The following is a 121,900-nucleotide window of genomic DNA, read 5'->3' as shown; positions in this document are numbered from 1 at the left end:
CTACTATAATATGTTGGCAATATCCACTAAAAGCTATAGGAAAGAGCAACTTTACATTTCTAAAGGCGAAGACACTTTTTGACAAATCAAAGTCACAATAAAAGAATGAAAAAATAATTGTTTGTTCCATATTGTCTCTTTATTATTTATTTTAATCAAGACACCATTGGTATAGGCACACAAAACTAGAAGATATGTTTTATCACTTTAAGTCAAAGTTCTCTAAATTAACCACATCTTAGAGCCCTTTCATATAGTGTCGGCGGTAAAATATAGCTTTCAACTCCTGTGCTAGCGGCTAAGAAAGGGTTAAAACCACCTGCAATGCGCCGGTACAGCAGCGCTGCCCAATTATTTCAATAAGCTGCTAATGCGGTCCAAAGAAGCTGCTGGCAGAGGAGTCTGGGATGTCACCGAAGCACTATTAAAAAGGTTAAAGTTCATCTTTACAGAAAACATTCACAAATTTTGGGGAAAACTGTACATTGATAATTTTTTTCCTGCAGGAGCCTGGAAAGCAATGCACCCGAAACCTGCTCCTGCAGTCATGTCCTCTGTAATGGCTTTCTGTTTAAAAGCTGGAGGAAAGGTCAGTGGCCTACAAGAACACTCATCAGCATCCAAGTGAAACTACAAGCCTGTCTGCTGCAGTGGAAAATTTTACTTTTAGTTTGTTTATTCACAGGACTCTGTAAATGAACAAGGCAGCTGTATGGGCAGAGTCCTGCCGTGCATTTTTTAAAAGGTGACAGCGCATAGGAATTCATTAAAAGATTGTATTGCTAACGTTATGGAAAATAAAATTGAGGTTTTGCGATTTTAAAAGCATAGTAGTATATAATTTATGCATTAAAAAAATATGAATACGAAAATTTGACTTAGGAAGTATTACAAAGGTGTAGAAAAACATAATATTTCAAGAAAACTGTAGCCATGAATTATTAATCACATGCTGTTAGCAAGCTGCACTTGAAGGGAATCGGTCATGAAAGAAACCATTGCCGTCCTCTAAAGTGCTGGTTACTGGGCTATTATGCCTATAGTCTTGCTTTAGTATTGTGAGCCAAAACACTATACACGCTCCTAGTTCATAACCACGTTACTCGGCATAACAGCCAGGAAATTGAGTTCAGAAACATAAGTCCTGTACTCTTATGAAGAATTGACTCACAATGGCTGTTACAGGCCACATTTGTTTACTTTTTCAACTTTTTGATAGAGTAAGGAAGTATTTGAAGAAACGGAAAATCCAAAATTTTTACAACTGTCTCCAGAACAGGAGAAGGAGCAAAAAAAAGCTTCCAGTGGGGACCCCGTTCATGTAAGAAATGGGTTTATAAGGTGGGACTTTCCACAGTTTGGAGCGTTTTCCCTCTCACGTTATGTCGTGTCCTCCAGGCCAGGAAGTCTCAGAGGAGCACAGACAGCAAAAAGACTGACGGGTGTTTTAACCATTCTATACTCAAACAAAGCTAGAGCAGACCACTTGAATGCTGCCTTTAGGAGTTCATTGACCCTGTAAGCCAGTGGTGCCCAACCAGTGGCCCGCAACCACTTGCTCTGGGATGGAATAAAATAGAATACTGTTATTAAAGGTCAGTTTATTACTAAAAATCACAGTGTCTATATGGGCACATGTTTTGCAGTGGTTACTGGTCTGCTTTCAAACTGATCTGCAGGTGCAGAGCAGTGTACCTTCAGGTTACCTGCACTGAGCCATAGACCTCTGTTATTACCTGCGAGTTTGGTGAGCTTTCTGAAAGTGCACCAAACCTGCAGAATATAATAGAAGTCTATTGGAAAGTGCAGGAAAGCCAAAAGTGTACACTGCGTTGCACCCGTGGTGTGGGTAAACCACAGCGCATCAGTGTAAAAGCAACCATGGGCTCCTTTCACACGGTCAGTCCGACCAATTGGACCCTCCATTCACCTCTAAGTAGTGGCAGACATAAACTGACTTGTGTCCTACCTCTAATCTGATCCGCTAAAAAAAGTGTATAGTTGTCTGTGTCCACTCTGCATATGCAGATCAGACACGGACATGCCATCCGCCCTCTCTACTCATTGTGGCCCGTGACTGGTTAGAAATTCGCTTAAGTGGCCCTTGCTCTTCAAAAGGTTGGGCACCACTGCTGTAAGCAGTACTCCTGTACAATGAATAAGTGTTTAGTTTGGCTGAATACATATTCCAGAATTTGGACCTATCCCAATGTGTTGCATTGCTTCCAATTGTTTGCTGCTAATTACTATATCTGCAGCATATTAAATTCAATGTTAAGGACAGAATTCCCAAGAAGTTAAATTAGGACGCTATAGTTTAGCAAAATATGTACACATGAGCTCTAAAGCTGGATTTTAAGAAAGTAAATTTCTTTGATACCTGCCTGGTTTTATTATGAGTATTACCATTATTTTATGTCCTAAGATGTTAGAATTTTAGTACGGAAATAAATCCAAATGTAGGGTGCAAGGTTTTTGTTTTTGGTGCATGTTAAGGTGAAGTGAATCTACCAAAGAACAAGACACTGCAGCTCTGTTTGTGTACAATGAAGAAGAGGAATGGATGATCACAAAGAAATCTTGGTACACGGCGTGCACAGCGAAGCATGATTACAGCACCAGTGGCTGCTGCCGCTTCAGTACCTTCCTCATTCACCTCTACAAATGATTTGTGTACGACTTTGGATAAAACTAGGTCACGATCTCCAGACATGCCAGAGAGATCACATCTGCCCATATCAAAGACATCAGTCATCCCGAGACTGCCAAGTACAGACTCCAAGTCAAAGAAGTTTTCTAGCTTGAATTTTGGCAAGAAGAGTTCCACTTCCGTTCTTTCCAAATTAGATGGATTTATCATGTCAGCAAACTTCTCATAGGTTAGTTCCTGTTCAAGCTGGAAGCAAACAGATTGATGGCATCAGAAGCTGATCAGGGAATAACATACATTACAACAGATCAAGAACAAGTAGGAATTGTTCCTTATTGGAATGCAGATGAATTCCAAATGTCGAAATATCTAAAAACATGCTGTATGGATCTGATAATAAAATACTAGATTTTCCTCTGTCGTGTTGTGTAAACTTGGCTGATGTTAACAGACAGGTTTTATAAAGCTGACTAGAACTCTGCTAAGCACTATTTGCATCTAATCTGACTGTATTAACATAACTCATGCACTGTAAAGTCTGGTACACTAGTTTTTTTTTTTGCTCAACCCAGCAGGGCTGAAGGAAATAAAAATGACAGTTCAGAAGGAGGAACTGTACTAACCATCCAATGTTAGTACATGGATCTCCCCTTATGTTCTATTGCATGGGTGCTCAACCTGTGGCTCTCCAGCTGTTGCGGAACTACAATTCCCATGAGGCATTGCAAGCCGCTGACAGGTACAAGCATGTCTCCCAAAGGCTGAGGCATTATGGGAATTGTAGTTTTGCAACAGCTGGAGAGCCACAGGTTGAGCACCCATGTTCTATTGTGTTCTGACAGGGGGGCAGCCTCCTGCCAGAACGCTCCGGTCAGTGCTTTCAGCCATTGGCTGAGAGTGCTGATCGGGAGCAACTCGGCAGACCTTTTTCGGTCATGCCCCTTCGACAGAAGCTGGCCAACAGCACTGTCCCAGATCCGTTTTGCTACTCCATAGGATTTTTTCAAGATGTTTATTTATAGGTATTATTGTTTCATGGGGTTTATAAAAAAAAAAAAAAGATGCGACTTTGGGTGCTGCCAGACCAGATTTACATATTGTAAATTTTTATTGGGCAAGAGAAAAAAAAACAAAAAAAAAAACACGTAAAGCTTACAAAACACATGAAAAATGCTGAAAACATTTCTGCATACGTGTGCCAAAATGCACAAAAAAAATAAAAAACACTGGAAAATCTCTTTAAATACGGTCTGCTCAGGTGTGAATACAGCCCTAATGTCTTTTTATTTTGAGGCATATTAACGGTGGAAATAAACGGTTTGAATAAAATTAGCACACCCACAATAAAATTAAGTTTATACTATTTCTAAACATATTTGAAATATGTTGGGTTTTATACCTTACCTGCCCCCCCCCCCCCCCCACACAAATTTTTAGAACAGTGTATCTTCCCTTTCAAAGCATATCCCTAAATGTTTCACTGCAAAATGACTACATTTGTTGTAATCCTAAAGCTTTGCCAGCCAACATTCTGTGGCAGGGCCGATCCTTCCTATCGGCTCACTATGCAAGCCGCTTAGGGCCCCGCAAAGCTGCGGAGGGCCCCCCAAATTACTAGAGGCCCCACCTGGTAAGAAGTCATATTCGCCCCCTCACCCCGCTTCTCAACTCGCTGGCTACATGGGAGAAGAGGTAAGATGTATAGACAGCAGAACCCCCCCCCCCCCCCGCTTTAACTTTAATGTGACATGTCATTTTGCTTAGGGCCCCAGGGAGGTCAGGATCGGCACTGTTCTGTGGTAATATTCATAATAGGATTTTACAGATATTTTACAATCAGATCATATTATGAGCGACCAGCATAAAAGATTGCCACCACAGTGACATTTTCCCCTTCGGGAAACAGAACACTTAAAATTCACATATTCAGAATCAAATAGTATATAACAGATAGGATCACATTTCTAGAGAGAAAGATCATTTCATAATTATTTCAATAATTATTTAACACAATTTAAATTTTAGATATTTACTAAATTAAAAAGGTAAATTAAATGAAAAGTGGAGATCATTAGCAAAATTGTTGGTGATTAGGCCAAAATCCGTGAAAAAGAAAAAGGAAAATAATATATCCTGTATAGGAGATCTTACCATTTCTAGAGAAAGCGGATTTCTTCTGGTTCTAAAAAATGAACTCTTGAGTATGTTAGGTGACAATATTCAAACAGTATGGGTGTCATTGCTTACACCATGGGTGCTCAACCTGTGGCCCTCCAGCTGTTGCAGAACTACAAGTCCCATGATGCATTGCAAAGTGACAGTTACAAGCATAACTTCCAAAAGCTGGGCATGATGGAATTTGTAGTTCTGCAGCAGCTGGAGGGCCACAGGCTTACACCATGCAAATTTAAAGAAAAAACACCTAGTTTAGATATGCATTCCCCCAAAAATAAAAATAAATCCCAAACTAAATTGAATCCATATTTTTCACTTTAATGCAGTCTGACTGCATATATACTAACAAATACAATCTCTCTTTTGTGTAATTTTACATACCAAGTGCTGCAGCAAGGCTTAAAGTGTTACTAAACCCACAACAGTAAAATCAGTCTGTATATGCAGTAACGCATGCTTGTTATATTCACTGTGTAACCCAAGGGGTTAATCCTCTGCATTGTGTAAAAAGGCCTCCCCCTTCTTCCACTGTTCACAATCCATCTCCCACTGGTACAGAGCCCTGGGGGAACTATGCACGTGCTCAGTATAGTTTGTATTGCTAGAGAGTTTTTTTGGGGGGGAGGGTGCATGTGATGCGATTGACCCCGTGCCAATCAGCACTACCAGACAGAGGGTCAGGGGTCATGCAGCCTCATAGGACAGTCTTAGGAGAATGACAACTTCCTCTACAAGCTTTAACCAGTATTCAACCGGACACGGATATTCACAAGACTGCAAGATACTGCTAGAGATAAAAGGTATTTAGCAGTTTTTATTTACTAAAATAATTGCATTTTCATATTCTGTGTACTGTGGGAGACCAAATATAGTGAATGCAAGCTCCTGGGTTTAGTAACACTTTAAAATAAGCTGTGCAAGCAACACACTGGAGAGTTGAATCACAGCTCTCACACAAGCAGCAGCCCATGCCACCAAGGGTCTGATACCCCAGTCTGCACACTGCTCCAATCAACAGCATAGTTCAGGGAGTAAGGAGTACATTTAGATGTCATCTTCTGTAGCTCAGGTGCCCAGTTTTGACACTTCCTGGCAGTGTTGTGTGTTGATCCTGCCATTCTGCATGTTTCTATTAGTCAGTCTCTTAGATAGGTTACCCAACAGGAACATATAGAATGGAGGTGTGCATGTAAAAGGTACAGAAGAATAAGGAGGCAACATTTGGTGCAAAGTGCCAACACTATAGTGAAGGAGGCTGTTGGCACCTTTTTTGTGCCAGAAACAATGCTAATATACAACAACGTAAGCAGGATTTGTTAGTATGTGTTAGTAGACAGGGAGAAAAAGCATTTTGGTATACATAGATAGGGTGCATGTGTTGTCCAATTTCAGGCACAAGGAAAAGAACAAAACAAAAGCATCTCCAAGGCTGGTCACCACAGTGTGACATTATTACATATAATATGTGAGAACAGCGAGGTTCTGTTTACATCATGGTGCAACAAAGAAAAGAGCAGAGTAGAGTTCTATACTTTTGCTTTTCTGAATACTGAGTTATTGACCTAGATACATTGTGTAGCTCACGAGTGCTAGCTTCCAGGTCTGGTCAGTGACTGAAACGGCAAAGCAAGGATGAAGGATGACAGCCCTAGAGTTTGCACTATTAGAAACTAGCAAGCAACAGCATTGTTCATACGAGTACCTTGACCTGTTCACTTAAATTTTTTTATTGGGGGGTGGCTACCTTTATAGTTCTCTCAAGTCAGATGGGATCGTGTTAATCCCACAAATCCTAGAAAACATCACAAATCTGCACCATCTCAATGCATTCTCACTTCCCCAGCTCCGGTCTTTGGGGCCACTCAAAGCTTTATGTACACAAAATGCAAAGATCGACATGCATTCCTAGTACATTCTGAGTGACTTTGGCACAAAAGCTTTTTATGAATCCAAATAAATTCTATAAAAGATTAATGCTCTGTAAAAAATCTGCTTGGCATTTGTTAAAGTGGTTGTAAAGGCTGCAGGTTTTTATCTTTATGCATTCGGTGCATGAAGGTAAAAAGCCTTCCGTGTGTTTCTCCCCCCCCCCCCCCAAAGCCGAGATTCACCCGAGACCCCTCTTGATCCAGCAATGTGCACGAGAGCCTCGGCTGTCCCGGCACTCCTCATTGGCTAAGGTAGCAGCAGGAGCCAATGGCTGTCACTCACAGCCAGTGAGTCAATAAGGAAAGGGGGCGGGGCTGAGCCACAGCCATTTATGTCTTATGGACACAAAGCAGGGCTCAGGAGAGAGCACGCGCCAGTGCCCATATCAAAAGTGGCTTGCTATTGGGGACACTGGTCAAAAAGGGAGGAGCCAGGAGCGCCGGTGAGGGACCGAGAAGAGGATCAGGGCTGCTCTGTGCAAAACCATTGAACAGAGCCGGTAAGTATACTGTAGCATGTTTGTTATTTAAAAAAGACAAAAAACAAACCTTTATTTCTACTTTAACAGCATCTACAGGCATCTGTGGATAATGCGGTCTCTGCAATTTACTAACTACTTAACGAAGCAGGCCCACCCACTAGTATGAACATTGGGACCTCTAGCAAATGTTGCACGTGTACCAAATCCAGTGAACCCATGCTCTTATTGAAACAATGCATATTTTTCTGTCTTTACAATGAGCACAGGTATAGTCTGAGAAACGTATTTTAATGGCCTATAATATTGTCTATTCCCCTTGTGAAAAGATCTGAAAAACATGTACTTCAAGGAAGTCTTTGGGCACTGGTGATAGAAAAAACTTTCAGCTAATGTTTTCCAATTGAAATAGAATAATCATAATGAACATAACGTGACATTGCTTTATTTCAGAAACGTTTGCTTTATTCCACGAGACAAAAAATGTGTGATGTCTTAAACATACATATAACTATGAAAATGAACATGCCACACAAAAAAGGTCATACTGAATTGACGTATCAATAAATGTCTAAAAAATAAACCCATCAACATACACATATGGAAAAAAAAATCCAGATTAATGGTCTGTACTACTCCACAGCAACCAGTCAGCTACTACTTTTTATTGTCTTACCTTCCCTAGCAGAAATGAAGAAAGGAATGGATTGCAGTAGGGAACACAGAAAGATCTTCTTTTGGGTATTACATGCTACTGCAGCATGATGAACCAGCCTCAATATTGATTTACCAAATGTAACTAAGCTTTTCTTTTCAAGGGAATTTGCACTAGAGCTTGGTGAATGAGGTGAAGCTCTGCGGACTTCTATTATTCAACAATGTGCAAAACATTTTTTCTTTTGCATTTTGCTTGTACATGATTGGATACGCTTTGCAAATTAAAGGGTCACTAAAGGATTTTTTTTTTTTTAGCTAAATAGCTTCCTTTACCTTACTGCAGTACTGGTTTCATGTCCTCATTGTTTGTATTTGCTTTGAAGTAGCTGTAATTCTGCTGTGATCTCCACACTTCCTGGTTGCCTGTTTCCTTATAACCACAGTACTGGAAGATTTTCACGGTGGTCTAAGCTGTCATTACTGTGTGTCTAAAACTCCTCAGAACCAATCAGATTCGTTTTAAAAACAAAACACTGCCCTGGATTTGTTGTTGTGGTTCTGTGAGTCTTCCTGACTCACCTCTCACCCAGAACTTCATGTATGTACCTTTAAAACCGAACGTGAAACTAGAGGCACATTATATGATAGATTAAATTCAATTTTTAATCATTTTTAAAAAGGAATCAGTTAACTTTTATGTCTCTATACCCTGTAAACAGTCATTTCAGCAAAACATTTTTTTTCCTTTAGTGACCCTTTAAACTTCACCACATTCACTGGGGCAAATTGCATGCAAAGTTCAACTGCCCATGTAAAGTGAACAGCCTATTTGGGTTTAGCAAATCAACCCCAATGACTATTGACAAATACTTGAAGAATTCAAATGATTAGCATCCAACTTTGCTATGCAAGTGAAACATTTTCATCTGACAGTGTACCTTATACAAAGGTAATTAAAGTGGATATAAACCCTCACATACACCCAGTGAAGTGAACAGCCTCAGATGATGCACAGGGATGAAACAAATCTCCCTACATAAGTTTTACATGTATATCTGCTATCTTCAGAGTTCTATATCCTTTAAAATATGCAAATCGGGTTACATATTTTTTCTTCCTATTCAGCACAGAGTGTGAAGCCTAGGTATTCAGCCAAGACAGCTCATTGGAGGAAAGGCACACACTCCCACTACAGATTGGCAAAGGAAGAAGGATGGAATGTGCAGAGATGTGCTGCGAGAAGGCAAGCTGTCTGCTAATCTATTTATTGCAATCTCCCACAACACAAATTTCAGACTGCTTTTATCTCCTGTGTCAGAGACCTTGTCAGAAGTTATCAGGCTGATAACAGAACTACTGAGCAGGAGACAGCTACAGAATTTAGAGCTTTGGAGAGAGATAAGAAAACACTACAGATGGATATGCCCAGCTCAAAATGTAATCAATCGGGTTTACATCCACTTCAAAAAGGTAAGTAGTCATTTACATTTGGAAAGGACACTTAAATAAGGCACAAAACTCAGTAGGACAAACTACAGTGGAACCTCGGATTACGAGTATAATACGTTCCAGGAGAATGCTCGTAATCCAATGTACTCGCATATCAAAGCGAGTTTTCCCATTGAAGTCAATGGAAATGATTTGTTCCGCAATGACTTCAATGAGATGCAATACCGCATGTGACCAGAGGCAGGGGGTGCTGGAGAGCCTCGAAAATGGCCAAAAAGGCCCAAGGACACTTCGGCTGACCTCGGCAAACCCCAGAAAGATTTCCTACCCGAGATTTGCCAAAATCAGCCATGCTGTCTTCGGGCCTTTCCATGCATTTCCGAACGGCTGCGATCGGCTCCGGCGCCCCCCCCACCTCAGGCCAAAAGCGGTACTGCACACCGCTTTGGCCTGAATCGTGCTCATTTTGCGAGACAAAACTCGCAAACGGAGTCACGATTTTTTTTTAAATACAGTGCTCGTATTGCGAATCGCTCGTTAACTGCGTTACTCGCAATCCAAGGTTCCACTGTATATAGCTGTGAACCTTTTCTTTATTAGTCGGAGGGTGGTTGTTGAGCATTAAAGGGTTTGTAAAGGTTCGTTTTTTATTTTCTAAATAGGTTACCTTAAGCTAGTGCATTGTTGGTTCACTTACCTTTTCCTTCGATTTTCCTTCAAAATGTTTTTATTCTTTGTCTGAATTTCTCACTTCCTGTTGCTCCTCAGTAAGGTGTTCAGTAAGCTGTTCTAAATGACTTTCCACGGCTCGGATGATGGTGGAAAGCTTACTGAGGAGAAACAGGAAGTGAGAAATTCAAACAAAGAATAAAAACATTTTGAAGGAAAATCGAAGGAAAAGGTAAGTGAACCAACAATGCACTATCTTAAAAGGAACCAATTTAGAAAATAAAAGACGAACCTTTACAACCCCTTTAATAATGGTTTGCTATATGTAAAATATCTATATATGTAAATATTGCTTATTTGAAACAGCAAATGTTTAGTAGGTTAGGAGCTCTTCAAGGAAAACGAAACCTAAAAAGGCACTTTTAAAGCAAAACATTATATTCACAGAACTATAGAAAAATTTAGAGCATAATACTAGCTTATTCAGAACAGCATCACAAAGAGCAAATCTAAAGTGCAGAACCCCATAGTTACCTTAAAGCTGAATTCTGACTCGTAGCTAAGGGTTATTTCATTGTGAATTCTTGAAGGAGCCTCTAAAAGTAAATGTAGTTTCTGCAGACGTGCTTACTTTGACTGAACTAATAAATGTAAGTGTACACATAGACCTTAGACAGCAGTCTGAAGATCTAAGTGGATTAAAGATTGGTTTACGAAAGATCTTTTGTAGACCACCAGTCCTAGAACGTCAATTTTTTCATCACAAGATAAATGTATGTTTTCCAGCAATATAAACATGCATTTCCTGTGCCTGGAATAATTTACAGTTTATCTAGCACCATCAGAAGTATTTTATGAAAAAAAAACTATTTTTTGATGTCTATAGAAGATCTTTCATGACTCTGGTGACCGATGATTATTATATGTGTAGCCTCAATTACAAGGACTAATGTTTTTCAAGACATATTTGCGATTGTTGCAAGAAGCCTTATTACCCAGATTGGCCTTTTTAGGTTTAGTCATCCTCAGTATTTCAGTGATTGAAATGCAGTTCCTCAGGGTGAACTGAACCTGCCACAAAACAAAATGCTACGGCTCTGCTTATGGGTGATAAAGAACAGAAATGGATGGTCACAGAATATCTTTGGAACAATCATTATACAACGCATCATCATAATTCCTGCTGTTGCAGCAGCTGCCTCAGTACCCTCTTCGTTTACATCTACAAAAGATTTGTGGACTACTTTAGAAAGCACTAGTTCATTATTACTAGACATTCCCGAGAAGTCCGCTTTGCCTTGGTCAAAAGCATCAGCCATCCCCATGTCACTAAGTACAGACTTCAGGTCATAACTGTCTTCTAGCTTAAACTTTGGTACAAACAACTCCATTTCTGTTATGTCCATCATTTCAGGGTTTGTCCACTCCAAAAATTTACTATATGTTAACTCTTTTTCAAGCTGAAAAGAACAAAACATTGTAACAATTAATTTAAAAATAATTCAGTACACTACTAAACAACCTATTAGAATGTAAGCTTCCAGGAACAGGACCCTCCTAACCCTCTTGTATTAAATTGTATTGTCTCCATTTATATTGTAAAGCTCTGCGCAAACTGTTGGTGCTTTACAAATCCTTATAAACAATAATAATAATAATAATAATAATAATAATAATAATAATAACCGTAAAGCCTTTCACATAAGCCAACTGTGATTTCAGTGATACAAAATGCCAGAATGTGAAGAACTTTGCATTTATTTCTCCCCCTCTTTAAAACTATTTCTTGATCTCCTACAGGCCAGCTTGTATATGGGTGCAAAGCACATATGTAGAGTTAGAATTCTGAGCGCTTATGACTCTTCAACTCCCCTAAAATGTTTTAAAGATGCATTGGTTATCATTGAGGCTGGGTTCACGTTGCCACATGAAGCGGTGCACAGCAGGGGGCCGATGCGTCCCTGTTCACTGTTTCATGTCCGATTTCAGTCCGAATTTTTGCTTGAATTCATCCCTGAAAACAGATCAGAAGATGCACAGGACTCCTGTGCAATTTGCAATGGAGCCACTCCGGAGATGTGTGAACCGGCTCTATAGAGAGCCAGGCACGATCTCCTGACATGCAAATTTCATGCAGGGAAACCCCTCCGATGTGACATTTGGCACCTTTCAGGGGGGAGCAGATACTTGTCTAATAAAAGGTATTTGCTCACACTTCCGGCGATAGATTGCCACAGATTCCACGGCGATCTCTGCCATGTCCAGCCCCTCCTCCGTCCCCCCTGCTACCTTCTGGGAGACACACGGGTCCCAGAAGACAGCAGGGACCAGTGAGAGCGCGCATCATGACTCGTGTATGCACAGTAAGGAACCAGGCTGAGAAGCCGCAAGGCTTCACTTTCGAAATTCCCTTACTGAAGATGCTGGCGCCTGCACGCGGGAGTCGAGGGGCAGATAAGCTTCGGGTGAGGACATTGCAGGCGTGCTGGACAGGCAAGTTTCCTAATGTTAAAAGCCAGCAGCTGCAGTATTTGTAGCTGCCGACTTTAAAAAAAGAAATTTCAGCAGAACTCTGCTTTAAGTGGCAAGTCTTAGACATAAGAAACATCAGCAACCATTCAGAATGTATATTGTGCTGGTCTCGCTTAAAGCATTTGTTAAACCCCCCCCCCCCCCCCCCAAGATTAAGTTGGTTCCCTTAAAGCAAGTTATACAGCACAGGTCTTTGTGCCGTGTCATTTGGCACCTTTTATCACCTAAAAAAAAACTGGCTATGCCCTCCCCTCTGTAAACTGACTGCGATATCATGGCTGCTGAGCCCTGACACTGTGGTCAGTTTACGTGCCTCCATCATCCACAGCCCTGCTCTCCTGTGTCTGTCTCTGCTGTCCTCCACTCCCTGCCTGTCTGCTCATACCAGTGCCTGCTACCCCCGCTCCTGCTGATCTCATAACTTCTACTAAATCCTGTAGTCCCCTCTGTACCATAATAAGTGTCCCTGTGTCTGTTTTATGTAAAAAATCTGCCAATCTGTACCTATACAAGCGCAGCTCCTGGCGCTTAGCTGACTGTCTGTTCTTTCTCCCCCTCCTCCACCCACTGGATCTGTGAGCCGGAGAGCGAAGATAGCTGACAAGTCAGCGGAGTGGCAGGAGCCGAGTTTATATTGGTACAGATCCGCAGATTTTTTACATAACACAGACACAGGGACACTTATTATTATGGTACAGAGGGGATTACAGGATTTAGTAGAAGTGGGTTAACAACCACTTTAAGCAGAATAAATTCTGATTGGTTGCTATAGGCAACTGCTACTTGTGTTTTGAAGACACTAATTGTATCTTAGTAGCTTACTAAGCTGACAATTGTTCAACCGTGAGATCAGCTATGTATGGAGGAAATCCCACAACCTGGATAATCCTTAGCTAATCACAAAACTGCTGTTGGCAGCAAGTTCTTATGAGTGGCTCCTTCCGCATATAGAAATCCTGACATTAAATATCATACACATATCCTTTATCCATTATCATATCCATTTTAAACATTGTCTACATACATTACAAATCAGTAGAGTAGGTATCTAGTACAATGAACATAACAAAGCAAACTTTGCAAACATATACTGTAGCAATAAAACAAAAAAAGTACAGCACGATACATTAAGGGAAGCAAAATATAGAGTTTTACATGTATACAAAAAACAGTCATTATTGTTTTACAAGCCCATCACTTAATAATGGAACCTTTAGGCTAAACTACTATAACCTGTACAATATCAGTCCTATATGAACAACCAATTGAAAAGTGATCTTAGAAGGTACACCTTGAACCTTCATAAAAAGTCAAACACCTCAACAGAGGTTACACTGGAGAAGTTTCTTACCTTTTCCAAGCCAGTGGTTCCATCCTGAATATCATCGGGGAGCAGTATAAACATACTCAACTGATTATTCACATAGGGCAGTTCAATAACTTTTGTGAACAAATCTCCTACGTAGGTCATTGGAAATTTGGCTTTTTTGTACATCATCTGCACAGGCTTGGTTTCATTCTAACAACAGAAACCCAAAAATGCATTACAATTCATGTCAGCATAATCTTGAAAAACATAATTAACTACAGCTAAGCAAAAACTTTCTAAAACTACAAATCACGTCAGGCAAGGTTTAATAAATGGCCTCCTAAACTACAGAGCTTAAACAACACCCTAATGACCAGGGATAATTCATAACCTCATAAATAATACTTGCCATTTTACAGTGTTAGGATTCAGCTAATCGATTTAAATACAGCTTTGTAGATTTACACAACAGTTTTCTTTTGGCAGAATATGTACGTTATAAGATAACAATTTTAACTGTTGTGTATCATTTATAGAAACAAATAAAAAAAAATAAAGAATAAAAAAATACAAAACTTCCTTAAATTTCTTCTACAAACCTTTGCAAACATTTAAAAGAAATTTTTGTCCAGTTACAGTTCTCAGCATATTCTGCCAGCTGTCCTAGTTACAAGATACCAAACATGTATGCATACCTAACCTACCTCTAATCCACATTGTGGAGCAATACTCTAACTTAGATTTGCCTGTCTCCTACCATGTAAAAGAAAAGGTAAACTGCTCTTCCCCACCTGGCCAATATCTCTGGTAATACAGCTGTGCATAACAGCCATGTCAAGTTGGAGGAAAACTGGAACGAATTGGAGATACTGGTGCAAAAAATAGGCAGAAGATCTTTTAAAAGGCTATAGAGATTGAACGGTTGATCTGATGCCTGATTATTATGGGGTTAAATTATACTGTACATGTATATTCATATATGGTAGGTGGATGGATACATTGGGGAGTAGATCGCTCTCTAGCTGATTCTTTCACAATTGTAAGTCTTGCAATCTGTCTTGCCTCACTGCAACAAATCCGGATTCAATGTATTAAATAGTGGTGTGGCCTCACTGTGGTGATAGGATGTGCTTTACAAACATGTTTAGTGCTTTGCTGGCTTCAGGACTCTGAAGCATTTGGAGCGTTATTTAAATAAAAGATAAAAAAAAAAAAAAGGCTTTGCCTTGTCAATCATGTAATTAGGAGAACTCCATGACATACCGCAGGTGCCACACAGAGGTCTGAATATGCAGCGTATAGCAGAGAGTGGAAAGTGATATACACTCTCCATTCTAAATGGGCCCCTCAGTTTCCAGTGAATTCACTAAAAATCCATTGGTGCTATGGGAACTAAAAATTATTTCCTAAGCCACTTTCATCATTGAGATTCCAAGTAGTACCTTTGGGTTACAAAGTATCTACGATTCACTTAAAATGCATACCTTATTCAATTTGAAGGGCATTTCTGATGTACAATTCTTGTCAAACTGGTTAGCCCAATTTCCTTTGAAGTAGATTGCATTCACCAGTACAAGTCTAGTAAGTGAATCCACGCTGCCGCTCGGTAGCAGGTCTTGGATTTTACCTAAATAAGATTATGGAACAAAATCAGTACTGAACATTAAGAGAAGGCTTATACAATATACAGTCATGGCCGAAATTGTTGGCACCCCAGAAAATCAAGTATTTTTTACAGAAAAGTATTGCAGTAACATGTTTTGCTATACACATGTTTATTCCATTTGTGTGTATTGGAACAAAACAAAACAAAAAAAAAAGGGTGGAAAAAAAAAAGCAAATTGGAAATTATGTCACACAAAACTCCAAAAATTGGCTGGTCAAAATTCTTGGCACCCTTAACTTAATATTTGGTTGCACACCCTTTGGAAAAAAATTTACTGAAATCATTCGCTTCCTATAACCATCAATAAGCTTCTTACACCTCTATCCCGGAATTTTGGAACATGCTTCCTTTGCAGACTGCTCCAGGTCTCCCTTATTGGAAGAGCGCCTTTTCCCAACAGCAATTTTAGGATCTCTCCACAGGTGTTCAATGGGATTTAAATCTGGACTCATTGCTGGCCACTTTAGAACTCTCCAGTGCTTTGTTGCCATCCATTTCTGGGTGCTCTTTGATGTAGGTTTGGGCTCATTGTCCTGCTGGAAGACCCAAGACCTCGGACACAAACCCAGCTTTCTGACACTGGGCTCTACAGTGCGACCCAAAATCCTTTGGTAATACTCAGATTTCATGATGCCTTGCACACATTCAAGACACCCAGTGCCAGAGGCAGCAAAACAACCCCAAAAACATCATTGAACCTCCACCATATTTCACTGTAGGTACCGTGTTATTTTCTTTTGTAGGCCTCATTCCGTTTTTGGTAAACAGTAGAATGATGTGCTTTACCAAAAAGCTCTGTCTTGGTCTCATCTGTCCACAAGATGTTTTGCCAGAAGGATTTTGGCTTACTCAAGTACATTTTGGCAAACTGTAGTCTTGCTTTTTTATGTCTCTGTGTCAGCAGTGGGGTCCTCCCGGGTCTCCTGCCATAGCATTTCATTTAATTTAAATGTCGATGGATAGTTTGCGCTGACACTGATGCTCCCTGAGCCTGCAGGACAGCTTGAACTTGTTTGGGGCTGCTTATCCACCATCCGGACTATCCTGCGTTGCAACCTTTCATCAATTTTTCTCTTCCATCCGCGCCCAGAGAGATTAGCTACAGTGCCATGGGTTGCATTATGTCAAATTTGTATATTTTTTCCTCCTTTTTTTGTTTTGTTCCAATACACACGTGTATAGCAAAACATGTGTTACTGCAATACTTTTCTGTGAGAAATACTTGATTTTCTGGAAAAATTTCTGGGGTGCCAACAATTTCGGCCATGACTGTATTTAAATATATTTATTAAATTAGTAAAGACAGTGTTTCCTATTCTTAAAGAATGAAAAAAAAAGTTGCAAACCTATAATACAGCACTAAAAATTCTATGAGTGAATTCATCTGCTTAACCACTTCAGGACCCGCTCATGTACATATACGTCAGCAGTTTAAAGATGGATATCTTGGTAACGGCAGCAGCTGCTGCCACAACCGAAGTATCCATCTCTTCAGTGAGCGGTCCTGTAAACGATAATGGTGGTCTCTGCAGCGGATTCACTGCAAGATCACCGTTATCGGCGGCGGGAGAGGGCCCCCCTCCTGCGCCCTCCACCGTCGGTAGCGGCGGAGGCGATCTGGTCCTTGTCCTTCCTTGGTATGGAGACGAGTGAGGAAAAGATTGCCCCCACCCGTGTCCATACCATAGCAGGGCAGAATCTGCGTAAAAACGTCACTTCCGCCCATACGTCTTAAAAGGCACATTTTACTCTAAATATGAGTTCTGAGGTCTTTTTGACCCCAGATCTCATATTTAAGAGGACCTGTCATGCTTTTTTCTATTACAAGGGATGTTTACATTCCTTGTAATAGAAATAAAAGTGACACATTTTTTTTTTTTAAAACAGTGAAATAAACAAGAAAACAAAAAAAAAATGTTTTAAAGCACCCCGTCGAGCTTGCGCGCAGATGTATATGAAAACGATGTTCAAACCACACATGTGAGGTATCGCCGCAATCGTTAGAGCGAGAGAAATAATTCTAGACCTCCTCTGTAACTCAAAAGATGCAACCTATAGAAATTTTTAAACGTCGCCTATGGAGATTTTTAAGGGTAAAAGTTTGACGCCATTCCACGAGCGGGCGCAAATTTAAAGTGTGACATATTGAGTATCACTTTACTCGGCGTAACATTATCTTTCACAATATATAACAAAATTGGGCTAACTTTACTGTTTTATTTTTCAACTCAAAAAAGAGATTTTTTTCCCAAAAAAGTGCGCTTGTAAGACCGCTGCGCAAATACAGTGTGACAAAAAGTATTGCGATGACTGCCATTTTATTCTCTAGGGTGTTAGAAAAAAAAACAAAAAAAAAACAATATATAATGTTTGGGGGTTCCAAGTAATTTTCTAGCAAAAAATTCATTCATATTCACATTGGTTGTATTTGTATGTTAACTTAACTTAATTTTATCATTCGATTTTATTCATGCCTTTTCCTACACTTAATTTTTACATGTTTTACTTTTTTCAATTTTACTTGGGTTTCATATGTATGTGATACGACCATTAATGTGGTCCACTCTTCCAGGTGACCACTATCGCTTGTTACCCATTATTTGAGTATACATCATTAGCGATGCTTGGCCACAGGTGACGGTGGACCACGTGACTGGTTTGGTATAGGTGTATATATTTGAGTTGTGTACTATTTTGTTTTAGCTATGACTAAGCACTGACATTACAGTGCGAAACGCGTCAGCTTTATACCCCACTGCCTGCTGTTTTTTGCAGTGCTCCATTTCTTTTATTAAAGGCCACCTTTTTAAGGATTTTGTGGAAGTGCGGCTGTCCAATTTTTTCTTTTCAAGTTTTACTATTAAAGAAGAGTCCTCTGGACCATGTCCAAAAGACAAAATGTGACTGTACATTTGGTTTTGAGTGTGTTCTTTCTTAACTCCTGTATACAGACAGAAGTGAGAGCACAGCCCGCACCTCCTCCCTGTTCTTGCCTCCCCTTTGCTTGTACTCCTGAAAACAACCTAGAAAGCCGTGTTGGTCACCTGCCCGCATCCCACCAATCAAGGACGTCATAGGCTGCTAAGGATATGTCGGGCACCAACACAGCTTACTGGGTTGCCAACAGCAGTAAAGATAGGAGCACAGAGGAGGGGGAGCCAGGAGCAGGTTCAGGCTGTGTAGGGGTGGTAATAAAACCCTGGACAGTTCTGATCTGACAGCATTCCTTTGTCATCTCCTGTCTATATACATTTGTGCTAGGAGGGATTTTTTGAGAGGGGGATTTGTGCTAGGAGCAAGGATTTTGGAGGGGGTGATTTGTGCTAGCAGGGGACATTGGGGGGGGGACCACAGACCACTGAACTCTGCCTCACAAACGACATTTTAGTGTTTGCAGTGTGGTGACGCACGTGAAATCCCTGCACTGCACAAAAATGTAATGCCTTTTGCAGATGTGCACTGGTGACATTAATTCTTAATGGCACCCCACGCATCTATCAAATGCACATGCATTCACATGCGCTAAAACGCAGACTACAACAGTACCATGCATTTTGGTGTTGCGCAATTTGAAAAATAATCCCGGCTTTTTTTATTGCATTCTCCACATACACAGATCTGCCCATTAAACACAATGTGTGGGAACGGGTCAAAATAAACGAGTGCTTGGATACACCTACTGGTATGAATGAGCCATCAGGTATGCCCCAAGATTTGCCCAATTCTAAATGTGCCTTGGCTGAAAAAAGGTTGGGAAACCGTGTTAAAAATAACTAAACGTTAACAGACTTTCTGACTGGATCAGCAAGTAAAGACAAACAGAAAAAAAAAAAAAAAAAGAAGAAGGACTATAAAAGAAAAACGAATGCAACCAACACATTTAGGGATTGATAAGCTGCAATACAGTACATTTTTGTCTTCAGATTTATTACCACTTTACATATATATTTTTATATCTTATGAGCAAAAGGTTTGTGCTGACATAATCTGTAAACAGAAACATACATATTTATACATGTATAAATAAAAACCAAAGTATTTTTTGCCACCTTCTGTCTTTTGTTCCACCCAAGTATTAATTTCCTTTCTACAGTCCTCTGCCTTTCCAGAAAAGTCTACAGCCTGTAAATCTGCATGATAGTGTTTCTGAGTTGATCCAAGAAAATCCTGAAAAATTAAACATCATTAATAGCAACAATGCAGAAAAAGAAAAAAAGTATTCTAGATTGTCATAGTAAAACTTTTTCAGTGACATAGTCAAAAGTGTTATGCTTTGGCTTAAACTGTATATCCAGTGGGAAATTTTTTGGACTAGAGCAATGAATGTTCAGATAGCAGTATAAACCGCGTTCTAAGGCTGCATTTTAGAGTTTGCCCCCTTACTTACTGTTACAGTGACCCATGGTGTCACAGAGAAGAAGTCAGGGAATATATATATACAACAAACACAAAAGCTGGCAGGGGTTGAAACTTTCCATACTCTAATACCCAAAAAATATTTCTGTCTGTACTGTGGTCGAGAGATCAAGATTATTCAAATGGAACTTATGAAAAAAAATTCACATGGGCCTAGTCAATATATATATATATATATATATATATATATATAAAAATTAGATATGTTTTAATGTCTTAAGATTATTTACAGAGAATACAAACTTTCCATGTTATCTAAACCAGAAGTCCCCAATCCCTGGGTCACAGCCTGTGAGGAACTGGGCTGCACAGCAGGAGACTTGATGCATTAGTGAATTAGGGGGCAGTGTGGTGCACAATTCAGCGTATCACTTGCCTCCCAGGTGTTTTTTTTATTTTGCTTTGTAAAAACTTTATACAAAGTGTACATAACATTCTTTTCATTCATGGCAATGTACAGTAGCACATTTCAATGCGATAAAATGTATCATGCTTGCATTTTAGCGTAGCCATAGGCTGCGTTGCAGAGTGAATAGGAGACACAAACATTTGTGTACTTGTGGTGACAGAGGTTTTAAAATGCAGCAAATCGTCTGTTGCTTCACACTGTGTGAATTACACCCTACGGCCACTTGTATTACCTCCTGAGCTCTGCCTCCTGTCAGATTAGTGGCTGTATTTGAGTGCACTCCTTATGAGAAACGAGCGCTTGATGACCTGAGGGGGACCTGGGGTGGTGATGCTAGCCCTGGGGGAGTGGGAGAGGCTGCAAATACAGATCATTAGCACAGAGACTCCTATGAAAACCCTGTCAGTGATAGGCAAGTGACTGCATCTGGTGGCAGGCTATACTACCCCATCCACTGGCCAAAACCCCCACAACTCCACCACACCCCCAGTCTGTGGTAAAATTGTCTTCCATGAAACTGGTCCCTGGTGCCAAAAAGATTGGGGACCATAGCATAATGTCTGAACAAACATATAGGAGAAAAACTACATTACAGTATCTACTTTAGATCATTTAACCAGTCTGAAGACCAAATGGAAACAAAAGCAACATTTACTCACTAAGTGTATCTTATCATTAATATGTAGTAATAATACACTAGATAAGCTTACGTCAAGGAAGGTAAATGACTTCTCTCCATAAAGACGATTGGCGGTTCTCAAAAGGTAATCAGTGTCTGGCTTGTTGATTTCAGAGATAAGAGACTGAAAACATGAATGAACATCTTTTGCCTTTTCAAACTGAAGAACCTGGGGAAAAACAACAACAGACTTATTGGCTGGATCACCAAGTGAAACTAAAAGTAATTAACCCTTAAAAAATAAAACAAATGCAGTCATCGCATATTAGAACTGGTAAGCTGCAATAAAATGAATGTTTGCTTTTGTGTTTAACACCACTTTAAACATTTTGTAACTGATTCTGTGCATTATATCAGTGGTCATCAACCCTGTCCTCAGGGCCCACTAACAGGCCAAATTTGCAAGATAACTGAAATACATCACAGGTCACATAATTTGCTGCTCAGTGATTGCAGTATTCTAGTCTGCATCTCCCCAAGGTAATACATAAAATCTGGCCTGTTAGTGGGCCCTGAGGACAAAGTTGATGATCACTGCATTATATTACGTCTTGAAAAATGCCATGTAATAAGCACTAAAAAGTTTCTAAACTAGTCAACTACAAAATGGTGTATGAAATTTTAGTCTAAAAGTAAAAAAGTAAAAAAAATCATCACACTGGTAGCCCAAGAGCACTAGACCTGTGGCATTATAAAGATAAATATAAAAAGAATTGCATCCCCAACACTTCCTGTTCAAACGTTACCTAGGCTGTCCAGATGCATTCTGGGAGATTGAGGTCATTCTGAGATTTCTCCCCCCTTATCTGTCTAGTAGTATTAATAGTATCTTCTTATTTACTCAAAAATCCTAATGCGAGTATACAAGGTCTACGAGTTAAGATATGCATGTAGAATCTACAGACTAGCAGTTAGAGTGGGTTGCATGGTCTTTTTACATTTATCTAGAAATGTAAAATATCAATATCCCTGTTGTGTGCAGAAGTGTATTAGACCGAAGTGACAAGTGCAAAGATGTTTGTGGTATACAATTAAATAGTACCAGTGAAAATTTTAAAAATACGTGGCAAAGAAAAAAAAAATGTCCCTGGGTTTGTGCCGTCAGTAAAAAGGCAAAGACCAATGTCCCTGTATGAGTGGTGTCACTGAACTGAAAAATGTCCCCAAGTTGGTGATGTGAATGGAGTGAAAGAATGTCCCTACGAGTCTGTGGTGTCACTGAAAAAAAATGCCCCTGCATAAGGGGTGTCACCGAAAGAACAAACATTGCCCCATATGTCGGTGGTGTCATTAAATGGCCCTGCATTGGCGGCATCACGGAAAATAGTAGGATTTTTTAATAACAGCTTACCTGTAAAATCCTTTTCTTTGAGTACACCACGGGACACAGAGTCTAGTCATGACATAGTGGGCAGTTTGGTCGCCAGAGGTGATTGGACACTGGCACAACCAATGAGAACACGTTCCCCTCCATATAAACCCTCCAAATACAGGAAGTACCTTAGTTTTTGTATTAAAGCAGTAAGGATCCCATAGAAGGGGCGGGGGGGCCTCTGTGTCCCCTGGTGTACTCAAAGAAAAGGATTTTACAGGTAAGCTGTTAATAAAAAAATTCTACTTTAACGTACACCACGGGCCACAGAGTCTAGTCATTACATAGTGGGACGTCCCAGAGCAATGCTCAATATGAAGGGTGGGAGACACAGATCAAGCAGGCCGCCAATGGATAAGAAGCCCTAGATCACTGCCTGCAGCACACTACGCCCGAAGGCAGAATCCTCACGTCCTCTTACATCTATTTGATAAAATTTGGTAAATGTATGGACTGAAGACCAAGTTGTAGCTTTACAGATCTGAGCCATCGAAGCCTGGTGATGCACTGCCCACGAAGCACTTATTTCCCTGGTCGAGTGCGCCTTAACAGGAAAAGGAGGAACCTCATTCCTTAAATCATAAGCTTGAACAATTATTTGTCGAATACACCTAGCAATGGTGGATTTTGATTCCGGCTGGTCCTTCTTGGGACCATCTGGCACCATCGGTTTTACGTATCTGAGCCGTAGCCTGCAGATAGACTTTTTCTGCTCTCACTACATCTAGACAGTGCAAAAACTTTTCCTCCGCTGTTCGCAGTTTAGGAAAAAAAGGAAGGCAAAACGATGTCTTGATTTAAATAAAATGCTGAAACCACCTTTGGAAGAAAGGTAGGATGAGGGCGTAGTACAATTTTGTCTTTGTGACAAATTAGATAAGGCTGTTTACAATGAAGAGCTGCTAACTCCGATACCCTCCTAGCCGAAGAGATAGCAATCAGAAAGGCCAATTTCCTGCTTAAAAGAATCAAAGGAATATGGCGAATAGGTTCAAAAGGTTGCTTTTGCAGAACTGATAATACCAAGTTCAAATCCTAGGGACACAAGGGCGATTTGACTGGCGGATTTATCTGTAGTACTCCCTGAATGAATGCCCAGGCTAGGGAATGAGATGCCAATGGTTTCTGAAAAAAAGACTGATAGAGCCGATATTAGAGCCGATATTTGACCCTTGATGGTACTCAGGGACAATTTTATATCCACTCCTAATTGGCAAAAGGCGAGAATCCACCCTCTGGATTCACACCAGGAAACATACGTCTTCCAGACTCTGTAGTAGATAAGCCTGGAGGCCGGCTTTCTAGCATTAATGAGTGTAGAAAGAACTGGACCAGAGAGTCCTTGTTTCTTCAAAATGTAGGTCTCAGTAGCCAGACCTTCAAATTTAGCTTCTGTAAGGAAGGGTGAAACACTGGACCCTGTGACAGCAGGTCGTGACGTAGTGGAAGCACCCAAGGTCTTCCTACCACCATCTTTATGATCTTGGCGTACCAGGGGCTCCTGGGCCAATTTGGGGCCACTAGGAGTACCGGTATTCCCTCCTTCTTGATCCTGCCCAGCAATCTCTGTAAGAGAGGAATCAGGGGGAATGCATAGATCAGTGAAAACTGGAGACGTTTCTGTCCCCCAGCTGAGCCCTTGTCGGCCGGGGAGGGTTTACCCACGGGCCCTGACTGATGAAAATACTGCTTCTGAGTGGGGAACGAAGGACCCGGCCTACGGCACAGCTCCTTTCCCCTGGTGGACTGAGGGAGGAGAGTACTCTTACCCCAAGTGACATCCTTGATAATGTCATCCAGCGAGGTACCAAAAAACCTCCCACCCCTGAAATGGGAAATCAGCCAGGGCTTTTTTGGATGCTTGGTCAGCAGACCAGCATTTCAGCCAAATCAGGCAGTGCAAAACCACCGCCGAAACAGAGGCTCTGAATATCAAGGGTGCTGCATCCAGTGTAGCATCACAGACATATACAAGGCCCTGGACCAACTGGTCGGCCAGTCTAACAAATTTGGGAGGGAGCTGGTGCTCCTCCACAGCTTGGTGCAAAACCTTCCCCATTCAGTGAGTGTCTGAGACACCAAGGTTGCAGCCACAATAGGCCGAGATGCAGACCCCAGCATGGCAAACATGGAGCGGGTCAGCGCCTCGGACCTATTATCAGTATGGTCCTTGAAGGCAGGGGTCCCTTCTATAGTGAGAGTGGTCACTCTTTTTAACCAGGCACCTGGGGGGCCCACTACCTGAGGAGAAGCCCATTTATTTTTTTATTTTTTAAAAGCTCTCCTCAAAGGGGTACCGAACCGCCAGGCGCTGAGGAGCTACAAAGACTTATGTGGCCTTTCCCATTCCTTATCAATTAACTTGTCAAAAAAAAAAAAAAAAAGTGACATATAAAAAGGAAAAACTTTCAGAGCGGTCTGATTTGTGTGTTCAAAAAAGACAGAGCCCTCAGAGGATACCTCAGCTGCACTACACAGCATAAGGGAGTCCCTTACAGCATTAATAAGCGCACTTAAAAAAATAAAAAAAAAATATAAAAAAGAGAAGAAGAGCACACTGACAGTATAAAGATGTAAGTTCATGTGCACATACTTTGAGAAAAAAAAAGTTAATATATGGTATTACTATTTCAACAGTACCTTGTATTGTAAAATAAAAAATGCCATGCTTGTCCATTTACATCTGCCCACTCAGACATACATTGTGGTTCAGTATGGATCCATCTGAAAAACTGATACATTGATCCAGACTGAATGCCAGTGTGAAAGTGTCTTTGCAAAACCAGAAACACAATCCAATACTGTAGTTACACAGGACAATTATGTCTTATATGTCAGTGTATGTGTATCTGTGCTCTGTAAAAGACCTGTTGAGTATATTCTTGCATATTTATATACAGACCTTTGACATTTGAGCAGCAGTATTTCCTTTGGCTCCCAAATGAATCATTGCCAGAGCTGAAGAGATGCTTAACGGGGAGAAGAACAAGTTGCATTTTCTATCCTTTTCATTCAGCTTCCGAAAGAGATCAATAGCAAAGGAGCCATTTGCTACACTGAGAGAATCCATTTTTCCAAGCCTGCAGAATTAATGAAAAATCAATGATGACATAATATATCAATTCAAGCTATACAACAATAGTTAAAAGTTAAAACTGAACTCCAGAAATAACTTTTTTTTTTAAATTTACATTGGTCCAGCTTAGTTATACCTAATTCTTCCTACAGTCCGTACCGTACAAGGACTGATCGAGCAACTTGTCATCTGTATACTGAGCACAGGGGGTCACTTGCTCCTTAACTCCTCCATTCAGAGAATGTCTTGTATCTTTTTGTTCAATGAGTACAAGATGTTCTCTGATTGAATGACGTGGCAATTGTACAGCCTCTCGGATCACTTTTACTGGAAAAAGAATTGCTGGGGCTAAAAATACCATGGCAGTTGCTGCAATTATGATCCCAGTATAACCACTTCAACCACTTAGGCTGTTTTTAAACGACCCAAGGATAGGAAGTGGTTAAGCCCAAAAGAGGTCAATTATGTTTTTACTCTAACTGCTGGTTCCTTGCTAGTTGCCTGGAAATTGCTTTCTCTTATTGAAAATGCTACTTTGTGCCCCTCTTGCCAAGTGCTCTCTGCTGTCAGAGGAGTCAAGCACAGACCTGCATTGTAGAGGGGCATGTGCCAGAATATTTCTGTCAGCGAGCGCAGTGGATCTATATCGGATGTCTGTTGAGCTGCACAGTCATATTTAGTAAACAGAGGTAAGATTTTTTACATAAAGGTTGTTAGTACAAGTCCAATCTGACTGTATATTTATATGCATATCTGTGACTTTGACTGGGCCTTATAGCTAAACTACAGGAATCCCTATAAAAAAAAGGTAAGTTGTAATACTTACCTTAAAATGTCAGAGTGTATACACCGCTCAGGTGAATGAGTAATCAGCCAAACAAACAAACAATGTGGGTGCCGGTGACTTGTCCTCAATGTTCCCCTAACGGGGAAGTTCCTTCACTGACTGCGCAGGCGCAAACTTCCCGACGGAAATCCCCGAACCTTGCACGGCATCCAGGCTCATTCTTTAACATCCCCGTGGATTGGAGGATGTTAAAAAAAAGAGCCAGGAGGCCGAGCGAGCGGAGCGAGCCACCCGAGCGCAGCGAGGACGTGAGGCCGACTGGCCACTTACCTCGAAATCCACGTCGCCCTGGGTGCCGGCCGCGGTTTGGGGATTTCCATCAGCAAGTTTGCGCCTGCGCAGTCAGTAAAGGAACTTTCCCGATAGCTGGAACCGTCTCAGCACATCAGTTTGCGCATGCGCTGGAACTTCCACGATAGCTGAAACCAGCACGGCAGATCACCGGCCCTGGCTCGCGACCGTGTAAATACAGGTATAGAAGAGTATCAGCCACACACCACCAGGAGCTTGAGTGACGCAAGATCCTTTATTCACATTTATGCCAAAAGTAGGCAGGATACAATGGGATAAAAGGTAGACGCATTTCACACAAACCCAACATGCTTGTTGAACACGCATTGGGTTTGTGTGAAATGTGTCTACCTTTTATCCGGTCTACTTTTGGTATATGTGAATAAAGTATCTTACTTCATTCAAGCTCCTGGTGGTGTGCAGCTGATTTTCTTCTCTACGTAATAATTACCTTATTCCTAACATCTGCCCATTTTTCTCTGACTTAGGCCCTTAGCCCTGGTTCACACTGGGCTGCGGGAGTGAAGCCATGCAAGTTCAGCTGAACTCGCACGGCTTCACTCCCGCTGGCAGTCCCGATTTCGGCCGCGATTTAAGAGACATCTGTGCAGGTTTGTAAATCGCGGCCCGAAATCGCAAAAAGTAGTACAGGAACTACTTTTTGAAATCGGTGCAGCGCCGCAGATGCGGCGTCGCAACGATTAGGACAGTGTCATAGCCGGCAAATGCCACCGATTTGAGATGCGATTTCACATGTGAAATCGCATCTCAAATCGAAGGAAATCGTACCCAGTGTGAACCTGGGCTTACTGCCCTTATGTACAACTATTATGTAAGACTATTGGCCCTGCACTGCACTTGATGAAGTCAGAGTCTGACCACCTGGCTGGAGTGCTTTAGAGAAGAGGCATCAGAGAACCAGTTGTACAGATGAAGGGAGTCTGCTGAAATGAAGAATAAGGTTATACCCCTCCTCAATTGAGAATTTTTTTCTGTATGATTGAAATTAAATAAAAGAAAGTTTGAAGAGAAGTGCCCACGCATGGTTTACACTGCATGCAACACGATCTGTGAATGGGGGAAGAGTCTGACAAGTGCTTTCACACTGGGGTAGTGTGCTTGGAGGGCGGGAAAAAAAAAGTCCTGCAAGCAGCATCTTTGGGGCGGTGCGGGAGCGGTGTATACTCTGCTCCCAAAATGCCCTGCCCATTGAAATGAATGGTGCCAAGTGCTTTGAAAGTGCCGAAACACAAGTGATTTTAACCCTTTCCTTCGGCTGCTAGTGGGGGTTAAAAGTGCCACACTAGCTCCTGAAAAGCACCGCTATAACAGAAGTAAAGCACAGCTCAAACGAGCAGCGCTTTACCGCCAACACCACCCCAGTGTGCAAGGGGTTCTAGAGAAATCAATTAACCTTTTACAAGGGAAGGAAGAGTGGGTGGTGGTTCCTCGTCAGAAGCTTTTTTCATAGAAGCTCATCCCAAAGCCCAAAACTATTAACCCCTTGTATACTGGAAGTTCATCCACAGGAAAAGGGCAGGGCAGCCCATCAGTGTAGATTTCTCCAGCCTGCGGGATATTGGACGATCACCATATCAGGTAAGTTACCTCACTAAAGCTATAGAGCAAAATAACAAAACACACACACTTAAAACTTGCTTGTTTTGGGGGGGGGGGGGGGGGGGGGGTGTCAATGCAAGGATAATTTTTTTTTTTGTTGCCTGCCTGGAGTAGGGCACAGCAATATGCAATAATGTTCCGACTTTTAAAAAAAAACACCATTCTACTGAGTAGGACTGTTGGATTTTCTCCCAATATAATGCAACAGAGCAAGGAAGAAAGGTTGAGCTCTGTTAGGACATAGTTTAGTCTATCCAGACATTTGTTCTGGATTGCAAAACTAGGAGAAAAGCCCTGCTGCCATCCCGCTAGTTTGTTGTCTGCTCACATTCCCCCACCATGATCTACTTTCACTGCATGCAGCCAATTGAGTAAAGAACATCTAGAGATCCTTGCTAATGCTCCGCTAGACCTCTCCATTAGGTATCCTCTAGCAGAGTGTACAGATATGTTAGCAAACTGCTGGAGTTCATATGGTTCGCTGCAGCAGGAGTTATCCTGGTAAGTTGAGTGCACCAAAATTATTAATTACTGTTATTTATTGTACAGAAACCTCTGCAACTTCAGGAGAGTGTGCGATTTTCACTTAAAAATGGAGATCCACCCAAAAGGGGAAGTTCCACTTGTCTGCCTCTCCCCCTCTGCTGCCACATTTGGCACCCGATTTTGACAGGTATTGCTGCCACTTCCAGCTCAGTTTGCCACCCCCCGGCCCATTCACAAAAGCGCAGCGCACTCCGTGCATGCGCTGTAGTAGACTGGCTGTAAAGCCATAAGATTTCACTGCCAATTTCCCTTTGTCAAAATGGGGGCACCAGCATCTGACAGCTGATTGAAAAATCGGCTTGGGTGAGGCTGGCTTTCTGGATAGGCAAGTGCCTTAATATTAAAGGTCAGCAGCTGATGTCTTAGTTAATATTCCAATCGCACACCTTCCTGGAGAAACGGCTCATAAATACAAAAATGGGCCACTGTGCCTACTTTATATTTTGCACTGATGTCGGTTTATTTTTCTATGTTTGAGTGTATTGCCTAACGTTTTTGACCAGGTTGTCTGGCGTTTTTTTTTTTTGTATGTTTTTCTGTTTGTTGGTTTGTCTTAAACCTAATAAAAATATCTTTAAAAAAAAAAAAAAAAAAAAAAAAAAAATGGTTGCTGAAGCGATCACCAGCTGGGTACTGAAACCAACTATATGAATATATTCGCCAGCACACCACAGATCGTATACAACATCCAAAAGTTTTAATGTAAAGAAAGCATCACAAGAAGTGCAACGTTTCGAGGTCACGCAGGACCTCTTCGTCAGACAAGTGATAAAAAAGTCAATGCAACACCATTAGATATATATAGACAGCCACCAATAAGAACATGTGAAAAAAATTGCATAATCACTCCCTCCTCCCCACCCCATACCTCCCCCTTCTCCCCGTGACAGCGTCAGCACTCAGTACAGACAAAAAGTGAGTGAATCACACAACATAAAGATCACTCACCTAGGGGAAATCAGCACGTTCACAGTGGCACAATGTGTCACCACCCGTCCATATGGGCACTGTGCGGGGACAGCGACGTGAAATTATTATAAAATAAAGCCCACCATAGCGCTGTATAGATCCTAGATTCCCCATACTATCCAATAGCCCAGCACTGATGCCGCCGACCAATCACGCCATGCCACGTGTCCCAAGCATGCGCCCAGGACATTGCAGGGGATCGTGGAGGACACCAACGTGTGTGCCGCCGTTGTCACGGCAACCAGTGACGTACAAGCGCCGCACTAGGCGAATCAGTGGGAAGTGTGGCAGCGAGACTTGAAAAACAAGCTGCCAACCAGGAAGAGGAAAAAAAAAATAAAAGACAAAAAGGAAAAACAGAGTGTGTAGCGAGGCTATCTTAAGAAAAAAACAAAAACAACCCAAAGGGAAAACAATAAATTATAAAAAAGGAACCAATTGAAAAAAAGAAAGGGAGGAAAATTTAGAAAATGTAAAAGAAAAAGAAAAACCAAAACAAAATGGAAAAAAGAAAGAGAGAAAGAAAAAGGAAAGAGAAAAAAAAGAAGTGAAAGAAAAGGAAAAAATAAAACAAATCTAAATATAAAAATAAAAAATGTTTTCCCTTTGTTTTTTCTTTCTAAGATAGCCTCGCTACACACACTCTGTTTTTCCCTTTGTCTTTCATTTTTTTCCCTCTTCCTGGTTGGCAGCTTGCTTTTCAAGCCTCGCTGCCACACTGCCTTATTCCCACTGATTCGCCTAGTGCGGCGCCTGTATGTCACTGGTTGCCGTGACGACGGTGGCACACACGTTGGTGTCCTCCACAATCCCCTGCAATGTCCTGGGCCCATGCGCGGGACACGTGGCATGGCTTGATTGGTCAGCGGTGTCAGTGCTGGGCTATTAGACAAAGATAGTATGGGGAATCTAGGATCTATACAGCGCTATGGTGGGGGTTATTTTATGATTTCACACAGCTGTGCCCGCACGGTGCCCACATGGACAGGTGATGACACATTGTGCCACTGTGGACGTGCTGATTTCCCCTAGGTGAGTGATCTTTATGTTGTGTGATTCACTCACTTTTTGTCTGTACTGAGTGCTGACGCTGCATGACGTCACAGGGAGGAGGACGAGGACGAGGAGGTGATTATGCAATTTTTTTTCACATGTTCTTATTGGTGGCCGTCTCTATATATCTAATGGTGTTGCACTGACTTTATCACTTGTCTGAAGAAGAGGTCCTGCGTGGCCTCGAAACGTTGCACTTCTTGTGATGCTTTCTTTGCATTCAAATTTTTGGACGTTATATACGATCCGTGGTGTGCTGGCGAATATGTTCACAGGGCACTCTGATGTGTCTGCCTCTGAAGAGTCTACTTTGGAGAAACCATTTTCAACTTCACAGACTGAAAAACTGTTGGTACAATCCCTTACGGAGATGGTTCGTTCAGCATTTAAAATTGCCTTTGTCAGAACCAGCAGCTAGCTCTGTTTCTTCTTTGGGGTCTTTGAAAGCCCCTCAAGTTAATTACTCCTTTCCGGCTCATCCTTTTCAGGAGGGACTCATTTATCAGGATTGGGAGCATCCGGATAAGCTTTTTCTTCCTCCTAAGAAATGTTCCATTTTATATTCTATGAAGGAAAAGTTCACCAAAAAGTGGAGTATTCCTACAGTGGACACTGCCATCTCCTGTGTGAACAAGACTCTGAAATGTCCAGTGGATAATATACAGATGTTTAACCACTTGTCCACGGGAGGACGTCATATGCTGTCCTCCACTTTGTGCGGTGATATCTGAATGATGCCTGCAGCTACAGGCATCATTCAGATATCGCCGTCTTTAGCCACCGATTCGTAGGTTACGTTCACGTCTTATGAATTGAGCTGGCGTATCTTAGGAAGTAAATTCGACGTGATTCTGAGCATGCGCGCGCATGCGCCGTCCGTTTGGCCATTCATTTACATGGGGTCAAGGTTAATTTTAATACAACACGCCCACTGCCTTCCTAATTTGAATTTACCATTTACGCTACGCCGCCGTAACTTAGGGAGCAAGTGCTTTGTGAATACTGGTCTTGCCTCTCTATGTTACGTCGGCGTAGCGCATATGAGATGCGCTACGCCCGCTCAAAGATACACCGCTGTACATGAATCTGGCCCTAAATCTTTTCGGACACATGTTGCTTACAAGTAAAAATCCTGTATTTTCTGCTAGAAAATCACTTAGAACCCCCAAACATATTTTTTTAGCAAACCCTAGAGAATAAAATAGCGGTTTTTGCAATATTTTATGTCACACGGTATTTGCGCAGCGGTCTTTCAAACGCAATTTTTGGGAAAAAAATACACTTCAATTAATAAAAAATAAAAAAAACGAAACAGTAAAGTTAGCCTGTTTTTTTTTTGGTCCAAAAGTTTTGATTACCTGTTTTTGTGCCTGCTTCCCGATTCCCTTACCGAAGATGGTGGGGGCAGCACCCGAGAGCCGACGGAGAGAACGGCTTCAGGTGCCGACATCGCGGGCGCCCAGGACAGGTAAGTGTCCATATATTAAAAGTCAGCAGCTGCAGTATGTCTGCTTTCACACTGGAGCGGGCAGGCGTTGACGGTAAAACGCTGCTACTTTTAGCAGCGCTTTACCATCATTTTATCGGCGCTATACGGCTGCTAGTGGGGCGCATATAACCCAGCTAGCGACCAATGAAGAGGTTAAATGCACCTGTGTAGTACCACTGCAGAAGCGCTTTGCAGGCACTTCAACAGCAGTGCCCATTTATTTTTAATGGGCAGGAGTGGTGGATACACCACTCCAAAGATGCTGCTTGCAGGACTTTTTTTTAATGTCCTGGCAGCGCACCGCCTCAGTGTGAAAGCACTCTGGTTTTCACACCAAGACTGCAGGGGATCAGTTTTTCAGGCACTTTACAGGTGCTATTTTTAGCCCAAAAGCACCTGAAAAACACTCCAGTGTGAAAGGGGTCCAACTGTTAGATTTTATGAGATGAAGGGGAAATAAAAATTAAAATAAAAAAAAAATAATCGGCCTAACATCTGGGCCCAAATAAAAATATCGGCATCATATATCGGCCGCCACAATTTCTAAATATCTCCATCGGCATCACCCAGAGAAAAACCCATATCGGTCGACCTCTAATTACTATGCCGCTCTGTGTCCTGCGATGTACTCCAAGAAAATGATTGTACAGGTAAGCTGTTATAAAAATCCTATTTTCCGGCTCTATAAATTTTATTGCATATTATTCTTGGTGAGAACCTGGGGTAAGATGACCTATCAGATAAACTATTAATTATGACGTTGATTTGCCAACATAGCATTAACGTTTGTACATTAGTGTTTAAACATCTCAAATACAACTTATATGTTCAATTTATAATGTGACATTTCCATTTATTTGCAGTAAAATTATATTCTGTACAGTGAAGTCTCCTGAGGAAGCCACTGAATGGTGAAACATGTTGAGCAGAAACTACTGTACACACATTACAATCGCATGAATTTCATTATGATGGTTATGATCAAAATTACTTTTAACTGATATATGTATAATAAAATTTGTGGTTTTACAAATTTTAATATCTTGGTATATTGCTTTGTTCAGCACCTTAAAAATTTCATCCGTGTAATTAAAAAATATTTTGTTTATTCTTGGGATGTGGTACCTTTATGCCCAGATTTTTTGACTGATTATAAGAATATCTGCAGTGGAGGTTGACTCACTGGCATGGGATCCACTTTATGGTCTTCAAATGCACTTTGTAATTTTTAATTTTGGACATATTATACATTGGGATCTTTGCGATTTGTAATGTGGACTTTTACACTGCTATCTAGCACAGTGGCGTTTTTCATATTTATTAAATAGCTTACAATCTGAATCTCTTCCCTTGTTGGTGTCCAATGGCCTATCAGCATTGGTTTACTGATGGTTGGAGAAAAGGAAGGGCCCATGTGCACGTTTATATAATGTTTGTGCGTGGTACGTACGTACGTACGTACGTACGTACGTACGTACGTACGTACGTACGTACGTACGTACGTACGTACGCGTGTGTATGCATATCTCTCATTATAAATATTTAGCATATGTCAGGTATACATATTTTGAACTATACCAATTATTATGGTTATCCTTAACCCTACCTCTAATCTCATTCTCTATTTTAATTTCAGATTCTTAACTACTTTTTCAGGTAATAAATCAATTAGTTTATAATTTATAGTAGGGGTGCAACGGATCAAAAAACTCACGGATCGGATCGATCCTCGGATCAGGAGTCACGGATCGGATCATTTTCGGATCAGCAAAAAAAAAAAAAAAAAGGTTCCGTTTTTTCATTGGTCCAAAAAAAAAAATTATATATATATATATTATTTTTTTGCTGTAAAAACATCAAGATTGTACTTTAAGTCCCAAACAGCCTCACCTGCTTCCTCTTTAATCCACCCCTGTGAATTGCTATTGTGCTCTTTTTTCCCCCTTTCCCCCCCCCTCCTCTCACACCAGTGCTTCACTGCTAACATTCCCATTCAGCTTGCTAGAGCCCAGTGCACAGCGTGACACGCCTCCCCGGGGAGGCGTGTCACGCTGGGCTCTGGCAAGCAGACTGGCCGCCGCTCCGGAGCTAGGCCGAAGCCGGGGACTTTCCTAGGCCTAGGCTCCGGAGCGCTCCGCGGATCGCGGGGTGTGCCGATCCGAACGGGGTGGCCCGTTCGGATCACGGATCGGTGACGATCCGTTACACCCCTAATTTATAGTAATCTTTATATGAAATAACGATAAGCATGTGCACTATTCACTTATTTATATATCCTTTATTAATTTGTACTCTTGAATGCACAGGTGTCAAACACAAAGCCCGTGGGCCGAATCTGGCCCTCCAGGCAAGTTCATGTGTCCCTCGCACCTCTCCTGCAGCTGCAGGAAAGCTCCAGCCCTCCTATGGTCCTACTTCAGACCCTTACTTTCTGCTTTCAAGCAATGCATCTAGCTTCTTCCCAGCAGCAGCATAGGGAAAGGGGGTGCACTGTGATGTAAGGGAGAGTGGGAGACTCAACTTCTGATGGTGGGGTGACTCTTGACATCTAATGTAAGGGGAGGGGATGCGCTGGACATCCAATCTTACAGATGCAACCAGCCCTTTTGAGGGCAATAATAATGCTGATGCGGCCCTCGATGAAAATAAGTTTGACACTCCTGCTCTAATTGATTCACCATATATGGTTTTTCTAGTATAAATTTTTAATCAATTGTATCCCAAAACAACCCATCTTGAAGTTGTATTACATTTGAACCAGTAAACCAAACGTACAAAATACCCTCTATGACACACTAGGGGTTAGAAAGCCAAAAAGCAAGAAAAATCATAATTAAGAAAACTAAAAAGTTATCTGATAGAAATAACCATTATATTTAAGAATAATATATAAATATATATATATATATATATATATATATATATATATATATACACACACACACACACACACACACACATACATATATACACACACACACACACACACACACACACATACATACACCTGCAAACAAAGCTAGAGTAATCCCCGCTGGAGGCTGCATCCTTCTTCGCCCATCTTCCTTCCGGTGGCCATGGACTCTGTCTGTGACTGGCCGGAGCCATGTGACGTCAATCCCGCGCATGACCCACCGGTCACGGCACACGCTTCTGGCCCACACTGGCCCACCGGTCACTGGCCCACACTGGTGGGCGCCGATGACCGCATCGGTGCAGTATATAGTAAATATTTCCTAAACGGTGCAGGTTTAGGAGATATTTACAGTACCTATAGGTAAGCTTTATTCTAGGCTTACCTATAGGTACAAAATTATACTTTAAAGCGCAGCACAATGTTTACTGATTAGTATGCTATTGTAAATCTTGCATAGCGTGCTTACAGCCAACGTTCATATAAGATAAGAATTGTTCCACCATTAGTGCGGTTTCTCACTAAGTTTTTGATTCTTATTACCATTTGCTATTCATAAGGGAGATTTTCTTTCACTTCCTCTAAAGACAAGAAATTAAAAATCTGAAGGCAAAGAGATCAATCTCCGAGGATAGAGCCACCACTGTAGAGACTCCTTTACCTTTGATGGAATGGGAACCTTGTTGTCCAGCGTTCCTCTTTTCCCATCCCAGGAGGATAGGAGGAATTGCTGGAGAGTCCTGGAATGGAGCTGAGCCCATGGAACCGCTGGGATACAGCATGTCGTCAGCCTGAGAACTCTCATGACCCTTCTGTAGGAGACCTCTTCTAATTCTAGAAGGGACGCTACTGCTGAAATAAGGTCCTCTACCATCCCCTGGGGCAAAACAAGCTTCTGTGCTGTTGAATCCTAGATAGACCTTGGTCTGGGCAGGACCCAGTGAGGATTTCTCCTGGCTGATGATCCATCCCAGGGCACCAAGGTACTCGCTACCTTGGCCAGGTCGGAGAGGAGCAGCTCTCAATTCTGGTTGTAAACCAGTATGTTATCCAGATATGGGAATCAGCGTTACCCCTCTGCCAGGATCTTTGTAAACACTCTCGGACTGGCTGCTAGTCCAAAGGGTAGGGCAGCGAATTGCTAGTGCTGCACTCCCTGCTTCCGACGGGATCACGAACCTTAGAAAAGCCTGGTGCCCTGGAAAGATAGTGACGTGAAGATAGGCATCCTTCAAGTCTATCATTAACAAATACATCCTTCAGAAGGTGCTTTCTGAGAGTATAGACGATTTCAATGCGAAACCTTTTGTACCATAGGAACGTATTTAACATCCTTAGATTTATTATGAGGCGGTACTTTCCCAAGTGCTTTGGGATTACGAAGATGTGGGAGTAAAATGCCTTCCCGCACTGTCCTGCTGGGATTGGCACTATGACCCCCTGCTCTGCCAGCTGACTAACACTGTGTAAGAGACCCACTGCTTTCTGAGGGTCTCTGGGTAAGTGGGTTAAAAAGGAAACTTGGGGGAGGAGAGAAACTCCAATCTGTAGCCCTCTGTCACAATCTGGAGGGTGTGGGGACTCTGAGTAACCCTTTCCCACTGAGAAAGTGGGAAAGTCTTCCCCCTACCCTTACATCACTTGGTATCCTTGTCGGCAGACTTCTGGACTCATAGCCGGTGCATTGGCTTCCCAGGTCCTGCGTAAGAGGGTCTCGGCTCGTCTATCCATCTGGTCCCTGATGTTGCCTGCATCTTCAAATGAGAGGACAGACTACTTGGACACCTGAGCCAGGAAAACATCTAATCTAGATGTCGTAAAGAACTTCCTTGAAGGGGCACCTATGTTTCTATAGTTTAAACTTCAAAGTTTTTTTTCCAGGCTCCTTCCACTCCCTCAGGATGACATCTTTAAAGGCCTGGTGAACCCGGGAGAACCTTGGACAGGGGCTTAACCAAGTCTCTATACATTTTGTTATGGGCAGAAACTTGGGTTGCGGGTTCCTGTATCTACTCTGAGGCATATACTGCCCTAAGGATGCCCTCCATATCGTCGGCCGAAAAAATATGCCTGCCAGGTCTGGAGTCTTCCTCCTGACTGTCTTCTAAGCCCTCTTCAGAAAAACTGATCAGGAGCTTTAGCCTCTTCTTTCTCCTCAAATTCCTGAGAGGGAAGAGATCTCAGGGGTTCAGGATGCCTTCTACTGCCCGCTGCCCTGTTAGTGGAGGAGCCCTCCTGAGAGAAAGAACCCTCTCTGCTAGTGTGGGGTTATGGCTACCTAGACTTGAGGGTTGCTTGGAAGGTCTAAGAATTGACAGCATCTCCATCTGTACGGAAAGTCCCTCATGACCTGAGATGTTTCTTTCCCAGCTAACTTGTGAATAAATTTGTAGTAAAAGGGCTTAGAATGGTCCTGAAATAACTTTTACAAAACCCGCATCTCTTAGAGCGGGAAGGAGCTTTCATAGAACGGCTGGCAACCCCCTGGGCAGTGACGTCCTCTCCTATAAGACACATAAGCTAGTCTTACAATAAGCGCAATGCTGTGTCCTGCAGGGGTAAGAGTCGGGGTCCCCTCCCCCATCATAACCCCTGTCAGCCAGGCCGACTCATCCCCTATGGCCTCTCCTCTCGCTCCAGTCACACTGCCACTGTTTCTCTAGGTGGGCTGGTACTGATGGAACTGACGAGAGCAGGATGTGGACACCTGCTCCTCTGCCAGTCAGACCTCCGCTCCTGGTCACAAACACGCCGCCATTTTCTTGAAGCCTGGAAGTGATGTGGGAGGTGAGGCAACGTCATTTCTGGCGCTGAAGAGGAAGCCACGTCATTCCTCTTCCGAATGCCGGATGGATGGTGCCGAGTTCTCACTCCTCTGTAGGAGACCTGCCGCCGGCGCCGGCCCTTACTGTTAGCCGCCCGCGCCATACTGCCAGCCACTGTCCCAATTGGACCCGCGGTCACGTCATTTAGGAGCCGCTTCTCTTCCCCAGCCTCGGCGGCTATCGTTCTCTGCGGCTGTCGGGAGGCACCATGGTAATATCCTAGGTGCGGGAAGCACAGCTCTGCACTGGGGGTGGGTAATCAGCTGAGTACTGGTATTAAGCAGACTGAGAGAATTAGCGGGAATGAGAGCTGGCGGCTGATTTTCATATTAACCAGCAAGTGAGTGGTGGCTAGGACCGCCCATGCATCCTACCTCTGCTCGTAGGTAGAAGAGTGAAGGGCAGAGGAAACTAGAGGAGGAGAGGGTTATGTGAGAGGAGGCAGTGCTGGAGGGGGGAGGCTGGTTGGATATTCAGAGGGCAGGGTACACTACTGTGGAGTGTAAAGGGGGAGGGGGGGCTGTGAAGAGGCAGGGTTGTGATTTGAGAGAGGGCAGTGCTGTAGGGGAGTGAAGAGGGAAGAGCAGATTTTTTTGGGGGGGATGGGGAATTTGTGATGTATAGGTCATGTAACGGGGATGCAGGTGATGTGAAGAGGGCATGTCACACTACTGTGGGGGGGGGATTTGTGATGTGAGGTGGTCGATGTTAAGGGAACAGTGCTGTGTGTGTGTGTGTGAGGTGGTTGATGTGAAGGGGGCAGTGCTGTGAAGGGGGTGGGTGGGATGTGGAGGGATTTGTGATGTGAGGGGGGTGGGTGATGTGAAGGAGTCTTCCTGTGCAGTGTGTACCCCCAAAGTATGAGGACCCTCTTCCTGCGCAGTGTGTAAACCCATTGTATGAGGATCCCTCTTCCTGCACAGTGTGTCCCTCTTCCTGCACAGTGTGTCCCCCCATAGTACGAGGATCCCTCTTCTTGTGCACCCCCATAGTATAAGGGCCCCTCTTCCTGTGTACCCCATAGTATGAGGACCCCTCTTCCTGTGTAGTGTGTACCCCCATAGTCTGGGAACCCTTCTCCTGTGCAGCGTGTACCCCCATAGTATGAGGACCCCCTCTTCCTGTGTAGTGTGTACCCCCATAGTCTGGGAACCCTTCTCCTCCTGTGCAGCGTGTACCCCCATAGTATGAGGACCCCCTCTTCCTGTGTACCCCATAGTATGAGGACCCCTCTTCCTGTGTACCCCCATAGTCTGGGGACCCTTTTCCTGTGCAGTGTATACCCTCATAGTATGAGGATCTCCGACCCCCTTTTCCTGTGTACCCCATAGTATGAGGACCCCTCTTCCTGTGTAGTGTGTGTGTACCCCCATAGTCTGGAAACCCTTCTCCTGTGCAGTGTGTACCCCCATAGTATGAGGACCCCCTCTTCCTGTATACCCCCATAGTATGAAGACCCCTCCCCCTGTGCTGTGTGTATCTCCATAGTATGAGATCACCTCCCCCTGTGCTGTGTGTACACCCATAGTATGAGGACACCTCCCCCTGTGCTCTGTGTATCGCCATAGTATAAGGTCACCTCCAAACTCACAGAAAAAAAAAAAAAAAAAAACACGCAATAGGTGTTAAAAAAAAAACATGCATAACAAAGGTGAATGCACATTCATTTTTACCTGCATTTTTTTTTTTTTATCCACACAAGTGGGAACCAGCCCTCAATGGGAAGCAAAGGTGAGTTCTTTCCCCCTTTCTATAAGGTGAACTTATCCTTTAGACCCCTTTCACACTTTTTTTTCAGACGCTTTAGCGTTAAAAAAAGCACATGAAAGAAGCTGCATCTGCAATCCCAATGTAAAAGCCTGAGTGCTATCAGACTAAAGAGCTGGAAAAAACGCCCCAGTGTGAAAGGGGTCTTAGCGTTAAAAAAAGCGGCTGTAAAGCGACTGAAAGAAGCTGCATCTGCAATCCCAATGTGAAAGCCTGAGTGCTTTCACACAGAGGTGCTGCGCTGGCAGGGCTTCAAAAAAAGTCCTGCAAGCAGCTTCTTTGCAACGCTTTAGAAGCCTCGAATACACCGCTCCTAAAGCCCCCTTTCCATTGAGGTAGCTTTTTTACGCCAAAGCGCCTGAAAAACGCCCCAGTGTGAAAGTGGGCTTAGCGGCGCTTTACCAGCATTTTTCGAGCGCTTGCAGTGTGAAAGTGCTCTGAAAGCATTTGGGCGTTCAGATTGGGATTCTTTCAGGCACTTTTCAGGCTTTTTTAACGCCAAAGCGCCTGAAAACACCCCAGTGTGAAAGGGGTCTTAACTCAACCGACGCTAAATGCTGATTCATAACTATGCACAGCTGCGCCACCTTTATTAACATCTCCCATAGTATGTCTCTTTTGCAATAAAGAACCTGCCCGTTTGCACATTTTCAGTTAAAGTTCCACTTTAGGTACATGAGTGCTTACAGTAAAAATTCACCCCCCAAGGTAATAGGTTTGGTGAGGATAAATTATGTTATGTTGTAATTAAAAGAAAAATCATCTACACAATTAGCAAATGCCTATGAATAGCATAAGACTAGAAAACACAACCCTGCCTCATGTACGTCATTGTAAAATCATAATTGTGCAGCTCCCATTTGTTACACTATGCCAAGAAGAGAAATGTCTAGTACATACTATGGCAGTGTGCCAAGCATACTACCCATAATGAAGTAATAAAGGTGTGGCATGCAGGTTCTCACCCGGAGCACACCTGCTGCTCACATTTTCTAACTGCCATTCCCTGTACAGGAGAGGACTGTCCTTTCTGCAGAACTTTCTTAAAAAATAAAAAAACAATAAGCACAGCATAGGAGCTCCATGTCTTAGTGTACCCCTCTCACATAAGATACACCTTCAATATGTAGCCCAGGACTTCCTCCTGATAAAAAGGACTCACCTGTCCAGAGAAGTCTCAGGAGAAGAGTAATGCTGGTAGAGAACTCAGATGTTACACAGAGCTGCACACAGATCAGGAAAATAGCAGGAAGTGATCATTGCCTGACTGACTCAGGTTCCAGCAATGAGACCGCGCCCCTCACTGCTGACTGACACAATCTCTACTATGTGAGAGCTGAATTACTGCGTCAGCTGCATATTATTCATACTGTTCTTGTAATAAATGGAAGTCATACATCTCCTTTCTACACTGTGTCAGCTGCACACTGTTCTCTAGTAATAAATGGAAGTCATACATACATCTCCTACAGGGCCGCCATCAGGGGGGTACAGGCAGTACACCTGTAATGCCCCCCGGATGGCAACCCCCCCCCCCCCTTTTTTTTTTTTTTATAAAAATGTTTTTTATATATATATATATATATATATATATATATATATATATATATATATATATATATATTTTTTTTTTATAAAAAATAAAGAGGGGGTCCTCATATTTATTATTATTATTATTATTAAAGAGCCCAGAGGTCCTCAGGGCCCCCGGGTGACAAACCCCCCTCCCTTTTTTATAAAAATATATATATATATATATATATATATTTTTTATATATATATATATATATATTTTTTTTATTAACCACTTTACACTATATTGGATGAGCGCAGTATATATTTTTATATTAACCACTTTACAACCGGAGGCCGTCTTTTAACGTCCTCGGCTTTGTGCGGCTTTGTGCGGTGATATCTGAATGATGCTTGCAGCTACAGGTATCATTCAGATATCACCGTCTTCAGCTGCCGATTCTGTGCAAATCGGCAGTTCCACCGCTTGATCGTTCTTATAGGTGGCGAGAGGGGATGTCCCCCCCTCCCGCTGCCATCTGGTGCTTTTCCGTGCCATCGGGGGCCCGGAGAGCGAATCGGCCGGCACTGTCTGGGAAGCATAGAGATGACTGGTGACCAGATGGTCACCAGTCATCTCTATGACCGTCGGAGGCCCAGGCGCGACGTTATGACGTCACGCCAGGTACCCGCAAGTAAACAAAGCCGCATTTGCGGCTGTCGGCATGTGATCAGTGAATTTTTTTTCACCGATTTCATGGTTGTAAGCCTGGAGGAGAGATGTGGGGGTCTTATTGACCCCACATCTCTCCATAAAGAGGACCTGTCACAGTGATTCCTATTACAAGGGATGTTTACATTCCTTGTAATAGGAATAAAAGTAAAAAGCTTGGAATGGCGCCAAACTTCGGTACTTAATGCGTGTTCGCCTCTGCGCGAGAGCTACCGGGGACAGGGGCGTTTTAAAAAAATATATATATTTTTATTTTACTTCATTTTTTTATTTTTACACTTTTTTTTTTATTTTATTTTTTTTTGATCACTTTTATTCCTTTTACAATCAAATCCTATGACGAGGGAGCCAGGAGCAAAGCCTTGTTTTTTATGTCAATAGACGCAGGTAGCAGGGCTTGGGAGCGAACCCGCACGGGTACCCTCCTTAGCAGGCGGCTTGCTGGGAGCATACTTGGAAGAGGGAGGAGCCAAGAGAGCTGGCAGGAGACCCGAGAAGAGGAGGATCAGGGCTGCTCTGTGCAAATCCATTACACAGAGCACGTAAGTATAACATGTTTATTATTTTAGAAAAAAAGTAATGTTTAATATCACTTAAATACCTAAACACTATTGTATCTTTGGCATGTGTTAGTAGAACCGTACAAATCTTTGCAACTTCTTAGTGTATCCAGGTGAATTATACCTTGTTTTTTCAGGACCAATTGCGCATTTATTTGTTGGTACTGTTCAAATGTTACTAAACCCCCAACGGTAAAATCAGTCTGTATATGCAGTAAAGCATGCTTGTTATACTCACTGTTGAACCTAAAGGATTAATCCTCTGCACTGTGTAAAAAGACTGTTTGATCCTGTCTTCTCAGATTTTTCCCTTCTTCCACTGTCCCCAATATATCTCCTGATAAGACTATAGCCTTTGTAGGCACTCTGCACATGCTCAGTTTGGTGTGTATTGCTAGAGTATTTTTTTTCTTGGGAGGGTGCATGTGATCAGCACAAGGACAATCTGCACTGTCCAGACAGAGGGACAGGAGTCATGCTACCTTATAGGACAGTCAGAGTAGAATGAAAACTCTTTCTACAAGCTTTAACCAGACACTGATAAAAGTCACAAGACCGCTATATACTGCTGATGAGAAAAGGTATTTTGCCGTTTATATTTACTAAAATAATTGCATTTCCACGTTCTGTGTACTGTGGGAGACCAGATATAGTGAATGCAGGCTCCTGGGTATAGTAACAGTATATTTTTTATAATTATCAAGGGAAAGGTGGCCAAAATAGCATTTGTCAATCTATATAGCCTTAAGATCTCAAGGCTTTTCAGATGAAAACCAGGTACACATTGGCAAAAACTAGACAGGGTTTAAAAATTAGATCAATTATTTTAAATACAGATTGAATAAATTATGTCATTGCATTAGAACACCATTTGGTAAACCACAATCTAATGTTTAACCACTTCCATACAGGGCATTTTCACCCCCTTCCTGCCCAGACAAATTTTTATTTTTCAGCGCTGTCGCATTTTGAATGACAATTGCACGGTCGTGCGACGTCGCTCCCAAACAAAATTGACGTCCTTTAGAGCTTTCTTTTGGTGGTATTTGATCACCTCTGCGGTTTTTATTTTTGCGCTATAAACAAAAGAAGAGCGACAATTTTGAAAAAAACACAATTAGCTGGATTCAGATAGCTATACGCCGGCGTATCAGTAGATACGCCGACGTAACTCTGAATCTACGCCGTCCTAAATTTAAGCGTATTCTGGAAACCAGATACGCTTAAATTAGGCTAAGATACGAGCGGCGTAAGTCTCCTACGCCGTCGTATCTTAGGGTGCAATATTTACGCTGGCCGCTAGGTGGCGCTTCCATTGAGTTTGGCGTAGAATATGCAAATGACTAGATACACCGATTTACATTGTTTACGTACAGCTTTTTCCGGCGTAAAGTTAGTCGAACAAATAGCTGGCCTAGTCAATGTTAAGTATGGCCGTCGTTCCCGCCTCGAAATTAGAAATTTTTACGTAGTTTGCGTAAGTCGTCCGTGAATGGGGCTGGACGTAATTTACATTCACGTCGAAACCAATACGTCCTTTGCGGCGTACTTTGGAGCAATGCACACTGGGATATGTACACGGACGGCGCATGCGCACGCGTTCGTAAAAAACGTCAATCACGTCGGGTCACCAATCATTTACATAAAACACGCCCCCTCATCCTCATTTGAATTAGGCGCGCTTATGCCGGCCCCATTTACGCTACGCCGCCGTAACTTAGGAGGCAAGTGCTTTGTGAATACAGCACTTGCCTCTCTGAATTACGGCGGCGTAGCGTAAATACGATACGCTACGCCGCCTGAAAGATGCGCCGCCCTACCTAAATCTAGCTTATAATCTTTTACTTTGATTGATTTGATTTAATAAATATCATAATTTTTTTTTTTTTTTTACTTTTTTTTTCTTCAGTTTAGACCGATGCCGTATTCTTCTACATATTTTAGGTAAAATAAAATCGCAATAAGCGTATTTGATCGGTTTGCGCAAAAGTTCTAGCGTCTACAAAATAGGGAATAGAATTATGGCATTTTTATTTATTTTAATTTTTTTACTAATAATGGCGGCAATCTGTGATTTTTATTATGACCGTGACATTGCGGCGGACATATCGGACACTTTTGACACATTTTTGTGACCATTCACATTTACACAGCGATTAGTGCTATAAAACTGCACTGATTACTGTGTAAATGTGACTGGCAGGGAAAGGGTTAACACTAGGGGGCGCTGAATGGGTTAAATATGTTCCCTAAAGTGTGATTCTAACTGTAGGGGGAGGGGGACTCACAAGGGGAGGAGATCGATGTGTGTTCCTCTGTACTGGGAACACACATCTGTCTCTTCACCGCTGACAGGACATGGATCTGTGTGTTTACACACACAGATTCATGGTCCTGCCGTGATTGCTGGCAATCGCAGGTGCTCGGTGGACTTTTGCGGCCGTCTGGTACGCGCACCGGGTCCCGAGCAATGCGGCGTGGGGGCGCGTGCGCCCCCTATCGGCTGGGAGTGCAAGGACGTCATATGACGTCCACCATAGCTCCCAACTGTCCCTGATTTCGAGGGACTGTCCCTCATTTAGAGCAATGTCCCTCTGTCCCTCTTTCCTCCTCATTTGTCCCTCATTTTGGTCTGATCCACATAGTTGTATATAAAAATGCACTTTTTATCTTTCAAAAAGTGTTCCCCAGTGGTAAACCTTTCATCCAATTTCTAAATCGCTGCATCTGTACATTTTAAAAGCCAATATAAAGGAATAGTAGTGGTAAAAAAAAAAAAGACCTTTTGGATTTAATTAACCTTTTCTTGGGGTTAATTCTCCTTTAAGGGGGTGTGGCAGGGGGCATGTCCTATACCTACATACATTTGTTAGTAGGTGTCCCTCATTCCCATCTCAAAATGTTGGGAGGTATGCGTCCACTCTGAAGGAGGAAAGGTTCCCGACGACGTCATTTTACAATGACTCGGTAGGGAAGTGGTTAAATAAAAAACGTACAAAAAAGTTTCATGAGCCTGTTGTCTTTTTATTGAGATTTTAGTTTTTTACACAAATAGAAATTTCAGTGGGGTGGGGAACTGACAACTGTTAATGCCCAAAGTTATAAATCTCCATGATATTCTGTCCATATGCCCACAGTTGATTTATTCACTATGCTTGTTCCACTTTAATGACAATTATGATACACAATGTTTATATATTTTTTTCTTTTAAGGTTGAACTTGATTTATACATAGTTTTAAAATCTAAGTGGCAAATCCTTTAATCAATTTGTTTATTTAATCATCTATGGAGAGGTAAATTCACCTAAGAACAGGACAACTTTGCTCTCGTTATGCCGTATCATGAACATGAAGGGGTGATCTGCCTGAAATTTTGTGGATATGGGGCGCATTCTGACAGTTGCGACGGCCCCAGTAGCTGCTGCAGCCTCTGTGCCCTCTTCATTAACCTCCACAAAAACTTTGTGATATATTTGTGACACATAAAGGTCGCCTTTATCTGATATTCCTGTCAGATCAGCTTTTTGTGGATCAAAGAGGTCACTCATTCCCATTTTGCTCAGGTATGACTTCAGGTCATAGTTTTCTTCAAGACGAAATCTTGGGAGTTCTAGCTCCACATCGGTTGGAGTCATCATGTCAGGGTTGGTCCACTCTTTCAATTTCTCATAGCTTAGTTCGTTATGTAGCTGTTGATAATTGGAAAATGAAAATATTGTCATGGACACTTGAAAAAAAAATTCAATGTAATTGAGTTTCAGAACTTCAAACTCTGCAGGGGTTCATCTTTTAATGAAAATTCACAAATATCAGCCTAAAGTGGAGGTTAAAAAAGTGAATATTTGCTATGTTATAGGAAACATCTAGAAATGTTGGGGCAGATCCACGTAGCGTGGTGCATTCCTCCGTCCGGCGTAGCGTATCTCTGATACGCTACACCGCCGTAAATTACAGTTTTTTTTGTATCCTGAAAGAATTTCCGCCGTAAGTTACGGCGGTGTAGCGTAACTTAGGCGGCGTAAGGGCGCGCAATTCAAATGGATGTGATGGGGGCGTGTTTTATGTAAATATGTCTTGACCCGACGTAAATGACGTTTTTTTTCAACTGCGCATGCGCCGTCCGTGGGGGTATCCCAGTGCACATGCTCGAAATTAAACCGGAACAAGCCAATGCTTACGACGGTGACGTCATTCTACGCAAAGCCCTATTCACGAACGACTTACGCAAACGACGTAACATTTTCAAAATTAGACGCGGGAACAACGGCCATACTTAACATAGGATACGCCTCATATAGCAGGGGTAACTATACGCCGAAAAAAGCCTTACGGAAACGACGTAAAAAAATGCGCCGGCCGGACGTACGTTCGTGGATCGCCGTAACTAGCTAATTTGCATACTTGATGCGGAATTAGACGGAAACGCCACCTAGCGGCCAGCGTAAATATGCACCTACGATCCGACGGAGTACTAAGACGTACGCCTGTCGGATCGAGCCCAGATTCAGTCATATCTTGTTTTGTAGATACAAAACACAGATACGACGGGGCATTTTAAAAATTACGCAGCGTATCCATAGATACGCCGGCGTAATTCGTTTGTGGATCTGACCCGTTCTCTGTGCCCAAGCAGTACCCTGGAAAATCTACATTTTTTTTTTCAGAATTCATCCTGAAAATTAGCAGTGTACTTCTTGGTATGTGTAGGTACCTGTGCCTCCTGTACCTAGAACCTCATGCACTAGCTGTATATCTGCCGTATTAGAGAGAGGAAATGGACTTTAGATACGGCACATAAAGGAAACGCACGTAGAAGTAAAGACCTTTATTGAACCCATCATTTACATAACATAGTATGTCAAAAAATGAGTACCGGTATTACAGTAAAAACAATTATAGTGGTGGAAGGACCATGAACAATTGCTTAACATTTGGTACAAAAAGATAAAAAGGACACTGAATGGTGTATGAAATCATATGCCAATATTGCTCCATATACAGGATAACATAAAACATGATTGCAAAGGATACATTCCATTATAGATCAAGCCATATTAGTGTGAATCTTTAATAGCTTGATGCATTTCGGGGTTTGTACCGCCTCATAAGGAGAAGATGCAAAGCACAATTCCGTAGGGAAAAATATGTATATATAAAAATTATTCTCTATTACCCCAATGGCTGGGGGAGTACAGAGGAGGGAGTAAAAGAGGACAGTAGGAGGGAAAGTATCCACCCCCCCTACTTGCATCAAAATTCTAAATGCCAGAGCAGGATACTGGGCGGCCGGGAAAGCATCTCTATTGTTTGTATCGGGAGCTGAGGTGGTAAAGGCCCCCCATGATGGAGCAAGCCAACAAGTCCCCACAGGGATAAGGAAGTCCATGCTGTCATGGCAGGTAGTGCTTAAAGGGGTTGTAAAGGTTAGTTTTTTATTTTCTAAATAGGTTCCTTTAAGCTAGTGCATTAAAGTGACAGTGCTTATGCGCTACTACAGACACTGAATGAATAAACCCTAAACAAAATGTATCAATAAGTTGCTGCAAAACCTAAAGTGTTTACAATACACAAATATATAAATGAAAGAGGTGAGGGGTTCCGCGCAACCTAGCACGCAGACATGGTGAAAGTGCTAAGTATAAATAAATAAATAAATAAATAAATATAAATACTGATCAGTGATATCACAAACAAGAGCAAATGACAGCTCAATCCAATCCAGTGAGAGAGTGAAAATATCCAAACATCAAAATATAAATAATATATATAAAATGTATATAAAATATATAATATATAATATATAATAATAATATGCAATAAATATATAATAAATATATATATATGAATATATATATAGTGAAGTCTATAGCCGTGAAAAAGTGTCCATTCATAGGATGAGAAATGGATAAATAAATAAATCAATCTGGTGATCCAGTGCTAGTAGTGATTCTTCAAATAAGCATAGGCTGCCAAAAGAGATGTAGCTGATGTGATCACAAAGCAATCCAGTAAAGGGTGTTGACAGATGGGTGTAATAATCCCTCCCTGAGCTCCCGGGACTCTTACCTCTGCACAGATAATCAAATGCATCCACTATAAGTATCTCGACCAGGCCTCCGTATGTATGTTCCACTAATCCTCCTTAGATATCCATGACTGGGTCCTCTTATCCATCCAAACAGTTAGTGTGCCCAGGAGAAGAAGCAGGGCAAACACAAAAACAAAGGAGGGGACTCCAATCGTGAAGTAGTAAGCACAAGCCGATATTTATTAAAGAGGAAAAAGCTGCGCTTACATGTGATCTAAAAATATACAGCAAGGAACTTATTTAAAAACGAGCGGCGTTTCAAGCGCCTGTATACGTCACTCCAGGTGTACGTCCTCCCGTCCAATCCCTACGCGTTACGACACGTGTCACGTGTCTTCATCTGCCCCAGATGAAGACACGTGACACGTGTCGTAACGCGTAGGGATTGGACGGGAGGACGTACACCTGGAGTGACGTATACAGGCGCTTGAAACGCCGCTCGTTTTTAAATAAGTTCCTTGCTGTATATTTTTAGATCACATGTAAGCGCAGCTTTTTCCTCTTTAATAAATATCGGCTTGTGCTTACTACTTCACGATTGGAGTCCCCTCCTTTGTTTTTGTGTTTCCCCTGCTTCTTCTCCTGGGCACACTAACTGTTTGGATGGATAAGAGGACCCAGTCATGGATATCTAAGGAGGATTAGTGGAACATACATACGGAGGCCTGGTCGAGATACTTATAGTGGATGCATTTGATTATCTGTGCGGAGGTAAGAGTCCCGGGAGCTCAGGGAGGGATTATTACACCCATCTGTCAACACCCTTTACTGGATTGCTTTGTGATCACATCAGCTACATCTCTTTTGACAGCCTATGCTTATTTGAAGAATCACTACTAGCACTGGATCACCAGATTGATTTATTTATTTATCCATTTCTCATCCTATGAATGGACACTTTTTCACGGCTATAGACTTCACTATATATATATTCATATATATATATTTATTATATATTTATTGCATATTATTATTATATATTATATATTTTATATACATTTTATATATATTATTTATATTTTGATGTTTGGATATTTTCACTCTCTCACTGGATTGGATTGAGCTGTCATTTGCTCTTGTTTGTGATATCACTGATCAGTATTTATATTTATTTATTTATACTTAGCACTTTCACCATGTCTGCGTGCTAGGTTGCGCGGAACCCCTCACCTCTTTTATTAAGCTAGTGCATTGTTGGTTCACTTACCTTTTCCTTCAATTTCACTTCTAAATGTTTTTTTTTTCTTTGTCTGAATTTCTCACTTCCTGTTTCTCCTCAGTAAGCTTGCCCCCATCATCTGGCTGAGGGTTAGTCAGCCAGGACAGCTTACTGAGGAGGAACAGGAAGTTTGAAATTAAGACAAAGAAAACAAAGAAAAAAAACATTTAGAAGGGAAATCGAAGGAAAAGGTTAGTGAACCAACAATGCACTAGCTTAACCGCTTCAGCCCCGGACCATTTTGGTGGTCAACGACCGGACCACTTTTTTGCGATTCGGCACTGCGCCGCTTTAACTGACAATTGCACAGCTGTGTGACGTGGCTCCCAAACAAAATGTACGTCCTTTTTTCCCCACAAATAGTGCTTTCTTTTGGTGGCATTTGAGCACCTCTGCGATTTTTATTTTTTTGCGCTATAAACAAAAAATGTTTACTTTTTGCTATAATATCCCCAAAAAATATATATATAAAAAAATTTTTTTCCCACAGTTTAGGCCGATATGTATTCTTCTACATATTTCTGGTTAAAAAAAAAATTGCAATAAGTGTTTATTGATTGGTTTGCGCAAAAGTTATAGCGTCTACAAAATAGGGGACTGTTTTATGGCATTTTTATTAATATTTGTTTTTTACTAGTAATGGCGGCGATCAGCGATTTTTATCGTGACTGCGACATTATGGCAGACACATCAGACACTTTAACACCATTTTGGGACCATTGTCATTTTTACAGCGAGCAGTGCTATAAAAATGCACCGATTACTGTAAAAATTACACTGGCAGTGAAGGGGTTAACCACTAGGTGGCGCTGCAGGAGTTAAGTGTTCCCGAGGGAGGGATTCTTACTGTTAGGGAGCATGGCTACACGTGACAAGTCACTGATGACCGTTCCCGATCACGGGGAACGGTCGTAAGTGACAGGGTCACTAGGCAGAATAGGGGAATGCCTTGTTTACAAAGTTCTGCTCTTGCCGACCGCAATTGAGTTCCCGGGACCCGTGGCCAAACTCGTTGGGCGGCAGATTTAAAGGGACGTACCTGTACGCCAATCTGCCTGCCCGTGCCATTCTGTCTACTTAAATAGTCGTGCGGCGGTCAGCAAGTGGTTATTTAGAAAATAAAAAACAAACCTTTACAACCCCTTTAATGATAACTTCAAGGTGTCTGTGAAAAACATGTACCTAAGGCAGTGGTTCTCAACCTCTAGTGCCGTGACCCCTTGATAAAATTTCCCAAGTTGTGGGGACCTCTAACAGTAAAAAAAATTTTGTAGCGTGGGTTGTCAGCACCCTAGGCAAGACAAGTAATTTGCACCCCTAACCCACAGACATTTAGCGCTCCCTCAGTCCCTTCCACTTGTACAGTATTAAAACCCCTTATGGTACTCACTGTGTCTCCGCAGCAGTGACACCTATGCCAAAATCAGGAGATAGGGTCTCCTCCAGCCCCTCCCACTTCACATTCCTCACCAGTCAGCTGACATCTAGTCTCTGCCCCCCAGCCATGTCGTGAACTGAATGGGTGCGAAGAGGCTGAGTGGGCCACCGCAAGCTCCAGGGACAGCCCTGCTGGGTAGCCATTAAAAGGCTGGGAGAGCAGTGCAGGATTCAGGAACAGCCCAGGATTCGGTGACCCCTGGCAAATTGTCATTCGACCCCCAGGTTGAGAACCACTGACCTAAGGTAAGATAAATGCATAGCTCCCAACTGTCCCTGATTTCGAGGGACTGTCCCTGATTTGGAACAATGTCCCTCCGTCCCTCATTGCTCCTCATTTGTCCCCCATTTTGGTCTGATCTATATAGCTCTATATATATTGTACTTTTTATCTATCTTTCCCGCGCTAAACCTTTCGTCATATTTCTAAATTGCTGCACTTGTAAATTCCAAAAGTCAATGGGCGTATCTCTGGCTTTCCCCGACGCCCCAGTGTGTGCTGGGAGCTGCCCGCAATGTCTCCTGGGAGTTTGTTGTTATGATTCCTAGGAGACAATCTGTACCCATAATAGTAGTAATCTCACGGGTCACGTGAGTATAGCATCACCGCTTCCTGGAAGTCTTTACTTGTGGGCTTCACAATGCCCACAAGCAAGATGGAAAACACCTGGCAGTATTTTTAAAAGTTTATCTTTCTGACGGAAAACGATCGCAACCTATTACAAGCGGCTAGCAAGTGAGTGCGAAGGTGCTATTTATAAACCTATTGATTGAACATGAATAGAAAAGAAAAATGCGGAACCTCCACTTTAACCAACCTTTGTATAATTCTCCTTTAAGGGGGCGTGGCAAGGGGCGTGTCCTCTGCCTGCATACTTTTGCTGATAGGTGTCCCTCATTCCCATGTCAAAAAGTTGGGAGGTGTGTAAATGGTGAATAACCATATTGGAATAATACATAGTGAGAAGTGACAACCGATTGGGAGCTAGAGTGATAAAAAAAACGTGGGTGTATGATAGCCATAAGGTGAGCAGCACAGCTAAGTGCAGAGTGATGAGGAAGATGGGGAACATATGTGCATGTAACTACCCAGAAAAAAACAAGTTTGGGAGGGAGGTGGTAATGTGAAACAAGAAAGACAAAGAAGTGCCTGCAACCACCACTGAATACAAGACAAGTTGCTTCCCCATCACTTTGCACTCAGCTGTGCTGCTCACCTTATGGCTATCATACACCTATGTTCTTTTCATCACTCTACCTCCCAATAGGTTGTCACTACTCACTATGGATTACTCCAACATGGTTATTCACCATTTATCTTACCTTAGTTACATATTTTCACCTTACCATTAGGCACTACCTGCTACGACAGCATGGACTTCCTTATCCCGGTGGGGACTTGTGGGCTTGCTCCGTCATGGGGGCGTTTACCCCCTCAGCTCCCAGAACAGACATTTAACTACTTGCCGTCGCCGCACCGTCATTTTACGTCCACAAGGTGGCTCTCCTAGGCGAGACCACGTAAATGGACGTCCTACCCTTTAGCCGCCACTAGGGGCGCACGCGCGCCGCCGGAGGCGCGCGCGCGCGCCCCCCGCTCGCCCCCGACTCCCGTGCGTGTGCCCGGCGGGCGCGATCGCCGCCGGGCACACGCGATCGCTCGGTACAGAGCGGGGAACGGGAGCTGTGTGTGTAAACACACAGCTCTCGTTCCTGTCAGCAGGGGAAATGCTGATTTTCTGTTCATACAATGTATGAACAGAAAATCAGTGTTTCCCCAAGTGAGGCCACCCCCCCCCCACAGTAAGAACACACCCAGGCATACTTAACCCCTTCCCCGCCCCCTAGTGTTAACCCCTTCACTGCCAGTGGCATTTTTATAGTAATCTAATGCATTTTTATAGCACTGATCGCTATAAAAATGCCAATGGTCCCAAAAATGTGTCAAAAATGTCCGAAGTGTCCGCCATAATGTCGCAATACCGAAAAAAAAATCGCCGATCGCCGCCATTACTAGTAAAAAAAATATTAATAAAAATGCCATAAAAATACCCCCTATTTTGTAAACGCTATAACTTTTGCGCAAACCAATCAATAAACGCTTATTGCGATTTTTTTTACGAAAAATATGTAGAAGAATACGTATCGGCCTAAACTGAGGAAAAAAAATGTTTTTTTATATATTTTTGGGGGATATTTATTACAGCAAAAAGTAAAAAATATTCATTTTTTTCAAAATTGTCGTTCTATTTTTGTTTATAGCGCAAAAAAAAAAAAACGCAGAGGTGATCAAATACCACCAAAAGAAAGCTCTATTTGTGGGAAAAAAAGGACGCCAATTTTGTTTGGGAGCCACGTCGCACGACCGCGCAATTGTCTGTTAAAGCGACGCAGTCCCGAATCGCAAAAAGTACTCTGGTCTTTGGGCAGCAATATGGTCCGGGGGGTAAGTGGTTAAGATGCTTCCCGGCCACCCAGTATCCTGCTCTGGCATTTAGAATTTTGATGTAGATAGGGGGTGGATACTTTCCCTCCTACTATCCTCTTTTGCTTCCTCCTCCTTTCTCCCCCAGCCATTGGGGTTAAAGAGGAACTGCAGTCTGCTCACATAATGTGTAATAAAAACATCTTTGCCATTCTAAAGCTTTCCTCCAACCACTTTGCATATTATTTTATATATACCGTGATTCTGTACTTGCCAAATATGCTGCAGAAATCTCCCTCCACTGAATCTGGCTGCAAACATTTTAACTGTGGGCAGCTGAAGCTTCTGCCTGTTCACCTCCTGGATTTACACAGGCACACAGCTCTGCAGCCCTGCAGCTCTCATTGACCCTCTTATGACTCACCCCCCCCCCCCCTTCCTGGCAAACTCTCACAAAAGTGAGAAAGAGAGTTGCGCATGATGTCATAAGCCTAGGTCTTTTTATCGGACAAGAAACAAAAAGTGGGTTGTTACTGGAAGAAACATTTTTTTTACTATCCAAAGTTTAAACAAGGGCAGAGTATTTAATAGATGGAAAGTTGAAAAAAATGACTGAAGTTCCACTTTAATATAGAATCATTTTTGTATATATATTTTTCCCTACAGAATTGTCCTTTGCATCTGCTCCTGATGAGGCAGTACAAACCTCAAAACACGTCGAGCTATCAAAGATGCACACTAATATGGCTTGATCTATGATGGAATTTATCCTTTGCATCATTTTTTATGTTATCCTGTATATGGAGCAATATTGGCATATGATATCATACACCATTCAGTGTCCTTTTTATCTTTTTGTACCAGATGTTATGCAATTGTTCATGGTTCTTCCACCAATATAAAATATTTTACTGTAATACTCATTTTACTATACTATGTTATGTAAATGATTGTTCAATAAATGTCTTTACTTCTACGTCTGATACCTTTTATTTGCCTCATCTAAAGTCCCAATTCCCCTCTCTTTTACCTAATTTAGGAATGGAGGTGTCTCCTCCCTGAGGTGTTTCTTTTAAAGTCCCAACCTTCCTCTTTTTTTCCTCCTTTTATCTCTTATATCTGCGGTATGAGATCTCAGGTACTGCTGCCTCTGAATGGAAATGTTTTGTAGATTTTGCATGAGCTTTGGTGATGTCACTACTGTGCTACTCAGTGTTTGCCTTGCTGCAGATTCTGATATGAGGAAGACAAATCCATGCCTCTACCAAGATGGTCACCCTTACACAGAGACACAGTGGAGAACAAGCAATAGTAAGTCAGTAATGGCAAAAGATCTGCTTCAGAGAGACCATAGGAGATACTAGTGACAAGTCCTCTGCCTGCTTTTTTGGGCACAGCTTCCAGAATTCAGTTCCCTTTTAAACTCACAATGGGGTCATTTGATAAAAGCTTTACTGCATGTGTTATATGCTATACTGTATGCTATTTTCACCACCCATGTAGATATACCACTTTAGCAAATGTATAAAGGTGGCGGCCTTGCATTATCAATTCAAATACCGCCTGCGTCGTTTCTTGCGTTATACTAACATTTGTTACAATAAATAGTATGTGGAAGTCAGTTTACAAAGATTATTAACTACTAGCTTCTGATTGGAGATATAGTCATTGTGGAGTTCCATGAGTTGTCTATTGAATGCATTGGGAAAAGGAGATTTGTGGGGTAGAATTTGAATGCCGATTCATAAAACAAAATGAAAATACCACTTAATGAGAAATAGATTTTTCTGATAGTAAAAGTGATATTAAAGGCAATTTTTTAAAATAACAAACATGTCATACTCACCTGCTGTATTGGTTTTGCACAGAACAGCCCCGATCCTCCTCTTCTTGGGTCCCCCGTCGGCACTCCTGGCACCTCCCTCCTGCCGAGTGCCCCCAGAGAAAGCAGCTTGCTATAGGGGCACCCAAGCAGACGTACTGTCCATTCACACACAGAGCCTTGGCTTGGCCCCATCCCCTCTTTCTCCTCATTTGCTCACTTGCTGTGGTTGACAATGGCTCCTGCTGCGGTCTCAGCCACTGAGGAGGAAGAGTCACAGGAGAGCCGAGGCTCTCGTGCACATCGCTGGAAAAATTTCACACTCCTAGATGCGCAAAGCTGGTAGAAACATACCCAAAAAGACTTGCAGCTGTAATTGCAGAGAAAGGAGGTTCTACAAAGTATTGACACTTTTCACATATTTATTGGTAAATAAGGTTGAAAACAATTTATCATTTTCCTTTTACTTCACAATTATATGCCACTTTGTGTTGGTCTATCACATAAAATCCCAATAAAACACATTTACGTTTTTGGTTGTAACGTAACAAAATGTGGATAATTTCAAGGGGTATGAATACATTTTTAAGGCACTGTAAATGTACTTATTTTTTTTGCGGTAAAGGGTGGTTAATACCCGTTTTTTGCTTTATGCATCCTGATCAAGGACATGCATCCTTTCCAGGTACTGGGGACCACTGAGTTGTCTTTAGTGTTAAAAGGAAGACATTTCCAAAACTTGGCACTTGTTCTGGTGAAAACTGTCTGAGAGGGGATTTAAGTTTGGAGAACTTTCCTCTCACTTCTTCTTCTTTCTACAGGACTGAAAGTACAATAAAACCTTGGTTTGAGAGTATCTTGGTTTGAGAGCGTTTTGCAAGACAAGCAAAAATTGTTACTAAATTTTGACTTGATATACAAAGCGATGTCTTGATATACAAGCAGTGGCGTAACCAGAGTTATGGGCGCCCGGGGCAGAATTTTTTTTTTCGCCCCCCCCTTATATAAACATCCACTCTGGCCCTCCAAGAGGATTACCAATAATAACACTTCCAGGAATCCCCCGTGTACGGGAATCCCACTGCCCGCTGCACCCCCGGCTACAGGGATCTGCCAGGAATCCTCCGACCCGCTTATGATGGAAGCAGTGAGGACCCGGCCGGCACAAATACATATGATTAGCACTGACACAGGGAAATGCTGGGCCAGCCGGTGTGGTTGCCATGACTACAGTGCGGCCCGTCTACACCAGCGGCCTGGCAGTGCCGAGGGAGGGGCAGCAGGCCGGGCTCCTCTGTCTCTCCCCAAGTTTGGTTCCAGCCATCAGCTGCCGGGCCGCCATCTTTATTCTTGCTGCCTACAAGCTGAGTAGGAGGGGGAGACACCGAGAGCTGTCATATAGGATGGACCGAGGGGCTTCCCCCGACAGCCCGGGCCGAGGGGACACTTCACAGATACAGTAATCAAGAAAAAAATGTGCAGGCAGTGGAGCCATGGCTCGGATTTCTCTGCAATGCATAGAATGGTTTTTGCATCCCCCCCACTCATGCTATGCAGGAGCCAATACAGAAGGCACTGAGTTACTCTGAGCTTGCCTTCACAAATCTTATGGCAAATAAGTAATTTATGTCTCGTTGTAAACTGTACTAGGCTGCAATTGCCCTGCTTTATCACCAGCTAGTATAAAAGCAAATCTTGTTTTTTTTAGTTTTTTTATTACAAAGCTAAATGCATTAATTACCAGTACAGTAAATGCATGCATTAGATCAGTCATCTATGATCTAATGCATGCATTTACTGTACTGGTAATTAATGCATTTAGCTTTGTAATAAAAAAAAAAAAAAAAACAAGATTTGCTTTTATACTAGCTGGTGATAAAGCAGGGCAATTGCAGCCTAGTACAATCACTGAACTTCGGTAAAAGTGTCGGAACAAAGTGACAGTGCTGAAAGGCTTTCAGGATTTGAGGTGCCGGTGGAGAACACACACTCACATTTAATCGCCCGCTCCTTTTCAAGTTGCTGTTACTTCTGTCCTGTCTGTGAGAGAAGGCATCCTTGCATCCCTGTGGATGTCCCTTCTGCCTGCTCGTCCCTCTGTCTCGCTGCATCAGCCCAGCTCCCACAGCTTCTTTTAGCATCAGCACCCAAACGGTAAACTTTACCGTCCTTGGTGGACATGGCTGGGGTGGCCGCTCGGCGCTGTCGGTGACTCGGCGAGCGGGCGGCCTCCTCCTGGCGGCTCCGGACTGTGACCTCACAGTCCGGAGCTGCCAGGAGGAGGCCGCCCGCTCGCCGAGTCACCGACAGCAGGGAGCGCCGAGCGGCCACCCCAGCCATGTCCACCAAGGACGGTAAAGTTTACCGTTACAGTCTGTGAGGGAGGGAAGAGGAGAGAGGGAGGACACGAGCGCGCACGGCTTCAGAGTGACGGACGGTAGCGGCTGCTAGCAACATAGCGGCGCCCGGGCTGACACAGCGCGGGAATCCGCCCAGCATCCCGGTATAATAACCGGGGGGGGGGGCGACGTCGCCCCCCCTCAGCTTAGCGCCCGGGGCAGACGCACCGGCGGCCCCCCCGGTTGTTACGCCAGTGTATACAAGTAACGTTATGTCACAACAAAGTATAAAAGAGAAGAGAGGTACCTCTAAGTGTAGCAATATGGTTACATTTAATGAAGGTACAACATTTAGAAACATATTGCTACACTTAGAGGCACCTCTCTTTTATACTCTGTACCGCTGGATTTTGCTTCTAATTCCCTTGTGGAGGCTGCCATTTATAAATGGACATTTTATGGTTACACAAACTATCACATTGCTATAATCTTTTTATATGGACTATAAACTGAAGGACCTATGAATATATGGTTATGGAACAAATCATTTGAGTTTCCATTATTTCTTATGGGAAAATTAGCTTTGATATAAAAGTGCTTTGGATTACAAGCATGTTTCTGGAACAAATTATGCTCGCAATCCAAGGTTTTACTGTAGAGGAAAATCACTTGAATGGAACATGACAAAAAAAAAAACCTGGCAGGGAAATCTGAAAATGCAAATAGGAGCCTAGTGCTCCATCTGCTGGCTGGATAGAATAATAAAGCATGTGTGTTTTAAAATATTTTATATTTAAACTGTAAGTAAACTCCCCCTATTGTTTTCAGCCAAGGAAACTGCCGTCTTTGCCTCTGTTTAATCTGAAACTTCAATGATGCTGCACATGTAGGGATGAGCTTTATGTTCGCCCGTTCACCGAATAGCGAACAATTTGGGGTGTTCGTGTCAAAATCGAAAGCCGCGGAACACACTTTAAAAGCCTATGGGAGGAAACAAAAGTGCTAATTTTTAAGGTTAATATGCAAGTTATTGTCATAAAAAGTGTTTGGGGACCTGGGTCCTGCCCCAGGGGACATGTATCAATGCAAAAAAAAAGTTTTAAAAACTGCTGTTTTTTCGGGAGCAGTGATTTTAATAATGCATAAAGTGAAACAATAAAAGTGAAATATTCCTTTAAATTTCTTACCGGGGAGGGGGGGTGTGTGTGTCTATAGTATGCCTGTAAAGTAGTGCACGTTTCCCGTGTTTATAACAGTCTCTGCATAAAATGACATTTCTAAAGGAAAAAAAATCGTTTTAAACTACTCTCGGCTATAATGAATTGTCGGGTCCCGGCAATACAGATAAAAGTATTTGAAAAAAAAACGACATGTGTTCCACCTTAGTCCATTACCAGGCCTTTTGAGTCTGGTATGAATATTAAGGGGAACCCCGAAACAAAACAAAAAATGTGTGGGGGTCCCCCCCAAATTCAATATCAGGCCCTTCAGGTCTGGTATGGATATTAAGGGTAACCTCGTGCCAAAATAAAAAAAAAACTGGCATGGGATTCCCCCCAAAAATCCATACCAGACCCTTATTGTAGCAAGCAACCTGGCAGGCCGCAGGAAAATAGGGGGAATGAGAGAGTGCCCCCCCTCCTGAACCATACCAGGCCACATGCCTTCAACTTGGGGAGGATGTCCCCATGTCGATGGGGACAAGGGTCTTATCCCCGCAACCCTTGCCCGGTGGTTGTGGGGGTCTGCGGGCAGGGGGCTTATCGGAATCTGGAAGCCCCCTTTAACAAAGGTGACCTCTAGATCCTGGCCCCCCTATGTGAATTGGTAATGGGGTACATTGTACCCTTAACATTTCACAAAAAAAGTTCCAAAATGTTAAAAACCACAGGAGACAGCTTGGGACAAGTCTTTTATTAAAAATAAAAAAAAGATTCCAGTGATGTAATCCATTCACGATCTCCAGCAAGGATACGACGCACACGATCCTGTCTCCACAGGAGGCACCCGACGAATGACGCGCTCCAGCCTGACAGCTCTAATATAGCTGAGAGCTAGGCCACCCATCACGTGACCCTGCCCCCCTCTGACGCAAGGGGAAATGGCGGGGTTACCCAGTTATGTGTACGGGTGACCCGGCCCCCTCTGGTGCAACGCAGGTTTCCCATTGCATCAGAGGGGGCGGGGTCACCCATACACATCACTGGGTAACCCTGGCATTTCCCCTTGCGGCGGAGGGGGTGGGATCACGTGACGGGTGGCCCCGCCATCGCCTATATTAGAGCTGTCAGGCTGGAGTGCGTCATTTGTCGGGTGCCTTCCGTGGAAGCAGGATCGTGTGTGTGGTATCCTTGCTGGAGATCGAGAAAGCATTACATCGCTGGAGATTGTGAATGGATTACTTTGCTGGAATCTTTTTTTTTTCTTTTTTTTTTTAATAAAGGACTTGTCCCAAGCTGTCTCTTGTGGTTTTTAACATTTTGACACTTTTTTTGTGAAATGGTAGGGGTACAATGTACCCTAATACCAATTCACATAGGGGGGCGGGATCTGGAGGTCCCCTTTGTTAAAGGGGGCTTCCAGATTCCGCTAAGCCCCCTGCCCGCAGACCCTCACAACCACCAGGCAAGGGTTGTGGGGATGAGGCCCTTGTCCCCTTCAACATGGGGACATTCCCCCCTTGCTGAGGGCATGTGGCCTGGTACGGTTCAGGAGGGGGGCACTCTCTCACCCCCCCCCCTCTTTTCCTGGGGCCTGCCAGGTTGTGTGCACGGATAAGGGTCTGGTATGGATTTTTGGGGGGAATCCCACGCCATTTTTTTTACACTTTGGCGTGGGGTTCCCCTTAAAATCCATAACAGACCTGAAAAGTCTGGTATGGATTTTGAGGGGACCCCTAAGCCTTTTTTTTAATTTTTTTCGGGGTTCTCCTAAATATTCATACCAGACTCTAAGGGCCTCCTGAAAAAAACTACAGTTTTTAAAACTTTTTTTTGCATTAATACATGTCCCCTGGGGCAGGACCCGGGTTCCCAAACACTTTTTATGACAATAACTTGCATATTAACCTTTAACCGCTTAAGCCCCGGACCATTTTGCAGCTAAATGCCCAGGCCAGGTTTTGCGATTCGGGACTGCGTCGCTTTAACAGACAATTGCGCGGTCGTGCGACGTGGCTCCCAAACAAAATTGGCGTCCTTTTTTCCCCACAAATAGAGCTTTATTTTGGTGGTATTTGATCACCTCTGCGGTTTTTATTTTTTGCGCTATAAACAAAAATAGAGCGACAATTTTGAAAAAAAATCAATATTTTTTACTTTTTGCTATAATAAAAATCCCCCAAAAACATATATAAAAAATTTTTTTTCCTCAGTTTAGGCCGATACGTATTCTTCTACCTATTTTTGGTAAAAAAAATCGCAATAAGCGTTTATCGATTGGTTTGCGCAAGATTTATAGTGTTTACAAAATAGGGGATAGTTTTATTGCATTTTTATTAATTATTTTTTTTTTACTACTATTTACGGCGATCAGTGATTTTTTTCGTGACTGCGACATTATGGCGGACACTTCGGACAATTTTGACACATTTTTGGGACCATTGTCATTTTCACAGCAAAAAATGCATTTAAATTGCATTGTTTGTTGTGAAAATGACAGTTGCAGTTTGGGAGTTAAACACAGGGGGCGCTGTAGGAGTTAAGGATCACTGTGTGTGTGTTTACAACTGTAGGGGGGTGTGGCTGTAGGATGGACGTCATCGATCGAGTCTCCCTATATAAGGGATCACTCGATCGATGTCGCCGCCACAGTGAAGCACGGGGAAGCCGTGTTTACATACGGCTCTCCCCGTTCTTCAGCTCCGGGGAGCGATCGCGACGGAGCGGCTAAAAACAAATAGCCGCGCCGTCGTCCCGGATCGCTCCCCGAGGGATCCCGCCCGCCGCACGCAGCGGAGGGGGTCCCGATCGGACCCCCCACCCGCTAGAAGGCAAGGGCGTATATATACGCCCATCTGCCTGTCCGTGCCATTGTGCGGACGTATATAGGCATGCGGCGGGCGTTAAGTGGTTAAAATTAGCACTTTTGATTTATGTTCGTGTCGCGAACCGAACCGGGGGATGTTCGGCTCATCCCTATGCACATGTGATCAGTTATGACACCAGCCATTGAAAGGTTTGACAGTTTGGTTGAGAGCACAACCAATGGGAGGGTCACATTTCCGGCATGTGCCGTAAATGAAACTGTTTGGGATCTTCTCAATAGAGTTGGGGGACCCAGTAAGTCACTGGGGCCCCTTTGTAGCATCAGATGCTCCGGGCCATGAGAGCCCAGAGTCGGGAAACTCTGCGTAGCACGTGCGCCCCGGCCTGGTAGGCCATATCGCCGGGGCCCGTGATGTGCGCACACCCTAAAGGTGGGTGCCGCACCCGGAACCAGGAACCCACGAAGAACCCCTAGCAAAGGCCTCCGCCACAGAAATACTCCTCCCCAGCATGCCCCGCGAGGGAAAACTCCTCTAATTGGCTGCTGGGAAGAAGCGGCTCTTCCCAAACCCCTCTGGCGCCACCTATTGTCCAGAGATGAGACAGCATCTCTGGAGAACAGAGTGACCCACAGGACAGCTCGGGGCTGGCGACAGCCAAATTTAACCAAATCAAACACAGATGAGAGCAAGTAAGTCTCTCATCCCACTAGATTTAACATAGCACCTGTACTGATAAGTACACAGGCGCCACACAGGCATGTGCTATGTACAGGTTACAGAATGGAGGCGTGTGCTATGTACAGGTTACAGAATGCAGGCATGTGCTATGTACAGGTTACAGAATGGAGGTGTGTGCTATGTACAGGTTACAGAATGGAGGCGTGTGCTATGTACAGGTTACAGAATGGAGGTGTGTGCTATGTACAGGTTACAGAATGGAGGCGTGTGCTATGTACAGGTTACAGAATGCAGACATGTACTATGTACAGGTTACAGAATGGAGGCGTGTGCTATGTAAAGGTTACAGAATGGAGGCTTGTGCTATGCACAGGTTACAGAATGGAGGTGTGTGCTATGTACAGGTTGCAGAATGGAGGCGTGTGCTATGTACAGGTTACAGAATGGAGGCTTGTGCTATGCACAGGTTACAGAATGGAGGTGTGTGCTATGTACAGGTTGCAGAATGGAGGTGTGTGCTATGTACAGGTTACAGAATGGAGGCTTGTGCTATGCACAGGTTACAGAATGGAGGTGTGTGCTATGTACAGGTTGCAGAATGGAGGCGTGTGCTATGTACAGGTTGCAGAATGGAGGCGTGTGCTATGTACAGGTTACAGAATGGAGGCGTGTGCTATGTACAGGTTGCAGAATGGAGGCTTGTGCTATGCACAGGTTACAGAATGGAGGTGTGTGCTATGTACAGGTTACAGAATGGAGGTGTGTGCTATGTACAGGTTACAGAATGGAGGCGTGTGCTATGTACAGGTTACAGAATGGAGGTGTGTGCTATGTACAGGTTACAGAATGGAGGCGTGTGCTATGTACAGGTTACAGAATGGAGGTGTGTGCTATGTACAGGTTACAGAATGGAGGCGTGTGCTATGTACAGGTTACAGAATGGAGGCTTGTGCTATGCACAGGTTACAAAATGGAGGTGTGTGCTATGTACAGGTTGCAGAATAGAGGCGTGTGCTATGTACAGGTTACAGAATGGAGGCTTGTGCTATGCACAGGTTACAGAATGGAGGTGTGTGCTATGTACAGGTTGCAGAATGGAGGCGTGTGCTATGTACAGGTTGCAGAATGGAGGCGTGTGCTATGCACAGGTTACAGAATGGAGGTGTGTGCTATGTACAGGTTGCAGAATGGAGGCGTGTGCTATGTACAGGTTACAGAATGCAGGCGTGTGCTATGTACAGGTTACAGAATGGAGGCGTGTGCTATGTACAGGTTACAGAATGGAGGCATGTTCTATGTACAGGTTACAGAATGGAGGCGTGTGCTATGTGCAGGTTGCAGAATGGAGGCGTGTGCTATGTACAGGTTACAGAATGGAGGCATGTGCTATGTACAGGTTACAGAATGGAGGCATGTGCTATGTACAGGTTGCAGTGTGCTGTATATTGCTGTGTGACCACCACCCACCTATAGTAGCTGAGCTGTGAGCTTACCTGATAAGGGGGGGGGGGGGGGGGTTGCTTTGTTCACCACCCAGGTATAGAGTAGATGGGCTGGTCTGATAAAGGGGGGGAGGGGGTGTCTGCAGCCAAGGTGACATACATTGACCTACACCCACATCTTGAAGCCATCAGACCTGTCCAGCAAGCAGCATGTCACCACTGCATCTTGCCATCTTCCCTGCGGCCATCAGATACCGTCTGCGGTCCAGCAAGCAACATGCCTTGTCAGCAGGTCAGTTCCAAAATCCGAATCAAATCATCAATGCCAATGATGCCATTGTCTGCTGTCCCCATTTTCTCCAATCCAGAGATCGTTATAAAGTGTGATATCTGGATCTGTCCCTGAGGACAGCAGATAATGCAAAGTATGGGCCATGCCTTGTATTGACTCCCCATCTCACTCTGATGTCTCCCTCATAGCAGCTCCAGTCCAGCTCTCCACTTCCCTGACTGTGACATGATCTGTCCAAAATTGTGGGATCTGCTCACACCTGAGTGACTGACACCTCTGTCCTGTCCCATCTATTGTCACTGGCTGCCATGGATGAACAGCATTGGCTGTTATTACAAGGAGTGGGAGGGGAATATCGTCATCCCCCCACATCTCCGCTGACCTGAGCCACCGGCTGGCTGGAGACCCGAACAAAACCGGATTTGCCTTTGACCGGGTCACCGATTGGTCACCGAATGACCGGGTCACCGAATGGCGCCAACAGCGCCATTTCTTAAAAAAAAAAAAAACAGAATTCCATAACGCTGATCTTGGCAGAGGAGGGTGTTTTCTTGTGGGTGTTTTTACACTTTACAGTTGGGGGGTGCCAGATATAGGATGGGCCCCGGGTGCCAAATGCCCTAGGTACGCCCCTGTGCTGACCTGCTGATGTTTTACCTGAAAGAAAGGAGAGGAACTCTCCAACAGCAGCTGAAGTGGTTAAACAGGACAAATTACATAATAAAATGTATCCTTTTAAGCTACAGTAACACTATTTTGTTATATTTTTATAAGTGTTGCATTTAAAAATGGGGGCATTGTGCTTGCACAACCCTTCTAGACTTAAAGGGGTTGTAAAGGTACAATTTTTCCCCCTAAATAGCTTACTTTACCTTAGTGCAGTCCACCTTCACTTACCTCATAATTCCATTTTGCTTTTAAATGTCCTTATTTCTTCTGAGAAATCCTCACTTCCTGTTCTTCTGTCTGTAACTACACACAGTAATGCAAGGCTTTCTCCCTGGTGTGGAGTGTCATGCTCACTCCCTCCCTTGGACTACAGGAGAGTCAGGACGCCCACTAACACACAGCTCCTTTCTCTATCTGCAACGAAGAGAGCGTCCTGACTCTCCTGTAGTCCAAGGGAGGGGCCAAGCACGACACTCCACACCAGGGAGAAAGCCTTGCATTACTGTGTGTAGTTACAGACAGAAGAACAGGAAGTGAGGATTTCTCAGAAGAAATAATGACATTTAAAAGAAAAATGCAAGGATGAGGTAAGTGAAGGAGGACTGCACTAAGGTAAAGGAAGCTATTTAGGAAAAAAATGTTTTACCTTTACAACCCCTTTAAATAATGGAGCAGACACCGCACCTAATTGAAATAAAAAGGGGTGAAAGCAGGGAACATGCCAGGCAGCACATAGGCGGTAAGAGCTGGAGCCGTCCCGATCTCTTTCGCATGCTGCGATCTATATTGAAAACTGTCACATTCCCTTTGTTAATTAGGGGCAGACCTGCACTAGTTTATATTTCATTCCTAAATAGAAACTGTCTCAAATATGTTTCTTGCACCATTATAATGCAGGCACGGGAAACCTAGCTAGTTGCCCGGTATGTGAAAATGACAGTATTTGTCTGTATGTACAGAGCAGGGTTGATTTACTAAAGACAAATAGACTGTGCACTTTGCAAGTGAAGTTGTCATGTACAAGCATTTTTTATTGTTTCCCCCCTTGCATGTGGTTGGGTATTTTTTGCAAATTGTAACCTCATAAGCTGTGTAGCAACTGCACTTGCAGAGTGGACAGTCTATATGCCTTTAGTAAAAAAAAAAAAAAAAACTATGTATGACTATGCATGTACACCCTTGTTAAAGCTTAAACAAAGTCAGGATGAATTCTGAAAAAGAATGTACATGATTAATATCACCCTGTGTTTCTTATTATTACTGCATATATGCTGATATAATTACCTACTGCAAAGAAGAACTGTATGCCATAACCCAACTCAAATAGTTTTTTATTATGTTTTAAGTATAAAGGGCCAGATTTACGTAGAATTCCGGCGGCGTAACGTATTGCATTTACGTTACACCGCCGCAAGTTTTATGGGCAAGTGCTTGATTCACAAAGCACTTGCCTGTAAACTTGCAGCGGCGTAGCGTAAATCCGTCCGGCGCAAGCCCGCCTAATTCAAATGGGGCGTGTATCATTTAAATTAGGCGCGTTCCCGCGCCGAACGTACTGCGCATGCTCCGTTTTGAAATTTCCCGCCGTGCTTTGCGCGAAATGACGTCGCACCGACGTCATTTTTTGAACTTCGACGTGAGTTACGTCCTTTCCTATTCACGGGCGACTTACGCAAAAAAAAAAAAATAATTGAAATTCGACACGGGAAGGAAGGCCATACATTAACATGGCAAGTCTAAAGATAGGCCACGGAATACCAGCTTTAACTATACGCCGGGAAAAGCCGACTAGCGACGACGTAAGAGAATGCGACGGCCGCGCGTACCTTCGTGAATCGCCGTAAAACAGCTAATTAGCATACCCGACGCGGAAAACGACGCAAACTCCACCCAGCGGGCGCCGAAGTATTACACCTACGATCCGAAGGCGTACGAAGCCGTACGCCTGTCGAATCGAAGCCAGAAGCCGTCGTATCTTGGTTTGAGGATTCAAACTAAAGATACGACGCGGCAAATTTGAAAGTACTTCTTCTCTGAATCTGGCCCAAATTGCTCAAAGCTGACCATATAATGGGTTGGAATGGATTATTGCACAGTATTGCTCTACTGCAGAAACTCAATAGTATATAATACACACTGGAGCTGGATATCTATACAAGGCTGCTACAGTATAGAGCACATAAACGTCTACATTTTAAGATCTTACCTGTTCTAGTCCAGTAGTGTTGTCTTTAATGTCATCTGGCAGCAATAATATCATGCTTAGTTCTTTATCAACATAAGGGAGTTCAAGCACCTTTGTCTCAAGATCCTCAATGTAGAACATATTAAATTTGCTTCTCTGAAACATCATTGGTACCATTTTTGTGTTTTTCTATATAAAGAAAAGAGATGGACATAAGTATGATTTATTGTCTTCACACATAACGTACACAACATACATATTTTATTTAAATACTTCCAAACCTTGCTCAGCCTGAATGGTTTTTGTTCTGTGTTTTCTTCGGGAAATTTAACATTCCAGCTTCCTTTAAAATAGAGTGCGTTCACCACGACTAGCTTTGTTAGTGAGTCAACAGAGCTTTCTGGCAAAAGGTCCTTTATTTTGCCTTATGTGTAAAAAAAAAAAAAAAAAAAAAGAAACAAAGACAAAACAATGCTGGATGTTATAATTGACTAAATAGATGCCTTCTATCACATCAAAATATATGCATTGTACTATGCAAGAATCCTATTTATGGTCACTGGTTGTCCTACACCAGGGGTCTCCAAAATGCGGCCCGAGGGCCAGATGTGGCCCTTTGCTAGCCTTTATCCGGCCCTCGGGCACAATTCCTCCCACTGATATGAGGCATTATTCCTTCCACTGACACCAACAATGGGGCACTATATATTCCACTGATACCAATGATGGGATACTAATAGGGGGAATACCTCTCCTCCTATTGACCACCAAACCCAAGGCCATATTTATTCTCACTGATGCTGGGCCCGTGACATTTCCTGCCCCTGTTGGCCACAATCCGGCCCTCCTAAAGTCTGAAGGACAATAAAGTGGCCCTGCGTTTGAAAAGTTTGGAGACCCCTGTCCTACACTATCAACCTGGAATCATGCATTTCAATAAAAATCTGATAAATTAAGTGCTGATAGTAACTTTCGTAGATAAGTAATGCTATAGAAATTGTGTGTTGCAGCATTAGGAACATACATACATAAGCAGAAGTAAGTAAAAGAGCAAAAATGTTGCTTTTGTGAAAGTTTTATGTGATCAAAATGTATCTCTAGTTAAAACATTATTTTTTTCTGCCAGTAAATACCTATACAGCCCACTTCCTGTTTCTTGTCTGATAATTAGCCTAGGCTTATGACATCATGCACAGCTCTCTCACTCACTCTTGTGAAAGTTTGCCAGGTCGGGAGGTGGGATGAGTCATAAAAGGGTCAATGAGAGCTGCAGGGCTGAAGCGCTGGAGGTGAGCCTCTGTGTAAATCCAGGAAGTGAACAGGCAGCAGCTTCAGCTGCCCACAGTTAAAATGGCTGCAGCCAGACTTAGTGGAGTGATATTTCTGCAGCATATTTGTTAAGTACAGAATCACAGTATATATTAAATAATACACAAAGTGGTTGGAGGGAAGCTTCAAAATGTCAAAATATGTTTTTATTACAAACTATGTGAGCAGACTGCACTTCCTCTGGAAGTGATGTTGAAAGACATTTCTACAAAAAATATATCTCCTACTAACTAGCAACCTATTTTTCATGAAATTGTTTCTTGCTGTGTTTTTCTGCCTCCTTGTAACGTCCAGTGGGAGCTCCCCAACCTCCCCCCACATTTCCATTTGTTTGGAACAAGCATTGCATGTTCATTGAGGTCATATGTGTATGCACCAGCTGAACTCGCACCATTTCACATTTCGCAGATGCGGTGTCGCACCGATTAGGACCATGCCATTGCCGGCAATTGCTGGGAAATGCTGCCTTAAATGTATTCTGGCCAGTGTTTTTTATAAGGCTGCACATACATTAAGTGCAAATTCTCCTTTAATGCTAGTCTTTATGTTACATTTTACTGCTCCACAACTCACATTTTCTGTGAAGTAAAAAACAACGTTTTTGAAACTTCAATTTTCAAAGACGAAGTTGCCTACACACCATCGTTTTTTCACAATGCTCTAGCAAAGCGAGGTTACGTTCACCACGTTTTTCCATTGAAGCTCGCTTCATAACTAGCTTCTGGGCATGCGCGGGTGTAAAAACGTTGTTTTAAACGTCGTTTTTTGCTACACGCAGTCAATTTCTGTGAAGTAAAAAACGACGTTTTGAAAAACGACACATAAAATTGAAGCATGCTTCAATTTTTTTCACAAGACATAAAACAACGTTTTCCCCCACACACGGTCATTTAAAGTGACGTTTTTAAAAACGTCGTTTTTTTTCATCACATAAAGTGATGGTGTGTACGCGGCATTACACTAATGCATTACCTGTGTTTGCTTACAGTTGAACTCCAGGCAAACATCCAAATGCACAAAATCTGAACTCAAGGCAAACATCCAAATACACAGATAGTATTATATATATATATATATATATTAGGGCTGTTACTGATCAAAATGTTTCTGTTCGATTAATCGTTTTTTTTTTTAATCGATTAATCGACTAATTTCGATTAATTATAACGCACATACAGATCAAACTACTTTTAGCTGATCTGCTTGCAGGCTGATTCCCAGTGCAGCTACCAACAACTGGAAAAATGGATAGCAGGATACAAAAAACACACAAAGGCAGCGCTCGATGGGAATAGCATTCATACTTTTATAGTCTTCAAGTAGGTAACAAAATAAATATTGCACTGGAGATAAAATTGATGTAGCTACATAAACTGTAAAAATGCTGCGAGTAATACCAAACGGTACCAAAATCAGTCATAAAAACATGTAGCTAAGTATGATACTGGTATAAAAATGTGTACAACGATACCACTGCTGAATCCAGATGAGGAGAGGTTAACATCAGTCCGTCGGTATATAGATGTCCCATGAAGGGAACTATCACAACTCCCAGTGGATGGTTGTAGAATCCCAGGTTGATAGAGGGAAGTGATAGAGGGAAGTGTAACATCCCTTGCGTGTGGCAGATATGAAGGCACAGCAAAGGAGCCCTTCAGATGGACACGGTAAGCCCCGCCGGTGTCTGTGACGTTACTGGATCTCCAAAGGAACTCCCTGAAGGCCCAGAAGCCGGCGGAGAGGTGAGTACCAATCAAAAGAATTTTAATCGATCAAAAAGATTTTGATCGATCAAAAAGATTAATCGATTAATTAAAAGTTGATTTGCACAGCCCTAATATATATATGTATGTATGTATATATATATATATATATATATATATATATATATATATATATATATATATATATATATATATATATATATATAGGGATAATCTGAACACCCCCAAGTTCGGTTCGCACCAGAAATTGCGAACAGACAAAAAGTTTGTGCGAACATTCGAACACTGTTAAAGTCTATGGGACACGAACGTGAAAAATCAAAAGTGCTAATTTTAAAGGCTTATATGCAAGTTATTCCCATAAAAAGTTTTTGGGGGCCCGGGTCCTGCCCCAGGGGACATGTGTCAATGCAAAACAACGTTTTTAAAATGGCCGTTTGTTCTGGAGCAGTGATTTTAAGAATTCTTAAATTGAAACCAAAAAAAGTAAATTATTCCTTTAAATATCGTGCCTAGGGGGTGTCCTTAGTATGCCTGTAAAGTAGCACATTTTCCCCATGTTTCGAAAAGTACTGCAGCAAAATTAAATTTCTAAACGAAAAAATGTGATTTAAAATTGCTCACTGCTGTAATGTATTGCCAGATCCCGGCAATATACATAAAAAAAATATTTAAAAAAGCAGCGTGTGTTCCCCCCCCCCCCCCCCCCCCGGTCTGGTATGGATATTAAGATGAACTCCACACCATTTAAAAAAAAATGCCCCCCCCCCCCCCAAAATCCATACCAGACCCAAAGGGCGGGGGCGACCCATGCCGTTTTTTTCTTAAAGTGGAGTTCCACCCATAAATATAACATTACATCAGTAGTTTTAAAAAAAATTCATTAGTCCTTTAAGAAAAAAAAAAGTTTTTTAGATGCCTTCAAAGTGTTGTTGCTAGGCAGAATAGTTAATCTTCCCTCTTCCTGCACCTAGGTGCTTAAGCTTCCTAACTTACTCCGCACAGACTCCTGGGAATGTAGTGGGTGTAACTTTCCAGGAGTCTGTGCTCTCCCCAGTCTCGAAGAATCGTGTGACTTGGACAGTACAGGTGCTGAAACCTGATCTGAAACCTATTACACTGCTTGTGCAGCACTGAGCATGTGCGAGATCTGCAAGGCTGAAATCCAGGAAGTCATACAGTCTGGCTTCATGATGCCCACACTTAAGATGGCCCCAGTCAATTTTTCTATTTTATAAAGTGTCTAAATGCTGTAACAGCCTAACAAAACGGACCTTAGTTTACAGACTAACTTTACTAGAATACATTAAGCTTGTGTATTACAGGGGTATTTATATTTAAAAAGTGAAATTGTGGCCGGAACTCCGCTTTAATTCTGTCATAGGGCTCCCCTTAAGCACTTCAATACACTATATTATATATTATACACTGCACTATATACCCTACAGTGTATTATATATACTACAATGAGTGCACTATATACTCTGAACTGCAGTATATATACTATGCGGACTGCACTATATACTCTGAACTGCAGTATATATACTATGCGAACTGAACTATATACTCTGCTAAAAAATTGGGCCTTAGGTATTGGTGGTGCCAGAACACTGTGATCTCGCAATGCATTATGGGGCATTCCGCAGTGCTCAAATTTTCCGTGAACGCCTCATAAAATTTGATGTTTGGCAAATGGGCGACCACCCGATAGATATATATATATATATATATATATATATATATATATATATATATATATATATATATATATGTAGCCAAGGCCAGCTATTGTGCTCATAAGTTAGAGACAAGTCCTCTGTTGTTAACATGGGGTTGGCTCCCTCTAGTGTATGCTGGATTCTATGTGTGTGTGTTTCTTTTCTTCCTGTGTGAGGACTCAGAGCAAAGCACCATGGAACATGTAGTTCAGAATGCGGAAGTGACACTGCAAGCAGGATTGATCTTAACTATAGAGAACAGAATGCTAAGTGCACGGAAAAGACTGCTGGGAGAGAATATAAAAGAGGCAGGCACGGCCTAGATCGCTCTCTCTGGAGACCGTTTTGACTCTGCCAGCAGGAGGTCTGTGTGACAGGGAGTTGCTGACGATTTGCGGCCTACACAGCCGGACAGCCATACTCAGAGGGATCTCTGCGGACAGCATCGCTTCTTCAGTGCAGCGGACCAGCTGGTGTTCCAGGTCATCCAAATGACGCTTTTAATCCAGATTCCAGTGAATGCAGCATTTCGGGGGTGGCTCCTGGACACCCATAAATGCTGCCCGATATCCCGTCTGCGTGGCTGATGCTGGTCGGTCCCCTGGTTCACAGACAGTGATAATTGGTGCAGCAGGAGGAACAGCTGTAAACACTGATCTCCCTATATAGCTGACATCCGCTTCTCCTTCTCTCCCTCCCATGGATGTTGGCTAAAAAGCTATACAGGGAGATCGGTGATCACAGCTGTCCCTCCTGCAGCACCAATCATCCCTGACTGTTTCCTGTATCCTCCTCCTCCAGTCCCCCTCCGTGTCCTTCTACCCCCCATTCTTGTTCGTCTCCCCTCTGTGTCTTTCACCCCCCCTTTTCTTCTCCGGCTCCCTGTCCTCCTCATCTGCACTCCCTCGTCCCCAACAGCCGGCTTCCCTCCTCTCCCGCCGGCTGTGGGGATCTGTCAGGATGGAGAGTGGAGGTAGGAACCAGTCATTTACAGGCCCCTGCCCTTTCTGAATTGGACACAGTGAGCGAGATAGCTCCTGTGTCCTGTGATAACTAGGGTTGGGCGAACGGTTTGGCCCGAGCATAAGTTCGGGCCGAACTTTCGTTGTTCGGTCGTTCGGGAAACAGCCGTTCGACCGTTTGTTCGGCCCCCCCAAACCGACCACAATGCATTGCAGCACTGAATGGTGCATTGCAAGCCCTGATTGGCTGAAGCAGTGAAAGCTTCAGCCAATCAGGGCACAGAGCACTGTCAGTCATGATTGGACACTGTCATCATGACTTTATCCAATCATTCATTCATTCCCGCCCCACAGTATAAAAGTATTCTTTCCATTGCAGCCATTATCAGTGTGATTTTGGTGTGGAGAGAGATAGAATGGGTCTCTGTTCAATGCTATTAGCTAGTTAGTGTGCTATACTGTGCTATTGTGCTTCAATTGTCAGTGTAGAATATTAGTTTAGTGTCAGTCTAGGGATAGTGCGAGTGTAGTGAGGAGGACCATCATTCAGCTTTGCATAGTGTGCAGCTAGAGCAGGGACAGCTCAGATAGTTTCAGTGTAGTGTAGTGAGACTGTGTCAGTAATCTTGACATTAGTGTATAGCTAGAGTAGGGACAGTTTAGATGACGTCAGTGTAGTGACGGTTGAACACAGTCTATTTGATTGCTTTACCAGTTTAATGTCATTTACTTGTGTGTGTGTGTGTGTTACTGACAGTTTAATGCCATATCGTTTTGCGTGCGTTACTGCCAGTTTAACGCCATATTGGTTTGTGTGTGTTACTGCCAGTTTAACGACATATAGTTTTGTGCGTTACTGAATCTTTATTTTAAACACATAATAAAAAAAGGTTACATACGTGTGCAAAGAAAATTGTCATTCCATTGAACATTGGCACAAAAAGGAATTTGTTTCTCTTACATTCCGTAATCCGACATTCAGTAGGTATGAGACCAACCAGATCTTAATAGTTTTCACCTAGACACACCTACATAATTGTCTGTCTTTATACAATTATACCTCTCACCCGCGACTCACCATCACATATCTTAAAGAAGCAACCAATCCGTTACCAATTCAAGCAAGGATAATCCTGGGGTAATCAACCAAGGAGTCCATAACAAGTCATGGCAATACGGAGGGTGCTGCATTCATGGCAATATGATGGGTGCTGCATTCATGGCAATACGGTGGGTGCTGCATTCATGGCAATATGGTGGGTGCTGCATTCATGGCAATGGTGAGACTGCAGATGGGCACTGATTAGGCTGCATTGATGGGCACTGACCCTTCTTTTGCTTCACAGTTCTTAATTTAAATGTTTTTATTTTTTTTCCTTAAACGTTCTTTTTTTAAATTAAAGGTGCGTGTTATAAGCCAATAAATACGGTATATCCAAATAACACACAGAGCTCATCTCTTCACCACACACGGCCACAAAGGCAAGAGAATTCTTGTTGGGCAGTGTATTGGTGCTTGGAGAAACACACTTAGACTGAATTTTAATGGTTTAACGAATGTCAGGCAAAATAGTCGGCCCTCAAGCATGTTCACTTCATCAAATCTGGCCCTCTTTGAAAAAAAAGTTTGCACATCCCTGCTCTAGGTGATCTCCTGGGACACGTGACAGGTCCCAGAAGATCGCCTATCCCCTCCGAGAGTGCAGAGCGACTCGCGCATTCTCAATGCGTGCCCGACCGTGAAGCCACAAGCCACAGTTCCAATGGAGGCGCCTAGGAAAGGAGGGGGAGAGAAGCGGGCCTCCGTGCAGCCACATCGCTGGACCGTGGCACAGGTGAGTTGCTGTTTATTAAAAGTCAGGAGCTATACTTTTTGTAGCTGCTGACATTTAATAAACTAAAAATAGTCTGGAACTCCATTTTAAAAAAGCCTAATAGTTTATGTCTTGATTTTTTCTTATACCCCTTTTTTGTGTATAATAGAAATCCTCTCGCGCTAAATATCCTGAATGGTAAAAGTGCTTCATTGCAGAAATAAACAAAATGACCTGAAATAGATTTATAAACCTCTTACCTTCTTTTTTCTAGAAAAATAATATAGCGTAATGGAACTTACTCTCCGTTTGCTTTTCCACCCAAGTATTAATCGTCTTCCTGACATCTTCTGCAGTATGAGCGAAATCCACAGATTGTATTTTAGCATGAAAATGTTTCTTGATTAGTTGAGAGTATTGCTAGGACAAAAATAAATAAATAAAAATAAATAAAAAATTAAATATATATTAGAATGCCAGTATTTAAGCAGCCCACTCAGCTGTGTTCCTTGTCGGTTCCAGTGCACGATACCCTCCCTCCCATCCCCTTTACAGGGCACTTCCTTCACATCCCTCTTCTACAATCAACCATTACTTATCTTGGTATGCCCCCTTTTTGGTGTACCGAGCAGCTGACCAGGGCACACCTCAGGTCTATGTTATAATGTGAGTCTTGTGGCGTCTTTATGTGGTTTCACGTCTATCTCGTTTGGAGGGTTCCAATATATATATATATATATATATATATATATATATATATATATATATATATATATATATATATATATATATATATATATATATATATATATATATATATATACACAGTATATACAGTGTATATATATATAAAAAGCAGTTCTCAGTTGACAGGAGAGCCACTAACTCACTGTTCCTACAGCTCTACTTTAGTTCTATTGCAAAAAGAGCTTTATGAGCAGTGACTGTGTTGCTCTATTGCCCATAAAGTAAGTGACACTGGAAAATAAAATGAGTGGCAATGAAGACTTGATGGAGGCTTTGTCTGGATTTTATTGCTGATTTGTCCCCAGAGGTATGATATTACTTTATTTCCTCCTGGTGACTGGTGCCACAAACAGCAAAAGGTGAGAGTTAAGAAGACTCATAGGGTTAAAAAAGGTTAAGACCCTGTGCCATTTTTTTTGCTCTGTGATTGAGGAGATGTTACTTTGTTTTCTTTTCCAGTTACTGGTGGTGGCATCAGAAACAGAAGAATAAACAAAATCTTCCAATGGGGACACCAACAACAATAAAACCTGACAGCATGCCCAAAGTGATCCTACTCTATCCCAAACTAGAAAAGAAATATATGTTTTATTTCTTTTTGCCATTTATATAGCATAACAATATACAATTTATGTACTCTGTACTCTGCCTCTTGACCACTCCCTCAGGACCAGTGAACAGCATAAAAACGGACTAGTTAGCCCCCCCCCCCCCATTCTTCTTTTTTCCCTCATATCTCCACGCACCAGTGAAGAGTAAGCAGTTCTATGTACCCCACCTTTGCCTCAGTGCAGCCTGCGCTAATAGCCTGGAAACCCCTTCTGTGCGTATTTGCACAGTGGTCTTACAAGCGCATTTTAAAAAAAAAAAAAAACACTTTTTTTAATTACAAAATAAGACAACAGTAAAGTTAGCCCGATTTTTTTTATATTGTGAAAGATAATGTTACGCCGAGTAAATTGATACCCAACATGTCACGCTTCCAAATTGTGTCCGCTCGTGGAATGGCGTAAAAAATGTACCCTTAAAAATCTCCATAGGCTACGTTTAAAAAATTGTACAGGTTGTATGTTTTGAGTTATGCAGCGTACACAGGTTTGGTTCGTCTGATGAAAACGGTCTGATGGACCGTTTTCATCAGACTAACCAATCGTGTGTGTGCCCATCGTTTTTTTTCCCATCGGTGAAAAAACTTAAAACCTGTTTTAAAATGATCAGATGGTTAAAAAACAGATAGAAAAAAAACGATCGTCTGTGGGGAAATCCATCGGTTACAAATCAAAGCATGCTCAGAATCAAGTCGACGCATGCTCGGAAGCATTGAACTTCATTTTTCTCAGCACGTCGTCGTGTTTTACGTCACTGCGTTCTGACACGATCTTTTTTTTAACTGATGGTGTGTAGGCAAGACTGATGAAAGTCAGTTTCATCGGATATCTGATGAAAAAATCCATCAGACCGCTTTCATCGGATGAACCAATCGTGTGTACAGGGCATTACAGAGGAGGTCTAGAGCTAGAATTATTGCTCTCGCTCTGACGATTTAGGCGACATCTCACATGTGTGGTTTGAACACCATTTTCATATGCGGGCGCTGCTCACATATGTGTTCGCTTCTGCATGTGAGCTCATCAGGATGGGGCGCTTTAAAAAAAAAAAAGAAAAAAATTCTTATTTATTTGACTTTATTTGATTTTTAACACTGTTTTTTAAAACAAATTGGGAATTTTTTTTCCTATTACAAGGAATGTAATAAACATCCTTGTAAAAAAAAGCATGACAGGTCCTCTTAAATATGAGATTTGGGATCAAAAAGGTCTCAGATCTCATATTTCGACTTAAAAATATGCCAACAAAAAAAATTCCCTTTAAGACGTATGGGAGGAAGTGACGATTTGACGTTGCTTCCAACCTGCAATGATATGGAGACGGGTGGGGGCCATCTTCCCCTCACTCATCTCCATGCACAGCAAGGGAAAGAACCGGATCGCCTCCGGTAAGCGGCGGAGGGCATCGCAGAGCGGCGGTAGGTTGGGCCCTCTCCTGCCGCCGATGAAAGTGATCTTGCGGCGTATCCGCCGCAGAGACCACTTTTATCTTGTAGAGGACCGCCCACTGAAGAAGAGGATACCGGGATTATGGTAGCTATCTGCTACCATAACAACTCTTTGGGGCTGCAATCTAGCCTATATATTTTTCCACTATCTCTCGTAATGAGATTCCTCTTGAGTCTGTCAAGGGAGAACATGGTTGTCATAGCCAATCCTCCATATTAGCCAGGAAGCCCTCGGTTTTCCCTGGCCATTTATTTCAGGGTACAGAAGACATTTCCCCTCCACAACATACGCAGACTGGGGCTGCAAGCAGGGGCTCGAAAAGGGGAGGCTTGGCAACTCAGGTAGCTCCAGATTGGCTCCAGAGTGATCTTTACCTTGTTGTGTGCGAGAAGGCCAGGGGCGGACTGACAGCTCATGGGGCCCCCGGGCAAAAGAAGATCATGGGGCCCCCTGTGTCCCCGCCCACGTTCAAGCTATATCCACACAAAGTCCCACCTACATATTGCACTGCCCACATTGCAAATAATTTCTCTACACAATGTTCAAAATAAATGTTTATTATAGGAATTTAATTCTTGCCACTGATCACCAATGTAAGGAACATTCTTCTCACTGATCACCAATGTAAATAACATTCTTCCCACTGATCACCAATGTAAGGAACATTCTTCTCACTGATCACCAATGTAAGGAACATTCTTCCCACTGATCACCAATGTAAGGGACATTCTTCTCACTGACCACCAATGTAACGGACATTCTTCCCACTGATCACCAATGTAAGGAACATTCTTCTCACTGATCACCAATGTAAGGAACATTCTTCTCACTGATCACCAATGTAAGGAACATTCTTCCCACTGATCACCAATGTAAGGAACATTCTTCCCACTGATCACCAATGTAAGGAACATTCTTCTCACTGATCACCAATGTAAGGAACATTCTTCTCACTGATCACCAATGTAAGGGACATTCTTCCCACTGATCACCAATGTAAGGAACATTCATCCCACTGATCACCAATGTAAGGGACATTCTTCTCACTGATCACCAATGTAAGGAACATTCTTCTCACTGATCACCAATGTAAGGAGCATTCTTCTCACTGATCACCAATGTAAGGGACATTCTTCTCACTGATCACCAATGTAAGGAACATTCTTCTCACTGATCACCAATGTAAGGAACATTCTTCTCACTGATCACCAATGTAAGGAACATTCTTCTCACTGATCACCAATGTAAGGGACATTCTTCTCACTGATCACCAATGTAGGGGGCATTCTTCCCACTGATCACCAATGTAAGGAACATTCTTCCCACTGATCACCAATGTAAGGAACATTCTTCCCACTGATCACCAATGTAAGGAACATTCTTCCCACTGATCACCAATGTAAGGAACATTCTTCTCACTGATCACCAATGTAAGGAACATTCTTCTCACTGATCACCAATGTAAGGAACATTCTTCTCACTGATCACCAATGTAAGGAACATTCTTCTCACTGATCACCAATGTAAGGAACATTCTTCCCACTGATCACCAATGTAAGGGACATTCTTCTCACTGATCACCAATGTAAGGAACATTCTTCTCACTGATCACCAATGTAAGGAGCATTCTTCTCACTGATCACCAATGTAAGGGACATTCTTCTCACTGATCACCAATGTAAGGAACATTCTTCTCACTGATCACCAATGTAAGGAACATTCTTCTCACTGATCACCAATGTAAGGAACATTCTTCTCACTGATCACCAATGTAAGGAACATTCTTCCCACTGATCACCAATGTAAGGAACATTCTTCTCACTGATCACCAATGTAAGGAACATTCTTCTCACTGATCACCAATGTAAGGAACATTCTTCTCACTGATCACCAATGTAAGGAACATTCTTCCCACTGATCACCAATGTAAGGGACATTCTTCTCACTGATCACCAATGTAAGGGACATTCTTCTCACTGATCACCAATGTAGGGGGCATTCTTCCCACTGATCACCAATGTAAGGAACATTCTTCCCACTGATCACCAATGTAAGGGACATTCTTCCCACTGATCACCAATGTAAGGGACATTCTTCTCACTGATCACCAATGTAAGGGACATTCTTCTCACTGATCACCAATGTAGGGGGCATTCTTCCCACTGATCACCAATGTAAGGAACATTCTTCCCAATGATCACCAATGTAAGGAACATTCTTCCCACTGATCACCAATGTAAGGAACATTCTTCCCACTGATCACCAATGTAAGGAACATTCTTCTCACTGATCACCAATGTAAGGAACATTCTTCTCACTGATCACCAATGTAAGGAACATTCTTCTCACTGATCACCAATGTAAGGAACATTCTTCTCACTGATCACCAATGTAAGGAACATTCTTCTCACTGATCACCAATGTAAGGAACATTCTTCCCACTGATCACCAATGTAAGGGACATTCTTCTCACTGATCACCAATGTAAGGGACATTCTTCTCACTGATCACCAATGTAGGGGGCATTCTTCCCACTGATCACCAATGTAAGGAACATTCTTCCCAATGATCACCAATGTAAGGAACATTCTTCCCACTGATGACCAATGTAAGGGACATTCTTCCCACTGATCACCAATGTAAGGAACATTCTTCTCACTGATCACCAATGTAAGGGACATTCTTCCCACTGATCACCAATGTAAGGGACATTCTTCCCAATTTTGTTTATTAAAAGTCTTGCAAACAAAAAGCATAAAATCACTATATATAAAAAATACATAAATATATACATATTTACATAAATAAAAATAAATATAGCAAATCTGCTCTCAAACAAAAGACTTTACAGCAAAGCAAAAATCATGTAACCACTGGTGAAATAAATCCTACTACAACACACACCACTACACCAGACAAACCTACAAGGTCAAGAAACAAACCCGCACCCATTATGCATGCAGCCCTTCTTCAAAAAGATACTAACCAACAAAAGCTAAGGGAGTGAAAGAGACAGAAAGGGAAAAGAACTCCTCACTCAGAGACGGGCAGCTCACCAAAGGCAGGTCTGATATTCCTCCACGCCCTTTTCCAGACCGCCCTAGGTTCCCTGCCCTTCTCAAGACCCCGAATTTTCCCAACCTCACCCAGAATATCGTGCACCACCACCTCGACAGAGAGGACTTTCTTCCGCAGGGTAATCTGACACCGTGCATTCCATGTGAAGTAACGGACAACTATACTAACTAGAAAAAGTGTATTGAAATCAAAATCCCAGTGAGTCGGGAATGCCCCATACACCCACTCCGCATAACTCATGCGATAGAAAAAGGGAATGCCTAGAGCCCTCCCCACCCTTTTATACACCTCTATGTTAAAGGGACACTGCAGCAAAAAGTGGTCCATAGACTCCACTTTACCAACACACTCTGCTCTCGGACAATCCCGATCATCCACAGAGCGATTCTTCAGGTTCCCTCTCACATAGAGCCTTCCATGGAAAGCGAGCCAAGCTTGATCCCTAAACTTCAGAGGGATTCTTTCTAAATTGATTAAACGCAATCCCTCCCTCATTACAGAGCCTGGGCAATCCCTTAAGGCCAGTGACACACTGAAAGCCGAGCTCAAAATTCTCTTCTCCAGAAGCTTCCTGGGGAGGGACTTGATATCCTCCGCTGTCACCTGCCACTGCCGAAGTATTTTCAGACACGGGGCAACATAAGCCGGGAGCTTGCCATGTTGGACTCTCAGACTTTTCACTGGCCCGCCATCTTCCCAGCATCGCAGAAAAGGCCTAAAACAAGACTGAAAAATACCCACCCATCCCGGCGGGTTCTCTGCTAGCATGTTACCAAGATTGTACTTTAAAAAGAGCAGAGAAAAGAAAACTATTGGGTTGACCATTCCTAGGCCACCCTCCCGCCTAGACAGGTAAGTTACATTGCGTTTAATCAGGTTTAGCCTATTTCCCCATAACAGTTGGAAAAAACAGCTGTACACCCTTGCATAGAGAGATGATGGCAAGATACAGACGAAGCTGACATATAAAAAGATTGGGACCAGGTACGTTTTGATCAAGTCAACCCTCTCCCTCAAGGAAAGCCTCCATTTCTTCCAGCTTGCTACTTTGGCATTGGCACACACCAACCTGCTTTCCCAATTTCGATGACCATAGTCACCAGGACCAAATTTGATGCCCAACACTTTAATTTCCTGCTGGGGCTCTGGGAAGGCATCCGGAAGTTCGAAGCTTTCACCCTCCTCACCCATCCAGAAAACTTCACTCTTTTCATGGTTGACTTTAGAACCAGAGGCCTCCGTGTACTGCTCTATCATAGAGACCACCTCCTGCGCCTCCTCCGTCCCAGAGACAATAACAGACACATCATCGGCGTAGGCCACGACCTTCAAGGGCGGCACACCAGCAATGCCCAAAGGCACCCCGCACAACGATCCACACTCTAGCCTTTTTATGAAGGGGTCGATTGCGAATACATATAGCAGGGGGCTCAGAGGACATCCCTGGCGCACACCAGAGCCAACCCCAAAAGGCCGTCCAACCCAACCATTAACCAGTGGGAAGCTCTCAGCCCCTCTATATAATGTCTTCAGCCAATCTATAAACCTCCCCTGCAGGCCGTATCTACCAAGTAGCAAATACAGGTACTCGTGATTGACTCTATCAAAAGCCTTCGCCTGATCAAGTGCCAGCAAGTACTTTCTCCATCCAGCAGCCCTGCATCGTTCCAAAGCCTCCCGGACAGCTAAAATCGCTGAAAAGGTGCTTCTACCTTGGACTGAGCAGTGCTGATGACTGGACAACAAATCGCCTGCCACTGACGACAAGCGCCAAAAAAGAATCTTCGCCAAGATCTTTCTATCAACATTGAGAAGACTGATGGGGCGCCAGTTCTCAATCATTGAGGGGTCTTTACCTTTTGACAGAAGAATCACAGCGGATTGCCTCATGGAGGGAGGGAGCGAACCCTCTTCTAGACAGCTGTTATAAACCTCTGCTAAAAAAGGAGCCAGAATGGACTTAAAACACTTGTAGAATTCAGCTGTCAACCCATCTGGCCCAGGCGATTTTTTGGTAGCCAGCTTGTCTATAGCATGAACTACCTCATCCGCTGAAATTGGTTCTGTCAAATCCATCAAAGGCAATGTACCATTTCCCAATCCTGGAGTAGAATCCAGAAAGCTTTCCATCTTGTCCCGACAAAGGTCCTTTCTTCCCAGAAGGTCAGCGTAATATGATCTGAAGATCTCCAGGATCCCTGATCTGGACTTCACCAGGGAACCCGTACCATCCCGCAGGCCTATGACCGTCTTAACTGCTATGCCTTGCTTACAGTTCTGGTAAGGATCAGGCGAGTGATATTTTCCATAATCCCTCTCCAGAACCAAGGAGGCACGCCGGTCGTATTGACACTTCCTAAGAAGAAACTTCACCTCAGAGATCTCCCCTGGATCTCCTCCATACGAGACAAGACGATCAAGCTTCCTCCGCAAATGCTGGTAGGCAATGTACATACCAAGCTGCTTCTTCTTACCTATGGCCTTGAAAAGTCCAATTGCCCTTTGTTTCACAAGCTCCCACCACTCTGACTTACTGCTGCAAAAGTCCAGAATAGAAACCTGTGCCTGAAAAAAATCCTCAAAGGATTGTCTTACCTCTACATCTTCCAGGAGAGCCGAATTCAGTTTCCAGGTACCCCTTCCCCTGGGTGGAGTGTCCGAGGCATTCAGAGTCACAGACAGCATACAGTGGTCAGAGAACTCCACCGCCCTCAACTCAGGAGCCGAGAAAGCAGAGTTCTCCTTTAAAAAAAACCTATCTATCCTACTCTGACTATTCCCTCTCTGAAATGTGAATCCCGTGCAGCCAGGGCATTGCTTAATATGCACATCTACCAGGCCTGCTTGTCTCACCATATCTCTAAGAAAAACGCTATCGTATCCCAGCCTGTCTATGGAGCCTCTCCTGTCTTCAGGCCTAATGATGGTGTTAAAGTCACCTCCAAAGACAACCTGCTGGGACGTAAAAAGGAAGGGCTTGATCTCTGTGAGGAGGCATTTCCTGCCCCACCTTGACTGCGGCCCATAGATATTGATCAGGCGCAGGTCATGCCCCCTAACAGAAACGTCCAACACCATGCATCTACCTATTTCTACCTCAATTACCCGCCGGCACGTTACCATATCGGTTTTAAAAAGTACCGCAACTCCGCTGCAGGGCTCAGCCGCAAGAGACCAAAAGGAGGGACCGCATCTCCACTCCCTTTTTGCCAGATGGACATCGGCCAAAGTATGGAGCCAGGTCTCTTGCAAAAATAAAATCTCGGCATCAAACTCGCTGAGCAAAAATAAGGCCATATCACGAGCTCTTGCAGATTTAATGCTGGCGACATTAATGGTCGCCACCTTTATCGGAGGGGGAACTGCCATCAGGATGATTGGGGTAGTCGTTTCTTGACCTTCACCACACTCTCATCACCAGAAACCGCTCTCTTCAAACTACGTGACTCCCCCTCATCCATAGATGAAAAAGAGGAAGACAAAGACATCTCATCACCCGACAACACAGAAAAGGTGTTACCAAGGGGAACCCCTCTTGGATCCGACTCTGAGGAAGAGACGACTGGTTTTCTAGCCTTTCTCTTCTTTTTTTTCTTCCTCCTGATCGTCTCCCACCCCTCCTCATCCGAATCCCCATCAACTGAATGTGAGACATGGGGTATGGACACCCCTCCATCGGCCCCACCCCCATCCAGCACCCCCACATTCCCCTGACCACGCTTGCGCTGCCGAGGGGCAGGGACTGGAGGCTGAGTGGGAAGATCCGCTAAACCTGCCCCCCCAGCAGCCTCCGCCAGTCTGGAGGATCTACGAATAGATGGATTAGGGACAGGAGGGACAGATTTAGGGACCACATCTCTATGGGGAACAGAAACAGATGACACAGAAGGGACAGACTCAGGGACCACATCACTAGGGGGAACAGAAACAGATGTCACAGACACAGAAGGGACAGACTCAGGGACCACATCACTAGGGGGAACAGAAACAGGTGTCACAGACACAGGAGGGACAACAAGGGTTTCAGTGGCCTCATCCTCCTTATCCAGCCTCTGCAGCTCAGCCTCCAACCCTGGCAGGTTATGTAATGCCTCCGGGCATTGACTGTAGGGGTGACCAAGTTTTTGGCACAAATTGCACCGAATGTCAGTGCAGTCTTTAGCCAAATGGCCGAGCTCCTGGCACAAAGAGCATTTCTTGCGGGTGCAGGTGGAGGCAAAATGGCCCTTGTCACCACATTTATTGCACACCTTAGGCTGACCCTGGTAAAAAATGGTCAGCCTGTCCCTCCCCAGAAAGGCTGAACAGGGCAGATGTTGAACAACATTTCCCTGTACCCCCAATTTTAGTGACACTGTCCAGGCCCCTGTCCATATCCCATGCTGATCAAGGACCTTCCGCAGTGGAGCGAGGACCTCACCATATCGGCGTAACCATACTACCAAATCAGCCTCTGGGATGGATTCGTTACGCACAAGGATCGTCACTGATTTTATTAGAGGCTGCCTGGAAACCACCTTTGGCATCCAACCATTCCACTGCGGAAGGTCCCTGCGCCCCCTAAAACGTTCCCAAAATAAATCCAGACCCTCAGGTTTTACAAAGGATAAATCAAATTCCCAACTGCCAACAGGACAAATCAAAGCAAAAATGTCAGCGACTTTGAACCCCATTTCCAGGATCAACTCTGCCACCCTCCCCCTTACTGGTGGGGTCTCCTCCCCCTCCCACTTCAACTGGACCACATTTCTTCTCTTATACCCACCAACCATCCCACCACTAAACCCCCCCAAATTGTGACCACCAACATTTGCACCATTCCCCCCACCCTCCTTGGTGCGATTCCCCAAAACTGCTGCATAGCTGCCGTTGTTCACAAACCTCCCTGCAGAGGGTCCAGTTGTGCGTTTGGCAGATGATTGCACAGCCGAGTCTTTCCTCTGCTGAGCAGGAGGAAAAATGTCATTGTTAACCCCTTCACCACCACCCACCACATCCATTGCTTCATCAATAATATTACGGTCATTATTTCCTGGCACATTAATAATTCCTGCCGTGTCCACATTCACAGCGGTATCCACACATACTTCACCTCCAGGCAGACTCTTCTCCATCAGGGCAGGATTGTCAACTGAGCAGGGTGAAGGTTGTTGTAATCCAGTACCAGGTGAACCAGTGCAGGAGGCTTCCATCGCTGCTTCCACTCCACTTGCTGCACTGTGCTGCTCCCCTCCCCCACCTGCATCAGTCAGCCCAGGTGAGGCTGAAACTGGCTCTTTGGAGCTGGCAGCCATCTTGGTTGTAGAACCAGAGATCCCAGCAGTCACAACAGAATCCATTTGCAGGGCGCATGATGTAGATCCATCCATACTGCTCTGGTGGGCTGGTGACACCTCTGCCAGGGGTTTTCCCTTCATGTCTGCAGAGGATTTCTCCACAGCAGAAACACCACTCGCTTTAGCCGGGACACCATCCACTTGAGCCGGGACACCACTCACTGCAGCTGGAGGGGCAGACATGTTGGAAAGCGGCTGCACAGTACACTGGGATTTCTCCACCAGTGCTGGTCTGCGACCCCTCTGCGACTCCACAGCGACTTCTGATGCCTCACCAGCAGACCTGTCTGCCCTTAGGGGTGACTCCATCTGCTGGATGAAACGTAAGGTGCCATGTTGACCCTCAACCCCCTGGCTGGTTGCCGCTGGCGATTCCCCAGCCTGACATGGGGGGAGAGGCGCAGAGGCAGATGGACCCGGGTTGTCTGTAACTTGCGACTGCCGCTGATCCACAGAGGTCTGGCTGGCAAATCTCCTCTCATTTTTAAATTTTTCTGAAAAAGCTCCACTTTTATCTTTTAACTTCTCCAATAGTAAAGATTGTACCTTCACTTTCTCCTCCATCTCTTGTAGCTCAGGCTTCATGGCTGAACGGTTCTTACTCCAGGCCTGGAAGTACTTAGTTTTGAAGTTTTTATGTTCAGCTTTCAAACTTTTAAGTTTCTCCTCCGCTCTTCCGATCGCCCGAAAACGATCAATTACCTTTTGTCTGAATACATCCGTATTCTCACCAGGGCCTGGACCCACAGTCAGATCCTGCACCACCTCCTCCTCCTCACTAGGCCCCGTATCATCAGGGGCATCCGTCCCAGGGCCTCCCCCAGGATCAGGCATTATTCCTGGGCCAAGCTAGCAGGCAAGGCCCAGGCTTGAAAAAAGGTTGGATCTCTCAGAGAGCTCCTTGGGTGTGTCCTCCTCCTCCTTCCCACTGATCACCAATGTAAGGATCATTCATCCCACTGATCACCAATGTAAGGAACATTCTTCTCACTGATCACCAATGTAAGGAACATTCTTCTCACTGATCACCAATGTAAGGGACATTCTTCCCACTGATCATCAATGTAAGGTGCATTCTTAGTGTACAGATGACAGTATCAGGCCGCTTTCACACTGGGGTGGCGGCAGCGGTAAAGCGCCGCTATTTTTAGCGGCGCTTTACCGTAATTTTTGTGGAGATATTCGGCTGCTAGTGGGGCGCTTTTAACCCCCACTAGTGTCTGAAAAAGGGATAAAACAACCTGCAAAGTGCCGCTGCATTTCAATGGGCATAGATGCTGCTTGCAGGACATTTTTTAACGTCCTGCCAGTGCATCGCCTCAGTGTGAAAGTATCTGGCTTTCACATTTACACTGCAGGGGAGACATTTTTCAGGTGCTTTTCAGGCGCTATTTTTAGCCCAAAAGCGCATGAAAAACATCCCAGTGTGAAAGGGGACTTAGGGAAAAGCACTCAGTGTATACATTTCAATGATTTTATGTAATTCATATATAGGGAATAACACTCACTTGCGCCCAGGTTTACACTGACAGCAGGAATTAAATCATGCAAGTTCAGCTAAACTCGCAGGATTTCATACCCGCATGTCAGTGCGAGTTTGGCGGGCGATTTCAGAGACATCTGAGCGGGTTGCTGCACAGATGTCGATGGAAATTGCACCCCAAAGTCAGCAAAAGTTGCAAAGAAACTACTTTTGGGAATCGGTGCAGGGCCACAAATGGGGCATCGCACTGATTCAGGTAGTGCCTTTACCATGCGATTTGACATGTCAAATCGCATGGCAAATTGCTCCTATGTAAACCAGAGCTAAGTGCTATTCCCTAATATATATATATAACACTGATATCTATACACTGAGTGCTGTACCAGATATCAGTGTGCATTAGTGAATAGCACTTGATCTGGTAAATAGGCACAGCACAGGGCAAGAAGGAAGGAACCAGGAAGTAACACTCAGCATGGCTCTTAGAACAACACACAGACACAGTAACTGCACTGATTTCATTATCACACTGACCTCCTGCTGCTGCACAAGGCAGATCAGTGTGGATTGATGCCGTTTGAAATTCCAAGCTGACTCAGTCAGCTCTCCTCTATATGAATTGTGCAGTGCTTTCTGCCTCAAAGGCTCCAGCTCCTTCACAGACTGTAACCCACGGCAGACTTATGGCCCCGCCCCCTCAGCTGGATTCCCTAGGAGAGAGCAGGGGGGAGAGGTGGCTGGAGCGCCTGTCTCAGAATATCCCCGCACGGCTCAGGGCTCTGATGAGCCATCCATCCCAGCCAACAAACACCTCTGAGCTGCTCACACAGCCACAGCCAATGGTTCCATAGCACTGCTTCCTCGGGGGTACAGTTTTTTATTTTATTGTGCATAATAATCAGCGCTGCTGCGGGCACCTTCAGGGACAGACTGAGCCGGCCGGCCGGGCCCCCCTCCCCACGGGCCCTCGGGAACTGCCCGACTCACCGAATGGTCAGTCCGCCCCTGGAGAAGGCACTACTTTACCACATCTATGACTAAATCTGGAATGAGTTTGCGTTTTCTCGGCAGAGCGAGACATTGATCCTACTGCCCCTCTGGTGACAGCTGTTCTATACTTCCTCTAGGCTTTATTGGACATGATTGAACTGGCAAGTGTCAGCTATATCGACAATAACAAATTTAAATGGGCCAAGAATCCTTCAGTTTGCACAACTTTTGAAGGCATTTGAATTACATTTTGACCATCGCATCTTCAGCCTATCATCCAATATAGTCATTTTCTATTGTCCTGGGCTGAATAATCTGCCAGACCTCATGACCTTTTGTTTATTTTACCTTTTTGAATGTTTTGTATTAAATGTGTGGAGAATTTATCTCCGACTATTATTCTGTATTTTTAAAAATAGTGATTGTTTCTTTTGTAAGAGTCGGTTCACACAGGGGCAACACGACTTCCAGCACGACTTTGGGAGGCAACTTGGACAAGACTTGAGTATGAATCATCAGGCAATTTACAAGGCAACTTCAAGTTGCCTCCAGGACAGTACAAGGCAACTTCAAGTCGCCTCCAGGACAGGAGGCTTTCCAGTGGCCAATTAAACAATTTGCCTGAGAAATGTATGTTATCTTCCTGTATTGTTGCTTCATTTAAGACAGTGATCAGACTTCTGAGGCGACTTCCATTGAAATCTATGGGTACAAGTTGCCTACAAGTCGGATTGAAGTAGTACAGGAACCTTTTCTGAAGTCGGAGCGACTTCAGTAGTGTACATTAAGACGGCTCCCTTTCACATCCATTCATTTTCTCAACCTCGCGACTTGGGACGACTTGGGGAGACTTCAAGTCGGATCCCAGGTCGCCCCTGTGTGAACCGGCACTAACTGTGTTGATTAAACTTTATTATTGCTTTGGGTTGTTGTTTATCCAATACTCCAAACCAAATGGTCTCTGTGTGCCTTTTCTTTCCCCTCTAGTCAGCGGCCATGTGACTCCCCTGGTGGGAGTGGCCGGTCTTGGAGAAGGCCACCCCCCCCACTTGTTATTGCCTTAATGTCGGGCTTCTGCCCAATTGACACGAGGCATTTCGTGCATGCGCGTCAGCGTGATGACCTACGCGCAGTATGGGAGCCAGACCCGGTGACGTCACACGCCACCGTTTGGCGGTGTTTTGGCACCTTTCTGGGCTCATTTATGGGCTTCGGGTCATTGAATGAGCAGTGTGGATAGATTCTCCAGGAGGATTTGATACTGGCCACCCTTTTCAAGGTGAGATTCGGACCTTTCGATCTATTAGAGGTTGTGTCTTTTACCTACGGACCTGTGTCTGGCTGTTTTATTACAGACTGGACCAATCTGATTGGACTGTTTGTCCACTTTGACAAATAGACCTAGCAAAGAAGCGTTGTACTAGACTCTTCAATTCCTTGACGTTATCACCCTAGAGATGCTGCCCAATAACAATATTAAATGGGCACGATCAGTACTTACTGCTCCTTGTCTTTGGTTGTGGCCCCCCTTTCCGGTGTTCATCACGGGAATCTTCCTCCTGGAGTAAAACACTTTGTGTATCTGTATCCCGGAGTGCTCCCACCAGGTAGGTTGCCTCCTGCTACCCGGATCACTAAAGTTATTACTCTCCAGCTACTTGCTATCTTGTGTCTCCATTGCAGTAATGACAGTTTTCCTCTCTCCACCCCTTCCCCTTCCTATCCTACCCACCATCCCCCCTCTGTAGTAATACTAGTTTCCTCCTCGTCACTCCTTCCCTTTCTTTTCTCACACTCAATCCCCCCTTGATTTTTTCCTATTCCCCCTTTGTTCCCCCCCTCTCTCTCTGTTTATTTCATTTTCCATTTCCCCATTCTGCCCTAACTGTGGCCCCTTTCCCACACCCTCCCCCTCACAACCCCCCATTCTCCCCATTTTTTTGTCTCCCTTTTCTTCTTCTTACTGTCCCTCCTCTTCCTCTTCTTCCCCCATTCCTTCCATCTTTTTTCCCTCTTCCCCATTTTTCGCTCCTTGCTTCCCCTTTCACCCCCACCCCCCCCCTTCCTAACAACTTTTTCTTACTCCATCCTCAAACCCTCCCCTCCTCCACACTTTTCTCTTAGCCTTTGCTTCACCCATTTCTTTTACCCCCCCCTAGTTTTTCTTCTACATATTCCCTCTCCCCCCCCCCCCCCCCCCCACTGTCTTTGTAAATCAATAGAATCTTGTATATCGTTTATCCACTATTTTGTACATTTCTACTACCCTAGATATACTTTCCGCTAATAATTCCCCATGTCCGCCATTGGGGGAACTAATTGGCATTTTTGGGACCTTTCTGACTTTGGGGTTCTGGGTAAGCAGTCTCTCAGTGCTATTGGTATTGCTGTTTTGTTAACTTTTTATGCTTGCTAATCTGTATGTATATACTGTATGTTTAAAATAAATCTCCTGTTTCTATAAATGATTCCTCCTGACGAAGCGGCATTAAGACCGTGCAACTAGTAGAGGATCTTTAATCTATGAGGATAACTCCATTACCAGATATTCCCCTTGGGAAAAACCTATCAGTAATTATATACTGTAAGGTTTCATTTCCCTTTTTCTTTTAAATATTGATTTTGTGTATTTGTATAATTTTTATATGTAATAAATTAGGCTTTTTATCAAAGTTGATTGTTTGTCTATCAGTACCGGGATAGTACACTAGTATTTCCATTTGGTTTGAGTGTGTGAGAGGACAGCCTCAGCAACTGTCCTCACCCTCTTTCCTCACTGTGTCAATATATTAAATTTGGATGATGGTACTTTTTATAGTTGAATTGTAAATTTGTCTACCTGAGGCTATACCCAAAATGTAATTAAACTTTTGAAGGCAGTCATGAGGATTCTGTCACCAAAGAAAAGAGATCTATTGGTGTTGCTGAATGCTGGATCTCATGTCAATTTAACCATTGTTCCAACAGAGCAGTGTTTGGTTCAGGCCAATACCTATCTATTGCAAGAACTTTAAGCAGAAGGTTATCTGAGATTTAAGCTCTCGGAGCTTCAAAGAAAGAGAGAAAACAATAAATTAATATTGTTTTCTTTCCAGAAGGAGTAGAGTTGGGTCTTGTAGATCATATTGCATCAAAAGTAACAACAGCCCTCTATTTAACAGACATATGGACATTGTCTAACTTTCCAGAACATCATATAGGAAAGTCACACAAACTTTTAATTTTCAGAAGTTTATAGAAGTACCTGTCCACAATTGCTGCTTTCAGGTCATCTAATAAACCCTTTGTCATTCCAGCTGGAAATCAACAAGGAAAAGAGGTTACAGCCTGGACCTAGCATGCTTGGTTGTGCATATAGGACAAGGGGTCCTGAGCCTCTGTCAGCAGTGGCGGCACACTCTACCAGAGCGGTTGCAGCCTCATAGGCAGCACATTCGAGAGCATCTATGGTGTCCATCTGTAGAGGGGTATCATGGTCATCCCAGCATACCTACTCAAACTTTACAGAGTAGACCCGGTTGCCTTGTCATCGGGGGACATTGTAGGAAGGACTATTCAGTCCTCTGCCCCATTCTAATTAGAAGATTGGTTTGGCAAGTAGAACCCACCCTGTCAGCTAGTTATTTATCACTAGTATGCTACCATGTTGGCGTCAGGAAAACTGAAAATTGTATCCAAACCGTGATATTCCTTTCCTGACGACAAACCATGACAGCATACAGGCCCACCCTGTACGTTTCGGTATGTAGCTTGTTACAAAGAATGGGGGGGGGGGGTGGCTAACTAGTTATTTTTTTATGCTATTTACTGGTCCTGAGGGAGTGGTCAAGAGGCAGAGCTCTATTGCTAGTATGCTGCCATGGTTTGGCGTCAGGAAAATAAAATTGCAGTAATTGTGTTTTCAAAATGGGCTTACAGTCTTGCATTGTCCTGGAAATATAATGATATGCGTTCAGCTCAGAAGCAAACTTCATAATGGTGTTGCGTGACTTAAAGGGGTTGTAAAGGTAAATGTTTTTTCACCTTAATGCATCCTATGCACAGCTCCCCCCCCCGAGCCCTCATTTTACTTACCTCACCCCTCTAAAGTCCTGCGCGCGCCCCCGTCATCCTGTTCGGTTCCCAGCGCGGCCGTTGATTGGCTAGGTTGGACGGATTGATAGCAGCGCAGCCATTGGCTGGTGCTGCTGTCAATCACATCCAATGACACGGCGTGCCGGGGGGCGGGCCGAGTGATACAGTTGGCGGCTATGGCCGCCGCTGTATCACGGGAGCGCGCTCGCAAGAGCTTTTCACCATGCGAGGGAGCTCGCATGAAGGTAGAAAGCTCTTGCGAGGAGGAGCCGAGACAGCCGTCGAGGGACCCCAGAAGACCGAGTTCGGGGACACCCTGTGCAAAACGAGCTGCACAGTGGAGGTAAGTATAAAATGTTTGTTATTTTACAAAAAAAAACATTTTGACTTTAGTGTTCCTTTAATAGTCCCACCAGACTAATTACACAATACTACAGTCTTATATACTGTACAGTAAAACCTTGGTTTGAGAGTAACTTGGTTTGAGAGCGTTTTGCAAGACAAGCTAATTTTTTTTTATAAATTTTTACTTGATATACAAGCGATGTCTTGATATAAGAGTTGCGTCATGTCACAACTGAGTATAAAATAGAAGAGAGGTGCCTCTGAGTGTAGCAATATAGTTACATTTAATGAAGGTACAACATTTAGAAACTCACATGGTTGATGATTAAAATAAGCACATCTAAGTATGCAGGCTTCTGGGGTAAAGCTGTCCACATAGACCATCCACCTCACCGCCATCGACAACGTCCCTTCCTCGATGTGCTCCATGAGCCTGTGCCATGTGCCTCTTTTAACTATCAACCATGTGAGTTTCTAAATGTTGTACCTTTGTTAAATGTAACCATATTGCTACAGTTATGCCGCGTACACATGTTTGGATTTTCCGTCGGCAAAACCTTGGATGTTTTTTCCGACGGAATTCTGCTCAAGCTTGGCTTGCATACACACAATCACGCAAAAGTTCTCTGAACTTTCGACCATCAAGAACGCGGTGACCTACAATACTATGACGAGCCAAGAAAATTAAGTTCAATGCTTTCGAGCGTGTCTAATTGTTTCAGAGGAAAATTTGAGAAAATTTGGCGCTCTCAAATTTTTGTTGCTGGAAATTCCGACAGGAAAAGTCCGATGGAGCCTACACAAGGTCGGAATTTCCGACCAAAAGCTCACATCGGACTTTTACGGTGTACGGGGCATGCTCCTGCTGGATTTTGCTTCTAATCCCCTTGTGGAGCCTTTAATTTTTGGGTGGACATTTTATGGTTACGCAACCAGGTCACATTGCTTTAATCTATGGATTATAAAGGACTTATGAATAAATGGTTGTGGAACGAATCATCTGAGTTTCCATTATTTCTTATGGGGAAATTCACTTTGATATACAAGTGCTTTGGATTACAAGCATGTTTCTGGAACAAATTATGCTTGCAATCCAAGGTTTTACTGTATACAGCTTCCCCTTTTATTAATTCAGTTGAAGCACTGGATAGTGTTTTAAAGTTTAGAAAGATTCAGCCTGTTCATGCATCAGAGTTTAAGATTTGCAAGTGAAGTTGTAGTCCTAAATTCCTTACCTGAACAATATGGAAGCTCTTTTCACTGTATAGCCTGTTAGCGGATTTCAGAATATACTTGTTGCTGGGTTGATTGACATTTGAAAAAAGCTCTTCAAAAGCTGCAGGAATATTTTGTATGTGTGCAACGCCTAGATTCTGTGGATAGAGTTGTTAGTTCCATATATTACGTATTTTACTTTAGTTTGCTTTCATGCATTTGTTAGGTGAACACACTGTACCAATCTTTAGAGAAGTATAGGAAGAACAATAGACAGATTTAATAATATAGTCATTAAAAACTCTTTCATAGGAACAGAAACCATGAGAGACATTTTTTTCTAAAGTTATTATTGGCTATCAAGATGAAAATACATTAATACAGATAACTTTGTATACCCTCCATTGTATGGTTTGTTAAAAATTCTGTAAATAAAGTAATGTTTAAATAAAAAGTCCTCCCTAGCAGCCAGTGTGACAGGGGCACTGACTTTTTCATCTTCGCTGTAGCTATTATGCACTTTTTCACAGCAGCTTCAAAAAAAGACCTGAAGCTTTTAACCCCCAACAGTGCTGCAAGTTCAGTGACGGGAAGATGATGGGACATTCCTGCAGTGAAGACTTCTTCAGGATCCAGCTTCCTGTATGACTTGGGGCATTCTTCATTACAGGGAACTAAAGCTATAAAGAATGCTTTTTTTGGGGCTAAACTTCAGCTTTTAAATAACTTTCACTATCAAATATTTATATGGTTCTGTCACATTCAAGCAGCTTTTGGGAAAAAACATGAGTGGATCTAGAATGCCAATATTACTCTGAAAATACTCGCACTAACTGGCTGTCTCAGTCTTTCCACATTTAGGGAAATTATTGGGACCTTTTTGCTCTCCTTGATGGCCCCCTGCAGACCCCATATGTTCATGATGTGAATCGCTTCTCAGCTTTTTGGCTAAGATCAAGTGTAGTTCTTATCATTATTAATTTTATTATTATTTTCTGTTCTTATCAGTTGCCAAAGGAGGTGCTGTTCTGCTCCCAATGGGGAGGGCTATGCAAATCCTCTGGCGTGATGGTATCTAGATGGTCCATCTTGGCAGGGGCCGAACCTGGCGCTCCTCGATATTGGAGGCTAGTACTCTATGGAGTCTGAGCAGGCCAGAAGGGTACTCCTGGTGGGATGGGTGCTGCACTGGTCTGACCAAAGGCTGGGTCATCCCGGCTTTTGGCTAAGATTGGTGTGGTCTCTGTTCCTGTTAGCGTCCGGTGGAGGAGCTGTCACCCTGACCACGAGATCAGGGTGCTGCCAGCCATGCAAATCCACTGGAATGATGGGGGCCTGAAAAAGTTAGTATTGGTGAAGGCCATGTTTGGCGTCTGCGGCTATCCCCCTGAAAACCTAGAAGGACTCTCTTTCTGGCATGGATGGGGCTGTACTGGTCCGGCTGAAGGCTCGGTCGGAAAGAAGCCAGTGGTGCATGTGCTCCTGGAGTGGCAGTCCAGGGGTGCCGTAACTTCACTGTGAGGGTCATTTTGAATTATGGAACTATGGTCACTGCACTTCGTACACTCTTTTTCACACCTGCCTCTAGGGCCGGGCTTTTTGGCTGGGACCAGAGGAATGTTTTATTCCTGGCCATTGGATTGCTCAATGGTCACTTTCACTTACCTCCACTTCCTTCTCCCCCACTTCTTTTATTTAAGCCCCTTTGTTTGTCACATTTTTGTTTTGTTTGTACACAGTTTTACACATGTGACTGGTAGGGTGTAGGTCCTCGGGCCTGCCCTGAAAGTCTTGGGAGGGGGTGGACATGGCCCTTTGGCTTAGTTTGCCCTCTTTCATGGGGTCTCCCTTCGGGGGAGCCCCACCTAGTACTTGGGTGGGTCTGTTTCGGCAGACCTCCTAAAGAACGGGGTCCATCTGGTTTCGGCCAGATGGACCAAGTGTGAGTGCCCCATTACCCGTCTGGAGCCTAACACCCTGGGGGATCAGGGCAAGGTCCTTCAATTTCAGGGGACTATGGGCCAAATTCTCAAAAAAGCTGCCTAACTTAACTTTCAGCAGTTAAGTTACACTGACTTAAAATCTCTACCTAAGTGCCCGATCGTCAAAGCACTTACCTAGAAATTTCAGGCCGTGTAACTTAAGTGCCGCCGTCGTAAGGCGGTCCTCCTCTCCTGGGGGCGTTTAAAATTTAAATGAGGCGCGCTCCCGCGCCGGCCGTACTGCGCATGCGTGTGACGTCATTTTCCCGACGTGCAGCGCGCAAACGTAATTAACGCCGGGCGGCTTTGAGAATTTCGACGGGACACTAAAGTTGCGACGGGTGAAAAAAAAAAGACGCGCCGGGAAAACAAATAATTTTAAAAAATGACAGCGTCGCTCAGCATGCATTCCTGAGAGGGAGAACTCCATGCCAATTTTCAAAGAAAAAACCGGCATGGGTTCCCCCCCCCAGGAGCATACCAGGCCCTTAGGTCTGGTATGGGTTGTAAGGAGACCCCCCCTACGCCGAAAATTCGACGTAGGGGGTCCCCCTACAATCCATACCAGACCCGTATCCAAAGCACGCTACCCGGCCGGTCAGGAAGGGAGTGGGGACGAGCGAGCGCCCCCCCCCTCCTGAGCCGTGCCAGGCCGCATGCCCTCAACATGGGGGGGTTGGGTGCTCTGGGGCAGGGGGGCGCACTGCGGGCCCCCCCACCCCAGAGCACCCTGTCCCCATGTTGATGAGGACAGGACCTCTTCCCGACAACCCTTGCCGTTGGTTGTCGGGGTCTGCGGGCGGGGGCTTATCGGAATCTGGGAGTCAAATAAGGGGGCCCCCAGATACCGGCCCCCCACCCTAAGTGAATGGATATGGGGTACATCGTACCCCTATCCATTCACCTGGAGGCAAAAAGTAAAAGTTATAAAACACACAACACAAGGGTTTTTAAAATAATTTATTATTCTGCTCCGGAGGCACCCCCCTGTCTTCTTTATTAGCTCTATTACCAGGGGGGGCTTCTTCTTCCACTCTCCGGGGGTCTTCTTCCACTCTCCGGGGGTCTTCTTCCACTCTCCGGGGGGGGTTTCTTCTTCCGCTCTCCGGGGGGGGGCTTCTCCGCTCTCCGGGGGTCTTCTTCCATCTTCTCCCCTCTTCCGCTGTTGACTCGGCGAACCCCGGTTCTTCTGCAGATGTCCGGTGCCTTCTTCTTCAGCGCTGGCTGCCTGCTATCTTTGTGTGTTAGCTCAATTACTAACAGGCAGCCGGCGCGGTCTTCTGTGACGTCACCTTCTCTTCTTCTCCCCTCTTCCGATGTTGCCTCGTCGTCTCTTGTCGCTGTAATGATGGAAGCGCGCCTTGCATCCCATTTATATAGGAATCACCGTCCCATCATGCTCCGGTAGGTACCCACTCTCCGGGGGTCTTATTCCACTCTCCGGGGGGGGTTTCTTCTTCCGCTCTCCGGGGGGGGGGCTTCTCCGCTCTCCGGGGGTCTTCTTCCATCTTCTCCCCTCTTCCGCTGTTGACTCGGCGAACCCCGGTTCTTCTGCAGATGTCCGGTGCCTTCTTCTTCAGCGCTGGCACGTGGGTAGGCACCCTCCACGTGGGTACCTACCGGAGCATGATGGGACGGTGATGCCTATATAAATGGGATGCAAGGCGCGCTTCCATCATTACAGTGACAAGAGCCGACGAGGCAACATCGGAAGAGGGGAGAAGAAGAGAAGAGAAGGTGACGTCACAGAAGACCGCGCCGGCTGCCTGTTAGTAATTGAGCTAACACACAAAGATAGCAGGCAGCCAGCGCTGAAGAAGAAGGCACCGGACATCTGCAGAAGAACCGGGGTTCGCCGAGTCAACAGCGGAAGAGGGGAGAAGATGGAAGAAGACCCCCGGAGAGCGGAGAAGCCCCCCCCCCGGAGAGCGGAAGAAGAAACCCCCCCCCGGAGAGTGGAAGAAGACCCCCGGAGAGTGGAAGAAGACCCCCGGAGAGTGGAAGAAGAAGCCCCCCCTGGTAATAGAGCTAATAAAGAAGACAGGGGGGTGCCTCCGGAGCAGAATAATAAATTATTTTAAAAACCCTTGTGTTGTGTGTTTAATAACTTTTACTTTTTGCCTCCAGGTGAATGGATAGGGGTACGATGTACCCCATATCCATTCACTTAGGGTGGGGGGCCGGTATCTGGGGGCCCCCTTATTTGAGGGGACTCCCAGATTCCGATAAGCCCCCGCCCGCAGACCCCGACAACCAACGGCAAGGGTTGTCGGGAAGAGGTCCTGTCCTCATCAACATGGGGACAGGGTGCTCTGGGGTGGGGGGGCCCGCAGTGCGCCCCCCTGCCCCAGAGCACCCAACCCCCGCATGTTGAGGGCATGCGGCCTGGCACGGCTCAGGAGGGGGGGGGGGGCGCTCGCTCGTCCCCACTCCCATTCCTGACCGGCCGGGTAGCGTGCTTTGGATACGGGTCTGGTATGGATTGTAGGGGGACCCCCTACGTCGAATTTTCGGCGTAGGGGGGGTCTCCTTACAACCCATACCAGACCTAAGGGCCTGGTATGCTCCTGGGGGGGGAACCCATGCCGGTTTTGAATTTAAAAATTGCCGTGAAGTTCTCCCTCGGGAATGCATACCAAATGCCGTCGCTTGAATGGGCCTTTACAATGTGTGACTAACTTTCCACATTATAAAACCAGCCCTAGTTTTGCGCAGGCAAATTCGGAACTTACGCAGAAATCACAGTGATGAAATGCTTTGAGAATCTGCGTAAGTCCTCATTTGCATACTCAAAGCTGCATTTCAATGAGAAATGCCCCCAGTGGCGGATGCGGTACTGCATCCTAAGATCTGACCGTGTAAGTGTCTTACACATGTCAGATTTTCTGCCTAACTTTGGAAAAAGCCTTTTGAGAATCGTTTCCAAAGTTAGGCACAGACTGAACAGCAGTTAAGTCTGCGTATCTCTTTTGAGAATCAGGCCCTATGTGTACACCGGTTGCACATTTTGTGTTACACTCTTTATGTGTGTGCACTTTTTTTGGCACCGGGAGATTTTGGGAGTGGGTTCACATACCACGGGCTTTAAAAAAATAAAATAAAAAAGAATGCCAGCTAACGTAGTGAACAATAAAGAGGAAATGGCTTTCTATTTTTTTTTGGCTACATACTGCATATTTCTGAAAAAGTTGGATTGTCATGTACTGGACTTTTTTCTCTAAGAACAGGTGTAGGTAATTCCTCCTACCAAATCTCCAACCCCTACCCATCTCTGAGCACTATCCCTTGGTTCCACCCCCTACCCACCTCCCAGTACTGCCCCTTTTAGAGAATATAGAACCAAGTATAATTTTGTGGTGCTAAGTAATTTGTAAGGCATTTGTTAAGGATAACACAAATAGCAGTAAAATATATACTCTACAGATTCAACCTATCTGATGTGGGGGTGCAGTAAAAAAATGTCAAGGGCAGAGGATGGGAAGTACAAGGGGTCAGCAGGGCAGAGGATAGGGTTAGCAGTTTGTAGGGCAGTGTACAGGGGCTATTAGTTTGTATGACAGTGTACAGGGGGTCAGCAGAAGGGAGGACAAGTTCAGCAGGGTGGAGGATGTGAGGTCAGCAGGGCAGTGTATAGGAATCGGTAAGGCAGTGTACTGGGGGTCAGTAGGATAGAGGACAGGGTTTAGAAGGGCAGAGGACATGGGTCAACAGGGGTCAGCAGAGCCAAGGATAGGGGTCAGGAGGGCAGTAAATAGGGATTAGCAGGGCAGTGTACAGGGGTCAGCAGAGCCAAGGATAGGGGTCAGCAGAGCCAAGGACTGGGGGCAGCAGGGAAGAGGACAGGGGTCACCATTGGCGGGGCAGAGGACTGGAGACACCACTGATAGCAGAGAGGACAGGGGTCTCAGCTGGTGGTGTAAAGGACAGGTCTCATCATTGGCAGGGCAGAGGACAGGAGTCACTGCTGAAAGGAGAGAGGACAGGGGTCACTACTAGCAGAAGAGAGGGCAAGGGTCACCATTGGCATGATAGGGGTCACTGCAGGCAGGAGAGAGGGCAGGGGTCACTGGTGGCAGGAGAGAGGACAGGGGTCACTGCTGGCAGGAGAGAGGACAGGAGTCATAGCTGGTGGTGTGGAGGACATGTATCACCATTGGCAGGGCAGAGGACAGGAGTCACCACTGGAAGGAGAGAGGACAGGGGTTACTGCTAGCAGGAGAGCAGGTAAGGGTCACCTCTGGCAGGAGAGAAGGCCGGGGTCACTGCTGGCAGGAGAGAGGAAAGGGGTCACTTCTGGCAGGAGAGAGGACAGGGGTCACTGCTGGCAGGAGAGAGGACAGGGGTCACTGCTGGCAGGAGAGAGGACAGGGGTCACTGCTGGCAGGAGAGAGGACGGGGGCCACTGCTGGCAGGAGAGAGGACAGGGGTCACTGCTGGCAGGAGAGAGGACAGGGGTCACTGCTGTCAGGAGAGAGGACAGGGGTCACTGCTGGCAGGACTGAGGACAGGGGTCACTTCTGGCAGGCGAGTGGACAGGGCTAACCGCTGGCAGGAAACTGTACAAAGTTCTTTCTCCCATTCCTCTACGGTACACAATAATGGTCATTTAGATCATTATCAACTTATTGAACTCCTTTAGCATCTTAAGACACATATATCCATCATTACTGAAAGTACTTAACCTAGCTCCCACTTCCCACTTCTGCTCTCCACATTTCCTGTCTCCCTGCAAGTTTTCTTTAAAAAACAAAAAAGGAATATGTCCTCTTTCTTCCCATTCTCCTGGTTCATCTCTCTACTTCCACAATATCTAAGAATCCACTATTGCTATTCCATTTCTCTTCAAACCCAAATCTCACATTATCCAGAAGCTTAGGCCCTACCTCTAAGTATACCAGCTACTGTATAAGAGGTTATTTAGACAGGTTATCCTTTATCTTAATTTCTCCCTGACCAATCAATATTAAGCTTGTGATCCTCACCTAAACTATAAATTGAATCCAGGTTGTTGTAGAAAACAAACCTATCTATATTTAATACATTCAGAGCACTGGATTTTGATGAAGTAACGTTTACGTATAATAATAACACTGTAACGTGTAAAGTACCTTTGTCTACTATGTAAAGGGAGAATTTCCTTCCTTATTATGTCTACTATTACTATGTAATTTCTTTGTTCAATTTGGATATCATTTTTACTTACATTGTACTTACATTTAAAAAAAATAACTTTATAAAAAGAGGTTTATTGTATGTCAACGAAACATTTGCTCCTCTTCAGGTCTCCCACCAGTGATATTACATTTACTAATATTATTATATAACGCTACATTTGTAATATGTGACAGTGAATTTGTACAGCATTAATATCTACAATATGGTGATAAGAGACATGAGCCAGGGGATATACAAGTTATTGTATAACATCAAAAACCTAACTCTTTACAATCTCCAAAACATTTTAAAACAACATTATTTTTTTGTCCTCTAAATGAAAGGTATTTATTTTAATGTGTAGTCTCATTTTACTCTATCACCTTATTTTTTATCTCTCAAAATATTTGAAAAAGGAACCTTGTGTTCAAAAAGTTATTTTTTTAAATACATTTTTTATATATTTTTTGTTAACGTTTATCACTTCAGCAACACATTTTACCTTCTCAAACTGCGTATATACTCCTGGATAACACAGTAAATATTTTTTTTTAGTGCTTCCATTTAATCAAGTGTGACTTGGCTACTTGCCACTGCTGTACACCACAATAATGCCTGCAAGGTGAGCAATTATTTCACAAATACACATAGCTGTCTAATTCTACCACGACAGAGATGTGCAAGAGGATTCAGTTACTTATTTACCTGTAGCTTTGTCTGTGAGAGTGAACAGGTTTTTTTCTCTGTAGATTTCTTGAAGTTTAAAACCTATATAGATAAATATATTAGATCAGTTTGATGCAGAATAGAAAGAATAATTTAAAATTAGTAGGTTTTTGGAAAACAAACTCAGTTTTCCAGTGTAGCATATCATTAATGTAAGTAATGGTGTCAACAAGCTTTTGGTGTCTGACAAATGTCTGAGATCTTTCTAAGTTATTTGAAAATTCATTGATGTATGCATTTGACCCGCAGTTGACTGTAGTATACTGTATATGTTAATACGAAACCCATGTGAAGCATACAAAAAGCCCATTGACATACAGCTGCTGACAAGACCTGTGCTTTATACTGTCAACATTGTACCCTCAATTCAGTCCATATACTGTATTTTTCGCTTCATAAAACACACCTGACCATAAGACGCACCTAGGTTTTAGAGGAGGAAAACAAGAAAAAAAATATTTTGAACCAAATGGTGTACTAAAAAAAAAAAAACCTGCCACAGCCCCCTGCGTATAACACGCAGGCACAGTTTACCCTCTATTTTCAGGGTAAAAAAGTGAGTGTTATATGCCAATTAATACAGTATATAGTAAACAAAGGGCCTCAAGAGAAGAAGAAAAACAGTCACAAAGTGAAGTATTCAATTTCTATTTGAACTCTTTTTCATTTACTAGTCCACTGCACCTCATCTCTAACATGATAAAATGTATTACCGTATTTGTGCTGTATACGTTTTAAACCCTATTGTATTAGTCAAGAATTCCTAGTACAGTTACATTTTTAGGTGTGTTTTTTGTCTGATGCTCTATTGCTTTTAGAATAGTGTAGCACCCTCTACTGTGTGCTACTAGTAGTGTCAGTGTAGGAAAAACATAGCTGGCTCTAGTTTAGACCTGAGTCATTAAATCTGGGTCAGGGTTACTAGACTAGAGGTCAGGGCTGGGTAAATCATCCTGGCAGCTCGCTGGTGCCTCCCCCTGTTTCCAGGGTGTTGGAGAACATTTGGAACTAGAGGGCAGGCTACCTTGAATATTTATGGGACCTTGGCCAATCCCTAGAAGTGGGCCTGGCAGGGAACTATGGAAACCCCATAAATAGATATGGGCCATGCTAGCAGGAGAGTCGGGTGGAAGATGGAGAAGGAGTGCTAAGGAGAGGCTGTTAGTGGTTCTTGGGGGACAACAATTGTTTGGGGGGTGCCTCCGGCTGGAGCTTGGGAAAGCTGGCCTGGAAGTATCCCACCACAGGAGGCAGTTTAAGGGATTCATGCTGAAGAGGCAGCGGGAGAGAGCAAGCAGAGACAGTGAGTAAATTAGTACGGTGCAGAGAAAAGACAAGGGGAGAGACTTTCAGCTGTCTGTAACCATGCACTTTTGAAGACCGTGGTGTGCCAAGTCTTCATTCACCTTGCCCTGGGGATTCTTCATGTGTGTGTGCCAGTTGGGAGGACTGGGGTAAGAAAGCAGCCAGGTAGGCTGGTATTTTCTGCCGCAGTAGAACTGGGCTCAGTGTCTACAGGGAGGCAGAAGGAGATGCTGTTCACTCCAGATTGTACTAACTTTTCCACAAAGGGACAGGATGTTCCTGTAATGGGCTGCTACTGAATTGACTAAAGACTGTTAATTCCCACTGGAGTGAGCAGCAGGTGTTGTGTGAACCAAGTTTATGCAGGAGGAAGAAAGAAGAGGATTTTGTTGTAAATAGAAAGGAAGTTGACCTTTTTTGTTCTGTGTTCTGGAAATTTTCAGGTTGGGCATCCCATAATTCCCTATCTCTTATCCCCATCCAGTGTTGCCAACCTACCAGATTGAAATTTACTGGCACGACACCTGAAATTTACTGGCGCAGCCACGTTTTTACTGGCATTTCACAAAAGTTACTAAATTACATTTTAGGTGCATATTTCAGTATTTAGGCTACAAACAAGTACACTAGGCAAATAGCAACGTGATTTAAGGTAGATATTAAGGTAAAAAAACATATTTTTGTTATTTTTGATATAATAAGGGCAAATTATTTAGTCACATCACCCCCTGCCTCCACCCCCTTCTGCAACCAACACCCCCTGCCTTCACCCCCCTCTGCGGTGCCACAATCTCCCCCTGCCTCCAATCTCCCTCTGCCAACAATCTCCCTCTGCCTCCAATCTCCCCCAGGCCCCCTGCCTCCAATCACCCCCTGCCTCCACCCCCCTCTGCGGTGCCACCAACAACCCCTCTCTCTATCTCCCACCCTCTGCGGTGCCACCACCCCCCTCTGTGGTGCCACCAACACCCCCTGCCTCCAATCACCCCCTACCACCAACACCACCTGCCTCCAATCTCCCCCTGCCTCCATTGTCCCCTGCCTCCATCCCGCTCTGTGGTGCCACCACAGCCACCATCACCCCTTGCCTCCAATCTCCATGCGCATTTCCAAGCCAAACTAATTTCAGGTAATTTTACTGGCACATACCGGCAACCACGGACATTTACGAATGGGGGAAAAAAGTGCCCGTTTTTACGAACTGTTCGTAAAAATACGGACGGTTGGCAACACTGTCCCCATCCAATTTATCATCCCCTGATAAAACAACAAAAACAAGCCTGTTTACTGTTTTGAGTGAATGAAGGAAAATGCTGTGTGACTGGCTGTGCAGTAGGGATGGGCCGAACAACCCCATGTTCGGTTTGCACCAGAACTTTCGAACATCACGAAAGTTTGCAACCGAATAACGAACCCCATTGAAGTCTATGGGACATCAAAAATCGAAAGTGCCCATTTTGAAGGCTTATATGCAAAAAATTGGGCATACGATGGTTATGAGGGGTCCGGGTACGACCCTAGGGAACATGTATCAATGATTTTTTTTTTAAATGCGCAGTGATTTTTTGATGCTTAAAGTGAAAGTATAAAAATGACAAATTCCTTTTTATACAGTGCCTGGGGGGTCCAACTGTAAAGTGGAACACAGTGGTACTGTGTATAGAAGCTGCTGCAGCAATAATTGCATTTAAAAAACACAAGCAAGCTTTCTTTATTTTGTAAGCAACGGCTTGGGGAGCCAGTCTGTATGATAAGGCCACAATGTAGTGCACTGGGAACAAGATTAGAGATTTTTTGTCTAAATTCTGATGTCTCTACCACAGATTTTGGATAGAAGTAACAGGTGCTGAAAACGATTCCTTGGGTATCAGTTGGGCCTTCACACAATGACCCGATAGAGGTACTCTTGATGAAAGCAAGATTTGGCCTTGCTGTCAAAAATTGCAATGATATGCACTCGTCAAACAGGTGTGTAAAAATAGTTTGACAGTACATTCCCAGCATCTAAATGCAATCTTGTCAAAGCTGCTGGCTCTACAACTTCTGCCCTTTTGCCATTCTGCCTCCTTCCCTGAATTTGCAGAATCTGCTGTACCACAATGGTAGGTTCCCAGTCGCTATTTCTTTTCATGTAAGGCCTTTCCAGCTTTCTACCATCAAGTGGAAGGCAATGTTGTGGCATCGTTGGGCAAGGCAGTCAGCTGCAAAGTCCACATTACTGCTGACATGTGGTCCAGCAAGCATGAGCAGGGATAATATATTTCAGTCACAGCACACTGGGTAACTCTGCTTGCAACTCGGACGGATGCAGGACAGGGCTCAGTGCTGCAGCTTGTTGTGCCCCCACGTCTCCATACAGCTAGTGGTGATGATGCAAGATTTGTCAGCTCCTCCCCCTCCTCCTCAATGCCCTCCTCTGCTGAATTGTCCTATGAACCTCAAGTACCCCCTAAGCATTCAAAGGGCTATTCAATGAGTCAGGCTAAAAGGTGCCATGTAGTACTTCAGCTGGTATTTCTATGGGACAGGACCCACACCAGAGCATAGATTCTTGTAGCACTGCAGGGTCAGGTCCAGAGGTGGTTAACGCCAAGCCAGCTGGAGCTAGGAATGGTGGTGTGTGATGATGGCTGAAACCTCCTGTCCGCCCTTAGACAGAAAAGGTTGACACATGTGCCATGCCTGGCACATGTCCTCAATTTGGTGGTGCAGCATTTCCTAAATAGGTAATCAGGGTTGGATTATCTACTAAAGCAGGCCAGAAGAGTCTGTAGCCATTTTAGGCGATCATACAGAGCCAGTGCTCGGTTGGCGGGAATTCCACCTGCCCGTAAACCGCCTGATTTGTATAAATGCCCATCAGGTGGAAATCGACTTTGTCAATGCTGCAGTGGCTGCACAGGCAGCAGAGGGCTGTCAACGAGTACCTGTGTGAGTATGGCACAACAACAGTCTCAGGCCAGCTCAGCTTTTTTTTCCTACACCAATGGCTGCTCATAAAGGATGCATGCACTGTACTGTCACCATTTGAGAAGGTCACAAGGATGGTGAGCCGTGGCAATGCATGCATCAGTGGCACAATCCCTGTTGTGTTCCTGCTGGAGCAGACTTTGCGTGGCCTTATGAACAGGGCACTCGAGGCAGAGCAGCAGGACGAAGAGGAGGACTTCCCTTTCTCTCAAGGCCCACTTTATGCAGACATCATTGTTCCTATGCCACAGAACACACAAGAGGAGAGAGATGAGGAGTAGGAGGAGAAGGATTCTGGCAGTTTCGGAGGCATTGAAGCAAAGGAAGACATGCATCAAACAGTAAGAAATGGTTTTCCATCCCCAGAGCCCTTTGGAGTAGTACGTGGCTAATAGGGATGAGCCGAACAAAACTGTGTTCGGTTCGCACCAGAACCTTCGAACGGACCTAACGTTCGCGCGAACGTATCGAACCCCAGTGATGTCTATGGGACTCGAACGTTCAAATTCAAAAGTGCTAATTTTAAAGCCCAATATACAAGTTATTGTCGGAAAACTGGTTTGGGGACCCGGGTCTTGCCCCAGGGAACATGTATCAATGGAAAAAAAAGTTTTAAAAACTGTAGTTTTTTCTGGAGCAGCGATTTTAATGATGCTTAACCACTTAAGGACGATATACGTCTGCAGAATGGCACCGCTGGGCACAATCACGTACCTGTACGTGATTGTATAAAGGCCAGCGGTGGGTCGCGGGCGCGCGCCTGCGGCGCGCAACCGCGACCCAGTACGAAGCTCCGTGACCTCGGAAATGCATTTTTTGCTGTGAAAATGACAATGGTCCCAAAAATGTGTCAAAATTGTCCGAAGTGTCCGCCATAATGTCGCAGTCACAAAAAATTATGTGCAAAGCTAGTAGAGGCAACCCCAAAAAGACTAGTAGCTTTAATTGCAGCGAAAGGAGGTTCTACAAAGTATTTACTTAGGGGCTGAATACAAATGCACGCCACACTTTTCACATATTTATTTATAAAACGTTTTGAAAATCATTTATCATTTTCTTTCCACTTCACAAGTATGTGCCACTTTGTGTTGGTCTATCACATAAAATACCAATAAAATACATTTTTGGTTGTAACATAACAAAATATGGAAAATGTCAAGGGGTTGTATGTACCATCATTACCTCGTGTCAACAGAGTTCTAACCCTTTCCCACTGAACAAAAAAATATTTTTTTTAGTTGTCTTTCTCCCCACTCAGCTCTGTGATACAGGGACTGCGAGAAGCTAATACCCAGTCAAATTCAGGTACTGTATTTGCTGGCGTATAAGACTACCTTTTACACTTAAAAAAACTGGCCAAAAATCAGGGGTCGTCTTATACGCCAGGTCAGCTGCTCGGATGCCTGCTGGATGTGCGGTAAAACTGTATGTAGATGTGTAAGTCCAGTTAGCTAGAATTTTGTACACCCGCCTTCCTAATGTACTTGAACCGCTGCTATATTTTGTATGGACCTTTTCTGAAAATAAAAAATTGTTATTTGTAAAAAAAAAAAACTGTATGTAGCTTCGGTTACATACAGTATATATCGCTTAGCCTATCCCGATGAGCGATGTATTCAAATGAATACAGAGCCTGCTCGGATTGGAGTAACAACCTCTGCCAATCCGAGCAAACTACATACAGTAGCCTGCTCGGATTGGCTTTGAGAGTCAGAGAGGCGTGGGCTGATGATGTTACAGCCAATCTGCCAATCCAAGCAGGCTTTGTATTCATTAATAGAATACTTGGCTTGCTGTGATTGGCTCCAGAAAGTAGGAAGAAGAATATGGCTCCAGCTCCAGCAAGAATGAAGAAGAATATGGCTCCAGAATGAAGAAATATGAAATGTCGGAAGCCTCGGAAGAGGGGTCGTCTTATACGGTGAGTACAGGCAAAAAAATCTTAAAAAACTGTAAGATTAGAGGGTCGTCTTATACGCCCGGTCGCCTTATACACCGGAAAATATGGTACTTTTAAGCCACATACCTGGAAAGAGCATGCTATTCACGCCAGATTCTTTCCAGTGCATCTTTAATCCGCATCCAGACTGAATACACAGGGGCAGATCCACAGAGAGAGTACGTCTGCGTATCTACTGATACGCCGGCGTACTTTCAAATTTCCCGCGTCGTATCTTTGTTTTGAATCCTCAAAACAAGATACGACGGCATCTGGGTTAGATCCGACAGGCGTACGGCTTCGTATGCCTTCGGATCTAAGATGCAATTCTTCGGTGTCCGCTGGGTGGCGTTCCTGACGTTTTCCGCGTCGAGTATGCAAATTAGCTATTTCCGACGATCCACGAACGTACGAGCGGCCGTCGCATTCTTTTACGTCGTCTCTAGTCAGCTTTTTCCAGCGTATAGTTAAAGCTGCTTTTTCGTGGCGTATAGTTAGACTTGCTGTGTTAAGTATGGCCGTCGTTCCCGCGTTTAATTAAAAAAAAAAATTTTGTTTGCGTAAGTCGTCCGTGTAATTTACGTCCAAGTCTAAACAATGACGTCCTTGCGACGTCATTTCGCGCAATGCACGGTGGGAAATTTAGGGACGGCGCATGCGCAGTTCGTTCGACATGGGGACACGCTTCATTTAAATGAAACACGCCCCCTACCCGTCCAACTTGAATTCCGCGCGTTACGCAGCTTGAGATACACTACGCCGCCGTAACTTACGGCGCAGAATCTTTATGGATTCGAACCAAAGCCAGGTAAGGTACGGCGGCGTAGCGTATATCAGATACGATGCGCCGGGCCAGATCTTTGTGGATCTGCCCCACAGTGTTTGCCATGTATTCCAATTGCCCTAGTTCACACCAGTGCGGTCAGTTAAAGTGTTTTCAACAACCTGCTGCATTTTTTTTAATCTGAAACACATCAAAACACGTGTAAACCCCCTGGAATGCACATTATCCTAATGAAAATAAAGACTTTATTTTAGTATCAAAATAAAAAATAAGAGGAAATAAATGGACTTAACAACACTGAAAACATGTTAAAATAGCATTACAAAAGAAAAAAGAATGTAAATGCACAAAGACACACCCGGAATGCTAAAAATGTAGTGTGAACAAGCCCTAAATGAGTGTTAAAAAGTTTCAGAGTTCCTCATCTCTTTACTTGTTCCAGGTCAGTGACTCAAAGCATTAAGGCGAAGGCATCAGCATGGCCAGGCAACTAGAATTCTCAATAAAATGGCAATGGCAGCCTGTTTTTCTATGACAGATTCTCCCTGTGAAGGTGAAAGTGATATATATTTTTTACTATCCTTTGTACTGTTGAGAAATAAGTGACAGCTGTCTGTAGCAAGGAGTATATTTCACACAGTGCCATGTAACCCATGGGAGATTACTATATTTTCACTAATAACTGAAGAGGAACTAAAGAGGAACAGAGACAAAGCTATTGCCAAACACCGTTTATATGATCTGCCATAGAGCTGGTTTAGTAAGAAAATCTAAGGCATATCAACTAGATGTAAATAATACAACAAAAAGAAATGATGTGTAAAGTACAGGGAACCAGAAATCATCTATTAATCCTGCTATAATCTACCTGGTAATATAGGTTACCTCAATTGCTCATTGCACTTGTCTTACCTAATGTGATACTTGTTTATTCATTTTAGAAGCGCTGATAACAAAGCACATGGATCTTCAACAATTGCTTCTTTGTGAATATAGCATTTTGGTACTTACTTCAGACATCTGGGCTTCTGTGTTGCCTTTAGTACCAAGATAAACCATGGTCAGAGCAGATGCAATACTCATTGGAGAAAATGCAATGTTTTGGTCATTGTCTTCAATGAGCTTTAGGCAAAGCTTCACGGAAACCTCATTGTACGATTTAGCCAGTGCTTCCATAATTATCTTCTTCAAAGAACAAAACTGTCTTCACAGGAAAAATATATTTGTCTGCAAAATACAAAAACAAAAAAGTTATAGAAACATAAAAGCCATGTGGAATTGCTCCTTCACTGTAGAACTATTAAAATTAGATTTGATTCTATGGCTTACAACTCTAAATTCACCTTCAATGCATTGTGGACTTTCTTAGTATGTTACTTTTGTGTTATTCTTGCTAAAATGTTAAAACTATTAAAAAAAAACTTACATTTGTATAAAAAATAAATAAAAATCAAGACTGAAATTAAAAGTAACAGCATAAAATATTATGTTCAGCCCTAGTCATATGCTGAACTTTACAGTTTACAGGATATAATATATGTAGTAAATAAAGTTATACAGTACCTGGTGGGACAATACTTCAGTGCAGACTGATACATTGCTAGCTACACCCAAATATATAATATACTTTCATCATCAGTTAAAGCAACAATTGTTTCCTGAAATATTTGAATGCCCTGCCTCAGCATGTACTTTTTACTTCTTGGCTCACATGAAGCAGATTTGCCAACAGCAATGAATCATAAAAAAAAAATGATAAGCAGCATTAAACATGTTTTTGCAAAATGTGTCAAAAATACTAATTTGTGGGCGATGGATGGAAAAATATAAAATGTTTAGGTATACTAGAATAAACACGTCTTCTGCATAATCATGCACTCTCTACTGTAATAAGAAGACAAACTGCCAAAATACAATATTTAAACAAAAATGTGCGAGAATAATAAAAAAAAATATAATAACGGTTTGTATCTATTTTTATTTTTAGAGTGAAGCCCAAAGTCACTTTCTATTTCAAAATCAGTAAGAGAATATTAATTACTATGTTTTTCTGTTGCATGTCTTGATATTTAAAGCTGTGAAATAATATAGACTGGGGCTAAGCTTAGTGCAAAGGGTGTTTCCTTGGTACACAGACAATGATTGTGAAATTAAAGGATATCAGGAGTGGCCCAGATTCAAAGAGCAATTGCGCCTGCGTAACCATAGTTACGCAGCGCAATTGCTTACTTGCCCCGGCGTAACGACTTCTAGGTGGCGTTCCGGTAGTGGTCAGCGTATAGTATGCAAATAGAATACTAACGCCGATTCACTACCCTACGCGAGCCCTGCGTACGCAGTTTACGTTGTTTGCGTACGTCGTTTTTTTGCGTAAGGCTGCCCCTTCTATAGCAGGGGCAGCCAATGCTAAAGTATACCCGTCGTTCCCGCGTTGTGAAATTTGAAATTTACGTTGTTTGCGTAAGTGAATCGTGAATGGCGCTGGACGCCATTCACGTTCACTTCGAAGCAAATGACGTCCTTGCAACGTCATTTACCGCAATGCATGTCGGGAAAGTTTCCCGACGGAGAATGCGCACTACGCTCGGCGCGGGAACGCGCCTAATTTAAATGATTCCCGCCCGATACGGGATCATTTAAATTGCGCGCGCTTACGCCGGGCATTTTGCCGGAGCGCCCACGCAATTTACGGAGCTACTGCTCCGTGAATCGAGGGTAGCGCAGAAAATTTGCGGGGGCGCAGGGCAAAAACGGTGCCCTGCGCCTACGTAAAAACTGCGCAAATGTTACTGAATCTACCCCAGTGTCTAGCTCTTCTGCTCCTCATTCCAGCATTTTGAGTTATGTTGTGGCATTCTCCTTGTCTGTCCACCTGCAAGGTGATCAATGTGGCCAGTCTCTGGGTGGGGACCAGACCTTATTTAAGCCTTTAGTCTCATGCTTGTGATAGAGTGTGATTGCATGTGTAATATTTGATCAAGCTCCCTGTTTGTCTGCCCTGCTCTGCTAGATTGGATTTCCCTGTGTGTGACCTCGGACCAGATAAAGACTATTCTCTGAATTTTGCCTGCCTTTTACCTGGACTGTCATTGAACCATTCTGTCTGTCTGCCACCCGCAGGTACCTGTTTGGATTGCACAGTCTCGGGGGCAACCGATTATCGGTAGGCCTGCTTGCCTTATGTTAAAGAGGCCTTCTATAGGTGAAGAACACAGCAGCTAGCTATAGTGTCTGACCACCTGCAGTAGGTGTTAGTGTACGCACTTACACACTGGGTTAAATGCAAATCAATATAGTTGTTAGACAGCGCTTGCTCTTACACTGACACTATATATATATATATATATATATATATATATATATATATAAAAAGAATAGTGCTAAAAAAAATTATAGCGCCATTTTAAATAAAATAATTCATAATAGAAAGTGTGGTAAATTAATATGCTCAGTCCAATTAAATATGCAATTCCTGCATATTCGCAAACAAAGAAAAGTTTATAGAATATGAAGAAAGTGTGTGACGATAAAAAAAAACTGTTCCCTCTCCGTGATATTCCACCTTGTGCACTTGTAAAACAACCCGCACTCAACAGATCCTGCTGACCCCTGTAGCACCCTCTACCATAGGTAGGTGCTAGATGTGAGGTTTTTGAGTTCAGCTGCCAGTGCAGGTAAATTTTAGCAGTCCTATGCTGCGAGCTAGGCCTGTTTGTATTTGATCTGGGGACAGGGAGTGGTTAGTGTAGCAGTAGGTGGCTGACATGTGCTTCGGCTTTTGGGCTCCTCCCCTGCTTCCAGTGAGAATGTTCTGGAAGAGGAGCAGGGCTGGGAGTCGGAGTGACATGGAGTACATGTGAGGAGCTCTGACCAATCCCCAACTAGGATTGTCAGGGGGCAATATACTCATGGTCATCCTGCTGGGGGGAGTTTTTTCGGCTGGGTGAACTGAAGGATGAAGTGCTAGACTGTCGTGCAGGAGAAACACCCCTATCTGGGGGTAAGGGGTGGGCTCTGTGGATCCGGCCGAGGAGCTCGGGAGCTGGGAGGGAGCCTCTCCTTGCACGGTCATGGAGAGGTGCCCTGGAACAGGAGTTGGAGAGACAGTTGGTCCGCACATCTGGGTAAATACTTCAGGAAGGACCTAGGGCAGGAGTCGATGAGTGAAGCACAGTAGAGGTCTGGAGGAGGCATGCCAGGGGAGCTGGGTGAAGACTGTGGAGAGTTGGACCAAATCGATGCAAAGCCATGAGGGCGGGCAGGGTTTACAAGTCGGGCTTGCTGGGAGCAGTAGTCCATCACCTTTAAAGTAATATCTTCTAACTGGAAACAGCCATGAGGGGGTGGTGCAGGCCCCAGGCTTTCAACGGTTACATCTTCTATACATGCTGGGGGCTTATTCAAGAATTTTGTCAAGTCTAGTGTCAGACATTTTTGTTCTATCTCAAGAGTGTGACGCATTTAATGAAATAACCCTTTCAGCTATTCATTGTTACTATGGGCATCCCACGTCCCTTCCCCAACCAAGTTCAATTCCCTAAGTAAAATAACAAAACAAAGCAAAAGACTTTTCATTGCCTACAGAGTGTGTCAAATGAATGTCTGGCAGCAGGGTGATATCAGTGAATGTAGTAACTAGTAGCAACCATCCACTACACCACCTTGTTATACAACAAGAGATGTCAACTGCTCTTTGGTGGTCACCCCAGGACCTGTGCAGATCTCCTAATTGGCCTCTTTCATGGATATACATTCCATCAGGATGCATGAGTGAATTTCCTGTTGTCTCTATTAAGCAAGAAGGTTTAAAAGAGAAAGAAGGAGAGGAGTCCTCTAATAGTGTGAGAATAATACAACAAAAATTGCAGCGCTAGTAAATAACACACAAAACAACTGATGATCAGCAATATTCAGTGCAGAAAAAGGCCTCTTAGAAGTGATAAATCAAGCATAAGTTTGTGTACCATATGATAGTCAATATAATAGTGGGTGAAGACGTTCTTCTAAGGTGGAATTATGGTAGAAATGGCCACTCAAGAAAGATACAAGAAAACAACTCTCGTGTAAATCAAACTGGAGATGCCTAAGTGGATCTTCTGAGGGAGCCCACTGCTGTTGAGCTGATGAGTGTCTAGGTCTAATTTCCTTCATAAAAAAGTTAATAGTGTAGTTTGACAAAAAAGATGAATTCATGTTTGAGGTGAGTAGGTAAGGGACACACGTGATTGTGACAAGCCTACAAAATATGCGCAGCATTGCAGATTCCCCATATGCAGTGCAAACTCACCAGACAAAATACAATGACACGCCAAATGACAATCCAATGTGCCCAGCAAGGAGTATATTGATAAATCACAGCGCTGTCACCAATCTCCGCTAATTCTCAGGACCTCATCAATAGATATTTAGGGGACATTCAGTCTCTCCAACTACAGCATGATACCATATAAATAAAACGGGGCATCAGAGTGCAGTAACGTTTATTAAAGCGGGGGTTCACCCAAAAAAAATAAATGTAACATTACATCCAGCCGAGTTGTCAGAATGACAATCGGCTGTTTTTTTTTATTTTATGCCCGTACATACCTTATTTTCACCGCCGCTTCCGGGTATGTGTTCTGCGGGACTCCGGCGTTCCTAATTGATTGACAGGCTTCCGACCGTCGCATACTGCGCGTCACGAGTTGCCAAAAGAAGCCGAACATCGGTGCGCAGGTGCCGTATAGAGCCGACTCGCAGTCTGGCTTCTTTCGGCAACTCGTGACGCTCTGTATGCGACGGTCGGAAGCCTGTCAATCAATTAGGAATGCCCAGTCCCGCAGAAGACATACCCGGAAGCTGCGGTGAAAATACGGTATGTACGGGGATAAAAACAAAAAAAAACAGCCTATTGTCATTCTGACAACTCGGCTGAATGTAATGTTAAAACATTTTTTTTGGGTGAACCCCCGCTTTAAAATGTTCAGCTAAAAATCATATTATATGTTATACAAATCGCAGGAAAACACTCACATGCAAATGCTGCCACAATCAGCAATTTGCGAAAGCATGACGTCAAGCGAGTACCACCGCCCAACGTGCTTCCAGCCAATGTTCGTCCTCAGGGGCCTTTTTATCTCATAGTGTGAAAACCGATTGTTACTTTTTTAAAAAGTCACTTAAAAAAAATGCTTACATTCAAAGGCAAAGGTCCGGTATTACAAAGACAATGGGTAAACTACCTACTGCATCTCTCGGCGTGCGATCAACCCGAACGTTAAATGAGGCACTGAAAGTTCCGGGGTCATTGGATTTTGGTGAGTACGGATTGTTTCACCAGTTCATAAGGTGGAATATTATAGAGAGAGAAGAGTTGTTTTTATCGTCACACACTTTTTCACATTCTATGAACTTTTTTTGGTTGCAATTATGCAGGAATTGCATGTTTAATTGGACTGAGCATATTAATTCAGCAAACTATATTGATTTATATAATAAAAAATGCTAAGGAAGTTTAATTTACTAGAACCATGGGTATTGCCTGTGATGATAAAGAGTACTGATGAATACCAAACTGAGAGAAGATGGGGATTCTTACTGAACACAATGCCACCCTCATTTCTATTGTAAAATTACATTTCATAAGACCTCTAGCTAATTTATCCTGATCAGAATTGGGGGTCGTAAAACCTAGGCCAGGAACTCATAAGTTGTATAACTTCAGTATTTAGAAGCAATGCACATTTGAGTATGGCTCTACTTGGCCTGAAGTTGTAATGTATACATATCCAGGTCTCAGATACTACTCATAATCCATAATCTTGGTTATTATAAAATTACATTCATAACATTTTCTACCTGCATGTATAAGGAAAAAACAATCCGTTTGATACCACATATGCTTAAGCTATTGTAGCGCCACACTGAGGAGTGCCAAGAGAGGCTGGTGTTCCAAGAGGGCCTTGACCATCCACTGGGGACCAAGGAAACCGGGTACTGAGAGGCTGGACGTCGGTCGCCTATCAGTCGGTAACCTAGCTAAAACTACCTGAAGGAGATCCGGGTGCTAAATCTGTTAAGGAGGATTCCGGACCACTATTATCTCCATTGTTTCAACCATAGGGAGGGTCTGTGGCAGAGACTTATCCCCAAGTTCCGAGTGACATTCTGGCTGCCAGGCTGGTGAGAGCAGCCTGTCCAGGTGCGCTATTCCCATTCTGGCTGGAGTGGTGAAACAGAAGTTGTTGTTGGAAGCAGGATTGTTTCCCTATTACATACGCCTGAATCTGTACTCTCCATTTCTACTATTTCTTCACTCTTCACCAAGTTCTACTGTTTTTACCCGGCTGGGTAATAAAAGCACAGAAAAGACACCTGTTGTGTGGACATTCCATTTACTACAACTCTCATCAAATACCGTAGATGGCGGAGAAACATGAGGTAACATTTCACCCGAAAAAAAAAACAGCAGCTCCTTCGGGGGTAAGTGCTACACGTGGGGGCTCGTCCGGGCTCGGCCGTTTGAGAGATTGAGGCCTCCGATGACTACAGTAGGAGTCAATCTGATGTCTGCTGTCACTGGAGCTTGCCTGACCTATACCGGGATCCGAATGAGGACGCAGGGGCGGTTCATGCTGTTTACCAGTGGCAGCGTGGAGGCCCTTGGCTTGTCTTGTCCCCGATGTACGGAGCCAGCTGTCAGGATCCTGCCTTTTGATTGGTGCAAGAAATGTGGCGAGTATTTGTTCCGAGTGGAGCAACCGATGGAGTCCCCCCGCGAATGATTGGATCACCGGAACGGTGACCGCGGAGGATGTTGTTCCTTGGCCTGCACCTACTACTGCTGATACTGTGACTACTACTACTGCTATGGCCACTATGTCATCAGTCGCCACTCCGATGGTCCCCCCCGAAGTAAGTGACTGTGAGGCTAAAGAAAGTGTGCCTGCTGTGAAGGTGGATGCTGCCACCGAAACTGTGTGTATGGCGGTGGTCCCTGTTTGGCTCACTTCTGGAAAAATGGGCCTCTTGAAGGTCTCCCACGGCTGTGGTCGAGGCCTACCTATGTGCAGACATGAAAAGGACTCCAGGGAGAGCATTACCCCTGTCGAGGCCAGAACAGAGGACAAGGTCAGTACATCTGTTGTGGAACGTGTCTGTTTGCCTGCAGGAGAGTATAACAGTTCCGAGATTGACTCTTCCTCTGATGTGGGCGATGACCAGTGGTTTGAGCCGGAGCAGCCCGAGTTACAATGGGGTAGAGGTTCCCGTGCTTCAAAACCTTGCATGTCTAAGGGACGTTTCCGGGATAACGCGCCACGGGCGGATATCCCACAGTGAACTTGGGGAGTCACAGTGCTGAAAGCCAGTGACACTAGAGAAACTGCTCCGATCCCAGGTGCATTGCCTGTTGTAAAGAGAGCTCCGAATAACCCCTGTCATGCCGGGGTTGGGACACCCCCGTACGCTGCCAAAACTAGCACGCCTTCAATGCATTGTTATGAAGAAGGTGGCCCTGGACTATGAGTGGGAGTTCCCATATATGCCGGCAGCCCTCATGGCGCTGATTGAAAAGATGAGGGAGGAATGGTGTAAAGACGCCATTTGGGAGTACTTGGGTGTGCCAAAGGCTGATCGCAGCACGGAATATGCTTTTATTTCCCTTGGCCATCGGTTTGAAGGTTGCCTGAAGGAACGGAGTGCTGGCCGGTACATCTACCATGACAGATTGGTCATCAAGAGTCCTGGAAAAGTTGATCGGGTCTACTCAGTCACTACACTGAATGACCAAGGTGAGATTATCACTCTGCCAGATCCTAGGTTTTATCTGTAGGCCCAATACCTGCAGTGTTGCTTTTGTTGTTGCTTGAAGAAGTCCTGGACAGGAACAACCATTTTCCCATTTTTGGTTTTTATTTTTTTTCTTCTTCTCCTGATCCACATTTGGCTGTGATGTGACGAACTTCGGGGGGGAGGGAATAATATGTTTAGTTAGTTTAGATTAGGTTCCTGTGTGCTTCATTCAACAAAGTAAAAGAAGAGAAAGTTTTCTGATTTGTTCTTTTTTTTGAGTATGCTGCACTTGCTACATCAGGACGCTGCCGCTAGAGGGCAGTGTTCTGCAACTTTTGAAGAAAAGAAAACAACATTTCTCTTCTCAGGCCTTTATAGTTGGAGAAAGGTCTCACTTAGTTTTATATATGTCTCTTTGGGAGGAAGGAGGCTTTGTCTTAGATGGCAAATGTGCAGCTTCATTTACCCTTAGTGACTGTAACGAATGTAAATATTTTGTGTGTATATTTTCCTATTTTTGTTTTGCAGGTTTATTGATCATCTATCAAGACTGTCGGAGAATGGGGCAGGCTAGATAGACAGGCATTTTACTCTCTACTCTCTACTTTACTGTCACGCAAATTCAGGTAAGGTGTTCAGGATTGAACACCATTTTTGTTCAGACACTGAGGATAGTGCCTATTTAAGTGGGGGGGGGGGGGGGGGTGTAGCACCTGGTTACTTTTCAGAACCGGTGCTAGTGTAAATTTAGAGGGGGTCAGAGAGTTTAGTAACTCTGACCATGTTAATCAGTTCAAATTTGAAGCCTCTGTCTCAGCTTTGGCTGTGCTGTGGGTTCATGCTGTCGTTTCTGATGGTTTTTCAAGTTTTTAACAAATTAGTATGTGAAAAGTGTGCCATGCATTTGTATTAAGCCCCCCTGAGTCAATATTTTGTAGAACCCCCTTTCACTGCCACATACTCTCACTTGGATTTAGGTCTGGACTTTGACTGTGTCATTCTAACACCTGAATATGCTTTGATCTAAACCCTTCCATTCTATCTCTGGCTGTATGTTTAGGGTCGTTGTCCTGCTGGAAGGTAAACCTCCGCCCAAGTCTCAAGTCTTTTGCAGACTTTAACAGGTTTTCTTCAAAAATTGCCCAGTATTTGGCTCCATCCATCTTCCCATCAACTCTGAGCAGGTTTCCTTTCCCTGCTGAAGAAAAGCATCCGCACATCATGATTTTGCCACACCACCATGTTTCAGTGTGCAGTGTTACTTTTCTGCCACACATAGGGTTTTGCTTTCAGGCCAAAAAGTTCAATTTTGGTCTCATCTGACCAGAACACCTTCTTCCACATGTTTGCTGTGCCCTCCACATGGCTTCTCGCAAACTGCAAACAGGACTTCTTATGTCTTTCTTTCAACAATGGCTTTCTTTTTGCCACTCTTCCATAAAGGCCAGATTAGTGGCAGGCACAACTAATAGTTGTCCTGTGGACAGATTCTCCCACCTGAGCTGTGGATCTCTGCAGCTCCTCCAGAGTTACCATGAGCCTCCTGGCTACTTCTCTGATGAATGCTCTCCTTACCGGGCCTGTTAGTTTAGGTGGACGGCCATGTCTTAGTAGGTTTGCAGTGGTACCATGCGCTTTCCATTGTTGGATGATGGATTGAACAGTCTTCTGTGAGATGTTCAAAGCTTGGCATATTTTTTTTAACCTAACCCTGCTTTAAACTTCTCCACAACTTCATCCCTGACCTGTCTGGTGTGTTCTTTGGCGTTCATGATGCTGTTTGTTCAATTAGGTTCTCTAACAAACCTCTGAGGGCTTCACAGAACAGCTGTATTTATATTAAGATTAAATTACACACAGGTGGACTCTATTTACTAAGTAGGTGACTTCTGAAGGCAATTTGTTCCACTAGAGTTTAGTTGGGGTTTTCAGAGTAAAGGGGGCTGAATACATATGCACGCCACACTTTTCACATATTTATTTGTAAAAAAAAATGAAAACCATTTGTAATTTTCCTTCCACTTCACAATTATTTGCCACTTTGTGTTGGTCTATCACACAAAATCCCAATAAAATACATTGAAGTTTTTGGTTGTAATGACAAAATGTGGAAAATTTCAAGGAGTATGAATACTTTTTTAAGGCACTGTAATTCTTGAAGTCAGCTCTCTGGAATCTGGGGTATCCACAAGTGTTCCCAGAGTGGTCAAAACAGTTTCTAAAAGGTTTGTACTAGGTCCAGTAAAAATTAATTTATCTTCTTAACATGTCAAAGGATATATGCAATGCTTTTTCAAGGCTCACAGCTTTACATTGATTCGTTTAAAGGCTGTCAGACTGGTGTTTTATTGTTGTCCAGTATATCTCATCAGTTACCCCAACTTTTTAGATTCCTGATATATGTCTGTTGTACCAAGTGCTTCTGTTAACCAGTTGCCGACCGAGCCATAGCCGAATGATGGCTACAGCGTGGTCGGATAACTCTGGGAGGGTGTACTATGATGTCCTCCCAGAATCTCGCTCCCATGCGCCCCTTGGGGTACGCACCTGGGAATGACCGACCGCCCTTTACCACGTGATTGCCTCATCCAATGACAGAGCGATCAGTTGTAAACAGACCGCAGAGTGTCCGTTTCAGCTCCGCCCCTCTCCTTGCACCGATCAGTACAGTGTGTGAGGAAAGGATGGAGCCGTGTGCAGAAGCACTGTGGGCTGGTTCTGAAGTGCCCACAGCGCTGATCTCTACCCATCCATGCTCCAGCTATGATCATCCATGCAGGGGCGTACCTAGAGAATTTGGCACCTGGGGCGGATCCTCTATCTGGCACCCCCCACCTTAAAATGTAAAAACACCCCACTGTGCCCCCTGCATACCTCTGCATCCTTCAATATAATTTTGTCACTACTGTGTACCCCTCTCCACAACTGCACCCCTGGACCGCTTTACATTACACAGCACCGCACCTCTGGAACCCTTTACATTACACAGCACCTCTGGATCCATTTACATTACACAGCACCCTGCAGCTCTAGACCCCTTTACATTACACAGCACCCTTCAGCTCTGGACCCCTTTTCATTACACAGCACCCTGCACTTCTGGACCCCTGTACATTACACAGCACCCTGCACCCCTGGACCCCTGTACATTACACAGCACCCTGCACCTCTGGACTCCTGTACATTACACATCACCCTGCACCTCTGGACCCCTTTACATTACACAGCACCCTGCACCTCTGGACCCCTTTACATTACACAGAGCACCCTGCACCTCTGGACCTCTATACATTACACAGCCCTTGTACCTCTGGACCCCTTTACATTACACTGCACCCTGCACCTCTAGACCCCTTTGAATTTCACAGCACCCTGCACCTCTGGACCCCTTTACATTACACGGCACCTTGCACCGAAGGACCTCTTTACATTACACAGCACCCTGCACCTCTGGACCCCTTTACATTACACAGTACCCTGCACCTCTGGACCCCTGTACATTACACAGCACCCTGCACCCCTTTACATTACACAGACCCCCACACCTGTATGTTACACAGACAATAAAAGCAACAATCAGCGCACAAATAATACAGTAAAACTAAAAAAATTGCAAGCTGAACACAAACAAGGTAATCACGACCTCAAATGTAGCAAATGAAAAAAAATATGTAAGTGCAGCGCAATAAAAGTCCATATAAAAGTAACTGAAGATGACACCCAGTGATACAGCGAAAACTCTTCAAACGAAAGCGAGGTAACCTCCACCAACAAGAGAAATGCTTCCTTACCAGGTGGGATGGACCATTTGCGTTAACAACTGGTCAAAACAGCTTGGTCTCAGCATAGGAGAGAAGACACGGATGGATCCAGCAAAGTGGTAAGTAATCCGATCAGATGGGATGGGCCATTAGCATTACCAACTGGTCAAAACAGCTTGATCTCAGCATAGGAGAGAAGATGCGGATGGATCAAGCAGAATGGTAGGTAATCCGATCAGATATAAAAAAAACAACAGAAAACACGATCTCAGTGTAGACTGTTTATATTTCATTCCAAGGGTAAAAAAGTTCACTATACAGCAAAAATCCTGGACTGGACAATAGGCACAGGGAAATCCACTGGAGGACTACCGTCACTACTGTGTACCCCTCTCCACAACTGCACCCCTGGACCGCTTTACATTACACAGCACCGCACCTCTGGAACCCTTTACATT

At 43.8% G+C, this 121,900-nt stretch overlaps 2 protein-coding genes and 1 pseudogene across 3 annotated transcripts; 1 reads left to right on the top strand and 2 right to left on the bottom strand.

The window, feature by feature from the left end:
* Positions 1 to 2,381: 2,381 nt before the first annotated feature.
* LOC120940645 (serpin B6-like) lies at positions 2,382 to 41,083 on the bottom strand. Of its 2 annotated transcripts, none has more exons than XM_040353623.1 (7): positions 40,950 to 41,083; positions 25,293 to 25,470; positions 21,050 to 21,187; positions 19,564 to 19,681; positions 15,333 to 15,475; positions 13,891 to 14,058; positions 2,382 to 2,896 (listed from the first exon to the last, which is right to left on the bottom strand). In XM_040353623.1, the coding sequence occupies exons 2-7, from the start codon at positions 25,458 to 25,460 to the stop codon at positions 2,492 to 2,494; spliced, it is 1,140 nt and encodes a 379-aa protein (XP_040209557.1). In that variant the 5' UTR covers positions 25,461 to 25,470; positions 40,950 to 41,083; the 3' UTR covers positions 2,382 to 2,491. The 2 variants fall into 2 exon arrangements, with proteins under 2 accessions (XP_040209557.1, XP_040209556.1); XM_040353622.1 differs by lacking the exon at positions 2,382 to 2,896 and adding an exon at positions 10,248 to 11,467 and having other exon boundaries at positions 40,950 to 41,082.
* A 4,512-nt stretch (positions 41,084 to 45,595) lies between these two features.
* Positions 45,596 to 110,583, bottom strand: LOC120940641 (leukocyte elastase inhibitor-like). The gene is made up of 8 exons (XM_040353615.1): positions 110,473 to 110,583; positions 109,921 to 110,136; positions 101,891 to 101,953; positions 94,070 to 94,207; positions 75,027 to 75,144; positions 67,459 to 67,601; positions 67,199 to 67,366; positions 45,596 to 46,282 (listed from the first exon to the last, which is right to left on the bottom strand). Exons 2-8 carry the CDS (start codon positions 110,083 to 110,085, stop codon positions 45,878 to 45,880), a joined length of 1,200 nt encoding a protein of 399 aa, XP_040209549.1. The 5' UTR covers positions 110,086 to 110,136; positions 110,473 to 110,583; the 3' UTR covers positions 45,596 to 45,877.
* On the top strand, positions 94,978 to 95,100 carry LOC120942243 (annotated as a pseudogene).
* Positions 110,584 to 121,900: the final 11,317 nt, after the last annotated feature.

Source organism: Rana temporaria, chromosome 5, assembly GCF_905171775.1.
Source record: "Rana temporaria chromosome 5, aRanTem1.1, whole genome shotgun sequence".
In the NCBI taxonomy this organism is placed as follows: domain Eukaryota; kingdom Metazoa; phylum Chordata; class Amphibia; order Anura; family Ranidae; genus Rana; species Rana temporaria.
The sequence above is the reverse complement of the archived record's forward strand: the minus strand, read 5'-3'. Positions and strand labels throughout refer to the sequence as shown.

Coding starts and splice junctions, on each gene's coding strand:
- LOC120940645 (XM_040353623.1), bottom strand. CDS start 25,460: ATGGATTCTCTCAGTGTAGCAAATGGCTCCTTTGCTATTGATCTCTTT. Junction 19,682..21,049: donor AGTCATTTACCTTCCTTGAC/GTAAGCTTATCT, acceptor TTAATTTTTCAG/GATTTTCTTGGATCAACTCA. Junction 2,897..13,890: donor GAACCACTGGCTTGGAAAAG/GTAAGAAACTTC, acceptor GTTTGCTTCCAG/CTTGAACAGGAACTAACCTA.
- LOC120940641 (XM_040353615.1), bottom strand. CDS start 110,085: ATGGAAGCACTGGCTAAATCGTACAATGAGGTTTCCGTGAAGCTTTGC. Junction 75,145..94,069: donor AGAGCTTCCATATTGTTCAG/GTAAGGAATTTA, acceptor TTTTTGTCCTAG/CAATACTCTCAACTAATCAA. Junction 67,602..75,026: donor GGTGGAAAAGCAAACGGAGA/GTAAGTTCCATT, acceptor TTTACACATAAG/GCAAAATAAAGGACCTTTTG.